Source organism: Trachypithecus francoisi, unplaced genomic scaffold (assembly GCF_009764315.1).
Source record: "Trachypithecus francoisi isolate TF-2019V2 unplaced genomic scaffold, Tfra_2.0 Lachesis_group8, whole genome shotgun sequence".
NCBI lineage: Eukaryota > Metazoa > Chordata > Mammalia > Primates > Cercopithecidae > Trachypithecus > Trachypithecus francoisi.
Genome location: NW_022681473.1, coordinates 106104448 through 106217855, shown reverse-complemented (window position 1 = coordinate 106217855; position 113408 = coordinate 106104448). Strand labels below are relative to the sequence as shown.

Here is a 113408-nt window from a genome sequence, read left to right as displayed (position 1 = left end):
GGGACAGGGAAATAAGGTAGAGAAAAAGAAGGATCTGGATGGAAAAAGAAAAATACATTCCTTTGGCCCAGGATATCTATAGAGGCTACAAAAATTATAGATGGAGTGGGGAGATGGGGCATTCTAAACTGGCCCAGAATCTCCAGGGAATTGTGTTTTGGGCAGGGAGGGAGTTGCAGTGACATTGTCCTGTGTCCCTGGAGCCTAGGCACCTCCAAGTACCAGCCAAGCCTTCTGGCTTTGTCGACTCTATTGACTGCTGCATTTCCATATAATTTCCCTGGGAAAGAAGTGCCAAGCGAGTGTGCTGGGCAGGAGGAGGAGGAGGCTGTTGTGGGAAGAGATGATGGCTCTTTGCAGAAGGAGCCACTTACAGCCTAGCAGGTGCCCCAGCTGCCTCTGGGCTTTGGTTAGATTCCCAGGGACCATTCTTCCCCATAATCGCTTAGCTGTGGTCCTGATGCAATTGGGTGGACATGGGGACACGCATATGGAGTCCCCGTGAACGCCATGATGAGGATAATGATAATAATAGCCAGCGTTTGCTAAACGTTTGCTGTGTGCCACATGCTGTGTTGGACACCTGATGTATATTATCTCCTGCCAGCACAAGATCCCATAAAGTGGGCATTGTCATCATTCCTAATTTACAGATGAGGAAACAAAGGGCAAGAGGAGTGAAATAAGCCTCCCAAACTGCATGACTGCTGCATGGCAGAGGTGGATTTGAATTCAGGCTCTGACATTCAGCTGCTCTTCTATACTCTGCACCAGAGTCAGGTGGGATCCTCCCAACTGGGACCTCATAGGCTCCGCTGTCTGGCTCTGCGTATCTTTCCAGGAGTGGCAGGGTGAGACAACTCCCCAGAGAAGGCTGGGTGCACCCATCAGAGTGTGGCATGACCAGAGGCTTAAACCATGCAGTTTCTGGAAACTTGGACAAGTGCATCATGAGTGGGAGGAAGCCGTTCTCCACCCCGGTCCCAAGTGGATGGTTTCTGGGAGGCTCTGTCAAGTCACAACAAGCTGTCACCCAGGACACCTCCAAGTCTCCTTGATGTAGGTGGATGACTCTGAAAGGAACATGCCATTCATTCTCCATCTTCTGCGCACTGGCCCAGGCTTGCTGTCCCTAGGAAGGCTGCCACCCAGTCCAGGAAGTAAGCGCGCTGTACCGATCTTACAGTGGGTCCTCCCAGAGAACAGGGAGGACTGTGCTCAGGAGACAAACAGCCCTGGACCTTCCGGGACAGGAGGTCTTGTTAGATGAGACCTCTAAGAAAGGTGAAGGCATGGCCTGGTCTATGGCCCTCCACAGCTCACTCCTTCCAATGGGACATGGGAGGTGGACATAACAGGAGGCCTTCTCTGTCCAAGCCCTGAGTCCCAGAAAAGGTTCTTTACTTTTCATACAAGGAAGGGTCTGGGAATCTGCTTTGAATAATTCCTTCTAATTACACTGTGTTGTAGCAGAGAGAGCTCTGGGAGTTGGAATCGAAGTACCTGGAGGTACAAATTCCAGCTCTACTACTTACTTAGCTATGTGGTCTTAGACAAACCATCCTCTCTGTTTCTTCATATGTAAAATGGGTGTATCCGGCCTACCTTTGTTGTGAGATTAAATGGGATGATCCATATAAACATGCAGGGCAAAGTGATTGGCATACCATGACTTCTCTGCAGATGTTGAATTCGCAGCAAAAGAGTCAGATCCTTCACCCCCAGGCGCTTAATCAAACACATGACATGGGAGACAAAATTTTGGATAAATCTTTGAGTCCTAGGAAATTTGCGATGTCTCTCCATAGACTTTGTTCCTAGGCTTTTAGCAACGAACTGATCCTCCACGGAGGTGACGCTACCACCTAGGCCAGGTAGACATTCCCAGCTGGTGGTCCCTCTAAGTTGTGGTGCTCCATGACTTAGAGGAGCTCACCCTGTTCTCTCTTATCACTGACAGGGCCAGGAAAGCTGCTTGACCCTGGAAGAATTGTCCTCTGGGAGATGTTAATGTCCTGCCCTGGCAGCCTCAGACTGCTCAGCCAATAGAATCAGGCAACTCAGGGCTGTGAGCGGCATTCATCTTCAGCCCTCACAACTCCTCAATCCACAGCCATCTCCTGCCCATCATACCAGTGTCTGGGAGACACTTCTTAGTCTTCGTCTTCCTGGAACCCTTGTAGCTTCTAACCATCAAGTGCCCCCTACTTTATGACACTGCTATGACCTCTGGGACATGGACTCTCCCAGGTCCCCTTACTGCCCTCTGGCTGCTCTTTCTCAGTCTTCCACAGATTCTGAAATTGTGTTCCCAGGAGACGTTCCCAGCTCTCTTCTTTTCTCTTGGTAAATGGTAAATGCTAACCATGGGCCATGTCATCTATTCCCAGGGTTTGCAACATACACCTATGGAGCCAGCAGGAATTTGCTCCATGTCACTAAAGAGTAAAAAAATCTCACCTTTCTTTTTAAAATCAGATGAATCTGACTTTGAACTGCTGCAGCCTGGCTGAAAAACATCCCTTGCCATCTTCTTCCCCAGAAGAGCTTCTTGGCCATTGATCCCCAGGTTGGGTACTCCACCTGCAGCCCTTGTGGGTACCCCTCCGAGTACTGTACAGGTAAAGGGCATAGTTTCCAAACTTCTGTTCTCCGTGCCCTCACGCTCAGGGACCTCACTGTCCCTGGGTCAGACTGAGGCTGCACCCCTATCTTCAACCCTCAAATCTTCTTCCCCTAGCAGGTAGTTCAGGCCTATCTCTTTTATGAACAGTGCACAAAGGCTTGTAAATTCTCTATGAGATCAAGGCCATTCCTTCCTGATAAGATCATGCCAGAAATCAGAATGAGTATAGAATTCAGTAACTGTGCACACATTTTCATGTGAATGTAAGTTTTCATTCCTCTAGGATAAACTACTATCAGTGGGACTATTGCATCCTCTGGTAATTGTATGTTTAACTTTGTAAAAAACTGCCAGGCTTTTTCTAGAGTGGCTATAAAATTTTTCATTCCTACCAACAATGTAAGCATTTCGTTTGTTCCGCATCCTCACCGGTATTGTCAGTATCTTTTTTTGTAGCCACTCTAATGGATGCAACAAGACACAATGCTATCTCTTTGTGGTTTTAATCTGCATTTCCCTAATAACTAATAATATTGAGAACCTTTTGATGTGTTTATTTGCCATCTGCATATCCTCTCTGGCGATGTATCTGTTCAAATATTTTACCAATTTCTTCATTGGGTTGTTTCTTATTGCTCAGTTTTGAGAGTTCTTTATATATTCTGGATACAGTTTTTGTTGGACATGTGATTTACAAATATTTTCTCACTTTGTGGCTAGTCTTTTCATTCTCTTAATTGTGTCCTTAACAGACCAAACATTTTTCATTTGGTAAAATTCAACTTATCAATTTTTTTCTTTTTAGATTGTGCTTTTGCTATTGTATCTAAGAACTCTTTGCCAAATCCAAACTCAGGAAAATTTTCTCTGATATTTTCCCTTAAGAATTTTATTGTTTTATGTTTTACATTTGGGCCTGTGATCCATTTTGAATTAATTTTTGAATACTCTTGAGGTCTAGATTAAGGTTCATTTATTTGTCTGTTTGCAAAAGGATGTTCAGTTGTTCCAGCACCATTTGTTGAAAAGACTGCACTTTTCCCATCCAGTTGTCTTTACATTTGTCAAAAATCAATGGAACATATTTGTGTGGGTGTGTTTCTTGACTATCTATTCTGTTCCATTGATCTACATGTCTGTTCTCTCAATTATACCATGCTGTTTCAATCACTGTAGCTTTATAGTATGACAAAATTGGGTAGAGTGAATCCTCCAAATTCGTCCTTGTCCAAAATTGCTTTAACCATTCTGGTTCTTTTACATTTTCATGTAAGTTTCAGAACAGCTTGTCTATATTTACAAAGAAACCTGTTAGAGTTTTTTTTGTTGGGATTGTGTTAAATCTATAGGTCAATTTGAAGAGAATGAACATGTTAATTATATTGAGCATGTTGCTCCATTTATATTACATAGAGCTTAGATTTCTTTCATCTAGGTTTTGTAGTTTTCAGCACACAAATCCTGTACCTATTTTGTGAGACTTACAGCTAAGTATTTACAGGTTAACATAACATTTTTACTAAAATAACTATGTTTTTCAAATCAAAACAAAGTATTTTACATTGTTTACACTGCTTTACATTTTTGCAAATCTCTTTAATGTCTGGCTTAATAAAAGATAACTGGATTCTCATACTTGGTTCTATATTCAATCTGTTGTTTATGTTGTTTTTGTTGAAATATATGAAGAAAATCCAATCTCACATAGATACAGAGTTGGAAAGTGGAAGGGTATTCAGTTTCAGACAATTCTGGATCCTTTTTAAAATATTATACTTAACCTTGAGAAGTGGCAAATTCTTGAAGTTTAGTTGCAATGTGGAATCAGAAACCATATTAAATAATTTTTTGTATTGGGTTAATTTAAAATCTAATTAGACATTGGTCTATCTTGCACTCCAAAATGGGTCTTTTACCCATGCCTAATTTTATAGCATCATTCATTGATCATTTGGAAAATATTGGTTCTCTAAGTTGTAAATGACTTCCAAATGTTAGCACATTTCATTATACAATATCGAAAACTACATGTCTTAATATCACCACTGGAAGTCCTAGCCAGAGCAAACAGGCAGGAGAAAGAAATAAAAGATATTCAAATAGGAAAAGAAGAAGTCAAACTATCTCTCTTCACTGATTATATGATTCTATACCTAGAAGACCCTGAAAACTCTGCCAAAAGGCTGCTAGAACTGATAAACAGCTCCAGTAAAGTTTCAGGATACAAAATCAATGTACAAAGATCAGTAGATTTCTATATGCCAATAACCTTCAAGTTGAGAGTCAAATCAAGAATGCAATTCCATCTACAATAACCAAACATACACACAAAATCTAGGAGTACATCTACCAAGGAGGTGAAAGATCTCTACAAGAGGTACAAAACACTTCTGAATGAAATCACAGATGACAAAAACAAATGAAAAAAATTTTGTGCTCATGAATTAGAAGAATCAATATTGTTAAAACGGCCATATCACCCAAAGAAATCTACAGATTCAATGCTATTCCTATCAAACTATCAATGCCATTTTTCAAAAAACTAGAAAAAACTATTGTAAAATTCATATGGAACAAAAGAAGAGTCCAAACAGCCAAAGTAATCCTAAGCAAAAGCAACAAAGCCACAGGCATCATATTATTGGACTTCAAACTCCACTATAACGCCATAGTAACCAAAACAGCATGGTACTGGTACAAAAAAAGTCACACAGACCAATGAAACAGAATAGACAATCCAGAAATAAAGCCACACACCTATAGGTATCTGATCTCTGACAAAGTCAACAAAAATAAGCAATGAGGAAAAAACTCCCTATTCAGTAAATGGTTCTGGGATAGCTGGCTAGCCATATACAGAAGAATGAAACTGGACACCCACCTTTCACCATAGATAAAAATTAACTCAAGATAGAGTAAAAGTTTAAGTGTAAGACCTCAAACTATAAAAATCCTAGAAGAAAACCTAGGAAACACCATTCAGGACATCAGCCCTGGGAAAGAATTGATGACTAAGTCCTCAAAAGCAATTGCAACAAAAGCAAAAATTGACAAGTGGGACCTACCTAACTACAGAGCTTCTGTAGAGCAAAAGAAGCTATCAACAGAGTAAGCAGAAAGCCTACAGAAAGGGAGAAAACATTCACAGACTGTACATCTGACAAAGGTCTCATATCCAGAATCAATAAGGGACTTAAACAATTGAACGAACAAAAAAACAAATACCCCTATTAAAAAATGGTCAAAAGACATGAGCAGACACATCTCAAAACAAGACATACAAGCAGCCAACAAACACCAAAAAGTGCTCCACATCACTATTCACCAGAGAAATGTTAATCAAAGCCACAATGAGACACCGTCTCACACCAGTCAGAATGGCTACTATTAAAAAGTCAAAAAACAACAAACGCTGGGGAGACTGTGGAGAAAAGAGAACACTTATACACTGTTAGTGGGAATGTAAATTAGTTCAGCCACTATGGAAAGAAGTTTAGAGATTTCTCAAAGAACTTAAGAACAGAGCTATCATCACTGGGCATATATCCAAAAGAAACTAAACAGTTCTACCAAAAAGACACATGCACTCATGTGTTCATTGCAGCACTATTCACAGCAGCAAAGACATAAAATCAACCTAGGTGCCCAAAAACTGTGGATTGGATAAAGAAAATGTGGTATATACACACCATGGAATACTACACAGCCATAAAAAGAACAAAACCATGTCCTTTGCAGCAACATGGATGCAGCCTGGAGGCCATTATCCTTAGCAAATTAATGTAGGAACAGAAAACCAAATACAGCATGCTCTCACTTATAAGTGGGAACTAAACATTGGGTACTCATGAACATTAACATGGCAACAGTAGACACTGGGGACTGCTAAAGAGGGGGGATGGAGTGGGGCAAGGCTTGAAAAACTAACCATTGAGCACTATGCTCGGTACCTGGATGGTGGGATCAATTGTACACCAAACCTCAGCATTACACAACATATGCATATAACAAACCTGTACATATACCCCCTGAATCTAAAATAAAAGTTGAAATTATAAAAATACTTAACATAAAAAATAAATAAAATGTTCATCATGCCTAACAACAACAAAAAAAATCACCACTGATCTCATCGGAAAAGATTTTACAAATTGGGAAGCTGTCAAGCTCTTGGTAAAGGATGTAGATTCTCTAAAATTCTAATTTGTATTTATTTATTATGTATTTATTTATTTATTGAGATGGAATCTCTCTCTTGTCGCCCAGGCTGGAGTGTAACGATGAGATCTTGCCTCACTGCAACCTCCGCCCCCTGGGTTCAAGCTATTCTTGTGCCTCAGCCTCCCGAGTAGCTGCTGGGACTACAGACATGCACCACCACGTCCGGCTGATTTTTGTATTTTTTGGTAGAGATGGGGTTTCACCATGTTGGCCAGGCTGGTCTCAAACTCCTAACCTCAGGTGATCCACCCACCTCGGCTTCCCAAAGTGCTGGGATTACAGGCGTGAGACACCGTGCCCGGCCTGAAGATTCTAATTTTTAATGGAAAGTTTAAACTTTATCATTAGTGACAAATATTGTCGTTTGTTTTCCTTGAGGTGATAAGCTCATTTTACTAATTTCTAAAAAATAATTGCCAATTCTCAAGTCTGCGTAATTATAATTTGTCTGTTGATCTTCACTCAAGTAAAAATGGTGTTTTGTGAAAAAACCAGTTAGCTTAGCATGCAGCTCAAAAGTACAAGTCTTTTTCTTTGAGAGAAACTTAACACTTTGGTGTGCAGCAGAGATCCTCTATGCATGCTTCCCATTTTGTCACACTAAATATTAAAAAGACATGTGCTCAGGGTTGAAATTTAACCATATTAATAATTTTTAATAATAATTTTTGTGGCTTCTTCAAGGATGTTCTTAAGTGAAACTGGCAAGTGTGTGGAGGTGAACAACAGTCACTACAAGTACTGTGCAGGTTGGTGCCACTGTCTGATTCCTGCTGAGGAGACTCACCTTGCTTCTATGCCGTTGGTGCAGATGTCAACACAGTGAAAAAGACAAATGACATCATAGCATCATTATGAAAATAGTTTTGACCCTGCTGACTCCCTGAAAATGTCTCCGGCTGCCCCAGGAGTTCTCAGACCCTGCTACATTAGACCATACGAGACAAAAAAGAAAAATCTAGAGATATTGATTTGAACCGTACTTCCTGGAAATTCTATTGGAGTCATATCTTTATCTCACCCTCACTACCTTTTCCTACTTTCGGGGAAAAGTGAACAATCTGTCATCTGAAGAGGCCTAAGTCTAGTCAGCTTTATGCTGTGATGTTGGGTCTTGTTGAAGGAGATGGATGAAAATCTAACTGCAGTTTAATAAAGAGCACAGTGGGTGGGAGGAAGAAGAGTGGTTGGGAATTTGCATTTTCTTAACTTCCTGGGTTTGATGCATCCCAGGTGAGCACTCAGATTCTACTTAGAAACACTTCAATAATTCTCTCTGGGTTTCAGGAAGCATATCTGATATAGTCAATATCAGCGATGACATCTGGATGGGTTCAGTTTTGTGGTTGGGACTAGAGATCAGAATCCATCAGTTCCCCTCTGATTATCCCTCTAACTGGACTAATAGATGACCCAAATTCAATTGAATTCAACAAGTTGTCACAGGCACTTATTAGTACCAAGGACTGTCTGAAACACTGGGAACAGAGGCTGAGGTTGGGTTAGAGGACACACACCTACTGGTAATTCATCACAGTGTTCCCCTCGCTGGCCCTTCCTACTCTGGTCTTCTTGTTTTTTTTTTAAGCTTGATTGTGTTTGTAATTTTGTAATTTAGTTCTCATTTTAGGAGCATTTAAAATAATCCAAACTCGCTGGGCACAGTGGCTCACATCTGTAATCTCAACACTTTGGAAGGCCGAGGTGGGAGAATCACTTTAGGTCAGGAATTTGAGACCAGCCTGGACAACATATTGGACCTCATATCTACAAAAAAATTTAAAAATAACCAGGCATGGTGGTGCCTCCCAGCTACTTGGAAGGGTGAGGCAGGAAGATCTCTTAAGCCCTGGAATTCAAGATTGCAATGAGCTGTGATCCAACCACTGCCCTCCAGTCTCAGTGATAGAGGTCCTGTCTCTAAACCGAAACAAAACAAAACAAAAATCCTGGAAATTATGAAAATAATATAAAATGTGCCATTTATATGTGCCAAGTATTGTGCTATAAACTCATCACATTGTCACATACCTTATCTCAATCTCTCCAAACATTATGAAGTAGGTACTGTTACAAAAAAGAAAATCATCAATCCCACCATCTAGAGGTAAATACTGTTAGCATTTTGGTAAAATCTTTCTGGAACTTTTTCTACACATCCATAGATAGATGTCTACAGTTGTAGATTAATGGGATCATATTATATAGGTTGTTTTGTATCTTGATTTTTTTCTGTTAGAGGAGATGAACACCTTCCCCATGAGGTTAGACATTATAAGTAGTCCTCCATCATCTGAGGGGGATATGTTTCAAGCTCCCAGTAGATGCCTGAAACTGTGGCTAGTACCAAACCCTATCTCTCTCTATCTCTATCTATCATCTATCTATCTGTCTACATGTCTATCTACACACACTCTCTCTCTTTATATATATGTATACACACACATGCTGTCTCTATATATGTGTATATATATGTGTGTATACACACACTATGTTTTTTCCTATACATACATACCTATAAAAAAGTTTAATTTATAAATTGGGCACTGTAAGAAACTAACAACAATAATAATAACATAGAACAATTTAATAATATACTGTAATAAAAGTTATGGGAATGTGGTCTCTCTCTCTCTCTCTCTCAGAATATCTTATTGAACTGTCCTTACCCTTCTTGCTGTGATGAAGAAGGGACAGAGCCTGATGGCACAAGGTTTCATCACACTACTCAGAACAGTGTACCATTTAAAACTAAGGAATTGTTTATTTCTGGAATTTTTCATTCATTATTTTAGGATCTTGGTTGAACATAGGTAACTGAAACCATGAAAAATGAAATCATGGGCTGGGTACAGTGGCTCATGCCTATAATCCTAGCACTTTAGGAGGTGGAGGTGGAAAGATCACTTGAGCCTAGGAGTTTGAGACCAGTCTAGGCAACATAGTAAGATGCTGTTTCTAAAAAAATTAAATCATGGAATGGGAGGACTCCTGTACTTTCTTTTTTAATGGTTTCAGAATATTTCACGGTATGGATGTATCAGTTTACTTAATCCACAAGTGGACATCTAAGTAGGGTAGTTTCCAATTGCTAATAGTATTAATATAAACAATACTGCAATAAATTTCTTCGTGCATTCTGAAGCAATGATCTCCAAAAGGTAAATTCCTATAAATAAGATTGTTTACATTTCTAACCCAAATGCGAAACTGTTTTTTAGAAGAGTTGAATTCACTTCTATTCCTCCAATGGTGTCTACTGTAGCTTCAAAGAAAGCTAAAGGCTGACAGAAAAGTGCATGTGAATGTGTTCTTATGTGGATACCTGTGTGTATTTGTCAGTTTTCCATAGGCGTGAGGGTTCACTTATTCATTTAACATTTTTGAGCATCTACCATGAGGCAGAGAGTCAGGGATTCAACTGTGAGAAACTTAGCATGACTCCAGCTCTGATGGAGTCGAACATATATCTTTTTAAAATAAAGCAACTGCCATCAGTGGATGAAGAAAAATTATGTAAAGATATGACTGCCTGTACCGAGGGTCTACACCGGTCTGGTGATGATTGGGGGAGATCAAGGAAGGCTTCCTTGAAAAGGGAATATTAGAGCTAAGCTCTGAAGCATAAGAAGGCATTCACTAGATGAAGAGTAGGAGGAAGAACCGTGTTCCCAGCAGAGAGAAAATTTTTATCTCTTGTTCCACCCTCAGCAGGAATATCTTGCCAAGCAAATCTACTGCCATTTCACACACATGAGCAGTCCTGCCTTTCCGCCTCGGTTCGCTGTTCTCCCGACTCTTTTTCCTCCCAAGGCAGGAAGCCTATGACTCAAAAAATGCAAAGAAGCCTGGAGAGGCTGGAGCCCAAAGAGAGAACGGGAGAGTGAGGCCAGTGGGTACTGAAGATGTGCCGGGTACTGAAGATGTGCCTGATCTTGCGTGTCTCAGTGTGCCCATGCAACGGTGCATGTGTGAGCATCTAAGTGCTGTTGGTAGGTGTACTGGTCACTGCCCATCAAGATGCATTCCCTTGACCAGAAGTGTAAGCATTTCTTTGGGCTGGGCCCAGATATCTGTGTTTTAACAAGCCTCTCAAGGTCTGTGAAGCATTCCCAAGTTTGAGAACCACTGGCCTGGAGGGCGTGTTTGTGTGATCGCACCTGTGTGCCCTAGGCTTGGGGATATTTGACTTGCAGGTGGAGATTTGCATCTACGCATCCTTACGGCAGACAGCCCACTCTATCTCACTTGACCTTGTTCTCTGAGAGCACTCCTGAGGTTAGGGCAGGCACTCTGGGGCACTTAGCATCTATTAAATGTTGATGGTAATGACAGCAGCCAGACACGTCTCCAGCTGAGCCCCCATTTCTTATCAGTCCCTGGGTAGAGCAGCCACAAGTTGCCCTCCTTTTATCACCATAGAAATCTAATCTCAACTGTGCAGAAAGCAGGAGGTTCACACTGGGAGAGCAGGAGAAATGACCGATTAGGAGTCAGAAAACATCCTGTACTTCCCTTAAGCAGATTGCTGGGACAAAGGAAACCATTTCTACCCACCCCTGACTGATGTCTCTGGGTATGCAGAGAGAGACAGAGAGAGCAAGGGTGGGCATCCACATCTCAGCCCCACATGGGGCAGGGGTCAGAGACGGCCGGTGACTGAGAGAGGGAGTCCTAGTGTCACAGGATCCGGCATGGTGGGCCCCCTGTGGAGCAGGATCTCCTCATGGGAAGAAGTCACCAGGAGTACAGAATGCCTGAAGCCTGTGAGCCAAAGTCACGTCTCCCCCAAACAAAATCTCAAGCAACTACTTGCTTTGCACCCAGATTCCAGTCCTGGCTCTGCCACTTATCAACTGAATGACTTTGGGAAAGTCGCTTCAACTCTTTGAGGTTCAGTCTCCTTGTCTCTGAAATGGGGATAACAATACAATCTATATCCCAGGGCTGTTGTACGGATTAGATGAGATACAAGTGTGAACTGATCAATACCATGCCAGGCACATAGTAAATGCTCAGTTAAAGTTGGCTGCTGTGTTTGCATCGCTTTCTTGAGGCATGACCAGAGAGTTACATTTGGTCTTCTTGCTCCACTCCCTGAACCAGCTCCATGAGTTAAATTGGTATGGCCAGGGTCCCACAGACATGGGGTTGGGGTCAATGGCTCTTTCTTTCCTCCTGGAGCACTTAATTTCTGGGCACCCTGTAAAGATCTGAAGTATCTGAAGTAGTGGGCATATTCTCTGCCCCACTGTTTCTGATGCCTTGCATCTCGGCATCCACCATGACTATATCACAGTAGTCTGCTATGGGGTAAAGTTCACCATAAAGAGAGTCATGGGTGAAGTGGAGATAAGTAATGCCCAGCCTGCTACGTTCTCTAGGGATAAGGTGTGGGACATGCCTGGCTCCAGGCCTGGCACATAGTAGGTACAAAACAGGTTGTTAAAGATTAAGTAGATTAAGTTCTATCTTGGGATGAATCAAAGTGTTCTGAGTTAGTATAAGAAAGTCAAGAGATGAATAGTTATTGAGCTATTATAGTTATAGTTATTATAACTATCAGCCTGCAGGTCCCACACAAGTCATTCCTACCTCTGTGCCTCAGCTAACCCTACCCCCACCCCAAACTCTCCTCCTCCTCCTTCATGGGTGGCTCTTCAGGAAGATAGCCTTGACCGGTCCCATCTCCGTTCTGATCCCTCTCTTACTCTGGATACCTTTGGTGGTAAATATAGTTATTATAATTATCATTGCCAGGCACTGCGGCAGGTATTTTACCTGTGTTATCTTAATGAATCTTCCTAATTACCCTATGAAAGAAGTGATGAATACCACAGATATAATCTTAACAGATGAGGAAACTGATGCTCAGAGAAGTTAAGTTACTTGTCTAAGACCAACAGGAATTAAGTGTCAAGTCCTGGAATTCAATTAATGATTATTTGCGCTCATTCTGCTACCGCCCTACTGCCTTCCAAAAGAACCTCATTCTTTGGCATGGAAACTGCAGACAGCGTTATTGACCTCTCTGTTGAGCAAGAATTATTTGCCAAGGAAATAAAATGTACGAACCTGGCTCATTTTGCCTGCTCTGAGCACAGGGTGACTTCTTCCCGCTACCTGACCTTGACCCCTTCTACTACAACAAAACCCCTTCTCTATTGTTCAATCCTCAGCAGGGCAGATGGGAAGATTTAAACAGCTTGCACCATGACCAGCAGTTCTTAGGAGAATGGAAAACTAAAAATAAACTCTGTTGGGTGGCATCTCTGAGGCCTCTTCCAATGACAAAGAGAGGCTGGACTTGGAGGGGAAGGGAAGGCAGAGAGCAGAATCCGGACACCAGGTTTAGAAGCCCTCTGCCTCGCTGATTTAGTGCCTGGATCTGGTCCTCTTCAAGGCCCTGGTGAGATTTCTGACTGGCACAGTGGAGCCCAGGACGTCTATGTTAAAGGCCCTCCCACTTGGGCACCAGCCAGTCCTCTCCCCTCTCTGCTGGTGGAGGAACCAAATAAGACAAATGGACCACATGGAAACTTTGAAACCCTTGTTCCTTCTCAGTAGAACTTTTCCTGCCAAGTAAGCAGCCTGCAGGTCCCACACAAGTCATTCCTACCTCTGTGCCTCAGCTTGCCTGCCCCCACCCTAAACCCTCCTCCTTCACGGGTGGCTCTTCAGGAAGATGGCCCCGACCCGTCCCATCCCTGTTCTGATCTCTCTCTTACTCTGGATACCTTTGGTAGTCTCACTTTAATTGGGAGATTAATAATCAGCACTCACAAATACATAGGTTCGCTAATATTTTTTAGTGTTTTGACAATTTAGGAAATTCTGTGTTTTCTCACTCCTTGGTTAGGATGCAGAAATCATACGAGATGAATGGGGCAAGGGAAGGGGGACTGGACCAATACTCATGAGATCTTGCTCTGGTCCCGACTCAGCCACTGACAAGCTCTGTGTGACTCTGAGCAAGTCAGTTCACCTCTCTGGGTCCTGGACTCCCAGTTTGTAAAACATTCTCAAAGGTCTCATCCAGCTCATATATTCCATGGCTCAGCTTCTTTTGACTCACTTTGCTGTGTCTGGTTCAGGGCTCTTCACACAGAAATCTCTTATGCCCCACGTCTTCCCCGCTCTGCTTTTCTGAGGCTGCCTGGTCACTCTCACCACACGTCCCTGGCCCAGGCTCCTGCGGCTCAAGCTCACTGCATGTTCCAAGACTAACGCTCACTGTGTTGTCTGCAAGTCATGCATGAAGCAGCCCAGGGGAGAACTCAGTGGGAGGCTCAACTCATGGTCCCAGGGAGGGCCTGCTAAAATACAGATGCTCAGGTCCCATCCCTGGAGAATCATGGGCTTGAGATGAGGCCTTATCACCTTACTTTAGTCATCTGCTGCGGCACCAGAAAATGCCTCCCGACTTTGCATTTAAAAAACAACCAACGAACTTGCTCATTTCTGAGGATTAAGAATTAGGCAAGGCCCAGCTGTGTAGTTTCTGGTCAAGGTAGCTGGAGAGGCTGCCTTCAGCTGAGAGATGGGATGGGAATGTCCCAGAAGACTTCAGGTCTCTCCCCATGTGGTCTCTCTGTAGACCCAGTAGGGTAGTCTGACTTCTTGTTTGTTTGTTTGTTTGTTTGTTTTTTCTGGAGATGGAGTCTTATTCTGTCACCCAGGCTGGAGTACAGTGGTGCAATCTTGGCTCACTGCAACCTCCATCTCCCGGGTTCAAACAATTCTCCTGCCTCAGCCTTCTGAGTAGCTGGGACAACGGGAGCATGCTGCCACACCCAGTTCATTTTTTTCTATTTAAGTAGAGATGGGGCTTCACCATGTTACCCAGGCTGGTCTCAAACTCCTAAGCTCAGACAATCCACCCGCCTTGGCCTCCAAAAGTGCTAGGATTAGAGGCGTGAGCCACCGTGCCCGGTTAGTCTGACTTCTTAAGAGGCAGCATTCAAACAGTGAAGGCAGCAGTTGCAGATTTCTTAAGGCCCAGTTAAAAGTTATACAGTGATAAGCCTGCCTCTTTCTGTTGCTCAGAACAAGTCACAGAGCCAGCCCAGTTTGAAAGAGAGAGGAAACAGACCCCTCTCTCAGTGGAAGCAGTGGCAAAGCTTCATTGCAGAAGAGCACAAGGGAGGAGGACCTATTGCTGAGGCCATCTTTGGAAATATAATTGACCACAACTTTAGAAACACTTTCCAGATTAGTCTGATGTGCTCAAGGTCTGTGAACCACGTCCCGGGAAGTCTGGTCCCACTTCCCCTTTCTCCTTCCTGACGGGTGATGAGCAGCACCAGGCTGCCCCCAAGGCTGATGGGGGACTAATTATTGATGCATCTTGGTTTTCTCTGTCTATATCATTCCTATCTTTTGCATTCAACAAATAAGCATCACACACCCTTTATATTGACACTGGGGGAGGGGAGGGGGAGGGTTAAAAACACCAGCCAGACAGCTTTCCCATCCTTAGGTTACTTGCCATCTAAAAGTAAACAACTTAGCTAACTCTTGGGGCTGAGTCATTACATCCCTTCTGATTCCTAATTAGAAAGTTCCAAGCTAAACTTAAGAAGATAACTGTGCATTCTCTTTTTAACAATGTGCCAGGAAGATGTGGGAGATGTGTTTCAGGGCTCTATACATGTTTAATAATAAATTATAAGTGGCCAGAATAGTGAGTGCTTTACAGCCAGCACCTCCCACTGGCCATATCTAAGGTCCTTACAAGGTCTGAAAAGTAAAAATCAATAGAGATAACGTTATAAATGGTGGACACCAAACATGCATCTGGTCTGAGGAGCAATTACACTAACAGTATCATCAAAGAGATCATTAAATTACAGGAGGATTGGGAGTGTGGAGAAGTCAATGGACCCAGGAGTCCATTAGAAACAGACAAGAGAGGCAGTGCCTCTACGGCCACAGTGGTCTGCTGATCTGCCTAGCGCTCCACTTGGGCACCCAGTGTCATCAGAAATGAGCCGCTTCCCCAAGACAGGCCAGGCACAGCCCTGGGATGCCAGGCCTCTGGCCACTGTTATACCTTGCTTGGAAGAAATGTTAAGTTTGTCTACAGGCATTGCATTTTCCCTACAGGGAAGGTCCTTTCTACCTTCCCGGCAGTTAGACTGCAGGCTTCATGTGACTTCCTTATAAACAAGTTCAATGATCTACCAGCCCCAAATCATTTTTATTGTTTTCCTAAACTCCAGTTCAGGCTTTGGGGTGGAGGTGGGAGTGGGAGATGCCAAAGAGAATAAGTGGATTCAAATCAGTCTTATTTGCCCAGCAAACATGATTGGGCTAGTGGGTTATTGTCTAGTTGTGAAGCTGTTCTCCAGACTGAACGGAGGTGCCTACTGGGTCCCTACAATTCCTCCTTGCTTAAAACCTCAGCTACAGCCTCTGTTCTGAGCCTGGAGCCAGTGGGCTGGAAGAAAGTATATGATGATAAACAGGTGCCTCTCCCCACGAACGCTGGCTCAAAGCACTCAGGGAGGGGCGGGGAGTTCAGGCGCCTGCTTATGCTAACAGGCTGTCAGCTTCTCTGTGCACCAGGAAAGCAGAAATACGAAGCTATTCTGGTCTTGTCTCGGGAGCCATTATGTCTTGAATTTCCAAAGTCATTATCTCCAAAGGGCAACAATGCTCCGTTTTTCTCCCATTTGCATTCACCGGGAAAAGACAAATGGGTGCATATTTGCAGAGACGAGGGGCTTGGGGGAGGAGTGGTCATGTGCTCTGATTTGGATCACCAACAGCTTCTGAAATTAGAGATCGGCACCTCAAGGTGACATTTCACACTTACAAGAGAAGTTTCAGTTAATCAGGCAGCAATTGGTTCTCCAGACTAATTGGATTGGGGTGGATTCTTCACTCAGAAACAAATCTCATCCGTGTCTTGGCATGCCTTGAATCATGCTTTTTCCTTACATATGCTATGGTTTTCCTGCGGGAAGACAGAGTGAAATTTTATTTCAGACTTCCCTCAATCTGACTGCCTTTGCTTTCTCCCTTTCCCCAAAATCAAGATCCTGGTATAAAGGTATCTAAGTAAGGAAACGGACTGTGCAGGACCCATTCTACGAAGAGAGATGCTGATGTTTATGCTTCTGATGTGCAGGCACGTGTCAGGTGTGTGTTACTGGGCTGCAAGTGGCAGGTCAAGGTCTTTTAGAGGAGAAGCACTTGTGCTGAATTTTTGCTTTCTCATGGTGAAAGCCTGTCCTCCCCAGCTGTTCCAACCCACGTACATCAGTTAGGCTTGTATTGGATGTATGGAACAGAAAACCAGCTACCGTCGCTTTATGTAATAGGAGTTGAATTTGCTCACATAACAAGAAATCTGGGGTGAAGGCATTCGGATATTGTTGATGGCTCTTACAGCTTCTCATCCTACCATCCTTACTCAAATACTTATTTTCTTCATGGTTACAAAATGGCTGCTTCACCTCCAGGCATCACATCCATGTTTCTGACAAAGAAGAAGAATGAGGAGGAGGAAGACAGGAAAGAAAAAAGGGCTGAGGGCAAAAGGAACATGCCACTGTATTTTTCTTGGAGCAATTCTGTTCCAATCCCCTTGGCCAGAACTGGTCATATGGGCACCTAGAGTTGCAAAGTAATCTGGGAAAGTGAGTAGCTTAAACTGAGCACATTGCTGCTCAGTTAGAAAAACGTTCTGATATAAAGGAAAAAGAAGAGAATTGAAGCTGGCTAGGGACCGAGCAGTGTCTGCCACCCTATCCCTACAGCTCCATGCGTAGTCAGAGAACACCTGCTTTTCATCCCCCAGGTCAGTGTGAGGGTTGTCTGCTCTTCCTTTGGAGTCCTGGCCTGGGAGGTCCTCAGGACTCACCATTGAGGAGAAGACCTTCATTTGGAAATGATCACAGCCCTGTGAGGCTCACTAACCATCTCTCCTTTGACTGGCCTTGAGCACCAACTACTTCCTCCCTTCATCTTGGCAAGAGAAAGCAAAGCTAATGAATTTCACAAGTGTGGTCTAGGCACAGGGTATCAGTGCTCAGGAAACCAATTCTGAAGACTCCCTGAAGACTTATGGCTAAGACCTTTGGTTAAGCCGGTGGGTTGCTGGCTGGAGATCAAAATGAATGTGGAAAAGTTGGTTGGAGCAAGACCAGGCAGGGTCCTTCAAGTCAACAACTACAATTCACTTAAATTCAACAAGTTATAAATGGGTCACCGCACACAATAGTGGGGTCTATAAGTGGAGTGAGAGGCCAGGTCTGACCTTAAGGAGTTCTCATTCTATTAGGGCAGCAGACACATGCAAGTAAACATAGCAAAGTTCCGGCTATGATAAGTGCAATTATAGACGTAGAGACACAATGCTGTTAATTACAGCATGGCTAAGACAGCTTTCATTTTTAATAAGGTAATATTTGAACTCAGCTTTGCAGCGTAGGTAGAATTCTTGAAAGTAGAGAAAATAGGCAGAGGATGTAGAGGCAGAGGATGTTTCAAGCAGAGTAAACTATGTAAACAAAGATTTGGGGATAGGAAGCAGGCAGCATATTTGGATAACTGCATGGCTCTTTTGGTCTGGGACACGGCATTTACAAAGATTGGAGAGATGAGGGTGATGGGGTGAAATAGGGCAAGGAGTGGGTCGGGAGATGAAGCAGGAGAGGCAGGTGGGTGTCAGGTTGTAAAGACTGAATGTCGTGTCAAGAATTTTGACTTTGGCCGGGCGCGGTGGCTCACGCCTGTAATCTTAGCACTTTGGGAGGCCGAGGCGGGCGGATCATGACGTCAGGAGATCGAGACCACTCTGGGGAACACGGTGAAACCCCGTCTCTACTAAAAATACAAAAAAATTAGCCAGGTGTGGTGGCAGGTGCCTATAGTCCCAGCTGCTCGGGAGGATGAGGCAGGAGAATGGTGTGAGCCCAGGAGGCGGAGGTTGCAGTGAGCCGAGATCGCACCACTGCACTCCAGCCTGGGTGACAGAGTGAGACTCCGTCTCAAAAAAAAAAAAAAAAAAAAGAATTTTGACTTTAACTTGTAGAAAATAGGGAGCCATTGAAGTTTTGAATCACATTTGTATTGTGGAAGATCACTCTACCTAGAGGTAGGGGGACTGTGGCAGAGTCACCAGTGGGAATCTGGTGCCAGAGACCTGACCTAGAACAGGAGTGGTGGGCAGGAAAGGAGGCACTGGGGGAGAGGTCTGAGCGTGGCATGTGTTTTGCAGGGTAACTGGATTGGGGGCAGTGCCTTTCATAAATACAAGGAAGACATGAGAGGGAACAGCTTCAAGGTGTGAGAGGATGGATAGGGAGTGGATTGGGAGGATGGATTGAGAGTGTGCGGTGCTGACTCCCTGGGATTACTTGCTTGGGTCTTCCGGGGAGAGGACTGGGCTGGAGATTGTGGACTCATCAAGCCTAAGTGGGTGGTAAAACTCACTAAATGACTGTGGATTTAGATTGTCCAGAAACCGCATAAAATGACTGAGGACTCAATACAGCTGCTTGAGGGATAGGCTGGAGGAGTTTGACAAAGAAAGGCTGGGGAGAGAGGAAGGGACCCAGAATCAAGGAGTGGTTTGGAAGTGAGCAGAGCTGTTTCAGCTAAGGAGCTAGGAAACAGTTCTGTCCTAGGGGTTGGGGGCTTGGCATTTGGCTGAGTGGGGAGGACACACATTCACACCTGTGCAAAGCCAAGTGGGTATGCAAGGACACAAAGTAGCAGTCAGTGGGCAAGGTCGGCTCCCTTCTGCAGCCCCACCCCAGGATGAAGTGGTACCCCAATTGCCTTCTGTGTCTATCTAGAAGGGATACCTGCTAGGAGGGACAAGGTCTCTTCTAAGACTCCTGGTCTCTCCCCTTTAATTTCCCCTTCGGGCCCTCCGTGTCCTGTGTGACCAGGACACAGGTGGTCACTCTGTGACCTGCCTGTGGCTGTGTGATCGGGGCACTGACATGGGGAAGGGTTATTTTGCCGCAATACAAGGGGACCAGGGCAAGTGCTCTCCAGATGGGATTTTAGCTGCACAGTTGTGAGTTACTTAGCCCAGAGCAAGCTTCAAAGCATAGAGCAGTCCCTGATGCTCCCAGCAGTTATACTGTTCTCTCCAACTCCAGGTCTTCCCGTGGTTCCAGTTCTGGGGGATGGAGAGGGTTTCAGGAATGGTTTCCATCCTTTCTTATCCTACTTTCTCCATGGCTGCACAGCCCTGCCCTGGCTCTCTCTTTGCTCCTTGGGCTTGTAAAGAAGCAGGATTCTTTAGTGGGGATTAGTCTTCTCAGTTTCATGTTAGTGCTGCTCCCACACAGTCCCCTGAACTCTGACTTGTAGGGTCCACCAGGAACATCCCAAACCAGCCTCTCACCAATTCTTGCTCAGAACAGTTTTCTTGATGCCCTTCAGTGGCTTCCCCGGATAAAAGCTGGAATCACCAGGAATTGTTGGGCCAGTCCCACCCTGGCTCCTTCCATACCATACCCCTCCTGCCTCAGGGCTTTTGCACGTACCTTCTGTTCCAGAGGCAGAATCATCTTCCCACCCTGACATCCAAATTCTTGGCTCTTTACCTCATCTTCTTAACATCTCCTGACCTTTCTCAAGGGCTATATCTTCAGGGCTCTGAACTATGCTTTAATTACACTTTTATTCACGGGAACATTTGCTAAATCTCTATCTCACCCAGGGACCACATCTTTCCTCTCCACAGTATATCCCCAGATCTTGGCCCAGGTCTCAGTGAAGAGTGGCTCCTCCCGTCCATAAATGGTTGAAAGAATGGAGCAGCTGGTGACCTCTTTTTATGAATGCCCACATTTTTCACAGGGGATAGATGTGCTTCTTTTCCTGCTAGAAGGGAGATGTGACTCACCCTAGAACAAGCTTGTGTGCTGCTTTGTAGCTGTAACACCCCAAATTCTTCCAGCAGTACCCCTGGATGGAACGTGAAGAAGCACTATTTGAGAGTCAAGCCATGGCAGTTTCTCATGCACATTTAACTCCTGTTATCCCTCTGCAGCCTGGGCTGGTCAGCATTAGGTAGGGGGAGGGGGAGCTGGGAAGTCACTGGGCCAAACACTTCGGAACTCTGGCTGGAAATGGGACTGAACCAAAAGGTGGCTTGGCTTTGGAGTTCTGAACTATCCTTTCCCAAACAGGCTTGCAAAGCCTGGGCTTGACGTGTCATCACTAGTAGGTGCTCTAAAAAGCAACACAGAGAGGTGGCCAAAAGGCAGGATTCAAGGTCATTTGGAGGGATGAATGTACCTGCCTAAGGACATGGGCCTAGAAAGGGATGTGTGTTTTTTGTTTTTGTTTTGGTTTTTTCTTTTTTGAGATGGTGTCTTGCTCTGTCGCCCAGGCTGGAGTGCAGTGGTGCGATCTTGATCTAGGCTCACTGCCAGCTCCGCCTCCTGGGTTCACGCTATTCTCCCGCTTCAGCCTCCCGAGTAGCTGGGACTACAGGCGCCCGCTATCATGCCCGGCTAATTTTTTGTATTTTTAGTAGAGACGAGGTTTCACTGTGTTAGCCAGGATGGTCTCGATCTCCCGACCTCGTGATCCACCTGCCTTGGCCTCCCAAAGTGCTGGGATTACAGGCATGAGCCACTGCGCCCAGCCGGGGTGTGGTTTTAAATCTGCCACCTAGAACACATGAAAAGAGAAAAGGATAATTGTAATGCTGTCCTCAGTTTATAGAGGAAAAGACAGGAACGGAAGGGTTAGGCATGCAAATGGGCAAGATTTGAGTCTGGCTTTGGAGAAGGAGCTTTAGCATTCACAGGAACCCCAGAGACGTCAGGACTGGGCCAGAGTGGCATCCATTCAGCCCAGTCCCATGATTAAGGGGTCAGAACTGTCCCCCCAGGAGTCTCCCTGAGGAGATGCTCTTTGGGTACTCTTTCTCATTAGCTATTTATGGTTCCTCTACTGGTTCCAAAGGCTTCTTGAGTTCATGTATATTTCCTGCCTTGGGGTTTTGAGACCTGACTATTTATTAAAATAGCTCAATCATCCAGGGCAGAGCTGGAAGAGACTTCAGGATCATCTAGTCCATCTCCCTAATTTCACAAATGAGGAAACAGACCTAGAACCGGGGGCAGCAAAGGCAGGGCTGGGTTTCTTCCTAGCAGTACCCATCACCCCTGGCTTGGGGTTTGTAAGGAAGTTCTCCGTGGCCCTACCTAGGTTTGGACAATCACAGCCTTTCTCACCCCCCGGCCATACACACGCCTTGACTGAGGCTGGACAGCCTCCATCTCAGCATGGCTCCTGGCTACTGACACTTGCGTTTCTTTGGTTTCCACCAGTGCCTGGCCACTGTCCCTTCCTACAAGCTCTGCCCCTAATAGTAAGAGCCAATTTCTTGAGCACTGGCTGTGAGCTAAGCCTCCCGTGGGGTCAGTCTTCTAATCACCACGTTCCCACGTGAGGAAATAGACTCAGGAGCTGAGTGCAGAGATGTGCTCCAAGCCGCGTCACAGGCAGGGTTGCCGAGCCAGAATTTACATCTTCACATTCAAAGTTCGTCATTGTGAATTTTGACTTTGGGGGACTAGGCTGAGGATGGGGTGGTACTGCTCCTGGCAGGGCCAGATTTGGATGGGGCTTGAAAAGGGGGTTCATGGCAGCAGATCTATGGTTCAAGTGAGGGCCATCACCCCAGCTCCCCACCTGACTCTAGCTGAAAATGACAACTACAACTGGAGCTGGCTCCTGCGCCCACGACACAGCCATTCATGCTTTTGGTGCACATTCCCCTTAATTACCAAGGTTCCCAATTAACGTGGGCTGCTGTGTCTGGTGCTGGGTTATTTTCTCCTATTTTTCCGTTCCTCGGAGTTTACTATCGCAGAGAGACACCAGGTCTGTCATTGTGTCTGTTTTGCTCCCTTCCCACCCTAACCAGAGGGAAATCGAAAAGCAACAGCTGATGGCAAATCTGCTGGGCGCTTGCACGCCCCTCGGCGGCAGTCTCCTGTTGCTTCTCGGAGCTTGACTGCCCTTTGGAAAAATCTCTCCGCCCCTCGAGAGGAGAGGGGAGCAGAGGACGCGCGCAAGCACGGAGCGGGAGGACGGGCAGGGAGAGGAGGAGAAGGGGTTTGCGCGCGGCCGCTACCCAGAAGCCTGAGGAACGCGGCAGGGAGTGGGCTGTCCCCGCGCCCCGCCCCGAGCGAGCCCCCCGCACCCGCCCCTGCAGGACGCGCCTCCCAGCCCGCCCGACTCCTAGGAGGAGGGGAGGCGGGAAAGCAGCTCAAGCCTCACCCACCGCCCTGCCCCCAGCCCCGCCACTCCCAGGTTCCTCGGGACTCGGCGGGTCCTCCTGGGAGTCTCGGAGGGGACCGGCTGTGCAGGTAGGCGGCTGGGGAGGTGGGCAAAGTTGGCTCCTTTTTCCGAGGAGGAGCGAGGCTCCTTGGGGACCGATCTCTGGAGCGCCGGGAGCGCAAGGTTTCGTTTGTTCAGTGGGTGTGTGCGGACCTCCTCGGTCAGCAGCGCCGCGGTCCCCGCCTGGGCAGCGGGAAACCGGGCTGGGGATGTAAACAAGGAGATCAGCGTCGGAAGAGAGAGCAGCCTCTAGGAGAGGCAGGCTGTGGCGCTGGGGGTGACGCTGGTGGCTGGGAACTGCTCTCGATGCTGCCTTGAGCTTGGGGTCAGGGTTTTCAGGAGAAGGGGAAAGGGCTGCGCCCACCCTTTTATCCATGAGGAGTTTTCCCTTTGTTACTTGGAAGCTATGGACACTTGGGGGAGCTTGGGGAATTACGGACGAGAGCGTGTGGCTGGGTGTGAGTGTGGACACATGAGCGACACAAAATGGAACTTGCTGGTTTGGTGCTTGGGGAAGGTGGGGCTGGGCAGTGGGCACTGGATGGGGGTGCAGGGAAAGAAGGATTCTAGAGCTCGAGGATTCATGAGAGTGCATCGTTTTCTCCCCCTCCTTTTTGTCTATGCATCCAATCCTGTTTCCTCTCCGGGGGGCCCTGGGGTCCCCCACTGCCCCCTTTCCCCAGCAGGGCTGGCCCTGGCAAAGCCTCCGCTATTGTGTCTCCCGGGCTTCCGTGGAGAGTTGGGTGTGCAGCCTGGGGCTCCCAGCGCTGGCTTCTGGCTCTTACAAGTGGTGGCTGGTAGAGGAGGCACCCGAGGGTGGGAGCTGGGAGCAGCCTCGCTGGAAACATGGGCCTGCCTCCTCACCTGCTGCAAGCCTGCACGCTCTCGGGACCGTGGCTACTGGAGGCTTCTCCCCACCAGTGTGCCCTCTGCCTCCACTTCCTTTGTCTCCGTGGCTTCGTGCTCTCTGGCTGGGCTAGGATTTCCAGCTTTGAATATGGATCAGTGGGCATCTTAGGCCCTCTCTGAAAGGAGCCCCTACTGGGGATCCAGCCACCCTCATATTACGGATGTATATGTCTATGTCCGCAACTTAGCCTTTTGCACGTGACTTGCCTGGTGGTTGCTATGGAAACTCCTCCATTTCTCAGCCTCCCTCTTTGTCCTGCCCATTCCTCACCTCCATATCTCCTCCCCTCCCCCCAATATGGTTGCCTAGATACTGGTTATCCCTGGCTAGGAGACCTAGATATCTGGCTCCTACACCCAATTGCAGTGGCCCCTTACTCACACCACCCACTTCACACACACTGCACATCACCAACACCACAAACACATACAGACATATACCACACTACGCAATCAACACACCCTCACACTCACACCACACATACACATACATCATACCTATACACACATACACACCAAACACACCGCATATATACCACACCACCACACACCACCTACAATGCTACACTGACACCCGACACTTGCACTGTGCATGCACACATGCACATACACGCACACACACAGTACGTCTACATAAGTCTCAGGCTGGGCTGCAGCAGGGGAGAGAGAGGGCAGTTTCCTTCCTTATCCAGCCACCTCCCTAGGGGTGTAGAGGGGAAAATGTGGAGTCTCAGGAAGCCCAGAAGGAAAACCCTAACATCTCCCTAGGAACCCTGCAGAAGAAGGTGGAGGAAAAGGCACTGCCAGATTCCCTCAAAAGAGGAGCCCCTTCCCTAAACCTGGAAGGGAAGGTTGGATAAAGATTGGGTGCAGCCCTTTTCCCTCCTCCTCAAAGCCCTAGTCTGGAGCTCCAGGTGTTAACGAGAGCCAGGCTGGGCACCAACCAGAATTTCAATCTCTTCACTGCCGCTGCTCTCTTCCCTGACCCAGAGAAAGCCTGAGGCTCTGGGAGTCATCCTCACCAGCAGAGGATCAGGCCAGCGCTGGGACCATCAGAGGCTCTGATCCCCCACAAAGGAGAGAAGGAAAAGTAGTTACTGTTCCAGGGAAGCTGAGGAGGCCAGACCGGGGAGGTAGGAAGGGGAGGGAAACCAGAAAGAGGGAAGGAGAGGGGCCACAGGAGTCAATAAAGTGAAAGTTAGGGCTACTCACCGTTGCCTGGGGTTCAGGCCACCCTCTCTTCCTGGCACGTTTTCCTGCTGCCTGCTTGGCTCCTCCAACCAAATCTGTGCATCTAGGAGAGGAAGCGGGTGTGCAAAGGGCTCTAGGCTTGCCAGGGTTCTCCCAAGATGTGTGGCTTCTACAGTTGTTGCAAGGTAGGCTCCTGGGGGAAGAATTTCCTTCCTGGCTTCCACTGGATCTTCAGACTGACCTTACGACCCATTTCATCCAATCATTCAATGAACTGTTTTAAGTGTCTGCTATGTATTAATTGCAGGGGACATGAAGGTGAGGAGGGAGACACAGTCCCTGACGTTGGAATCCTAGGTTTCTCAGAGCCGGAAGAGGCCTTGAGGGAGCATCCAGTCAGAACACAGTGGGGGAAACTGAGGCTCAGCAGTCACATGGCCAGTAGCAGCTGAGGCCTTCTAACTCCTCAGCCAGGATTTTGGTCTTCACACTGCCTATCCTGCATCCCTTGCTTCCTTTTCTCAGTCACCATCAGAGATGGTGGGTCGATGGAGCCCTTTGGAGGAAGAGCCTTTGGTCAGCTGGTGACTGGGACGCTCTTCCAAAGTGAGGGTCCCCTAGTGGGCGGGGACAACTGGGGAGCCTGCTTCACTATGTTTTCTTGGAAGGCGAAGCTGGAAGGTGTGGCAAGGAGAGCGGGGAGAAGGGGCAGTTTCCTAGACCCTGGAAATTCCCCGACAGCCTTGGGGGAGTCAGCCCACCAAGATCTCCCCTAAATAAGAGCACCTCCTCTCTTCCTGCCAACCTTGTTGGACTTAGTCAGCTGCCATCTGGATGGCAGACTATGCCAGGCAGCCCCCCAAGACTCACCTTCGAACAAATCACCTTCTGAGCACCCTGGAGGAAGCAAACCAGTCATGAAAGGCACAGCTTCAAGGAGGCAGGGAGCCTGAAGTGGAAAGGCCAGGTTCTAGCCCCAGCTCTGCCCCTGAGCTTCCACGCTACTGAAAGGCAGATGCATTCATCGCACAAATACCCCTCTGGATGCAAACTGGGCTTCTAGTGAAATCCAGAAATGGCTTAGACTGCTCTTTAGCAACTGAAAGCCTTTCGGATTTTAGACCTTTGTTTCCGCATCTGTCAATAGTGGGGTTTAGATCATGATTTCCAAGGCATGTCTTCCTCTAAATTTGTGTGGATTATACAGTCTTGAAAGAGATCCATTTTCTCTCCAGGTACCAAATAGTACTCATTTCACAATACAGGGCTGCAGCTGAGCTGAACAGGAAGGGGCTGGGCTCAGGTTACCCTGGAGAAAGCCCCCTTTTCACCCAGTGTGGCGGAAGGTGACCAAGAAGCTGAAACCAAATGTTTTTCTTGAGGGCCAAGGGAGCTGGCTCCTCCTGGACGCTGTGGTCTACCTGGCCTTTTCTACCAGGGTGCACACTGGGTGGGGTCTTTAAAGAGTTGTTCTCTGGAGAGGACAACTGGAGAGGACAGGGCTGTCATTTTGGTGGTCCAAGAAATCTTCTCCAGGGAGAACCCCTGGCCAGCTGGAGAGTTGCAATGAGAGGGGCCGGTCGGGAACACAGTGCTCTGACACTGTCCCTGATGAGAGGCAGGACATCTCTGGCCGAAACAAAAGCATGGGACCAATTTGGCAACATCATCTCTGCTCCAGAATCGGGGGAGGGAGAGGCCCTGACCTGGGAAGGGATGAAGCCAGTTTGGAGGCTGCACAGGAACGTGTTTGTTACAAAGATGTGGGAGGGAACACACAGCCTGGGAAGGGGCTGGGGCCCCACGGACCAGGCTGGAGCCATGGGAATAGGGCTGCTCCAGCTCAGAATATGTGATGTGGGCAGAGAGGGCCAAGGATGAAGGGATGTAGTTAGAATGACAGTGACCCCCCACGCAGCTAGAGGACAAAGCCAGGCCCGTACTGAGAGACCAGAGGCTAAGGTTTCAAACTCTTCCATTCACCCTTTTAATAAGTGTTCCCCTCATAGGTCAGGCAGGCCCTGTGGGCTTCTGAGGTTTCTCCTTCGCTGGAGCCTTCCTGCTCAGGTAGATCAACTGGCTTATCCTGTTCCTTCTTCTCTCCCACTGCCCACCTCACGTCCACCTCCTACCAGGAGGCTCTGCGACCTTCTTCCTCCATAAGAAGAGCCCCTCCATGCAATCACGGGTGCACTTACGCTCACACACACTTTCCCTTCCTCACACATACATAATCTCCCACACCAGACAGGGAGGCAGGGGCTCGCACGTTCCCACACGCCCTCTCTCTTCGCCCAAAGAGCTGCAGTCTCTCAGACCGTGGTGATGGCCTCTGAACGTCCACCCTCTCAGCCCACTCCGTTTTACCCGCTGATGTTACAGCTCAGGTCCGGGTTTGTCACTCCTCTGCTCAAAAACCTCCCCAGGCTCAACTGTGCCTATTAATAAGCACAGGTACATGGTGCGGGCACTCCAGGCTCAGCGTGACCTGGCTGCAGCCACCTCTGCAGGCACCTTCTCCAGATGGTCATCCGAAGCCTGCTACTGTCTCACCCTCTGCCTGAGCTCAGGCCCTTGCTGGAATGTGCCGAGTAGAGGGTGGCAGTCTTTGTAGACACACAAACTTGGATTCTAACCTGGATTCTGATGCTTCCTAGATTTCTTCACTTTCCTAAGCCTCAGTTTCCTTACCTGTCAAATGAGTGTGAGGACAGTATGAGGTGAGTCGTGCACAGGGCTCAGCATGCTGCCTAGCACAGAGTAAACACTCAGGAGATATCAGCTGCTGTAGTAATGGTAGTAATGACACATTGCTAGCATTATTCGAATGGCATTATTATTGTGATGTCATCCTTCATGGCTCCTCCCAAGTGTTGATTCTTTCAGGTAATTCTTCCATATTCCCAATAAACAGGCATTAAAATTCCCAATAAACATACTCCTCCTATATCGTGAATGTCCTGTTCGTTCTTCCGTGAGAGCACGCACCTGCATTTTAGCTGCGGATGGACATGCCGTGCCCCCCGCCCCCCGCACTCCACTGCACCTCCTCTCAATGGCAGATCTGTTCTCCCCACAGTGCCTGGCACAGTGTCAGACACATGGAGAAAGCCCAGTGAGCAGCGTGTATGCTGTGACACGCATGAGGAAGAGTCCTCACCACCAGGAGGTGTGGACACCCGGTTGCCCTTCCCGGCTGTCTCCCAAGCCCCGGTGCACACCATGCGTTCCCAAGATGCACATCCCTTTGTTACCATGTGTCATCTCACTCTCCCAGTTGCTTTGCTAGAGTCTGGAAACTAAGAATTTGACCCCATCTGAGGTCTGAGAGATGCTTAAAAGCTGAAGTCAAAGGAGAGAGGCTGATTCATCACAGCATTTTGATAGTTGGGATTTGACAGAGGCCCAGAGGTTAGAAATGAGGCAATGGAGGATGGAGGATACCGAGAAAGTTTTAAATGCCTGAAAAATTCCCTACAGATCCTTTGGTTGTTCTGAGCTTAGGATGGATTCGACATAGAGGGATAATGATGCTGAAGTGTCCATTCATTCACACATCAACATTTATTGAGTGGCTGCTGTGCTCAGTGCTGTGGATCCAGAGATGGCCAGGGTGTGCCTGTGCTCCCAGGGAGCTGTGGTGTGATGGGGACATACACTGGTGACAGCCCTACGTGGGAAGGGATGTGGGCCTTGGCTCTCTGGGGATGAGGATGCACTGGGGGAGGGAGGGGAGAATGTGTTTCTTGCAACAGAGACAGAGTCAGGTCAACAGACCTCTCCTCCAAAGACAGAGTCAGGTCAACGGCCCCCTCCTCTAAAAGTAGAGCACGTTTCTGGGTATCCAGGCCCGTGGGTCAGGGTTCATCTTCTTGCCACTTCTACCCCTAAAAGGGAGACAATATGAAATTGTACAAAGTGCCCTGTAGGCTGAAACACGCAGGCCAGAGCTGTTCTTCTAAAGAGGTAGGCAGAGAGAGCCTGGTGCTGTGGCCTGGCTGTGGGCAGGGTGGCGTGGGCCTGGCTTCTGGGTTCCTGGCCCTGGCAGCTGCTCTGGGTTTCTGTGTCTGCTGCCGGGACTGCTGTCTGTCCTGTCTTGAATGGGCCTTTGTCAGCAGGTGTGTGGGGGAGGTGATCCCATCCTGGCCTGATGCCATCACGCCCTGCTGGGGCCCCAGCCTGTGGATTCTGTGCAATACCACTCGCCATTCAGACTCTCTGGAGCCAGACCCAGATTTCCTGGGGAGCCAGAGGGGCCTCAGCCCCTGTGCTGGCAGGCAGGAGGCCTGAATCCCACTCTAACTCCCTCTGGACAAGGCACGGCATTGGCCTGTGCCTGAGTTGGCCTCGCAGTACTGTTCTGTGTGCCTGCTTCTGAGGGCTGTTGTGAGAAGTCCATGGGTGATGGCTGGGATGCCACAGTGTCACGGTTGTCAGTGACGGTGAGGTGACAGAAAGACCTGGGAAGGGAACTGGGGCCCCAGGGACCAGGCTGGGGCCATGAGAATGGGACTGCCCCAGTTCAGAATATCTGATGTGGGCAGAGAGGGCCAAGGATGAGGGGATGTCTTTGGAATGACAGTGACCCGCATGCAGTTGGAGGACAAAGCCAGGTCCGCACTGAAAGACCAGAGGCTAAGGTCTCTGTCTCCACCATGCCTCTGCTCATGGTCCAGCTTGGGATCTTTCCAGGGAGACTTCCAGAAAACAGGCCTGGGTTTGTGATTTGTGAATTCTGTTTCTGTTTCTAAGGGAGAGGTCTTACTTCTTTTCACCGCAGTTATTTTTTCTCTCTCTCTCTCTCTCTCCTTCTTCCTCTGTCCAAGTTTCTCTTCCCTAGAAGGAACTTCATGTTTTCATGTTAACGATAAAGGTGCCTCCAGGTTAAAGTAAGTCCCCTGCTATATGACAAAGAGAGTTTTGCCTCCACCCTGTGCAGCTGGGCTGGGTTGGGTCTGGGCCGGTTGAGTCCAGGGGACCTGACAACTCGGCCTTGGTGCCCTAGCGGTGGGAGTGTCCCTCTTCCAAGAAAGAGGGATGGAGGGGCAGCATTCCAGCCATTGGGCTACTGAAGGCGCCTGACAGGAGAGGGAAAGGCCACCCTGGGAGGTGTCAGCCACAGTGATGCGCTGGGCAGAGGTGCACTGTCCTGCTCCTAGACTGTCCAGCTGCCTTCCTGGCAGCTTGGGGAATTCAGCAGTGTCTGCAGCCTCCTTGAGCCCTGGACTGCTAGAATTTCACCACCCTCTGCTCTGTCCTTTCCTTTGCCAGGCTCTGAGTCCAGTCTCCTCGTGGCTCCTCTCTGGAACCTTGCTGACTGGGCGGGGACAGGCAATCACTTCAAGTTAGGTGATTTAACAATAATTGATGCTTAATTGTTTATTTGATGGGCATTTAAAATGCAAATTGAGGGAACTGGGTGCATTTTCCACTGATGGATCTGTGGCCTCTGGTCGACCCAAAGCACTTGTTTTAAAAGGCAGCTTAAAAAGCCCTTGATGGTTGTTTGTTTGCTCTGTGGCTCTGAACCAGAGAAGCCCAACTCCTGTTACAGATTCATCAAAGCCAGGAAAGCGAGCAGGCGCCTTGTGCTCGGATGAGGTTGAGGATTGCTTTTGTTTTTAACTGAATTTTTGAATTTTTATTATTTTTCTAAGAATAGACTATCTTTTTAGAACGGTTAGATTTACAGAAAACTTGGGCAGATCGTATGAGTTCCCATTTTCTCCCCCGGCATGCAGTTTCTGCTATTATTACCATCTTACATTAGGGTGGTACATTTGTTACAATTGATGAACCAATATTGGTACAATAATATTGACTACCATCGACACTTTATTAAAATGTTGTTCGTTTGTACCTTACGTCCTTTTCCTGTTCTAGGATCCCATCCAGGATACCACACTCCGTTGAGTCGTGCCTCTTTAGGTGCCTCTGGGTTGTGACCGTGTCTCAGGCTTCCCTTGTTTTTGATGACTTTGACAGTTCTGAGGGTCACCCGTCAGGTGTATTGTAGGATGCGGCCCTGTTGGGATTTGTCCGACGTTCTCCTCATGATTAGACTGGAGTGATGGGTTTTAGGGAGGAAGATCACAGAGAGAAAGTGCCGTTTTCATCAGATCACACCAAGATGATACAATCAGCATGATTCATTGCTGTTGACGTTGACGGGACTGGGTTTTCCATCCCTTTCATGCCCCCTACGCAGCACAGTTTCAAGGCCTGGTGATTGGAGCTGTGTTCTCTTCGCTCCATACCAATCCATCAGCCAGCACTTTCGGCCGCCCTCACCATCCCGGGTGAGGACAGATCATGGGGTAGCACAGAGACTTTTCCGATAGGAGAATCTTAATGAAGTGAGCATGAGACAGAATATGCTGTGTGCCAAATTAGTGCCAACAACAGGCAACAGGCGCTCTTGGAGTCTGGAGAAAGGGGTCTACGTGGAGTGGCAGCTGGACAAAGATAGCATTTATTAACCTTGGCTGCATATCAGAATGAGTGGGGGAGAGTCTCAAAATTACCGATGCCTTGGCTACACCGCCCGGGTTTAGAGCTGAGCGTGGTTGAGTTGATTTCCAGGCATCTTTTTTCTTTTCTTTCTTTCTTTCTTTTTTTTTTTTTCTTTCTGAAGCTCTTCATGTGATCCTAAGATACAACCAGGGTTGAGAACTGGAATAAACAAGGAAGGGAAGGGTATTTAAGTAGAAGGAACAGAATATACAAAGGCACGCAGTTAGAGACACACATGGCAGAAGATGGAAAGTAGACCATCTTAGCTGAAAATAATGAGAAGATACTGGAGGGATAGAAGAGAGGTACACTTAGAGGTTTTCATATGCCAAAAAGAAGTTTGGATTCTGAAAAACTAAATAGGACATAGAGGCACCACTGAATGCCTTCGAGTTTGGGAGGGAGGTATTCAGAATACACTTTAGAAAGGTTAATCCTGCAGTAATCAGTGTCCAGGACAGAGGGGAAGGAGGAGGTTAAAAATGGGTCCAGCTACTGCACTATTAGGTAAGTTACCCGGAGGAGTGATGGAAAGGAAGTTCCGATTAGAGAGATATTGCAAGTGCAAGCATGGCTAGGACTTTGCCACAGATGCAGTGTGGAGACGGGAAGGAGAGAGGAACCCCTGGAAACTTGGTGAGTCCGTAAGCTCTGTCAGGCAGGGAGGCAGGGACTGTGTCTGTCTTGCTCACTGCAGTGCTCTCAGTGTTGAGTCAAGTGCCTGGAAAACATTAGGCCATCAATAAATATTTGTTAACTTGGTTACTGGAAGGATAAGGGTGCCATTGTTTCCAAAATTATACCTTGTTCCAAAAGTACTCTCTTTCTCCCCCAGTTTCTCCACCTAAATGCAGGCAAATTTCTCTGCTGTGGAAAGCAATCTGATGAAATAACTCAGACCAAGATATAAATGACTGTTAGGATTGGGAGTATTTCTCTTGTAGTGATGTCGTGACATTTAAACGTCTCTCCTAGGGAAGAATTGTTGTGGAGGCAGATACATTTTTGAGTAGGGGTGGCCTTTATCTCGATTCTACACCCTCATCTAATTCTGAGCCATACCAGAAAAAAACGTGATCTGCAGTTTTGCAGCCCACTGGTGAAAAGCTGCCGGCTAGTAGTTCTGTTGGCATCCACCATGAGCTGAGCTCCAGTGGACAGGATAGCCTACAACTGGTCTGGGACTCCATCCAGTGCTCAGCATAAATGCACTGGTATTGTGCTAGGCAAGGTGCAGCAGGGAACCCAGCAGCTGTGAGTTGGACACAGAGGCTGAGAGGGACACAGGAGTGTGCTGATGCCGAAGCTCAGCTGAGAGTGATGGGGCATCACTGGGAACAGCTGGGATCCAACAATGGGTAGCAGACTTGCCACGACCTCTCCTCTTAACAGTCCCCAGGGTCCCAGCCTTACCCCAACCTCAGTCATAGTCAGCAGAACAGAGTTGGGCAAGAAAATGTGAAAGGGGGAAAAAGGGGATAATGCATGCCAAAGTTTGAAAAGCTGTATTTTGGGTTATTCTTCCCTGGCCTGGGTAAGAACACCCTCATCAAGTAAGCCCAGCTTGGTCAGGAGTTAGGCTCAACTTTTTTTTTCTCATCACCTATACCCATTTTTCCCCCCAGTTTTTTTTAGTATGGTAAAATACACATAACATAAAATGTGCTATCATTTTTAAGTGTACATTTCAGCGGCGAGGCAAGTATATCTATATTGTGGAACCATCACCACCATCCATCTCCAGAACTCCCCTCCTCTTGTGAAACTGAAACTCCATACCCATTAAACACTCACTCCCCATTTCCCCCTTCCGGGAGCCCCTGGCAACCACCATTCTCCTTTTTGTCTCGGATTTTGATTACTCTAGTGCCTCAAAAAGTGGAATCATACGGTACTTGTCCTGTGACTGGCTTATTTCACTTAGCATCATGTCCTCAAGGTTCATCCATGTTGTAGCTGGAACCAATAGGGATGTGAAAAGATGCTCAGCCCCACCACAGGCACTCTTTTTTTTGTTTTTTTTTTTTGTTTTTTTTGTTTTTTTTTTGTTTTGAGATGGAGTCTTGTTCTGTCGCCCAGGCTGGAGTGCAATGGCACGATCTCACTGCAACCTCCACCACCCGGGTTCAAGCGGTTCTCTTGCCTCAGCCTCCCAGGTAGCTGGAACTACAGGCACACACCACCACGCCCGGCTAATTTTTAGTATTTTAGTAGAGATGGAGTTTCACCATGTTGGCCAGACTGGTCTCGAACTCTTGACCTCAGGTGATCCACCTGCTTTGGCCTCCACTTAGTGCTGGGATTACAGGCGTGACCCACCATGCCTGGCCAGGATGCTCAGTGTCACCACAGGCACTCTTATGTTCCTCCTCAGCCTCTGTCCGTCTCACAGCTGCTGGGCACAAGATTCATCCATGTGTCAGAATTTCCTTCCTTTTTAAGGTTGAAGAATATTCCTCTATGTGTATATACCACGTTTTGCTTATCCATGAATCCACCGATGAACACCTGGGTTGCTTCTGTGTTTTAGCTATTGTGAATAATGCTGTTGTGAACATGGGTTTACAAATATCTCTGCAAGGCTCTATTTCCAATTCTTTTGGGTATACATCCAGAGGTGGAATTGCTGAATCATATGGGCATTCTATTTTTGATGTTTTAAGGAACCACTCTACTGTTTTCCCCCGTAGCTGTGTCATCTTACATTCCTAGCAACAGTGCACAATGGTTCCAATTTCTCCACATCCTCACCAACACTTGTTATTTTCTTTCTTTCTTTTTTTTATAGTAGCTATCCTAACGGATGTGAGGTGGTATCTCATTGTAGTTTTGATTTGCATTTTCGTAATTATTATTGAGGTTAAGCATCGTTTCATGTGCTTATTGGCCATTTGTGTACCTTCTTTGGAGAAGTGTTAGTTCAAGTTATTTGCTCATTTTTGAATTGGATTGTTTGCTTTTTTTGTTGTTGCGTTTTAGGAGGTCTCTATTAATTCCTTATCAGATGTATGATTTGAAAATATTTCCTTCCATTCTGTGGTATTTTTACTCTGTCAATTGTGTCTTCTGATGCACAACATTTTTACTTTTTTATAAAGTCCAATTTTTCGGCCAGGTGTGGTGGCTCTTGCCTGTAATCCCAGCACTTTGGGAGGCCGAGGCTGGCAGATCACGAGGTCAGGAGTTCAAGACCAGCCTGACCCACATAGAGAAAACCCTGTCTCTACTGAAAATACAAAAATTAGCTGGGTGAGGTGGCGGAAGCCTGTAGTCCCAGCTACTCGGGAAGCTGAGGCAGGAGAATTGCTTGAACCCCGGAGGTGAAGGTTGCAGTGAGCTGAGATTGAGCCATTGCACTCCAGTATGGGCAACAAGGTGAGACTCCATCTCAAAAAAAAAAAAAAGTCCAATTTGTATATTTTTTTGTTTTGTTGGCTGTGCCTTTGTTGTCATATTTAAGAAACCATTGCCAGATCCAATATCATAAAGCTTTTGCTGTGTTTTTTTTGAAGAGTTTTAAGTTTTAGGTTTTACGTGTAGGTCATGGATCCAGTTAGGTTAAATTTTGTGTATGGTGTTGAGTAAGGGTCTACCTTTATTCTTTTCCATGTATGCATCTGGTTTTCCTGGCACTTACTTGTTGAAAAGACTGCCTTTTCCCCATTGAATGGTCTTGGCACCCAAGTCGAAAATCTTTTGACCACACATGTGAGGGTTATTTCTGGACTTTATCCTATTCGGTCGGTGTATATATGTCTGTTCTTATGTCACACACTGTTTTGATACTGTAGCCTTGTAGTAAAATTTGAAATCAGGAAGCTTGGGTCCTTCAACTTTGTTCTTTTTCAGGATTTTTTTGGCTATCCAGGGTCCCTTGAGATTCCATGTGGATTTTAGCACAGATTTTTCTATTTCTACAAAAAAATGTCATCGGGATTTTGATAGGGATTGCATTAAATCTATAGATCATTTTGGATAGTATTAATTTCTTTAAAATGTTAGGTCTTTAAATCTACAAACATGGACTATTTTTTGCGTTTATTTACATCTTCTTTAATTTATTTGAGAAATGTTTCTATTGCATGAGTTTCTCATGTTCTTGGTTAATTTCTAAATATGTTATTCCTTTTGATATTATGATATGGAATTGTTTTTTAGTTTCCTCTTCAGATTTTTTTACCGTTAATGTATAGAAATGCAATTGTTTTTTGTGTGTTGACCTTGTGTCCTGCTACATTGCAGAGTTTATTAGTTCTTACAGTTTTTATGTGTGATCTTTAGGGTTTTCTATGTATAAGATGATACCATCTGTGAACAGAGATCATTTTACTTCTTCCTTTCCAATTTGGATGCCTTTTACTTATTTGTTTATTTTGCATAGTTGCTTTGGCTAGGACTTTCAATACTGTGTTAAATAGAAATGGTGAAAGTGGGCATCCTTGCCTTCTTCCTGATGTTAGAGGAAAAGCTTTAAGGCTTTCATCATTGAGTGTGATGTTTGCTGTGGTTTTTTTTGTTGTTTGTTTGTTTTGTTTTCTGTTTTTTTTTTAACTTATGACTTGTATTATGTTGAGGTAGTTTCCTTCTATTCCTAATTTGTTGAATGTTTTCCTCATGGGAGGATGCTGATGTCAAATGCTTTTTCTGCATCAATTGAGATGATTGTGTGGTTTTTTTTTTCCCTTCGTTTTGCTAATGTGGTATATTATATTGATTGATTTTCATATGTTAAACCATCTTTGCATTCCAGGAATAAATTGGGGCCTCCGATTTTATTTCCCTTAGTCCCTGCCCATTTCCACATGTGCCAGGGAGGCAGCAAGGAAGAGTGGAAGGTATGTAGCACCAGCAGAATTAGTGACAGTTCCAGGTATGCTTTTGTTAGCTGTTGGGCCTTGGGCAATAGCATAAGCCTGAGCCTCTCTTTTTCTAATCTGTAAAATGGCAGTAATAACCAACATCCCATGGATGTTGCTTTGAGCTAATGCTTGTAATGTTGTCTGGTGAATAAGGTGTTTTATAAATCATTGGTGATATTAACACTATCACACCATCGTCATCATCATCGTCCTCATCATCATCATCATCCCCTTTGACCAGTGTGGGCAGGGAACAGGAATATGCAACATGTAAGACATAGCAGCTCCCCTTTCTGTTTGACAGTCACAGATAGACTGAAGGGCCCAACAGCTAAGAGTCCCTATCTTGATATATCTTGCTGTGACCTCCTCAACCCAAGCAGAGTAACAAGGCCATCTTAGGAACAGCACTTTGGTTTTGCAGGAGTCCATTTGGCCCTGCCTGTGTGTGTCAGGGCCCAGCCCTTCTCGAGAGATACCCTGAAGGGGCCCTTTGTGGGAGGCAGTGACTTCTCCTTGAATGACCTTGGTGAAGGAAGAAGATTGGGCATGATGACCAGAGGAGGTGGCTGAAGACCTTGTGGGCTGGGCCTTGGTCTGGGATAGCCGCAGGCTCCTGGTCTCTGTCCAGCAGAGACACTGTGTCTTCTGGGCAGCAGCCCTGTAGCCAGGGAAGGGCGTGAGATGTTTTCTCCTAGGAACAGCAGCTGTCTGTTGACTTTGCCTTCTCAGACCCTGCCCTGGTGCATTTTCCTGTCTCTGCTTTTTGGCACATCTGTGTGAGTGGGGCACACAGGGCATGGTGGAGGCACCCAGGGCAGCCAAGGCCTCAGAGGGAGGAGGATGACTTGAGGCCTTGCTGGATGCTTCCTCCAAAGCCAATTCTCTTCTCTCAGCAGCCTCCACCTCTCCTGGCTTCACCACCTGTGTCCCTCCTTCCCATTTTCCAGCTCAGCTTCTGCGGGGACTTGGCCCCTGGGCCAGCCTCTCCCATCCCGAAGCTTCTTTCTGTCTCTTTCCTTTGCGTGCCTCTGCCACTTCCTCCGGGGCATCGCCTTTTCAGTTTCTCCTCCTCCGGGCTTTCCCACCTCTCCTGCTGCCTCGTGTCCTCTGTCTGTCTTGCTTCTGTGTCTCTCATGGGGGCACCCTCAGTTTGGGCCTGGGAAGATGTGTCCCTTGCTTCAGCTGTCCCAGCCAGATGTGTCCTCCCTGGGCCACCTGTCTACAGCTCTGGATGACATAGGCTGTTTGTCTTGAGGCAGGAAAAGGTAGTGGCCGGGAGCTGGTGTCAGGTGTGGGCCAAGGCACCTCCACACCCTGTGACTGCATGAGGACCCTGGAGCCTTCCAGTGGTTGGAGGACAATGTTAGGAGGAAGGAAGGGAAGGGGGAGGAAGTCACTGCAGCCCTCTCCCTAGCCCCCATCTCTGTTTCTCTTTCCATTTTCCTGGAAAAGGTAGAAATGAAGGAGGAAGCCAAGGACAGAGCTGGGGAGTGACACAGTAATGATACTAACAGGTGATGCTTCTCCAGCAGTTGCTATTCCCCAGGCACTGTACCCAGCTCTGTCCACAGGCCGTCTCTTTTCATTGCAAATGACAGCAACAGAACTCCTTCTAGTTTAGGTGAAGCAGGGGTATATACAGTTTACAGAGCCAGACTCAGAAAGGGCGGAACCTCTGGTTTGGGAACACTGGAGCCTGAGGCACAGCTAGGAAGCTTTCCGGGCCCCTCCTCCCTGCCTCTCTCCCCTGCCAGCTCTGTACCTGTCAGCTGCTGGCCGACTTCTCCCCCAACAGACTCCTCCTCCTCCCATCCAGCAGGACGCTGAGGTCTTTTCTGCTGTGTCTTTTAGCTACAGGAGAGGAACTGAGATTGGCAGGCTCCTGTAGACCAGCAGGGTTGGAGTAGGGGCGGAGCAGGCTCCCTTCCGAAAGGGGAGGCCATTCACAGAAGAGGGGACTGATGTGGGCACAAAGACCACCTCATCCGACCCTCACTGCTCCCGAGATGCATGCTTTTACTCCCGTCTTGCAGGTGCAGAAGCCAAGACTCTGAAAAGCCAAGTAACGCTCCCGAGATCACAGAGACACGAGTGGCAGAGAGGAGGGAGAGCTGAGTGCTCAGAGCAAGGACCCTGGAGCCAGGTTGCTTGGGATTGAATCTAGGCTCTACTACTTTCTAGCTCTGGAATTTTGGGCAGGTTACCTAACCTTTCTGGCCTCAGTCTGCCCATCTCTGTAAAGGGAATGGTCATAATAATAGCTGCTTCTTAGGACTAGGGTAGAATGAGTTATATACGTAAACCATTTAGAACAACACTTGGCATGGTATGAGCACCTTATGAATGTTACATATTGTTATCAGAGTGTTTTGCAGTTTACAAAGAACCTTCACACGTATTTTCTCACTTGACCTTGATCATAGCCCTGGAAAGTGGACAAGGGAATGGACTGACAGATGCTGCACTGATTCTGTGCTGCCTGCACCCCATGCTCTCACCCTTGGCCTAATCAGCTGCAGGTTCTGCAACCTGTTTTAAAAAATCCCTCACCCGAATAAACAGCTCTCTGTCCAACAAGGGAGTATCAGTGCTTTCTCAGGGGTAAGCTGGCAGGATTGTACATTCTGCTGTCTCTCTAGCGCATGAATATGTATGAAGCTAGAGATGCTGGGAGCTTGGTTGGTAAATGTTCATCCAGAGGTGGGAGCCCCTGCATTGTGACTCTGTGCAGAACTGGTTGGACTCTCTCGGGTAGTTGTGTCTTGCGGCCTCAGCCTGCAAGGACTGGGATGGGAATGAGAAAACAGGGTGGCAGCTACCTAGGGAAGCTGGGCCCTTCAAAGAACCACAGTGCAGGTGGTCCCTCACGGCTCTTTGCCCCCAGCTGGATGTGATCCCTCGCTGTGAGGTGGGGCCCGAGGGCTGGAGTTTGGGGCTGGCTCTGGGATCGAAGGAAACCCACTCATAGCAGAAAAGCTCCCTGCCCTCCACCAGCAGCCAGGCAGACAGAGCAGGGCTGAAGTCCAGAATCCTGCACTTATCCTCCAGGGCACCTCTCTTTCCCTGCCTCAGTTTCTTTCCCTTTAAAATGCGTTTGACGATAACAAAAGACCTTCGGCCGACATGAAGCCCAACTCCTCACTCTCTCACACAGCAGAGCAAGCAGGTGATGAGAACAGGCCTTTCCCGTGACCCCAGCTGTGCGGTGAGGGTGAGCTTGGTGCAAGTGACTATCGCTGTAGCGTGGATCTGAGTAGTGTATGACCAGACTAAGGATGAAAACAGGGAAGCCCCGGACTAAAAATTATCACAGACAGACTGGTCAGATGTACTGGGAGAGAGGTGGAATCTTTCTATTCCTAAGACCTTAGCAAGTCTCACTGGGAGGAAAATAGGGGGAGGGCAGTCTGACTGATTTGTGGCTAAGCAAGAGCTTTTGGAGACAAGGGACTGGCTCCGAAGGCTGTTTAAGGCCTCCTTAGGTCTTGGAGTTCATGAAAGGGCCACAGGTGCACATTATCAGTGTGCATATACCATCAGGTTATGTTTAAGGATGAAGTGAGAATAAATATTTAAATCACTAAGAATAGTGCCTGGCCTGTATCGTTTGTCGTGATTGCAATTATTACCTCTTGTATCCAATACAGACCCCCAGACTGGGCCTCAAGTGTGGGTTTTCATCTCACAATTTTTAGTTCCTCTTAGTTTCTTCTGTGGCATCCGTAGAAGGGCTCCTATGATGCAGGCGGACCTCTGTGTCCAGCCTTCAGATTCAAGGCCGCTGCCTTGGGAGTGTGCAGTGTGAGTCAGAGGTGGGCTTTGTAAAGGCACAAGGAGCTCCAACCCTGGACCTCCCTCCTCAGGGCATTCACATTCACCACCCAGTGGCTCCACAGTGTCCTGCCAAACTGGGTGTGGCTGGACCTGGGGTCCGGACACACTGGCTTGGGGCGGGAGTCTTGCACAGTGCTAGGAGGCAGGAGCTGTATCTTGTAGCCCCATGAGCAAACGGACTTTTGAGCAGCCTCCCAGAAGGGGTTGAAATTGATGCAGAATCGGCCGGGTGTGGTGGCTCACATCTGCAATCCCAGCACTTTGGGAGGCTGAGGTGGGCGGATCACCAGAGGTGATCACCCCGGCCAATATGGCGAAACTCCGTCTCTACTAAAAATACAAAAATTAGCTGGGTGTGGTGGCTCGCACCTGTAGTCCCAGCTACTCAGGAGGCAGGAGAATCGCGTGAGCCTGGGAGGAGGAGGTTGCAGTGAGCTGAGATCACACCACTGCACTCCAGCCTGGGACACAGCGAGACCGTCAGAAAGAAAGAAAGAAAGAGAGAAAGAGAGAAAGAGAGAGAGAGAGAGAGAGAGAGAGGGAGAGAGGAAGGAAGGAACTGAAGCAGAATCGACCCTCCGTTTTACAAAAACAGGGGATGAACCTGAGCCATGGCTCTGAGTCCCTGTGGCTTGGGAACTTTGACAGGAGAGTGTTTACGGCACAAAGTTGGGGGTGTGAGGCTGGGTGTGGCCCTTACCCCTGTTTCCAAGCTGGTGGTCACACGGGACCCAAGGTGAGGGGAGAAAGCAGCCCTGACATGGAGCGGGAGTGAGGGGTGCTGGGCTCAGCCAGGAGGGACCCTGGGAAAGTCCCCCTGGAGCTCTGCTGGACATACATCCCCCAAGTGGATGATGACTGTCCTTTTGTCCTTCATTTTCCTTTTGATCCTGCAAGAGAACTTCAGCCAGAGCATCTGAGATGGGAAGCAGAAAAAGGATGGGCAGTTTGGAGAGGAAAAGCACAGCTGTGTGTGAGTGGGGAGGTACTTTGGTTGGATGCCAAGGGCACCCGGATGCCCCAGCCTGGATGGGAAGTAGGGAGACGCTGGAGTGGGGCTGGGGTGGGGTGCCAGGGAAGATCAAAGAGAAGAATATCCAGCCTCTCTAATACTGAGGCCTCTCTGGGATTCTTTATCATTTGTCTGAAAGCATTATGAGGCTTCATTTCCCATAAAAATAAAACACATTCCAAAGCCAAGCCAGGGGTTTGGGCATTCTCTGCTGGTTTGTACTGACCACTCCCCCAAGTCCCATTCATGAGCATGGAGAATAGAGAACTGACGGTAAGGCTGATAGAGTGCAGGCGCGGCCCTCTCATGGAAACAGAGGGCTAAGGAGGCCTTAAAAAGCCTTCGGAGCCAGTCCTTTATCTGCATGAGGTCTTGCTTAGCACAAATAGATCGGACAACTCTCCCCGTTTTCCTCCCAGACAGTAAGACTTGCTAAGGTCTTAGGAATATAAAGATTCCTGGGCCGGTTGTTGTGGCTCATGCCTGTAATTCTAGCACTTTGGGAGGCTGAGGTGGGCAGATCACGAGGTCAAGAGATCGAGACCATCTTGGCCAACATGGTGAAACCCTGCCTCCACTAAAAATACAAAAATTAGCTGGGCGTGGTGTCACGTGCCTGTAATCCCAGCTACTCGGGAGGCTGAGACAGGAGAATTGCTTGAACCTGGGAGGTGGAGGTTGCAGTAAGCCAAGATTGTGCCACTGCACTCCAGCCTGGGCTACAGAGCGAGACTCCGTCTCAAAAAAAAAAAAAAAAAAAAAAAAATTCCACCTCTTTCCCAGTACATCTGACCAGTTTGTCTGTGATAATTTTCAGTCTGGGACCTCCCTGTTTTCATTCTTAGTCTGACCTTACGCAACGCAGATCCATGCTGCAGCACTAGCCACCGGCACCAAACTCACCACGTCACCCGGGGATAACGGGAAAGACCTGTTCTCATTGCCTGTTTGCTGTCCTGTGTGAGAGAGTGAGCAGTTGGGTCCCATTGCCTCCAGAAGACCCATTCTAGACGTGGTTCCATCCCTTGCCTTCCCTGAAGCCAGCACTGTCCCCTCCCATCTCCAGTCCAAGGTTGTTTTTCAATCCAAGGAGGCTGTCAGTGGCTTCCCTCCTGCTCTCTCGTGTCCCTGGCCACCCCATTCCTGCAGGGCCTTGCCTTCTTCCCTGGCTCCAGTCGGGCTGCCCCACTTCCCTTTGGCATTGCTCAGCCTTCCTTTCCTCTGTTCCTCCTGGCCGCTGCTCTGCCAGCCCTGTCCTGCCCACCTCCCAATCCCAGCACATCAAAACAGCAGTCAGGAGTGGGAGGTGTATGTTCTGAGCCCTGCCCCGCCCCTGAATAACTGGATGAATCAGATACCTCATCTCTCTTTGGACCCCAATTTTCACAAATAAAAAGCAGGAGCCCAATCACTGTAACCGACTGTGATGAATTGTGTGATACTAACTCCAGCTGGTAGACCTCACATCTTGGTTATACTCAATATATACACAGTCGAATCTTTTTTTAATAGACTTCTTGGTTGCAAAGATCTAGATACGTCATAGGCTAAATCATATCCCTTGGCATATAATAATAGTCTAGGATAACCAGTTAGACTAAACTGTGGGGCCTAGGCATTCTGTGACCCCATCAAAGGCCCCATTCTGGGATGATCTGTCTGAAGTGAGACCTCATCTTTCTTTGGGGCATCCTGCTAAGACCCAGGCCCGGTGACCCCTCAGGGCTTGTCATCCGTGGGCTGAGCCTGCAGGAAGGCAAGCAGGTGGGATGCCAGGGGAGGCGAGTGAAGCTTCGGGAGCAGGGGGAGGGAGGGATGAGGGTGAGATAATGAAGTTTCACTGTAATTTGGAGCCTCTGCATTTTCAAGGGAGGTTGTTTCTGAGTTATTTTCACAATGGAACTGGGTATTCTGATCTACCTCACTGCTGTGTGGAATCAAAAATAATAGAGCATGTTGCTATATCATCAACTAGTGGCTTCTCTTTCTGAGCAGTTTTTACCCAGCAATTAAGTGAAATTATGTGACTCAGTATGGGAAGATAATTGCCGGAGAAACTCTTCTGATTGCTTTCTCCTGCACATGCAGCCAGCAACCAAGCAGGAGGATCAGAGAGGAAAATTAACATGGAAGTGCTGCTGCCACCCAAAACCTCAGCTGCTTGCCAATGTGGAGATAAATGAGAGCATGGAAAGGAGAGGAAAAATGAGCGGAAATGGAATTTGTTCTCATAATACACTCTAGAGGAGGCAGCAACGTGTGATTGGTTCCCTTCTCCAGATGGGGAGAGTGATCCAAATGGTCTAGAGGGGAAGAGTTGGGCAGCAGGAGAGAGAGGCAGCCAGGGAGTCCCCCACTCCAGCAGTGATGATTTCTCAGGCCCCCTTTGCCGGCGAGCCAGGTCCTCAGGCCCCCCAGGCAAAGGTCCAGGGCCCAGTGCCCATGCAGCAGTGCACGCCCTGTTCCTGTGCCCTCTCCACTCACTTCAGCCTTGGATCTGCCTCCCCCAGTGACTCCTCCTTCCTCTCTTCCATCTACTCCTTAGACTCTCTTGCCCGGAACTGAGATTTATCATCGCCAAGCCTCTTATCCTCCCCACCCCAGCCAGCCTCCAGCAGCCCAGCTTCCTCCCTGGAAGGAGGGAGAAAGGAATGTGTGGTCACTGGGAGGGTGGGAGGTGCGGAGGGGTGGTATATGAGACGGAAGGGAAGCCAAGCTGGGTGCAGCAGTGAGACAAAGGCATTCTGTGGCCCTTCAAAGGTTCTGTGTGTGTACTTGGTCATTCGACTCAGGGGCAGCGCCAACAGTATCACCGAAGAGATTTTTAAAAATGGGTTTAGGGCCCACCCCCCCAGTCCCCAAGGGGGCCCATGCTGAGGTGTGGTTGATGTAGCCCAGGCTGGGACAGCAGCTTGGAGTAGAGAATTGGTCACTTTTCAAATTTGTGACAGTATTTCTTTTCACACTGTAACTTGATCAGAAATATTTTCTTTAGAATACAAAGGCAGGTCTTAACTCTTTAGCTTGGCACTCAAGAGCCTCTGCAATCTGATTCCAACCCTCTTATCTGAGTTCTCACCACCTACCCCATCATGCTTTACTCCAACTGGGTTGTTCACTGTTTTGGAAGGTATCTTACACTAGAAATGGCAGCTACTTGGTAGGTTGCTGTCACAGCTCCTCACAGGCAATGCAGACATTACTGGTGGATAAAGGCCATCTCCTGTTGGACCTCATTTGGGGAAGCCACTTTGGACAGCTACTACTGAATGAAATGCCTTAAGGCTCAACTTGAACTGATCTTGAACTTGAACTGTATCTCATTTGTTATTCCTACTTCCTGTTTCCCCTCTCACTGCTTTTGCTCATGCTGTCTTCTCTGCCGGAATGCCTTTCCTCTACTCTCTCCCTCACCCGTCTATCAAAATCCTACCCTGCTCTTAAGGTTCAGCTGGAATGTCAGTTCCTCCATGGAAACTTCCCTGGCTCCCTGTTGAGCTCTCTGCTCCCCTTCTCTCTGTCTTCTGGACTATTGTTGCATGGCGTCTCTACCTCTTGGGAAGTTCTCTTCATATTTGCTGATGGATCAGAGCCCTTTGCTGCCAAATCCTACCTCTCCTTGGTAGCTGAGGCTGTATCTTGTTCACCTACTTCTCCTTTGCAGAGCCCATAATAGTATGGCCCTTTCTAGCAGTTCAGTGTTTACTTGTATAATGAATTTGAACCTGAGAATCAATGGAGGTGATTGTTGGGGTTTGAAAGGAAGGCACAGCAGCAACCTGAACTGCTGCCCATTGTGCCTGGTGGCCCAGAGCTCTTGACATGTGCTTTCCCTATTCCCAGGGGCAGGAGGAGCCCTATTGCCAACACCACAGGCCCTCTTCCGGCTAGAGCTGGTCAAGAAGACACTATGGGACGCCTGGTCCATTTGTCCCTCCCTCTGTTGCCTCACATCCAATATTCACACCATGGCCCCTAAGATTTGAAGACCTTAATGTGTTGTTTCATCTTCCACATCTTGACTCCAGTCTTGCTCCTCACTGGCTGAGCAAGGAGCAGGTGTAATTTGGAGATGGGGCTTGGGCTAGGAAGTAGCAGTAAACTAGAGAAAGAAAGAGAGAAGGAGAGAGGGAGGGAGATGTTTTACAAATAGCAGATGCTCAAAACTTACTTTATTTCATACTTCGATTGAAGATATTCTAGGACTGTATGACTACCTGAATCATAAGGGGACTTTCCATTATAAAATAATTAATCCTGGTCGGGCGCGGTGGCTTAAGCCTGTAATCCCAGCACTTTGGGAGGCCGAGACGGGCGGATCACGAGGTCAGGAGATCGAGACCATCCTGGCTAACACGGTGAAACCCCGTCTCTACTAAAAATACAAAAAAACTAGCCGGCAAGGTGGCGGGCGCCTGTAGTCCCAGCTACTCGGGAGGCTGAGGCAGGAGAATGGCGTAAACCCGGGAGGCGGAGCTTGCAGTGAGCTGAGATCCGGCCACTGCACTCCAGCCTGGGCGACAGAGCGAGACTCCGTCTCAACAACAACAACAACAACAACAACAACAAAAATAATAATAATAATTAATCCCAGGTTTATTATTACACAGCTTGGTTTAAAGAAGGAATGAAAATCATCCAATCATAAGTCACTATTACTCTCCCTACACCAAATACTACCAAAAAGACAAAACAAAACAAAAATCCCGTGAGATAACTGGGCGAGGCATGGTGGCTCATGCCTGAAATCCCAACACTTCAGGAGGCTGAGCCAGAAAGATCACATGAGGTCAGAAGTTCGAGACCCAGCCTGGCCAACATGGTGAAACCCTATCTCTACTAAAAATACAAAAATTAGCTCGGCATGGTGGCGCATGCTTGTAGTTCCAGCTACTAGGGAGGCCAAGGCAGGAGGATCACTTGAACTCGGGAGGCGGAAGTTGCAATGAGCCGAGATTGTGCCACTGTACTCCAGCCTGAGCGACACAGTGAGACTCTATCTCAAACAAAACAAAGCAAAACAAAACAAAAACTAGCACTGGAGTATGTGAAGCATAGCCAGAACTTAAGCCATAGTTGCACTTAGAGTGAACACTCGTTGACATTACTGCATTCTGTAGGCTAATCAGCATTGAGCCCATCTAGGTTGGGAAGCCAAACCTGAGACTACCTGCATGAAGCCGAGAACCCTTGAGAGGGACTAAAGTGATCTCAGGTTGGTATCTGCTGCTCCCAGCCTGCCCCCAGCCATGAAAAAGCAAAACAAATGCTCTCTGAAAGAAAGTACCCCATTTTAGGACTGTCAGTTTCCCACAGATTAAAATGTAGCAAACATGAGCTCACAATCAAATATATTACCAAACACAAGACTAAACAAGTCACTGTGATTGAGAGGCACAGAAACAAAATGTAAATTTTGACCCCCAAGGATTTAAGAGTTTGGAACTATTAGATACAGAATATAAAATAACTCTAAGAAATGTTAAAATAATAAATGATGAGAACACAAAATGAGTGAACAACAAAGACTAACACAAATGACCAGGCAATTTCAAAAAGAACCAGATAGAACCTTTAGAAATTAATAATATGACCATTCAAACACAAAAGTAAACGAATGGGTTAAGCAGCAAATAAATACAATTAAAAAGGAAGTCAGAAAATGGAAAACAAATATGAAATAATTACCTGGAATGTAGCACAGAGAAACAAGGAAGTGGAAAATATGAAGGAGCAGTTAAGTGATATGGAGAATAGAATGAGGATGTCTAACCTGCTTCTAGTCACAGTCTCAGAAAGAGAAAATGGGAAGAATGGAGGAGAGGCCATATTTGAAGAGAGAATGGCTTAGAGTTTTTCATAACAATGAAAAGGATGAACCTATAGGTAAAGGACTTTCAAGTCTGATGAAATCCACAACAATCAGTTCTATGTTGTGTTTCAGACTTGCGATGAAACTCACAACAGCAAACACACACACACACACAATAAATAAATAAAAGGAGGTAGAGAAGAAAGATAGGACATCTATAAAGGAATGATGATATAAGCAGCAGACTTCTCAACAGCAATCATGGAAGCCAGATGGCAGTGGAATAACATCTTAAAAGTGCAGAGCAAAAATAATTATCAGCCTAGAATTGTGTACATAGCCAAACTACCTTTCAAGTATAGGATTGTATTAGTTTTCTACTGCTGCATAACAAATGATCACAGACTCAGCAGCTTAAAGCAACACATATTTATTATGTCATGGCTTCTTTAGGTCAGAGGTCTGGCACAGCTTAGCTGAATTTTCTGCTTCAGCATCACATCGAGCTACAGTGTAGGTGCTGGCTAAGGTTGTGGTCTGATAAGAGAATTGACTGGGGAAAGATCTGCCTCCAGACTCCCTCAGGTTGCTGGCAGTATTCATCTCCTTGTGGCAGAAGAACTGAGGTTCCCATCTTCTTGCTGGCTTCTGGCCAGGGGCAGCTGTCAGCTGCTAGAGGCTTCCCACAATTCCTTATCCTGTGCTCCTCTCCGTAGCCTGTCTCATGACATAACAGCTTGCTTTTTCAAGCCAGCAAAGGAGAAAATTCTCTAGCTCCAGCCTGCAAGATTGAGGCTTATATGCTATAATATCATCATCTGAGAGCTGTCCTTTTGCCACTTTTGCCACATTCTGTTGGTTAGAAGTATGTTGCAGCCCCTGCCAGTATTCAAAGGAAATAGATTACTGAAAGCCTTCAACACTAGAAGGCTGGAATGACTGGGGATGGCCTTAGGGTCTCTTGCCACAAAGGTGAAATGAAAACATTTCCAAATAAACAGAAACAGAGCTTCTAACGAACAGATCTTCATTAAAGAAAATTTTGAAAGATGTTCTTCAGGAATAAAGAAAATGGCTTCAAGGATGACTAACATTCAAAAACAATGGTGAGCAAATCAGTACATATGTTGTAAATTCATTATCTGTTGCTGCATAGCAAATTACTTCCAAACTCAGCAGCCTAAAATAGCAAACGTTTGATATTTCACACAGTTTCTGAGGGTACAGAATCAGGGAGAATCTTCACTGGGTTGTTCTGGCTCAAAGTCTTTCATGAAGCCAGAAGGTCTGTTTCCAAGCTCACTTATGTGGTTCATGGCAGGCTGTATTTCCTAGCAGTGCTTCGGAGGGAGGCCCCCACATGGGCCTCTCCACAGGAGTGCCTGAATATCCTTAAGACATGGCAGCTAGCTTGACTTAGAATAAGCAATCTGAGAGAGAGAGAGAGAGAGAGAAAGAGAGAGAGAGAGAGAGAGGCTGTGTTGTTTTTTATAACCTCATATTGAAAGTGACATACCATAACTTCTGCATATTTTACTGGTCATACAGACCAACCCTGGTGCACCATGGGAGGGGACTGTACAAGGATCTGGATACCAGGAGATACTGGGAGCTATTTTGCAGGCTGGTTACTACACACATGGTTGAATCCAAACAAACATAGTTTTCATGAAGTACAAATATTAGTATCTATTTTATAGAATTTTTAAAAGAACTGAAATATTGTCCAATAATATCATATGTATCAGGAATGGGGTGATTTGTATTTTTGTGTTTTCAAGGAGGATATTCTGCCTAATAACTACTATAGGTATTAACTCTGAATTTTTTAGTCTTTTTTACATTGACTACACATGGAAAAATTGCAAAGATAACCACTAAAAGTTTAAAATAGTTTCTATAATTTCTAAACCAGTAGAGGGAGAAAAGGAATAAGAAAAAAAAATAACTAGGCTAGGGGCAGTGGCTCATGCCTGTAATCCCAGCAGTTTGGGAGGCCAAGGCGGGCAGATCGCCTGAGCCCAGGAGTTCAAGACCAGCCTAGGTAACATAGTGAGACCCGCCCCCCCACTGCCAAAATAAAAATAAAAATAACTAATCCAAAAAAAAGAAAGAGCAGGGAAAGAAAAAGAAACAAGCACATTCCCGTAGGGAAAAAACAGATGGCAGAAAGCAAGCCAAATATATCAATAGTCACAATAAGTAAATTAAATAGGGTAAACTTGACAATTAATACAGAAAGCTTGACAATACAGAATTTTTCAAAAATCCAGCTCTTTGCTGTTTATGAGATGCACACACAACACATAAGGACACAGAAAGATAGAAAGTAACATAGAATTTAAGGCAGGGAGGATCACTACATAATTCTAGAAGACCCAACCCACAGGACAGTAACAGTTTTAAACTATCTGTTAGACTATTCTAAGAGACATGTTATCGGCCAGCTTCAGGTCTGTTGTGCCCACGCTCAGTAAATCTCAGTGAATCAATCACTGTGATACAGGTTTTGCAAAAGAGAAAAGATTTATTCAGAAGGCCACCAAGCAAGGAGGCAGGAGAACAGCTCTCAAATCCGCCTCCCCAAAGATAAGGCTTAGGGATATTTACTGGTAAGGGAAGTGGGGTGGTCTGAGGCATAGGGAAAGGTGACTGGCAGTGGGGAAAATGAAATGATAGATTCATTCTGAGCAAGCGTAGTCAGGGTTCGTGGCATTCCATAGGACATAAGTGCAGGAAATGGTGGCATTAGTGTGACCTGAGGGTGGAGTTTTTAGCCCTCTGATGTCAAAAGGCTACCCTCTGGGGCACTTGCACACGTCTGGTTGAAGGGTGAGTGGTCTCATCCTGTTTGAACAGGACAGGAGCTAGCCCAAATTCCTGAAAAACACCTGAAGTAACCATTACCCGGGTGGCCTGTGAATGTTATCTATAAAGTAACCAGTGAAGGTTAAGTTTCAGCATTCAGTGGCAAGGCCTTCAGCTACCACAGCCTTCAGCTTCATGGAAAAAGGAAAATAAAATAAAATAAAATAAAATAAAATAACAAAAAGCAAGCAACCAAAAGCAAACAGTGCAGGCAGACCTGATCAGATTAACCCCTTGGTTTCAAATATGGGGATACATTTATAAATCCTTCCACTTAGCACTAGATTTTAAAGTGCCAATCTTGATTTTTGGTAGGTGAAACAGTCAAAAAAAAAAAAAAAGAAAAAAGAAAAAAATTTAAACACAGTTGGTAATCTTAATTTATAGGCATATAGAACTTTCTTCCCAACCATGAAGGAATTCACAATTTTCCAAGCATACATGGAAAATAATTCTTTTAATAACTGACCATGTACTAGGTCATAAAGCAAGTCTCAATACGTTTCAAGGCATCTGTACATCATACAGACCATGTTTTCTGACCTTGGTGCACTTAAGCTAGAAGTCAATAACAAAAGCAAATAAAAATCACTGTGTATTTGGATACTTAAAACACATATTTCTTTTTTTTTTTTAATTATACTTTAAGTTCTAGGGTACATGTGCGCAACGTGCAGGTTTGTTACATATGTATACATGTGCCATGTTGGTGTGCTGCAGCCATTAACTCGTGGTTTACATTGAGTATATCGCCTAGTGCTATCCCTCCCCCGCCCTCCACACAATAGGACCCGTGTAAAACACGTACTTTTTAATGCATAGGTAAAGTAAGAAAGTGTAATGGAGGTTTAAAGTATATTGAGAACTAAACAACAATCCAACCATGATGGAGTACTTTCACCCCATTATAGAAGCTTTGAAGTGTTGTTTTTCATTATTGTTTAGTTCTTAGTATTATACTTTAAAAGCACTTAGAGGGAACATTGCAGTCTTAAATGCTTATATTGGAAAATAAGAAAAGCTAAATATTAATGAACTAGGTATCCAACGTAACAAGATAAACATAACAAAGAACAATAGAAGAAACCCAAAGATCGTATAAGGGCAGAATTAAGAAAATTTTAAAACATACAATAAAAAGAATTAACGAAACCAAGAGTTGGTTTCTCTGAAAAAACTAATAGCATCGTTAAACCTCTGGTGAAACTGACCAAGGAGAAAGGGAGTTGTCACAAGTAACATCAGGAATGAAGAAAACGGGCATAACTTTATGGCAATACATTTGAAAGCAGAAGAGGGAAAATGCCTTTAAAAATTATAACTCACTAAATTTATTAAAGAAGAAATAGGTATCTGGAGAGTGCCATAACCATTAATTAATTGAATGGGCCATTTAAGATCATCCCACAAAGAAAATCCCAAGCCGAGATGATTTTACAGGTTAGTTCCACCAAACACTCAAAGAACAGGTTATTCGAATCTTCTGCAAACTCTTCCAGGGAACTAGCAGGAGAGTGGATACTTGTTCTGTGAGGCCAGTACTGCCATCCCCAAACCAGGTAAGGTTAATACAATAAAATAAAAACTGCAGACAAATCTCACTCATGCATATAGATGCAAAAATCCTAAACAAAATGTCATTAAGCCAAATCCGTCTGTTTATTAAAAAAAAAAAATTGGTTTCATCTCAGAAATACAGGGATGATTTAACACTTGATAATCCATACATATAATTTACTTCACTGGTAGATTTAAGGACAAAAACCATAGAAATAGAACACTCATTTATAATTAACATAAAACAGAAACATCTTGGAAACCAGGATTAGAGGGGAACTTTCAAAGCATTAGAAAAACTCCATTTAAAATCAGTAGTAAGACTGTGTGTAAGTATGTACGTGTTGTGTGCGTGTGTGTTTGCTATTGTTTCTATTCTGCATTTCACTGCAATTCCTACCCGGTACACTAAGACAAGAAATAGAAATAAATGGTGTGAGAATTAGAAAGAAGGAACAGTATCATTTAAAGATGATATATCTATAGAGAAAACCCAAAGGCATCTCTAGGTAAGTTATTACAAATAATTCGAGAGTTTAACAAGATGATTGGGTTTAAGATCAATATGTAAAATCAGTTGCTTTTCTCTCTACCAGCAAAAATTAGAAAACACACACAAGGTGACATTTAAGGCAGCAATAAAAATGATAAGGCACTTAGGAATGAATCCAACAGAAAGTGTGCAACACCTATATGAAAGCATTTATGGAACTTTATTGAAAAGGAGCTAAACAAATCAAAAGATTTATTTATAGACAGGAGACTCAAGATCAGAAATATGTCATTTCTCCCCAGGTTGTTCTATAGATAGATCCATTGCAGTTCCCACGAAAATCCTAACAGTTTTGGATGAATTTGAAAAGCTAATTCTGAAATTCAAGACCAAAAAACCAAGAATAATGAAGACATTCCTGAAGAAAGAGGAGGAGAGGGAAGAGGAGAAAAAAAGATGGGAGCTTCTCTTGCAACGTGGCAAGATTACTATGAAGCTGTCATAACTGAAACACAGCAGTTTTAATGCAGTACAGACAAATTGACCAATAGACCCAAAGAGAAAGCCCAGAAACTGATGCACACCAAATAGAAATCAGATATGTGACAAAGGTGGTAGAGCACATCATGAGGAAAAGGGGAGGCAGTCCGCCACTGGAACCAGGTTACAGTACCAGTTATCAGTATGGAAAAAGTAAAACTAGACTCCTACCTCACACCATACACAAGCATCAGTTCCGGATGTCAAATAGATTTAAATGTTAAAGACAAAGTTTTAGGGGTTTTAGAAGAAAACTCTGACCTCAAGGTGAGAAAGGATGTCTTAAGACACAAAAATCACAGCATTCAATTATGTTAGAATTAAGAAATTCCTGTTCAACAGAAGACAATTTTTAAAAGTGAAAAAATAAGCCACCAACTGGAAGGAGATATTTGCCATACTTAATGACAAAGGTTTGGTATTCAGAATAACAAATTAACAACAATAATAATGTCAACTCGCTTGAAAAATGGGCAAACGACATGAAAAACGTATCATTGATGAAGAAACAGGAATGACAAACATGGAGAAAAAAAGCCCAATATTACAATGTAATCACATTAAAATCATCTTTTACCTCTAGATTGGCAAAAATGAAAATATCTGACAACAGAAAATATCCACTGCATATCTACAACCAGAGCCATGGGGACAGTGATATGCAGCTGGTAGGATATTATCATGCAGATGACTGCAGTGGAGGACACTTTTAAATCATTGTGTAAAGTGGACAGTTTGTATACTATACAACCCAATGAATGACTTCAGTCCTAGTCTTATGTCTAGAACATAACTATTCAAACTGCCGAATGTGACCCATTAAGGAGCCTTGAAATGTTTTTTGTAAAGAAACAGAATAGAATAGAAAATAAAGTATCTCATTCATACTAAGTATTATTTTGTGATAATTGCTGCTGGTACACATGAATATGTGTTAGTGCTGGGTTGCAATGTAAAATGTATTTCTTACAGGAGTGGTGATCAAAGAATCGAAAAACTGTTTCCTCAGAATTCTTGCATGTGTGCCCTGAGCCGTATACACAAAAATGTCCACAACTCCATTGTTTGCAATAGCATAAAATTGAGGGGATAAAAACACACATCCATTGACAGGAGACTAGAGCAGTACATGATCATTTACCTGCACAATGGAATATTACACCACACTGAAAATGAATGCATTATAGCTAAATGTAACAGTGTCAGTGACCCATAGAAGCATAATGTTGAACAGAAAAAGCAAGTTTCAGAAGACTATAAACATGATATCATAATTATGAAGTTCAAAAAAGCTACACTAAACAACATAATATTTAGATATATGTACCTGTTAAATATATTTTTAAAATGAAGAGCAAGGTGAATAACCATACAGTGGAATATTATTCAGCCATAAAGAGAAATAAAATACGAATACATGCTACAATGTAGATGAACCCTGACAACATTATGCTAACTTGAAAGCCAGACACGGAAGTCCATGTATTTTATTATTTCATTTATGTGAAATGTCCAGAATGGGCAAACCCATTGAGACAAAAAGTAGATGAATGGTATCAGGGTCAAAGGGAAGGGGAGTCGGGGGTGACTGCCAATGGATACAAGTTTCTTCTTGGGATGATGAAATGTCTTGGAACCTGAGATTGGTAACGAACGCACAACTTTGTGAATGGTCTAAAAATCACTGAATTGTACAGTTTAAAATGGCAAACTTCCTGGTGTGTGAATTGTATATTTTAAATTGTGAAAAGAACACTTACTATGAGATCTACCCTCTTAACATATCTTGAAGTGTGCAATTCAATATTGTTAATTATGCTGTACAGTGTTATACAGCAGATCTGTAGCACTTACTCATTTTGCATAACTGAAATTTTATATCTGTTGATTGGCAACTTTTTAAAAGAAGAGCAAGGGAATGATTAAAAATACATATTTTCAGCCAGGCGTGGTGGCTCACGCCTGTAATTCCAGCGCTTTGGGAGGCCGAGGTGGGTGGATCTCCTGAGGTCAGAAGTTCGAGCCTGACCAACATGGTGAAACCCTGTCTCTACTAAAAACACAAAAAATTAGCTGGGTGTGGTGGTATGTGCCTGTAATCCCAACTCCTTGGGAGGCAGAGGCATGAGAATTGTTTGAACCCAGGAGGTGGAAGTTGCAGTGAGCCGAGATCGTACCATTGCATTCTAGCCTGGGCGACAGAGGAATACTCAGTCTCAAAATAAACAAAATAAATAAATACATACATAAATAAAATTTAAAAAATATATTTTCGGAATACTGGCCACCTCTGGGAGAGAGGCAGGGGGATGGGGTGAAGGGAAACCAGAGGTCACTGCAGCAGTCTTTGTAAAGCTCCATTTCCTAAGCTGCTGGTTATTGGTGTTTCTACTATTACTATGCCTCATTATATGTGTGTGTTACATATATTTTTATACATATAAAATACAGTGTAGCATTCAAAGGAAATGCAAATGTGAAATGAGATAGCATTAAAAGCAAATTACCACCTTTTGATAAAGGCTTTTTGAATCAAGGTTTGGGCCTTGAGGTGGCTATGGATGCGGTCGTTCTGACCCCTGGTGGCTGAGAGGTGAAGTGCAGTGGTGGCTGCTTGCTCAAGGCCAGGGGGAGGTAGTGACCGTGCTGGGGGCAATCAGGGTCCTGGACTGGGTGGATGTCCAGGGGTTCAGGCCACTGCCGGTTTCACCCCACATGGAAAACAGACCCAGCCTTGGGCTTTCCTGGTTCAGGAAAAGCCTCTCTCTGCTCTCTGGCTCTTAACCATGCTCCTGGTGTGTGTCCTGCCATTGAAATCTATCCCTGGGTGCCACCTCTTGGTCCTGCCTCCTGCTTCCACCAGGATAGCCCACCTGGGGCCATCCACCCAGAGACCGGGACTGATGAGCTCCTGAGCAGAGATCTCCCCATCCTCTGGGGAAGCAGAGGCTGGGGTGCTGAGGCTCATAGAACCAGCCTTCAAACTCCTTTTGTCGAATCAAACCATCTTTCTGGAGGATTCTGAACCAAAGCCTGTGGGAAGGGCTGCCTTGGGCACTTTTGAGGTGTGATGTGAGGGGTACCTGAAGGAGGGCTGTCAGTGCTTAAGGGCCCAGGAAACCGCAAGTCTCCTCACCACCTAGCTGGCTGGATTAGAGGGACATTGGTTTACTGGCCCCATTTAATCTGATATTAAGAGACATTTCTGACAGGGTATTGGCTGTCAGAATGAACTAGAGATGGCGACAGAAGGCCTTAATGAAATAGAGATGGCCACAGAAGGGTGGCCTGTAGAGAAGGACACAGATGAGATACCAAAGTCACGTCCCACAGGCAGTGTGGTGGAGGAGTTACTATGCTGGGTTAGGATGTAGGCCCTGCTACTCACTCTGGTGGATGTCAGCCTCATTAAGCTTCAGGTTCTCAGCCTGCGTTAGTTGTAGTGATTGCTAATTGTACTAACTCAATTGTGCCAATTGAATTAATACATGCAGAGCATTCTCTAAGAGTCCAAGAAATGTCAACTGGTGGTGGCTCACGCCTGTAATCCCAGCACTTTGGGAGGCTGAGGCAGGTGGACCACTTGAGGTCAGGAGTTCGAGACCAGTCTGACCAACACGATGAAACCCCGTTTCTACTAAAAATACCAAAAATTAGCCGGGCATGGTGGCGCACGCCTCTAATGCCAGCTACTCAGGAGGCTGAGGCAGGAGAATCGCTTGAACCCAGGAGGCGGAGGTTGCAGTGAGTCAAGATCGTGCCACTGCACTCCAGCCTGGGCAAGAGAGCGAGACTCTGTCTCAAAAAAAAAAAAGTCAACTGCTTGTCCTTAGGTTGTTTGAACCCTCATCAAGTCATGAGTGCAGAGTAAAGCTGGGGATTTGACTTGGCCCCTGGTCAGGCTGATGCTTGAAGCTGATGAATGGAGGCTTCTTAGCCGGAGAATCATTTTTTCCTCCCTCTGTCCCCAGACGCCATGGAGTTGGTGCTGGTCTTCCTCTGCAGCCTGCTGGCCCCCACAGTCCTGGCCAGTGGTAAGTACCCCTCTGGGACCTGGCTGTGACAAGATGACAATCCTGTCCAGCCCTCTCTACTGGAAGGTTCTGGGCCCCTTGGAACATTAGAACTGAGGGACTCTCAGGTTCTTCATGTCTGGTCAAGGGCCTCTCCCTTCAGTCAGCAGAGGAAGTCATGGAGGCAGCAGCTATTTATTCACAGACCTCAACACAGCCTGCCCCCTTGCCCCCTAAGGGTCCGGCAGGGCATGGTTTTTAAGCCCCACAAGCTCACCGGGCCTCTGTGGACTTGTGGCCTGAACCCTGGGAGTCAGACCTGCATGTCAGTCTCTAGACCATGATTAGCCAGTGTTGGCCTCATGCAAGTCACATGTCCCTCCTTGGTCTCGGTTTCTCCGTATGTCACAAGAGGAAAATTGACCCTGTCTTCTGGGGATGATGTAATAAAAAGGGGCAGTGAATGTGGATGTTGCATGACTCAGAGCCTCACTGAGCTCAATGCCTTCATTACCCTCAGCCCTCAGGGTTCCCCAACCCCCTAACTGGCAGGCCCCCCCTACTGTGCACCTCTAGGCATCTCTGCTTAATGGGCCTTGCTCTTCCGGAATTCCTTTGTGAAGATGGAGGTCTGTGAGGCAAGGTTAGATATTTGGGAGCTGGGTTGTGTAGCTTTCTTTCTCTTGACCAACTGTTTGTTTTTGCAGCAGCTGAGAAGGAGAAGGAAATGGACCCTTTTCATTACGGTGAGCAATGGTGACCCTCGCTGTAGGGGTCAGGGGAAATGCAGCCCTGCCTGGCAGGAGGGATGGGGGGAACAGACACCCTCTCCCTGGCCCCTTCCTCTCTCACCCTTGGTTCTTTTGGCAGATTACCAGACCCTGAGGATTGGGGGACTGGTGTTCGCTGTGGTCCTCTTCTCGGTTGGGATCCTCCTTATCCTAAGTAAGTTGATTCTTTTGCTCACTCTGTAAGAGCAATGACTGAGGCTGCTAAGCAGGTCGGACAGTGTGAGAGCCTGGTTGGTCCCTCTCCCAGAGAGGAAAGGAGGCTGCCTGTCCTCCATGTTATCTTCACCACCCAATAGTGTACTGGGCACATAGTAAGTGCTCAGTGAAACAGTGAAGCGGGAACAAAGAAACTGTCATATGACAATGAGCACAGATAGGAACCGGTAGGGAGGCTTCCCAGTGCTGTGTCCGTAGGGTATGAGTGGGGCAGTCATGGAGGAAGGAGACAGGCACTGCCCTAGTGTGCGAGGGATGTGCCCCTGAGTTTGTTGTTCCCACATGAGCCTGATCTGCACAGATCCCTCTTGACTCACATGATCAAGAGGGCTGTGGGGATGTAGCCATTCCAGCTGTAGAATGTATTTCCTTTGCCCCAGAAGAAGCTACCCCATCTGAGGGCCACTGTGTGCAGCTGTGGAAACTGTGCACTGCTCAGGTCTAGGGGGTGCCATTTATGTAGTCCCATAACCTGCACAGGCCCTTGGCCCTGCTGTGGCCAAGCCAGGAGCATAACCTTGGATGGTTTCCTTGCTTTTCAGGTCGCAGGTGCAAGTGCAGTTTCAATCAGAAGCCCCGGTAAGGATGCTGTGGCAGTGGACATTGGGGGTGATACTAGGTGGGACAGGAAGGGACCCCTGGTGTGTGACCCCTCCAAATGGGCATTCTCTTGGATTCTTGTCTCAGAGGCAGAATGTGTGCGTTGGGGCATAGGGCTGGGAGTTTGAGGACTGCCAGGTAGACTCTGGGGCAAAGGAGAGGTCAAAACATTGATGGTCAGCCCATCCTGTCTCTTCTGATATATGTGGGGGAGGGGAAGTGGACAAGAAAGTACTGGAACCTTTTCTGGAGGCCCTTGGGACAGTTGAGCTTGGGAGAAGGGAAGCAGAGGGCTTCCTGGCCTCTCTTGGTGCCCAGGTCCTCCCTACAGGACCTGCGACACAGTCCCCGCTTGTCACCTGTTCATGAGGCTCTTTGAGCTGAACGGACATGTGGACCTTCTTTCTTCTCCCACACAGAGGCCATACCCTATTAATTTACTACAGTAGCCAAGGGTAGCTTGGACCCCAGAAGTCCAAAGCCTGTGACAGGACACACCCAAGGCCCCATGTGGCCTTAGGCTCCCCTTCCCATGACTTGTTAGAAGTCGAGGGCTGACATTGAAGGGTGCCTGTAAGTTCCCTCCGAGTCTGACCCTTCAGTCCAGACCTCTCCCTCTGCCCCATGCACCCCACAGCAGAGTGAGCTCCAGCCCCTCAGGGCACTGGGAGGAGCCTGACCGCAGGCGGCTGTGCCCCAGTGAGGAGCAGAGCGATGCTCTCTGGGTCTGCCCTGGAGATCTCTGACAGGGCTGTGCTTCTCCTCCTGCAGGGCCCCAGGAGACGAGGAAGCCCAGGTGGAGAACCTCATCACCGCCAATGGTAACTGTCTGTGACCACCTGCCCAGATGGAAAAGAGGGAACAGAGGGACCCCTCTGTGGCTCAGGAAGGGACTGTTGCCAGGTGCATGGCCTCGCTAGAGTCAGCCAGACATGCTCCCGCAGTGCCAGGAGAGGCGGTCTCCAGGGCCTCTGCAGCATTGCCCCCTCACTCCACCAAACAGGCTACTACTAGTGTCACCTGCTATTTACAGAGCATCTGCTTGTGCCAGGCACAGATCCCATATCATTTAATGTGCACACAGCTCCGAGAGATAGGCATCACTATCCTCATTTTATAACTGAGGGACTCAGAGAGGTGACCAGGTTCCTGTAAGCAGCAAGTAGCAGGGCCAGGATTGAACCTAGATCGTTCTGACTCGAAATCCCATGGCTGTGACCTCTTTGCTCCCGCAGAGTCAGGCATAGACACGGCTGCTGTTGGGGGTGGCTCACTGGGTGAGGAGTCTATTACTATCATCCATTCTGATTTTCTTTCCAGCAACAGAGCCCCAGAAAGCAGAGAACTGAAGTGCAGCTGTCAGGTGGAAGGTGAGATGCTCACTGCCTGGATCAGCCCCTGTCACCATCACCGCCTGCATCAGGGCCTGGACAGGAGTTCAAGCAGGAAGGATGGGGCTAGCTTTTGCAGTGGGCACAGCTTTTACTATGGGCCCTGCCCTGAGGAGCCTTCAGGAGTCTGAAAGGGGCTGTGAGAGAGACCAGGACCAGAAACACCCAAGGTGTCCCACACATGTGCATGCAAACACCAGGAAATGGGGCTTCCACACAGCCCAAAGGCCGAGTACATAGGGCATCATCCCAGCTGCCACATGGGGAGAATTAAGAGTTAGTGAAATGCTGCTAATCACAAAGTAGCATAAAGATAATGGCTTTCCGTGCTGATTCAGAAAGTACTTTAGGGCCACTTTTTTTTAAAAAAACACCTTATTATGAAACTTCCCAACCCACCCAAAAGTAGAGCAAATAGTATATGATCCTTCCCTCTCCACATTTAGGGGCACTGATTTTAGCATCTACTTCCATTGTTCATCGTAGGGGTCACAGGAGAGTAGTAACTGGCAAATGCTCTACGGTTTTCAGAGTGCAGCCACACACACAGACTCACTCAAGTCTGCCAGACAAAGAGGATGGGACAAGTGGGGTTTAGCCCATTTTATAGATGAAACCAATGTCAGAGGGAACAGCCCCATGGAGAGTGACAGACCGGACTGTGAACTCAGGCCTTCGTGGCTGTAGTTCAGCGCCACTGCTCCCCTCTGTCCTGTGTGTCTTGCTTTATGACATGCCCTGGAATATCCTAAGGGAAAAGGTTTGTCTTTTGTCAGCTCACTTCTGCCTTTTTTTTCCCCCCATACAAATAAGGCATCATAGAAAGGTATATAAGTTTATCTTAGATTGTAAGTTAAAAGAGGTTTCTGGATGATGAAGTGCCCGATGCACCAGCTTCTACTGTGGTCGTAACAGTATCGCATGCCTGAGTAGCATTTAAATTCTTTCCAAAGTGCTTTTGCATCTTCATAGCAGCCCGTGATGGGCAGAGCTCATTACTCCCGTCTTCTGGATGGGGCTCTCGAAGGCAAGTGATTACCCTAAGTGTGAATGGACGAAGATCCCGATCTAGGAGGCAGGTGCCCTTCCTGGTAACTTGGGGTTCTGTCTATTTCATCACAGACTGAGACTCTATGGGAAGGCTCAGAGGAGGCAGCCTGGAAATGAAATGTCTTTTCGTTTTTTTTTTTCAAACTAGTTCTTTCTCAGAAACCTTTTATCCTAAGGCTCAGGACTGTGAGCAACCACTGGGGAGGCCCTGGGTTTAACAATTTCCTTTCCGTGTCTGCCAGGCTCCAGCCTACCTGGGAGAGGCTTCCTCTGAGGTTCACCCCTCCCCTGTGTCTTCGTCTCCTTTCTCTGTGTCTCAGAAAGGCTGTCATACCGGGAAGTTCAGTGGGCAAGTGCTCAAGGAAGGGAGAGAAACAGATACGGATACCAGAGGCGAGCTAAAGTGTTTTTAATTTAAATTATCCTCCTCCTCAGCCTCCGGAACCTGAAGGTGGCTGCTTGAACCTTTGGATGCAAATGTCGATGCTTAAGAAAACCGGCCACTTCAGCAACAGCCCTTTCCCCAGGAGAAGCCAAGAACTTGTGTGTCCCCCGCCATCCTATCCCCTCTAACACCATTCCTCCACCTGATGATGCAACTAACACTTGCCTCCCCACTGCAGCCTGCAGTCCTGCCCACTTCCTGTGATGTTTCTGTGTGTATGTGTGTGAGTGTGTGTGTTTGCTGACTGGTCTTTGTGGCTACTTGTTCGTGGACGGTATTGTGTTTGTTAGTGAACTGTGGACTTGCTTTCCGGGGCAGGGGCTGAGCCACATGGCCATCTGCTCCTCCCTGCCCCCGTAGCCCTCCATCACCTCCTGCTTCTAGGAGGCTGCTTGTTCCCCGAGACCAGCCCCCTCCCCTGATTTAGGGATGCGTAGGGTAAGAGCACGGGCAGTGGTCTTCAATTGTCTTGGGACCTGGGAAGGTTTGCAGCACTTTGTCATCATTCTTCATGGACTCCTTTCACTCATTTAACAAAAACCTTGCTTCCTTATCCCACCCGACCCCAGTCTGAAGGTCTCTCAGCAATTGGAGATACAAAGCAAGGAGCTGGTGAGCCCAGCATTGACTTCAGGCAGGCTATGTCCTTCCATGGTCAATTTCTTCCCTAGGGCTTCCACAAGGAATCCCCATCTGCCCTGCCCCTTCACAGAGCCCCCGGAGATTCCAGGCCCAGGGCTTCTACTCTGCCCCTGGGGAATGTGTCCCCTGCATATCTTCTCAGCAATAACCCCATGGGCTCTGGGACCCTACCCCTTCCAACCTTCCCTGCTTCTGAGACTTCAAACTATAGCTCAGCTCAGCTCATCCAGATGCAGACTCCAGTCCCTGCCGTTGGGTCTCTGGCAGGCAATAGCTGAAGGACTCCTGTTCCACTGGGGCCAGCACATTGGGATGGGTGGAGGGAGAGCAGAGGCCTTTGCTTCTCTGCCCACGTTCCCTTAGATGGGCAGCAGAGGCAACTCGCGCATCCTTCGCTCTGCCTGGCAGCAGTCAGAGCGGTGAGCGAGGTGAGTTGGAGACTCGGCAGGCTCCGTGCAGCCCTTGGGAACAGTGAGAGGTTGAAGATCATAACAAGAGTGGGAACTCAACCCAGATCTCGCCCCTCCTGTCCTATGTGTTCCCGTGGAAACCAACCAAATCGTGCGCTGTGACCCATTGCTGTTCTCTGTATCGTGATCTATCCGCTCAACAACGACAGAAAAAAGGAATAAAATATCCTTTATTTCCTAGTGGCTCGGAGGTGCTTTCCTTTCTGTGAAAGAACTTGAGTGTTTGTAGGGCCTGTGGAACTTAAAGGGCCAGAGGGAGTCTGTCCATGGTCAGAGGGAGGAAGCAAGGACTGGAGAGCCGGCCAGGCAGGCACAGAGCCCTTCAGCTGCTGTCACTGTTGCCTCCTCGTCGCTTCTCTTCCCTCCCTTTCCTTTTCTTCCTTCACTTTCCTCCCCTCCTGCTCAACCCTTCCTCCCCGCACCTTCCCACCATTTCTGTTCCTCCCTCCCTCTCTCCCACCTTCCCAGGCCACTGGGCTCAAGCCACATCCCATAGCAGGACCTGTACAGTGCACAGCATCTTGGAGCAAAAAAGGGCGTCACAATGGCTTCTCCAAGTACTCAGTGGCCTGGAGTAAAACATCCTAACATTTCTCTTTGGTCAGTTCTGGGACCACTACCTAAGGACTTGAAAAGGAAGCCAGGGTGGTGACTCACACCTGTAATTCCAGCAACTTGAGAGCCTGAAGCAGGAGCATTGCTTGAGGCCAGGAGTTCAAGACCAGCTGTGCAACATGGTGAAATCTTAGCTGGGCATGGTGGCGCACACCTGTGGTCACAGCTACTCGGCAGGCTGAGGCAGGAGGATTGCTTGAGCCCTGGAGTTCCAGGCTGCAGTGAACCATGACTGCACCACTGCACTCCAGCCAGCCAACAGAATGAGACCTTGTCTCTAAAAAGAAAAAAGGAAGGAAGGGATCAAGGGAGTGACAAGGTGGGTGATGTGCATTATGAAATACCCCTTCCTCTGTGGAGGCTTCCTGGGTGTTAGGTAGCATTGAATCCCTTCTGGTTTTTTTTTTTTTTTTTTTTTGAGACGGAGTTTTGCTTTTGTCACCCAGCTGGAGTGCAGTGGCGTGGTCTCGGCTCACTGCAACCCCTGTCTTCTGGGTTCAAGCGATTCTCCTGCCTCAGCCTCCTGAGCAGCTGGGATTACAGGTGCCCTCCACTACACCCAGCTAATTTTTATATTTTTAGTAGAGACGGGGTTTCATCATGTTGGCCAGGCTGGTCTCGAACTCTTGGCCTCAAGTGATCCACCTGCCTCGGCCTCCCAAAGTGTTGGGATTACAGGCATGAGCCACCACACCCAGCTGAATCCCTTTCTTGTGCCCCAATCACACTTGTTTGCTGCCTTTATATTCACACTTCATACTTGGCATTCAGACTGTAGAGACCAGGCAGGTAATGCCAATATGTGAATATGCTGGGGAGACGATGGGGCATGGTGCCTGCAGTCACCTACAGTGTCCTTCCAAAGACATTCTGACTCAACTTTCTAAAAAGCACTGTTGGCTGAACAAACACAGATGCGGGCAGATTCTGCATGGAGGTTGCCCGTATGCAGCTTCTGCCTCCAGTGTTTTGTGTCTTTATTGATGCAAGTCCTGGAGGGCAAGGACTGTGCCTGCTCTACAGAAGCCTAGAACATCTTAGGGTCTCAAAAAAAGAATCAACCCCTGGAACGTCTTCATATCTTCCATCTTGAAGCCAGCACTTAAGGAGTGGAACCCTCTGGGCCCACCTCCTTCCAGCCCCACCTTCTAAGACCCCAGTGAACCTGGCACCTGAAGCTATAGCAGGAGACAGAAGTCAGTGTTCCTTGGGGTTTTGATGGGCCTAGGAACACCACCTTCCCTGCCCTGTGGCCACACAGGCTCTGAGTCCACCTGGATTCTGCGAGTTGTTTAGAACCGAAGAACTGTACAGATCCGCTTGCTTGGTGCCTTCTCTACGTGTGCTCTTGCTTCTGCCTTTGGTCCCCCAGGCCTTTGGAAAGACTCAGGCTTATGGTGGAGCTCAAGCTCAACCTGTCAACCCAGTGATCATGGTGATTAAAAAAATCTGGTCACAGCTAGACCTGGTAAATGAGCTTATTGTTCGGGAACACTCGTGATACATCAGGGAATTGGCAGGCCTTGCAGCAATTTCAGAGCAAGGCCAGACTGAGATCCTTAGAGGCCCCAGGCATGCAAAGCACTGTGTGTGCTGCCTCCATACATTGTTAAAAACAGAACATTACACTTCAGCATAGGAATAAGGAAGTCCAAGGAGGGGGTTCTCATTTTTCTCATAATAATTAAGAGTAAGGAATGATGGTCAGCATCTTTAGCACATCACCTACAAATGGTTCTCCTTACTTTGCCAGCCTCTAAGCACTCACTTAGTTTTCCTCCTGGTAATCCAGCTGTGTTCTGAGATCGGGCAGAGGTACAATAGTGGCTGGTCCAGTTGGGGGTGGAGAAGCTAGGACTTGATCCCAGGCAGTCTGTCCACAGCGCTTGACAGCACATGGCCTCGCCTCCTTCAGAAGGCAGATGCTTGGATGAAAGGACAGTAATCAGATGGCTCCCAAAACTGCACCTGGAGCATGGCTGTCCCTTCAAGACGAACTAGCTGGACCGTGCTCCAAGAAGCCTCCTGTGGGAGTTGAATGGTCTGGAAACAAGACACATAAAGAACAATCGAAGAAATGATGGTCAAAATAGTAATAATTAAAAAAAAAAAATGAGCAGCTGACATTTATGGAACACTTACTATGTGTTTGTCTGAGGACTTCACACAGATCAACTGGATCAGAGCTCAGAGTGCTATACATCTCCTTGAGGAAGACCAGGAGTGTCCACTCAGCCTCCAGGCATGTGGCACTGGTTTGTAGCTGTGATTTGGTTTAACGAGGCAAATGTAGTTTGACTGTATAGGAAGGACAGCTGCCATGCTGTGTCATTTCCCAGAAGGGAATCCCAAGTTCCCTGGTCTCAGTGACCCCAGATGTCCCGCACGTTTTGCCTCCCAGTGACTCCCTCCACCGCCACCCCTCCGCCACCATTCCATTTCGAAGACCTCCATGTCTCTTTGCATGGCGGTTTCTGCGTTACTTACCCCCACAGTAGGAATAGGTGTCAGTCTGCCTTCTGGGACCCCAGGTGCTGTGGCCCTCCTACCTGTCCTGGGTTTTTTTTTTTTTTTTGCAAGATGTAGATTAGAACTTGTCCAATTGTTCTTGGAAGAGAGTCAGAGGCAGAGTGCAAGCTGTAGGGAGCAATGTGAGGGGAGTGCCAGGCGAAGCGCACGCCAAGGTCACTGGACTGTTGGCCCCTTCCTCTGGGAGGAGGGCCTTACCCTGCCTGGAATCATGGGCTTGGCGGGGTGGCTGGGTAGAGCGGGGGTGGGAGAGCACTCCAGCTCTGTCTGGTTCACCCCACCTTGTTCCTGGCTGCTCTGCCTCACCCTGGGCCCAGCGAGAGAAAGGTCAGGTGTGTTTGCCTGAGCCAGGGGAGGAGTTTTGGAAAAACCTGTCTCCAGGCCACAGAGAAGGAATGGCCACCTCTCTCCATTAGTGTGATTCATTGCTGTCACAGCTGAGCTCCAGGGGGGCAGACTCAGCCGGCCCAAGCCAACCAGCTGTTGCTTTGATGGGGCCAGCCCAGCCCCGGGCCTGGTTGCACAACAGTGGAGCACCTGCCAAGGCAATGATGGCAGAGCAGGTGATGCTGTGATCACATGTCCTGAAGGACCTGGGTGGCAGGGACTGGTGGGGAGGGGCCCCCCTGCACTGTCCAGAAGAACAGATTCCTACCTCTGAGCCAGGCTTGGAGGAAGTCTGGTGGAGCCTGAGGCTCAGAACATCCCCGAGGTCCCCTTTGCTCTAACTGTGTGAGCTTGGAAAGACCCCAGCCTCTCTGTCAGTTTCCTTTGCTGAATAATCAAGTCCTTCCTAGCTTTGGGGTAAGCTGGGCCTCCTGCTGGCTGTGTAACCCTGGAAAAGCCACTTAAGCTTCAGTTTCATCACCTATAAAATAAATGCCTCAAAATCTTTTCTGTTATCTCACAGGATCAAAGTGATACAATGGACATCGAAGCACGGTGACAATTCTCCATGTAGCTATTATGCTATTAATGTTGGCATTACTATCTGTTTCCTTGTCTCCTCATTCTCTGATGGCCAGGTTCCTCTTGTCTCTGTTAGACTTGGGTTCACTTTCTGACCTGTTTGCAGACCACCTGCGGTGTCCTCTGTAAGATGGGCCTCGCACAGCCTGCCTGGCTGAATTGTTGGGAGGCTCTAAGCAGCAATTTGGAACCATTGAGACCCTGGAATAGGTGGAATTGCTGCCAAGTGTGGAGAGTGAGCACTAGGCTCAGTGCAGTTACAAACATTTAACAGCTTACCCGACCTGAGGCCTCAAGGAGGCCAGGGACTTGGCAATCTGTGCTATAAATGAAGAGAATGGTGACACAGCAACATGCCAGCCATTCGAGCCATGTCAGTGGCATCCGGAAGGTAATGGAGGGAAGGAAAGAGTAGCCAGGGGTGGGCTTGCTCCGCGAGGTCTTCCTGGAGGCGGCGAGCCTCAAGCTGCTTTTCAGAGGTGAGGGGGAGTTTGGTTACCAGGAGGAGAAAACTAAGAAAAGCTGGAGAGAAATGGGCTCTGTGGTAGTTCAAGCCTGGATGTGAGTTCTGAGAACAGTCAAGAATGCATTTCTCTCCAGGGTATTCACTGTGGGAGAGGTGGGTCAAATGGGTTTGCCCTTGTCACCAGCTGGTGACCTTGACTCTTAGAGTACATTGCCCTTTGGCAGTTCTCAGAACCTCTGTGCACCATGGCTCAGGCCATCTTGAAGCCAACACTCAAGGAATGGACCCTCTGGGGCCCACCTCCTTCCAGCCCTGCCTTATAAGACCCCAGTGACCTCGCACCTGCAACCACAGCAGGAGACAGGAGCCAGCGTTCCTCAGGATTCAGGACCTCTGAGTGGCACAAATGGGGCCTGGGAACCGCCGCTTTCCCTGCCCAGTGGCCACACGGGTGATGCAGCTGAGGACTGACTTGGGCTGGGGGTCATGGCTTTCTAGGTCTTCTGGCTTCTGCTTCATTGCAGCCCCTTTCCAGCTGCAAGTCAACACCAGGAGGAACTGATTTGGGGACCTGGAGTTCAAGGCTGTAAACTCCCACAAAGGCCAGAGCCGGCGGAGCTGGAGAGCCCCATTTTGGGAAGCTGGTGTTGAGGGCCCCTGCCTTTGATCGCCAGGGAGACAGAGGTCAGCTGAATTCCAGCCTATTTCCTCCCTGCCCCACCAATCCAGCAATGACTACCCCAAATGACTGCCTTGAGATTTAGGAGTCAGGAAACAAAAGGGAGGCCTGCTTGGGGGAGAGAGGGGAGACGGAGGCCTCGCCACTCAGGGCACTGTCTCATCAGCTGTGACAGTGCTGACGCATCCAGGAGTGGGCGCTGCCTCTCCTTACCTCCCCAACATCTCCCAGAGCTCTGGGTCTTGGAGAAAACAGGAGAGCACAGCTGGATGCTCCTTTGTCTCCAGCCTGGAACCACCAGACAAAGGAGGTTTCTTGGTTTTGTGTGGAGACGAAAGGGAGGCTGGAGATGCAGGGTGCGTGGTGGCCAGCAGGGATCATGCCAGGGCAGGGTGCTCCCAGGAGCCTGCTTTAGAGATCACGCCAAGTGGGGACTGAGCCAAGGGAAGGGATTGCCGTGAGTATTCTTGTCTCCTGGGGGGACCAGTTCAGAGTAAGGAAAACACACCCATCATTTTTTAGGACCTTCTCTGGCCAAATGCTCGACCTACCTTGTCTCTGTTCCCACAACAATCCTGCAAGGTAGGTGTTATTACCCCATTTTGCAGGTGGAGAAGACCCAGAGGGGTGCCCTTGCCCAGGGTCAGGCAGTCCTCAGCAAAGTCTCAGGATGAAAGGGGATTTATGTATGGGTGTGTCTGGCCCTCAGGGTCCCTTGCATGGAGATGTCTAGGAGGAGAGACCCTCCTGAGCTGAGCTGCTCTCAGGAACATGGGCCACAGGTGGAAGGGCCTCGACCTCTCTGCAGGAGAGCAGGTGTCTCAGAGAGGGGCTCCCTGTCCCAGTGCCAGCTAGGACCCATGACCTGAGCTAGCTGGGGGAGGACAGGAAGGAAGTCTGAGAAGGACTTAAACGTGAGTGAAGGGAGAGAGGTGGGACCTGCTTGACTTAACAAATGCCTGGGTTTCCCCCAAAGAACAGACAGGACAATTTCCGAAAATTGTTACAGGACTGGAGAAGGAAGGGGAGGTTAAGGGAGAGGAGAGGGGGTGCAAGAGGAGTGAGAGAGAACCCTCTGAGAGGGACTCTGGAGGAGCTGTCAGCAAGGTGGGGGTTGCTGCCTCTGTGAGGGAAAATCGAGTCTTGTGACTCCTCACAGGACAGGCGACAGCATGGAAGGAGGCTGCCTGAGGAAAGTCCTGGGTCTGCCTGCAGCATGGGAGAAATGATTTCATCTCTGTCCTGTCCCCATTTTTGCCTGATTTTTGCCTGGGACTGATTCATTCACTTTATAAAACTGGGTCCCACGATGTGCTGTTCCAGGCATGGAGGAAAGAAGAAACAAACAAAAATCCTTGCTCTTCTGGCGCTTAGATTTTAGTTGGGAGAGGGACAAACAAGATAAGGGAAACACATACCTTAGGTAAGAACAAGTGCCACAGAGGAAAAGCCAGGCTGAGGCGGTAGTATGAACATTTTATACAGAGATGCCCAGAATCGGGGCTTTGGAGAAAGCCCTGAAGCCAGTGTGCGCTGAGCAGGAAGCCCTGTGGAGGCTGAGCATATAGGAAGTGGAAACAGCCTGTACGGAGGTCCTGGAGGGTGAGAGGTGTCAAGAAGGCCGGCATGGCTGGAGCAGAGAGCAGAGCAGGGAGGTGGGGGACCAGCTCAGAGGTGCCTGGAGCCAGATTAAGAAAGGCTTTTTGGCTGGGTGTGGTGGCTTATGCCTGTGGGGGCTCACCTGAGGTCAGGAGTTCGAGACCAGCCAACATGGCGAAACCCGGTCTCTACTAAAAATAAAAAATACAAAAATACAAAAATTACTGGGCTTGGTGGCAGCTCCTGTAATCTCAGCTACTTGGGAGGCTGAGGCAGAAGAATCGCTTGAACCCGGAAGGCAGAGGTTGCAGCCAACTGAGATCACGCCATTGCACTCAAGCCTGGGCAACAAGAGCGAAACTCCATCTGAAAAAAAAAAAAGAGAGAGAGAAAAAAAAGAAGGGCTTCTTTCTGGACACAGACAGATTTTGGCATATCATCTGAGCCCTCTCTGAGCATTTTGAGCAGGAGAGGGAGCCACTTGTAAAGGGAGGGGTTTGGATGGGATGGCCTTGGTGTCCTTTCTAGTCGGGCCATCAATCACACAGGGCTCTGAGACAGAGATGCCTTCCTTCGCAACACTGGGGGCGGGCAGGGAACGGAGTGTGTATACTGGCAGGATGGGTGTGGGGGATCTGGCTGAGAGCTCCACTTTTCTGAACCACTTAGAATATGTTTGGACCAGGTACCTCTAAGTCTTACCCAGCCCCGAGGTTTGTCAACTTCTCTATCCCCAGCTTGGGGAATTTCCACTCGGCTGCTCTGGGCTGAGTGGGCAGGTTTCCACTTGGGAGCATGGGACAGGCCCGCCTGCCAGCCGAGCTCTTACCTACCCCAGGGCAGGTCTGGCCCTGCCTCCAGGGTGGTCTGGAGGGAAAGGTGCAGAGAGCCTGGAGTCAGGGCTGTGCTCAGGGACCCCAGCGCTGATCTCAGCCCATCCTGGTAAGAAATAGCACCTCTCTAGACCTCCTGGTCTCCATTTCAGCCCTGTGAGGGCTCCCTGGGATGTCATGAATCCTCCCTTCAGGACAGAGAGTGTTGCAAAGGAGGGACAGAGAGGCAGGAGTCACAGTGACCAGAGCCCGGTCAGAGGCTGGGGCCAGAGCCAGCCCCTCCCAACTCTGCTTCTCTGTGTCCGCGTTGGGGTGGCCGTGCCAGGGCGGCCACAGGAACCTAAGGGAGACCCTGTGGTCCCGAGTCAGCCACACAGAGACTGCTCACTGCAGCTTAGCTGTGGCAAAGCCTTGGTGGCCGAGGAACAGACTGCCTGGGCAGCGTAGTGGGCTGCCCTGCATGGTGGGACACCCTGCCTAGTGGTCTACTCTGCCTGGGGCAGAGTGGGGCTAGTGGGGCTCCCTGCGGCTCCCTGCTGGCTCCTGGATCTGACCCTGCCCTAGGCCTAGCAGTGTTGTCTTCTGGCCATTCCCCTCTGATACCAACCAGCAGACCCCAGAGCCTCATTAGGCTGCTGGTGTCTCCAGCTGAGCCCTCTGAGGTGTGAGAGGTGGGCCTGACATCACAGCTGGGGTGAGTCACTGTGGGCTGAGTGAGCCACTGTGGGCTGAGTGAGGGGTCTCAGCTGCGGAAAGGGCAGCCCACAGGAGCAGCCCCCATCACAGCTCCGGCTCCCAGCCCTGCAGCTGCTCCCCATTCTCTGCCAATGACCAGAACGACACAGGAAGCTGGGACGGGTGCCTTAGGTCCCAGGACAGGGTCCTGGAAACCATTCCCACTCCCCCAAGAGGCTGCAGCTGGGCCTCCCAGTCTCAGGGGATGCCTAGCTATAGACTGGGTCTTGGGCAGGCTACGTCCAGGCAACAGCCCAGCTGGGCTGGAGGATGGAGGTGCAGCAGAGTAACGTTCAGGGGACCCACCCATGCTCCTGAAGGTCTCCCTCAGCTGCCACCAGCCCAGGGACTTGGGGAAGACTGGGTTCCTTGATTCCTCCTGGCTCCTGTACCCTTTTCGGGCACCCTGGGCTGGCTGTGGCATGGAGACTCTCAAGGGAGAGGGCCAGGGCCGGGGCTGTGGTTGGCTCTACTGCATCTGACAGCCTCTCCATCCCCAGGTGCCAGGTGGAGGTCAGAGAATCTCCCCTGGCTTTCACGTGGATCCCTTGCCCCAACCTGCCCCAGCAAGTGGGCACGAGGTAAGGGCTCCCTTGCCAGCCCCTCCTCCCTGCCTGTGTCTCTTCCTGTTTGTGGGCTCACCTGAGGTGTGAAGGGGAGGGAGTGCCACTCTCCATCCAGGCCCCGGGCAAGTGGCACCTCCCTGCTCTCCTGCACCCCTGGAGACAGCCAGCAGCTCCTGCTATGGACAGGTGGTACCTGGGTGAGTCCTCTGAACCCCATTTCTCCTCCCTGCTCAGGCTCTGACACAGGTGCCAGCCCCGTCCCTTTCAAGTGCACCCACAAGCTCCCCAGAAGCGCAGGAAAAGCAGAAGGGAAGAGAGGCAGAATTTCCAAAAGAGAGCATCTGCATATGAAGTCGTGCGCCTGCTGTGAAACGTGTGCAGAGCATCTCTGAGCTGCGAGGGCAGGGAAGGCAGCTTGTCCAACCACCTCATTTATTTGTCTGTCCATCTGTCCTTCAGAGATGCAGGAACTCAGAAGCCAGACTGCTGGCTTCAAATCTTGGTTTCCCTACTTTCTGGCCATCTGACCTCAGGCAAGTTATTTAACTTTTCTGGGCCTCAGTTTCTTCCTCTATGAAATGGGGTGATAATAATGCCTTCCTTACCTTGTAAGAGTCATTGTGATGACTAAATAATTAATTTCTGGCTGGGCACAGTGGCTCATGCCTATAATCCCAGCACTTTGGGAAGCCAAGGCAGGTGGATCATCTAAGGTCAGGAGTTCGAGACCAGCCTGACCAACATGGTGAAACCCCGTCTCTACTAAAAATACAAAATTAGCTGGGCATGGTGGCGCATGCCTGTAATCCCAGCTACTCAGGAGACTGAGGCAGGAGAGTCACTTGAACCAGGGAGGCGGAGGTTGCAGTGAGTCAATATCACGCCATTGCACTCCAACCTGGGTGACAATAGCGAAACTCCGTCTCAAAAAAAAAAAAAAAATTAATATCTGTAAAGTATTTGAAATGGTGCCTTGCACACAGAGTTTAAAAATGCAACTAGCTTCCAGCTATTGTTTCCTATTCATCTATCTGTTGATCAATCTATCATCCCTATCTATCTATCTATCTATCTATCTATCCATCCATCCATCCATCCATCCATCTATAGGTGCCTCCCCAGGCACCTCCTCCCCCTGCAGCGGGAGCCCTTCCATCCACACTGCAGCTCTACTTGTGACCAGGGTAAATATTACCTGGCACTGTTAATGTTTAATGCCCCCACCTCATCCCCGGCCACCCCGCCAAGGAGCAAAGACAGCAGGAAGAGGCAAAAGGAGACAGTCCATTTGGAAATGATTGGGTTGTCAATAGATAGATAGATAGATAGATAGACAGATAGATAGATAGACAGATGAATTTATTTAACTTCCCACTTAGTTTTGCACTCTTATTATTCCCGAAAGAATCCACGGAGGCTTACAAACATAGACAAAACCCAGCAAGATGACACAATCCTGTATAGTAAAGGGAGCACCCTTGCCTTGTGTGGAGACGGCAGTAGCTTTGGTAGCGCACCTTGGAGGGTCTGGGCTTTCTGCCTCCGGTTTGCCATTAACTGTGTGTTTCAGGCAAGTCCCTTCACCTTCCTGCCCTCGGTTTTTCTGGTGTACCCAGTGGGGATCATGACACTGCCCTGGCCACCTCCAGTGACTACTGTGGAAAGCAAATGAGCAGCCTCAGTTTCTTTATCTGTAAAACAGCGCTAGCAGGAATTAAGTGATGCAGTGCCTACCAAGAGCCTGGCACATGGTCCATCTTCACCAAACGCTGGCTCTGCTGGGATGTTTGCACAAATATATATTCCTTGGCTCTGGAAGCAGAAGGAAGCTGCACACCGGATCCTCAGGGCCATGACATTCCCTCCAGCTCACTCATTCGTGCCCATTTTCATTGGAGAGTGGCTGACTTTTCCATGTCCCACAGCAAACATTTGCCAAAAGCTAATGCCTGTTATTTCTTCAATCAGCATACATATAACAGTAACAATGATGCCACTCACTGTGTGCCAGGCCCCGGGATACGCTCTTTGTGTGCATTATCTCGCTTCCCCTCACAACCACCTTAGGAGCTGGGTACTGTGCCCATTTTACAGATGAGGAGACTGAGGCACAGAGAGGTGAAGTAATTGAGACCATACTATTAGCAAGTGAGAGGGCCAGGGTGTGAACTCAAGTGCCAAGCCCTGCCCCTGCTTGGGGAGGATTCATAGATAGAGTGGCTCCCTTCAGGAGGGCTCAAGCACCCCTGGTGGCCGCTGGCCACTGACCTTGGCTGCTTGGTGGGCATTGGGCTTCAGCCTCTTCTGGAGGCCAATTCAATGGACTAGAACTTAACGAGGATTCCACAGTACCCGCGACTACCCAGCACAGGAGTCCCGGGGTGAAGGAGGTCACAGTGGAGTGGGGAGGCTGCCTGCGAGGTGTGGAAAGCAGCTGCCTCCTGCAGCAGGAGGCCTGACTGTCATTCTCCACTTTCCCCACACTGGCTGTGTGACCCTGGGCAAGGCCCCCACCTCTCTGTGCCTTAGACACCTGCCTCATCAGTAAAATGGGAAACATAAAGCTTAAGGAGATAACCATGAGGAAAGTGCTTGGTAAACCATGAAAGCAGGGGATTATCCCTGCAATGAAAGTCTTGCCCCGTCCTTAAGGATCTTGCATGTGCCATGGTAAACTGGCAAGGAAACAATCCGAGAGCCAGGCCAAATGGTGGTAGGAGGAAGTGCTGGGGCGGCAGGGAAGGAGAAATTAGTTGGGGATGACTGGAGCCCTTCCAACTGAGGTGTGACCTGCAGGTGCACGTTGATGGATGAATAGGAAGACAGATGAAGCACCCCTCTGGAGCATCTACTGCTAGTGGGCTTTGGGGGTGCTCCAGGGATGTGGTGGGGGAGCAGTGGGCCAGGCTCCTAGGGACCACTGCAGGAAAGCCTCCAGTGCCACATAAGGAACAGCAGCTGCAGCGGTGGCATCCATGGTGGCTGGTGCGGTGGGCCCTGCCTGGGCTGGGGGCTCTGTGGGACCCCTGACACTGCCCCCGGAAGCTCCCAAGTACAGTGTACACTGAAGAGATCATGCAACTTCCACTTTCCTGTTCCCACCGCCCCAGCTGTGGCTTCCCCAGCTGGCAGAACAGCACCACCGCTGACCCATCCCAGCCCTTCTCTTTGGAAATTTCCTTTGGGAGGGTTTAGAAACTCAGCCAGCTCCTCCCTGCCCCTGCCTCCCCACGCACCTCCTCACCCTGCAGCAGGAGCCCCTCCATCCACACTGCAGCTTTTCTTGTGACCAGGGTAAATATTACCTGGCACTGTTAATGTTTAATGCCCCCACCTCGTCCCTGGCCACCCTGCGGAGGCAGCCAGACACTCTCCAAAAAGCAGAGACAGCAGGAAGAGGGGACTGGAGACAGCCCATTCAGCTGGGGAAATGACTGGCTTGCCGATGGACGGTGGTGAGTGTGCTGGTGTGTGTGCCCGGGCGTGTGTGAGGCTGGGCGGCTCTGACTGACCTGCCTTTGCAGGGTCAGCTGGACTCTACTCTTCCCTCTCCTGCCACCTCAGCCTTCCAGAGTACCCAGCCCCTCTTCCTGTCGGCCTCCTCCCTAAGAAAATTTGCAACTTAAAAGGGAACCCTGCTTTAACCCCAGAGAAAGATAACTTGAGTGGCAGAACGGCAGCAGATAGAAGATGGAGAGCTGAGCGTCCCTCCTCGGCCTCCTGGCACACACTCGCCCTGAGTTCAGTGCATCTTGCTAGACCATCTGAACCTGGGCAGGAGGCAGACGGGGTCCATCTGGCTTGGGAAGGAGCAGGCCCCTCTGGTCAGCCTTCCTAGGCTGGATTTGGGATGAGAGCCCCCCAAGTTCAAGTGACACTCCTCAAAGGCTGCCTATCACAGGAACTGACTCAGGCCTGGAAACCAAGAGGGGCGCATGCTGACAGAGGTGGGTTTTGAGCCAGATGCACAAAGGGGAGGGTGCTGGGCAGAGAGGGTCTCGGCAAGTGGTGCAGGGCCAGGTGACCATGGAGGAGGAGGTTTCCTGGAGTGTGTGGGGAAGCCTTGACTTGGGTCTAGCTGTTGCTCTGACACTTTAATCCCCATATGATCTTGAACAAGGCCTGAACCTAATCTGGGAAGACAGCGCAGACGGCCTTCTGTGCGGGACCTGGGTCCCTCATGGTCTCCCTGAGCACCCAGCACCTCAGGCCCGTCAGGATGGGCACTGACTCTTCCTGGCCTGTCCTTTCCTGGCCCAGGGACTGGCGGCTGGGGACAGCTGGGCTTGCCAGACCCTGAGTCTCACCACTGCCCAGGGGCACAGTTTGCCACAGCCTGAAAGGTGCTGACTTGCGCATTCCTTCCTCCTGGGGCTCTACTTCCCTGGTGCAAGAAGGGGCTCCAGCAGGGCAGGAAAGAGTAGTGGCCCTCAGCTGTGGCAGAAGCGTCCCGGCCAGGCCACCTTCTGGCTGTCCGGGGTAAGTGTACTCAGTTGCAGGGCACCACTGTGAGACCTGCCTGCTGAGCAGCTCCAAATCCGGGGGAGGGCCTGGAGGCAGGGGCAGGACCTTGCCTCTGATGGGCTCCTTCCCTCCTGCCATTGAGAGGCGGCAGAGCAAAGGGCTTATGCACCTCCATTCTCAGCCCCCTGCTGCCTGGGTTCAAACCCCAGCTCGACTCCTGACTTGCTCTATAACTGCGGGGGAATTACCTCTGTACTTCCATCCTCTTGTGGATTACACCAGAATGACATTGACGCCTCATAAGGTTGCCATAATGGTTAGATGAGTTAGGGTCTTGTTAGCTTTTGCCTGGTGCCTGACCAGCACTATATATTAACGTTTCTTAACTAGATCTGCTTCCCCTGAGGATGGTAACGTAGGAGAGGAGGTCTGTCTCAGCTATCATTAGGACTTTGGACAAGTCTACACATTGGGCTCAGCTTCCTCCTTCTGTCTGATAAACTTTAAGGTTCTGTTTTATTTATTCATGCATTTCACAAATACCTGCTAAGCACCTGATAGCCAAATGGTCCTGTGGAGAGAGGCCTCTGGGAGTCTAATGGGAGAGGCCTCTCCTGGCCTTTTCTACCATGGTAGGAATCAAGGAGCAGGAGATTGCCTCCCTTCCGGAGTGGTCAGAGGCTCCCCAGACAGCACGGATCCCCCTCTGACACTCGGGATCTGGGCCCCAGTTGACTGTGTCTGAAGCCGCCTAAAGCAGAAGCCTGCTGGCAATGGTTTTAGCAACACTCCGTTCCCAGCCTCCCCTCGCCCGCTTGGACCCTCAGGGGTCCTCTGGGAAGGGAAGGACACGGAATTCCAGCTGTTCCTGTGGCTCGCCCACCATTGGTGACTCCTCTCATCCCACCTCTGGCTCTCTCCTAGGCGGTAGCCCCAAAGGGGATGTGGACCCGTTCTACTATGGTAAGCCTGGGCCCCTGTTCACCCTTCCTGAGCCCTCAGGACCCCTCCCACCAAGCAGTGGCCTCTTCCAGTCCCAGGTCCATGCTCTGTGCCCCTTATCTCCCCCCGTGACCACGGGCTGCTTCGGGTGGGCTGCAGGGAGAGATGGCTGCTGGGAGAGACCACCCATCCCACTCCTCTTGCCCTCTCTTTCCCAAGACTATGAGAATGTCCGCAATGGGGGCCTGATCTTCGCCGGGCTGGCCTTCATCGTGGGACTCCTCATCCTCCTCAGTAAGTGGGGTGGCGTCCAGGGAAGGGGTGCTGGCCAGGGCACGTCTATTCTCAAGGCCACTGAGCAGCTGGCTTTCCGGAATCCCCAAGGAAGGGGTGAGCCTCCCCACCACGCACACCCCCTGCAGGATGTGGGAACAGGTGCCCGGTGGGGTGCCAGGCTCTGGGAGCAACAGTGGTTCCCGCTTGCTCAAGTGCACCCTCCAGTGGGCCCGGAAGGAGCCTTGGAGGTGACAGTGAACCTGTGGGGCAACCGGAGGGCCAGGCAGGGGGACTAGGCCCCCCGCTGCTAACCATGGTCCCAGACTCATCCGTTAAATAGGGATGATCCCACCTGCCTCACAAGATGAGGGCTAGCATCCAAAGACACAGTAGTCAGGACAGCGCTCTAAGAATGGTCCAGGGCAGACTCGGAGTGTTCTGGGGGAGACAAGGAGACCCAAGGGGCACACAGCTGGAGCTTAATAACTGCACATTGACTTGTTTTGGTCCAACCCAAAGAAAAACACACAGAAAACACAACCTATGGAAAGAAGATACAGCAAGCACACCTGTGGGCTCTGGAATTCTATGCACTTGTGCCACTGCACCCCACCCGAAGGCTTGGACCACAGTCCTGTGGGTCTCCCCATTTTCCCGTGTTGCCCATGGCAGCTCCCAGAGGGCGGTGCAGGGTGGTGGCTGAGCACATAGGCACAGGAGGCAAGTGGCCTAAGCAAGGGGCTCTGCTTTGGACTTGCTGCCATCCTTTTCCAGGTGTTCACCGGGCAACTGTGCTGGGGGCACCATGATGGCCCAGTCTCTGCCGCTGCTCTCGATATGCCGACAGCCCACCATGGATCTGCTCCAGTAAACATTTGCTGACTGACTGACTTAGGTTCTTGAATGCCTGTGATTCAGCCTTACATAAAAAGAAAGAAGGTTGGGCATGGCGGCTCATGCCTGTAATGCCGGCATATTAGGAGGCCAAGGCAAGAGGATCTCCTGAGGCCAGGAGTTTAAGACCAGCCTGGTCAATACAGTGAGATCCGATCTATTAAAAAAAATGTTTTTTTAATCAGCGGGGCATGGTAGCATGTGCCTATAGTCCCAACTACTTGGGAGGCTGAGGCAAGAGGATTGCTTGAGCCCGGCAGTTTGAGGCTGCAGTGAGCTATGCACCACTGCACTCCAGCCTGGGTGACAGAGTAAGACCCCGTCTCAAAAAATATAAAATAAAATAAATAAAATATAAAATATAAAATAAAATAAAATGAGACAGTCAAACGTGGCCTCCAAGACTGACCCTGCAGTCTTGACTGGCAGGAGGGAGGTAGGAGAGAATGGAAGAATTTTGAGTCTTCCAGGATCTCCTTGGAAAACGAGTCCATGGAAACAAATCTCTTTTTCTCTTTTCAAGGCAGGAGATTCCGCTGTGGGGCCAATAAGAAGCGCAGGTGAGCGCTGCCCGGGGTGACCGAAGAGGGGCTCCGGGCTGGGGAAGAGGGGTGGGCTGAGGATTTTGTCTCTGCCACCGTGGAGGGGTCCCCAGCCTCAGGGATCCCTAGACCCACCCCTCCCCCGGCCCTCTCACCTGTTGCTTTTCCTTCCCCCACCAGGCAAATCACTGAAGATGGGCTGTAACAGCAGGTATGCTAGGAGGGCCCGGGGAAGGTGGCGGGAGGGGAGGGCAGGCTTGGGAGCAACTGGGAAGAATTCTGGCTCCTGGACTGGGTAGGGGAGAATTTTAGGGTCATCCACACATCAGCCAGGTGGTCTGTCACCTATTGTGTGTTTAAGATGATTGCCAAGGGCCTGGTGTGTGTGCCACAGGAGATCACAGAGGAGCCCTGGAGAAAAGTGAGATGGACAAGGAGGAAATAAAACCCCAACCTCTGCTGCAACCCGCCCAGCCCCAACCTGCCTTTGTCTTCTCAGCCTCGGCAGTGCCACCCACTGCACTGGGGCCAGCTGGGAAGCCAAGCCCTGCCTCTGGTACCTCCTCTTCTTCCCTGGGCTGTAGAACTTTGTCCCCATCACTGCCAGTGCTTGAGCAGAAGGAAGCTCCAGACTCAATGTGACCCCCAGGTGGTATCGCCACCTCCTGCCCCTTGCCACCTCATGCTCATAATAAAGCTGGCATCAGAGACCGCTGCTTCTCTCGCCTGCCTGCCTGTCTGCCTCCTCTGTCACCACCAGCCTCTCCAAGTTCAAGTACAAATACAGCCAGGTCTCATTTGTTTTTTCAAGTAATTGCTCAGGCACTTGTCTGCCTGTAAAAGCAAGACGTTCAGTGTTGTCATCTGTAGGCCACTCCTTGTTCCCCCTGAACTGGCAGGAGCCCTGGGGACAGAGGCCTCAGCCTGGCTTTTATGAACCTGGGACGTCTGAAAGGCCCAGGGGGTCAAAGCCACAGCCCTGTTGGATACCTACAAGGCCTCTGCCCCAGGCGCCAGGCGCTGCTGCTAGGATCCTGGAAGCAACCCTGCCTAGGAGTTGCTGCGGAGAGGCCCCAGGCTACCAAGATGAGCCTGTGTGTGGTCACATTCCTGTGCTCTGCCCTTTTCCACATGTACACCCTTGGGCCAGGGTGGGTGGGTCCAAGGGGCCTGGTGCTGAGCCTCCGCACATGTCCTGAAGGAGCCAGCCCTCTTCCCAGCCCCCTCCGGGTACTGAGCTCAGGCCACCTCTTTCCACTCTTGGGGCCACCTATTTGAAGGCTTGGTTAATTCCAGGGTCTGGGGCCAGGGAACAGATGGTGAGAGTGAGACCATCGACACACTTGCTCTAGTCCCCGTCCATGCAGGCAGGGACCCACCCAGGGCAGCCTCAGCCTGAGATGCTGCCAGGTCGCTCTGCCCACCAGTGCCCAACTCCTAATGCCCATGCCCCCTTTGCTATGAGTCCAAGGCTGAGGTCATGGAGGGAGGCCTCTGGGAGCTTCTGCACTCAGGAAGGAGCCCACCTTTCCTCTCCCTCCCTTCACTCAGAGGCCTCTAAGGCTAGAGGGATTGTGGGATTCTGGCACCACCTAGTGTCTGGCTTCCTCATCTGGGCCTGCAAGCTTTTGAGGGAGGGGAAGGGAGAACTGGCAGGAGAACCAAGCTACTGGAGCAGGAAATGAACAGGGCACGTTTGGGGGCCAGAGGCAGGATGGATCCCGCTCCACCTGGGAATTAAGCTCTTTGTCTTAATCCACTTCTCCCAGTCCCTGATAACCACCAACTCTCCTAAAAACACAGAAGGCTTGAGCAGGGAAGGGTCCTTAAAGAGCAAAACAGACCATCTTCAATTTACAGAAGGGGAAACTGAGGCTCTAAGAGAGGCCGTGGCTTGTCCAGAGTGACATGGCCAGCCTGAGTCAGAGCCAGAGGTAAAATTCAGGTCTCTGACTCCCCTTCCAGAGCTCTTCCCACCACACAAACATCCAAAGGATGGGGAGTAGTTGGTGGGGCAGGAAGGTGGACTCCCCACTGACTGCCTGGGGGTTTGGAGAGTGAAGGAGAAACAGAGAAGGCCTGGGGTTGAGGGGAGAAACTCCAGAGGAGACCAGGAGCCACACAGAGGAAGGCCTGGTGACTTACAACTCAGCACCAAGTCCTTGTGATACCCCACTTCAAAAGTGGACTCATTGGTGTCGGACAAACCCTTAAATGGAATGCAATTTTTCTACGCAGGAGATAGAGGCATACACTTGAGCTCTCACTCGAGGTTGGGAGGAATGAACACGAATGGGGCAGGTCCAGCCAGGGGGACTTTCAGGAGGAGGGTCCCAACCTCTTGGACGCAGCAGCAAGGCAAAAAGGAAGAGGGGTATTGCAGACCTGTGGCCCACATAAGAGCACTGGAGAAGAGTCAAGTTTCTAGAATGTTCTAGAATGTTCCATACAGAGGACAATCTAGCCTGCCACCCTCAAAGGGAAATTTCACCTGCTCTGGATGAGTCACTTCCCTTCGCTGACCCTGCCTCAAGTCCTCCCTCCTTATGAAAGGTGAGGCTTAATCAGGTCTGAACCTGAGGGGCTTTCCAAACCACCACGTACCCAGATTCCCCCAGCCCGGTTGAATATGAGGCTTGGGGGGTGGCCTCTGCAGGCCGAGGCTTAATGAGCCCCATGGCTCCAGGTGGCATTCAGAGGCCTGGGACTTGCTTCCTAGCCAGGACTCTTGTGAACATTTCCCTTCCCTCTCCAGAAAGGTCACACGGGCTGGCAGTTACTGAACTTTCGCTTCACTTTGGGATTTTCCACAATTCAGACCTGCATTGAGTCACAAAGATGTACCAAGCCTGGGAAATGACTGGGTGAATTACTCTTAATCACACAACTCCGACCACGACAGCCTCCGTCTGAGGGCGCAACTCCCTTTCTGACCACCAGAGGGAGCATGTGGCTTGCGCCGAATCCCCTCCAACTGCATGTTTTCAACTCAACCTTTCCAAGGGCCTTTGCCGGGAGGAGGGGCTCCTGGCTCCTGAACGGTCCGTCTGGTGCCCTGATTTCCTAGGAAAGCCCTCAGCTCTTCCCATTCCGCTTGTTCACCTCCCCCCCTCCAGGTACAGCACTTGCCCCACTCTGGGGTAATTCTTGGCTGTGGAGTCTTAAGTGCTCATTCCTTCCCAGAGGTAGAGACCCCACGTGATCTACACATCTTCCCCAAAGCCTGGGGAAGGGCGACGCCTCTAACCCTACTGAGTAAATCAACAGTAGGACATGGGGAGGGGCAGAGAAGTCAAGCAGGGACGTTTGTGGGGCTGGGAGGGGAAAGAGGCTTTGCCTGAGTAACTCTTCTCACCCCAGCTGCAGTGAGTCTGATTCAACTGATGGGACATCGGTGGTAGTTCTGCCTCCCCAGGTGAACTCGAAGTGGAGCAAAAGGTGACAGTCACGGTTTAGTAGGTGGGCATGGCCAGGTGAGGGTGAGGGGAATGCAGGCAGGTGGAGCAGGTGAGGGTCCAAGGGAAACTGGACTTGTTTCACTGTCTGGGGAGAGGGCAGGTAGCTCTGCCCCGCCAGCCCCTGGGAGAGCAGTTCCAGAGCCCCCAGGCCCAGAGGTGCTGGCCTTGGGCAGTGGGGTTGCAGGGTCTCTGCTAAGTCCGCTGAGTCCTGGCCTTCCTCACAGTACCCATGAACAGGAAGAGCTGGGCAGGAAGCCCAGGGAGGGCCAGGAGAATTAGCCTGTGAGCCAGCAGCCAGTCCCACCCCCATCCCTTGCTAAAGTGTCCACCGCCCAAACCCATCCAGCCTCTGCACAGCTCCAGAGAAAGAGCCCTGTGGGCATGGAGGCAGAAGGGCTTCTGCTGGGTTCTGGCAGGCCCTCCCTGACTGGGTGGCCTGGACTTCCCCATCAGAGGAAATAGAGCCTCAGATAGGCCAATCTCTAGCTCCTACAGGCTGATCTCCTGTCCAGGGTGACGGTGCCCCTGGTATAGGCCTCCAGTTTTTCTAAATGCTTTGGGACATCAGGAGAAATCTCCACCCCGCCCCAGCAATTCTGAACTCTCTCATGTACAGGGAGCAAGGAAGGGGTGCCCCAAAGAACTGAGCATCTCCACTGGTGCTGCCTCTAGTGAAGGAAGTGGGCTCCCTAGACAGACAGGGCTGGGAGTGGAGGGAGTCAGGGGTGTTGTGCTGAAGAAAGGCACAGGGCAGTGGGTGGTGTAGAGTCTCCTCCCAGGCTCTCCCTTCAACCCTCCCTCTGCTCTGTACGGCAGGGCTGCTGCGGGGAAGATTAGTCGCCTCCCTGTTGATCCGTGGCCCCAGGCAGCTGAGCTCTGAACTGCAATTCAGCAAGGGCCTCTGGGGCGGGTAATCTGTGCCTCACCAAGCGCCCATTCTTCATTCCTCGCAGGCTGCCTGACAAATGCCTGGCCAGCAGAGATCAGAGGCAAATGCCACGGCAGCTCGGCCCTGTTTTCAGAGCGAGTCACTGGCTGGGAAGATGGATTGGGCCTGGGCCTCGGAGCCAGGGCCACGGCAGCCTCCTTCCGGGACATCGGGAGGGCAGTGCTGAGCCCAGGGCTGCACTGGGAGAGCCGCAGAGGGGCCCAAGTGTCCTAGCCTTGGAAGAATCCCGGGGCTCAGACTCAGTGCCCCTCCCAGGTCTGGCTGCAGGAGGAGCCTCACAGACTGCAGACACTTCATAGTTTGCCGTTGAGTGATTGAGGACTTGGGAAGAAATCCGGTTTACAACTTCGAACCTTCATTCCCAGAGCTTCAACCTGACACTGGAGGGGCAAAGAAGGTGGCATTGGGAGGCCGAGGGAGGGGTCTCCCCCATGCGTGGATGGACCTCATGTCTAGAATGGACTGGGACGAGCTGTGTTCAGGAGTGGCGGCTCCCCAAGCCCTGTTTTGGCAGATTTGATTTTCAGTTTGTAAGCATGGGGCCTCAGATGTGAAGGGAAGCTCAGAATTCAGGGAGGTTCGGGGTCCCCTGGCAGGGCAGGGCACCTGCCAGGGGACCCCGAATCTCCCTGAATTCTGAGCTTCCCTTCACAGGGTGCGGGTGAGACCAGGTCAGGAACACTCCTGAAACAGTGGAGGCCCAGCCTGGCCTGTCCCGCTCCTATGGACTTGCTGGGCTACCTGCTGTCACCCTGACACCCCGAAGTTCCTCAGCCCCAGGAGGCCTCCAGTCACCATGGCTGCTACTATCTCTAGATGTCTACACTTGGTTCCCTTTTCAAGAAATGTTCACTGTCACTTCCCCAAAGCGCTACTTTGGTGTCACTGAGAGGAATTCCCCCTGGTGAGCAGGGCAGCAGGAAGGGGAGAAGACGGGAACGTCCTGAGCTGGGGAAGCGATTTGTGGCCCCGGAAGCCCTGCCTGCGGCCCTGCGCAGACCACACTGTGGAAGATGGAAAATTGGCTTCACTGCCAGCTCTGCTCTTGGCCTGCTGTGTGCCCTTGGGAAGGCCCTGGTCTGTCTCTGGACTTGGCTTTGGAAAACACAGACACAAGACAAAAGTCCCAAGCTTCAGCTCACACGTCAAGGAGCTGTGACTTTTCAGAGGAAGGGGTAAGGGGAGAGCTGTGGCTGACCCCCTTGTTCCCTCCCACCCCTTGGGTAGCTGTTCTTAGAGAAAAGCTGGGTACACCCCCACAGTCCCTGCAAATACATGCTTGGCGTCCTCCTGGCAGTGAACACAGAGGTGCCCAGCAAGTGATGAAGGCAGACAAAAAGACACACTTGACAAAGCAAAGGAGATGAGGCTGGCTTGGCCCCGAGCCAGGAGCACGCTGAATTCTCTTGTGGTCTCTGTTTCCTGAATGGCCCATCAATCAGTAAAAGAGTGCATGCCAAACCCAGCCCACTCAGGAGCCCGGTGTCCTCTGCTCTGCAGTAAATACTACTTCAGGCCTTATGTCCGAGGACCATATGCTCCCAACACAGCTAATAAAATCATCCAGGAGTAGCCTGGAGGCCGCAGACACCTGCCCCAGGGGGCGGGAGTGAGACGGGCCAGGCTGGGCCTCTGCTGTTCCAAGAGTGTTCCTGACCTGCTCTCTCTAGCACCCTGGGCACCTGCCAGGGGACCCTGAATCCCATGAATTCTGAGCTTGCCTTCACATCTGAGGCCCCACTGCTTATAAGCTACATGAGGGCAGGGATTGCATCTGAAAGTTCACCCACCGATCCCAGTACCTCGTCCCCCTTTGGGCACCTAGTACACCCTCCATACATGTTTATTGAGTGCACACGTGACTGGTTGCCTAGAGGAATGAAGGAGGGATTGATTACCCACCAGGTGGGCCGCCCCTGCCCCTGCTCCATGCCCCCAGGAGCAAGGAAGTTGTTGGGCCAGGGTAGGCAGCTGGGGTGGTCTGAGGTGTGCATGATCCCTTCTTCCTTGGCCTCACAGTTAAGGTCACAGGCTTTGGAATCAGCAGACCTGGGTTTGAGCCCTGGCTTAGCCAATAATGAACTACGCATGTGCAAGCTCCCCTGGAGACTCAGTTTCCCTAAATGGAGAAACCATCTTTAGCCTGTGGACATTCTTTGCTTGAGGTCGATTACGTCTGAGGCTCTTTTTAGCGTTAAGGCGGCGCTGCGGTTTTTCCTGTGCCCGGCCAGGTATCCCTGCCCCTTCCTTCAATGCTTCCGCCTTGGAGAAAGCTTGCTTCTCTGGACAAATTGTGCAGGGAGGACAGAGGCCCCTGAGTCCGCCCTCAGACTGGCCAGGTCTAGGGAGAGGCTGGCGCAGCCATGGGCCCCAGCCCCACGCACTCCCGGGCACCACGTGGGCCACAGCGTAGACTTGGCTGGCCCAGCCTTGGGGTCGCCCCGCCTCCTGGGCCTTCTGCCGGCTCAGCCGTGGAGTCCCCACTTCAAAGTCAGCAGAGGGTGGTCTATGACTACCATACCCAAAGCAGGGATAGTTTGTGAAAAAAGCTTCTTGATTATAGGTTTCTCCTTTGTGTGTGTGTGTGTGTATGCGAGTGTGAGATTGTGTGTGAGTGTGAGTTCTGTGAGTGTGAATGTGTGTGTATGTGAGCTAAACGTCTTACATCCAAAAACTGGGAACTAGGAAGTGTGAATGTATGTGTGTGTGTTAGTGTGTGTGATTGTGTGGGGATGAGTGTGTGCACGTGTATATGAGTGTGTGAATGTGTGTTACTTGTGTGATTGTGTGAGTGTGCAATTGTGTGTGTATGTGAATGCGTGTGCATGAGTGTGTGAATGTGTGAGTGTGTGAATGTGTGTGAATGTGTGTGTATGTGAATGTGAGAATATGTGTATGTGAATGTGTGACTGTGTGAAAGTGAGTGTGAATGTGTGTGTGAATGTGTGTGTATGTGACTGTAAGTGTGGGTGTATATGTGTATGTGAATGTATGTGAACGTGTGTGAATGTGAATGTGTGTGTATGTGTGTGTGTGAATGTGTATGTGAATGTGAGTGTATGTGAATGTGTGTGAATGTGTGTGTATGTGAATGTGTATGTGTGTGTGAATGTGTATATGTGAATGTGAACGTGTGTGTGTGAATGTGAGTGTGAATGTGTATGTGAATGTATGTGTATTGTATGTGAATATGTGTGAATGTGTGTGTGAGATTGTGTGTGGATGAGTGTATGAGATTGTGTGTGCATGTGTGTGCACGTGTATATGAGTGTGCATGAATGTGTTACTTGTGTGATTGTGTGTGCAATTGCATGTGTATGTGTGTGAGTGTGTATGTGTGTATGTGAATGTGTGTACATGAGTGTGTGAATGTGTGTGAATGTGAGTTGTGTGAATGTGCGTGTGTGAATGTGTGTATGTGAATGTGTGTGTGACTGTGTGTGACTGTGTGTGTGAGAGTGTGTGAATGTGTGTGCATGTGAATGTAAGTGTGGGTGTGTATGTGAAGGTGTGTGCGAATGTGTGTGTGTGAATATGTGTATGTGAATGTGTGTGTGTGTGAATGTGTAAGTGTGCATGTATGAGCGTGTATGTGAATGCGTGTGAGAGAGTGTGGGCGTTGCTAGTTGTGGTGGAACTGGGGAGGAGCAGAGCAACCCAGGAGGGTGCGTGGGTGGACCTGGCATCTGGAGCCCTGCGCAGCGATTCGGCCTCCTCAGCTGAGAATCAGAGGTTTTGGAGGACACCATTCATCTCCTCCAGTAGTTCTTAGAGGCTGGCAAGGACACAGGCTGGGACAGGGAGTGAGCCCAGCCTCCGGCTTCACTGCGAGACATGACTGGGGTGAAGGGCAGGACCTGTGTGGCCGCTGTCTATGTTGCACTACACAGCAGCCTGCCATGCCACCATCCCATCCTGTGGCACTAGGGGGAGGCAGACACCAGGTTCCCTGTGTGGAGGCCTGGCGCTTCCTTCCGCGGAGGACCTCAGAGACACATCCAGCAGTGGGCCAGGGAGGCGGGATGTCCTCTCCAGCCATCAGAGCCAAGCCCTTCCCTCCGCCTTCCCACAGCTCCCACCCTTCCCACACTGCACTTTCCAGGAGTGCAGACGCAGCAGCTGGCCTCCCAGGACCTGTCCCAAGACTTCTCCTGAGCCCAGGGTCTCAGGGCAAGCTTCCGAGTTCGCCTCTCCTGAATCTGAGGCATCCCCAACAGATGTGGAAGATTCGTTCTCTCTGGATGGATTTTTCCTCCTCTCGAACTTCGCAGTGGAAATGATATGAAGCAGGGGTGGGGCAGTGGCGGAGCTGCTGGAGCAGGATAGATAGGCGTGGGTATGAGCTTGGCTTGGTCACTGACCAGCTGGGCAGCCCTAGGGAAGTCCTTTAGTGTCTCGGAGCCTCGGTTTTCTCATCTGTGAGAGGGGGTTTGTGATATCCAACTCATTAAAGAACTGAATGAGATCATGTGTGTAAACGAGATATGTACGCCACAAAGTGCTATGAACATGTAAAACGGGTGAGGGACGAAGCAATGTTCACCAAGGCTTCTGCTGGGCTGGGCGATTGCATGTTTTTCAGCCATTTATTATTCAGCAAATTTTTGTTGACTATTAAGTATATGCCAGACACTTTATGCTTTTGACAAGCTTAAGTGGATAGTGTTTATGAAACTACAGAACATAAACCTTCCAGTTTATCTTCTAGTCCAGAATTTCCCAAATGCCAGCCCCAGACCTATGCTAAGCTTCTTACATCCAAATACTGGGAAATAGAAAATACAGATCCAAGATTCTGTAGCCTGGGATCTCTCTCTCCTCCTCACCTGTGCCTGTGTTCATGTGTAGCTGTGTGGTTTCGGAGCCACTGAGACCCAGAGATGGTAAATGCTGTCAGCGGATAGCATGTCCCATGCCAGGGGCTTCGGGCATGCGCCTATTAACTTTTCCAGAGGAACAGGGACTGCCCAGCCATGGTCTCAGGACTCCTCCTAAGGGTTTGACCCATAGGAACGTGTTGGCAGATTACCCAGAATATAGAGTCTGAAGGCCTTCTAATTCTATATTTTGTCACTTAGTGGCTGTGTCATTTAGTGCCTGCATAATTATCAGCAAGTCACTTGCTCTCTGAAGCCTCAATTTCCTCATCTGTAACATGGGGATATTGATGCCTGTCTTGCTGTGGGATGTTCATGTGAGCATACTTTGAAAACTGCAGGCCGGGCGTGGTGGCTCACACCTGTAATCCCACCACTTTGGGAGGCCTAGGCGGGCAAATCATGAGGACAGGAGTTCAGGACCAGCCTGGCCAGCAGAGTGAAACCCCATCTCTACTAAAAATGCAAAAATTAGCTGGATGTGGTGGCATGCACCTGGAGTCCCAGCTACTCAGGAGGCTGAAGCAGGAGAATCATTTGAACCCGGGAGGTGGAGGTTGCAGTGAGCCGAGACCACACTTTTGCACTCTAGCCTGGGTGACAGAGGGAGACTCCATCCAAAAAAAAAAAAAAAAAAAGGAAAAGAAAACTGCAAAGCTCCACTTTTTTAACTCTGAAGAAAGCCAGAACCAGACTGAGTTTTCAAAGGAGAAACCCTTCAGGCTGAATTTTCTTCCACTTCTTCCAAGTCCAGCTGTATTTAATATTGAAAGAGAATCTCCATGGAGGAGCCCCCATCCCGCCCAAAGGTTTCATGTACTCCGTTTTTGGGCGACACCTGCTGGCCATGGCAGGTACTGTGTCCTCCTCTAGCTAAACAACTCCGTGGAGAAAACTTGCCCATCTCCTTAGACATACACAGCCATGCTGCAGGGTCGGTATTCTGTTCCCACTTCCACAGATCAAAAAGGTGAGGCTTGGTCCTCCCAGCTCATGAGAAGTGCAGTGAATCTCTGACTCCAGGTTCTTGGCTCCATCTCATCCCTACTTCTTGCTCTTAGGCCAGGTGGAGTGGGAGTCATTCCTTCCCAGGCGGAGGAGACCTCACACCCCACAAATCATTCTGAAGTAGGCACTGAGATTAGGGGCAAAGCCAGGGTTGGAGCCGAGGACAGACCTGGTCAAGAAACATTCATCCTTATGTCAACAACCCCACCAGGCAGCCACCACATCCAGTTCCCCATCTGCAGAGCAACTAGACCGATGGCAAGGGCTTCAGCGATAAAAATTCACTCTCAGGAGGCAGAGAGATGACATTTGCTCAGGCTGCGTGGTGAGGAGCTGGGGACAGGCTATCCCCTGAGCCTGCTGCCTCTATGCCCACTGTGTGGGGCAGTGGCTAGCCTGAAATCTGGCGTGTGGCTTGGGGGAAGCGGGTGCCCCTGGCCAAGGAACTTCTCAGTCAGAAGGCAAAAAGTATTGTGATTGGGAATGAGGACTTGGCCTCATCCTTGAGAGATGCACACAAAATGATCAATGGATGAAATTAGGTAACATGAAATTTGCTTCAGAAAAATTCATGGTGATGGGAGGGGAGCATGGATGAAACAAAAAACTGGTCATGAGTCAACTATTGTAGCATCTGGGAAATGAGTGCATAGTGATTCGTTTTACAATTCTCCCCACTTTTGTATATACTTGAAATTTTCCATGTTCAAACTTTAAAAAAATGTAACAGCAGAAACACTACTACCACCATCAATGTGAATACATAGAATTAGACTGCCTTGAGCATCTGACTCTGCGTGAATTGGAGAACTTAGTTAATTTTTCTATGTCTCAGTTTCATTGTCCGTAAAATGGGGTTGATAATAATCATACCAGTCTTATAGGGTTGTTTTGAGATTATGCATCTGGAGGAATTAGCATAGTGCTGGGCCCACAGCAAGCACTCAATTATAATCACTGTCATTAGTAGGAATCCAGGGCTCTGGTTATAATTTGCCAAAAGAAGAAGCTACTTTGGCTGATGCAGACAAACAATTGGCCAGCCAGTTCAGCTTAGAGTTTGGACCGATGAGTCTTTGAGGACACAACTCTGAACTGCCATGTGCCGGGTGTGTGGGTGTCTCAGATGGGTAGACACACACCGTAGAGTCAAGCTTTCCTGAGACCCTGCAGGGAGGCCTTTTCCCTGCCTCTCTGCACATCTTTCCCGTTGTTCAAGCCCAACTCACATCCTACCTTGGTTTTTGTTGACCACTCCTTTCTCTGAGCTTAAGCAGCTCTCTTCACAGACTCATCGAACCCCTGCTGTAGGTGAGACTGTAAAGATCATCGAACCAGCCACGTCATCATAGCCTCATTCAACAAACAGTCATCAAAGACCTGCCTTGGGTGCTGAGGATGGAGTGGTGAATAAGGTGGGCAAGAGACTGAGGGCAACAGGGCCTGGGAGGGAGGTAAACACCACAAAGCTGAGCACAGGCCAGGCAGTCAGGAGCCCTGGACCTAAGCCCTGACTCTGCCATGTGACCTGGGATGCCCTTCACCTGCCGGCCACTGTTTCCTCCTGGGAAGAACAAGGAACTTGCAGGAGATGCTCCCCAGGTCCCTTCACACTCTGACCTGCCAACTCTGAGCATGTAGGCCTCCCTATGTTGCTTTTTAAACATCTTCTTCTCCACTGGAATGCAAGCTCCCTGAGGGCAGGGACTCTGTGCTAGACTTTCCAGGGATCAGGGAACTCCTTGCATGGGGACTGGGCACAGACTTGCCAAAACAATGAGTAAACCAATAAAATGTACTTCCTCCAGGCCAAGTGTGGACCAGAAACTGTGAAAGAACAGAGTTTTTAACCGGGAGAAGCGGGAAATAGATCCCCAAAAACCTCACACTGTACCACTTGGAGATTAACGATGCCCACCAGTGTGTTAAAGCCTGCAGTAAAAAACAAAAGCAAAAACAACTCCCACAAAAACCTATTTACCTGTGCTTATTCCAGTCTTTTCCAAACCTATTTGAGCACAGATCACTTTCTGCACCTCACCTGTTACCTTCTCGTGAAACACTTGTGAAATGCTATATTAGATCTTTGTTTTCAGCTGGGTTTATTAAAAATAAGGTCAAGTTTGGTAAAGATGCTAGGTTTCAATGTCATTGTGGCCTGAAGTAGGAACCTTATTGCTGCATTCTTAGCTGAGCTCTGCCACCCTTCCTGGGGCTGGGCTAAGACCTTAGATGACATTCTGAGCCCCTCATTGTGTAGGTAAGTGCCATTCGACCCAGGCAACACCTCATTTCCCAACTTTCACCAAATGATGAATGGGATCATGTTTTCTCTGAAATCATCCACATCAGGATTACAGGCCAAGGAGGCCAGTTCGGTAGAAGTTCATGGGATAGTGGTCCAGACGATTGGCATGTCAGCCCAGGAAAGCCAACAAAACATTGGACAACAGTAAGAGAAGATCAGCAACCTATTGAGGGGGTGATGTTGCTGGACTGGAGCTGCTCAGACCTCATCTGGATGCATGAGTCTATTCAGTTTTAAGAGAGATTTTTTTTTTTTTTAATTTTATGAGACAGTCTGTCACCCAGTCTAGAGTACAGTGGTGCAATCACAGCTCACTAACATCCTCGGCTTTCTAAGCTCAGGCGATCCTCCCACCTCAGCCTCCTGAGTAACTAGAACTACAGGCATGCGCCACCATGCCTGGCTATTTTTAAAATTTTTTGTAGAGATGGGTCTCTCTATATTGTCCAGGCTGGTCTTGAATTCCTGGGCTCAAGTGACCCTCCCACCTCAGCCTCTCAAAGCGCTGGGGTTACAGGCGTGAGCCACCATGCCTGGATGAGATATCGCTAAAGTTGAATATAAGCAAAGAGGGAAACCAGAACAGGGAAAGGTCTATAAATTTAGTCAGAAAAGAAAAAAGATATGTAGCCTGGCAAAAGGAAGGTGTGGGGGCCTGCGGTAGCAGTTCTCGAATATTTGAATAGCTGTCATTTGGTCGAGATTGGGCACATCCTTTGAACTCCAGAGAGCTAAGGCAGATTTGGGCTTGATAAAGAAAAGCATGCATACGTGACTGTGGACAATGAAATTAGATAAAATTCTGTGTGGGGAGCAAGCCCCTTGTCCCTGGCAGCATCTGAGAGACTGAGTTGACACCTGTTGGGTCAGTGTGGAAAGCCAGTGGGTGTGAGACGGGGCCAGGTGAGGTGAGCTCTAAGGCACTGCCCCCTCTCAGATTCTGTGACAGAGGAGCCAACATTCCCCATGGTCTCCAGACAACGTCTTTGTTCAGCCTCCCTGTCCCAAACTGCAGCCCGCTCACCACTGGGGCACCCCAGGAGCCATGGCTTTGGCCTCCGGCAGGTGGAATTTCTGGGCTTGCTGCTCAGAGTGGCTGAAGGGCTTGCTAGTGTTTTGTAGCAACTCCTGGACTTTGAGGAGGGTCTCGGTCCACAACGCTGGTGGCCAGTCACAGCGACAGGAGGGATGCTGCCCTGCAGAGAGACCATGGAAGGCATTAGGACAGCACCAAAGTATCTCCTGTCCAGAGATCCTCCAGCGCATGGACTGGCAAGTCCAGCCCATGGTGAAATGGCCAGACTTTCTAGGAAGAGAACTTTCATCATCTAAGTCAAGGTCACCACCATGGGCCTGGGCCTTGACTTTCTCTTCTCTGGGGAGGAAAACCTCTGCAAGGGGGCTTCTGTGTGAACAGCACTGTACAGATACATGATTGACATACAGACTCAAGACTTCTGAGGCAAGGGGGGAGCCCTGGCTAGAATCCAAAGAACCTAGTCCCTGGTCACAGTGTGACCCAAGGAAAGCTCCTGGGATGGATTCAGGTTTTGCAGGGCTGGAAGCTTAGATGATTGAGGCCTGGAAGCTTAGACCTCTCTAAGGAAAACGATACACAATTATGAATATAAAATTAGGTAAAATATGATTATTAACATATTAATAATCAAATGTGATTATTCATTTAGAACGATAAAAAGAAATTGCAGCAGGTTACAAATCTTGAGAAAACTGATAAATGCCATCATGAAATCCAGACAGATAACATAATATTTGTATTAACTGACACACCTCAAAAATACTTTCTAAATTAAAAAAAAATTTTTTTTTTAACATTACTTCTGCTCACAGCTTTACACAGGCTGGCTTCTGGCTCCATGCATTTCAAACCTTGTCTTTCCTACACTATACACACACCTCTGGTGCAGGCACCTGAGGCCACAGTTATACTGTGATACAACTTCTGACTCTGCAACTTCATGTCACAAAGCACGGTGAGTTGGCCCAGTCGGTGATAGGAGAGTTCCTGCAAGCCTTTCCCTACCCTGGAAGTACATGCATGGCCTGTCAACCGTATAAACACATTCCACCAATCCCAAGCCAGAGTCAGATCCCCTCAAAATGTTCACCAGACCCACCGAGAAACCAGAGCAGAGAAGGGTAGCAGCCGTGATTGACTGTAGTTCAACTTTCTACAAATGTTTTCCTATCTGACCGTGTGAACACATTACTAGGGCCCAAAAGGAACCTGAAGCTTGAGCTGTGTAAGTGTCATGGTATAAGCATCCCAAATCTGCTTCTGGGGCTCCTTTGATATTCACTCTCTTCATCTATATAATGATCAAAACAATTCTGGCATATGTATCCAGATCCTTTTTGGTGAGAATCTGAAATGGACGAAAACATAAAGCCTCTGGAACCTAAAAGCGCTGCCTACAGGGTCAAGATGAGAACTGTGAAGACCACAGTGATGCAGGCTGAGCAGGAACTGCTGAGACTTCTTTGGTTTTAGGGGTCAGCACTCCTGCGGGGTCTAATGTCCTGCCAAATGCTCACTCTTGGAGACCAGAAACTCTAACACAAGAACTTTCGGCTGGACGCGGTGGCTCACGCCTGTAATCCCAGCACTTTGGGAGGCCGAGGTGGGTGGATCACCTGAGGTCAGGAGTTCGAGACCAGCCTGACCCACATGGAGAAACCCTACCTCTACTAAAAATACAAAATTAGCCAGGCTCCGGGGCGCATGCCTATAATCCCAGCTACTTCGGAAGGCTGAGGCAGGAGAATCACTTGAACCTGGGAGGTGGAGCCTGCAGTGAGCCGAGATCGCGCCACTGCACTCCAGCCTGGGCAACAAGAACAAAACTCCATCTCAAAAACAAAAACAAAAAACAAAACAAAAAAAACCTTTCAAGCTTAAGGCTTCGATCCCAGCTAAAGGACATCTCTCTGGAAGGCATGGCACGTGAGGCTGTAATCAGATATCTGCTACCTTGTAAGAATAAGCCCATCTGGTCATTAAATCAACATTTACTGAGTGTTCCCCTAGAGCCAGGAGGCACCAGGCTAGGGCCTGCATGTACAAATTGAAAGGGTCAGAGCCCAGTGTCTAGAAGAGGAGACAAGTCAGACACGTGCATAAATAGCCACAATTCTAGACAAAGGGATGAGATCCATGGGCCAAGTAGATGTCTGAGGCAGTGGGAGCCCAGAGGAGGCCTGGTCAGGAATAACTGGGGGTACCTGACCAGGCCCTGCTGAATGGGAAGCCTTAAACAGGTGAAAAAGGGGGCACTGGGTACTTGAGAAGGGTGAAGGTTTTCCAGCGTAGAAGACACTTTCATAAAATTTGATAAGCACATTTGTGAGTGACCCATGGGCCAGAAGAAATGCCAGAAGACTTGGGAAGCCAGCAAATTTAGCTCCACTCATTGCACTTTCTTTTTTTCCCTATCTCTCTCAGTTTTCATACCTTCCACACCACCACTCTCCAGAGAGAAATGTGACAACGAGCTTCAGCTCCATCGAATCCGGACTTCATGGAATCTCTCTGGCTTGGCTTCTCAACTGATTTCAGAGTTGTGAGCTGAGAAAGAACGGCGGGAGAGAGGCCACAGTTTTCCAGGGGACTCCTGCCTTGCTGGGGGCTTCTACAGCCCCTGACCAACCATCCTGGAGTCACTGCTGAGACAGCAGCCTGAACAAGGGCAATGGGACCTCAGAGACGGCATCTGTACTGTCGGAGCCCCAGGGCTTTAGACCCTTTGCTCCAGTGAGCTTAGAGCCATAATATTGTCATCCAGAATGATGAGAGAGTAAGTGGCAAGCATACCTAGACATCTTCTGAGCCCAGCAGACAGAATTTTGGTTTAAGGAGAACCTGGGTAGTTTAATGACACATACTATTTTTTTAAATATATGTATCATACTCTATGAATTATAATGATTCATCCCATCTCAAGAAGATGGAATTTTAGATGTATGTGGATATATTTGAAGCCAACACGGTTTATTTTGTGTAATGTTTTTGTGCCTATTAGTTTCTGAATGTCTGTGCATAAAAGCTTCTGTTTCTCTGCCTGCACACATTTGTGGGTACACCCTATACACCTATGTGGGATGGGAGGGGGGAATGTGCATATTTGTTTGCATTTACCTTGTATTTGGTCTTAGGAAGCTATTTTGGTGATCATTCTAGCCCAACTCTTTCACCTCACTGATGAAGAAACTGAGGTCCAGAAAGGCAAAGGTGACTTGTCACAGATCACACAGCTGGCTATGGAGACAGAGATGACACATGAACCTAGGATTTCTGATTTGTAGATGAAGACCTTTCCTATAATATTAAAATCAATTATAAATTGCAGGGAGGGAAGCAGGGAGATCCTTGTTTTTTCCTCCCCCAACCGATAAGTAAGTACTAAGAAGGTCAATCTTGAATTAGCTATATAATACCAAAAGTTAAGTTTTTCACACTGACCTGGTTCAGTATTGATTCCTTTTATGAACACCCTATTTATACTCAAGTTGTCAAAGAATTCCAGAGGGCATATGAAGCCTTTGTTAAAATAATTATATGCCTTTGTTTTTGAAGAAAAGTATCCAAAATATATAAGCTTATTGTTTGAGTTAAACAATAAAAACATCTGCTGTTTCTCATGATGGCTCTAGTCTTAATATAACATGGCAAAATAATACCCCCTAAATATCCATGATTAACCTGAATTGGAGAGGGCTCACCTCCCAGTGACTTCATGTAGCTGCTTCAACTGGCTTTGGTTAAGAAAACAAAAACAAAAGCACAAAAGCCAAAATATAGACAGATCATCACCCAGCATTCTGATGCAAGAAAATATTAAAACAAATCACTGCTTTTAAATGGATAGTGTGTTCCTACTAGAAAAGAATCCCACAAATTTGAGGCTTAAAAAACATGGAGCATATGCATAGCTGCCAATACAGAATTTCTGGATCGTGTTCAAATCACATTTAAGCACAGGTGTGCCTGTCATTAAGTGTTTATGTTTACCTGTACACATGAATGTTTGCCTGGGCAACTGTGTTTGTTCTTATTCCAGTGTGAATATATTTGTGTGTGAGTGTGAAGGTTTCCAGACAATTTTGGGAACTGTCCCTTCTATCAAAATAAAATATAGCCCCTCCAAAATGTCAGCTGAAGAGGGGGCTGTCAGGGTTTAAGGTGGGCTTGGGGTAGAACACGCCGCCTGACTCTCTTCCCCAGAGTTCCATTTTTCCCTTGGGATTTCCTGGCCTGCTGGATCGCCCACCCCTAATATAACTCCTGTTGAAGAGAAGACTTCTGGATATATCTGAGCCAACTTGTCATTTTCAAAGATATTTCCCTAGATACTAAGGAAGAACAAAATCAATGGGAAACACAAAAAGCATAAGGCCTGACCTGCCTATTTTTCAGGTCCTTCTTTTGTTAGACATTTCTCCAGGCCCTTCCAGCCTCAACGTGCACCTTCCGTGTTTCTGCAACCTCTTGCCTGGATTTCCAGCTCCTTGGCTCTGGCCTTGTCACAGCATGGAATGCACGATATCATCCCAACATCCCACAGTTCCCTCCTCCCAGCTCCCACAGGTCAAGGTCCTTGTGAGCAAAGCCATTCCCATTCATGATAGTTACCTGTGCTCACGATGTGCCAGCCATGGGGCTTGTCTTATTTAATCCTCACTATGACTTTCCAAGGCAGATGCTGGGGATGTCCCCATTCCACCAGTAAGGAAACTGCAGCTTGGCGTGCATACATTTCCCAGGCACAGAGCTGGCAAGTGGCAGAGCTGGGCTGAGAACTCATCTCTTGCTGTTTCCAAAGCCAGACTCTTAACCATGACATTAAAAAGCTTCCTTTTGCCACAGGGGTCCCCAGGTCTGCCCTCCCCACCTGACCACCCCTTTATTTCCACATATATGTCACCTCCCAGGGACAGCCAGACTGCAGTCACCGGCACAATGAATGACCTCGCCCTTCAGGTAATGCACATGTTGTGGTTCTTTAAAGCCCACTGCGTGTAACTAGCATAAAACCTCCTACACTCAGGTTATAGAGGTACTTGGAGTGGATGCAAAGAGGAGGGGCCTTCTCTACTTCCAGCGTGTGGGGCACGAAGCAGCTGTGCTGATACCCCCAGGCCCACTCAGATCCCCTCCCAGCAGACAGCAGCCCCTTTCATCCTGTCTGCCTTAGCGGTTTATTTTAGGCATAGTCTGACCAGGTGCTCTGGGTCAATAGGCTTAGTTTTAAATAACTGGATTCCTCTCAATGACCGTTCCCTTTAGAAGGGAAGTGGCGTGGTAGAAGAATGAGCCAGCAGCCTGGTGGCGGTGAGAGATGGGAGCTAAGACAGAAGACTGGAAACGTGAGGGCTCTGTCACTCCCTGCGTGACCTCAGACAGGCTCATGGCTTCCCCACTCTGGGCCTCAGTTTCCTTATCTGTAAAGGAAAAGATTGGTCTGGGTCATCTCGAACACCTCCTGCAGTCTGCCCCCCCATCTCTATACTACGCCTGTGTTTCCAGATGACAAAACACATCCTGCGAATTGTTTCAGGGTGGTGATTTCGCATGGAGGAGCTGAGCCACCGAGGGATGCAGCAGCTTATAGAGCAAGCTGTGCTCTGGAGTCGGGAGGCCTGGGTTCTAGTCTTGCTTCTGATACAAACTTGGTGGCCTTGAACAAGCTAAGCCCCGTTTTTCTCACCCGTTTAAAGGATGAACCTTGAAAACATTATGCTGAGTGAAATAAGCCAAGCACAAAAGGATACATACTTTATGATCTCACTTATGAGGTACCTAGAATAAGCAACTTCATAGAGACAGAAAGTAGAATGGTCGTTGCCAGGAGCTGGGGGAGGGGAGGGGAATGGGGAGTTATTATTTAATGGGTGCAGGATTCTGTTTGGGATGATGAAAAAGTTTTGGAAATGGTTAAGTGGTGATAGTTGCATGTCGTGAATGTATTTGATGCCACAGAATAGTACACTTCAAAAGGTTAAATGGTAAATTTTATGTTATGTGTATTTTAACATATAAAAAACACACACTTTTCAAAATTTAGTTAAAATTTCTAGGGATATTTTGGCAAAACCTGGGAGTGAGGAGTTCCAATTCTCCTGTGTGAACTTAGGCCACACATTTCGAAGAAGTAGATTTTCTTCCTCTGGCAAATGCAGCTAGGCAGCGGCCCCTTCTTTCCCTCCAAACTTCACACTCCACACCTTGGAGTGTGCCCAGGTGCAGCCAAATTGTCAGGGCATACTCCAAGCAGCTTCCATGACCCTGCAAAGGGAGCTCCAGTCCTGGCTCATAGGCCATTCTCAGGGGTACCTAGATCCCTTCTCTGGGTTCTATGTACCCTCTTATTTTGGAATTAAGACAAAAGGAGGGCTTTCCAACCATATTGACCTTTTACAGCAGACCTGGCTCAGCCATGCTTGAGTCCCCAGTGCCTGAGCCAGTGCCTGACATAGCAGGTTCTCAACATTCATTTGGTCACTGAGAAGACGCCCTCACTCCAGTGCTATTCTGTGCCAACTTCATAAAGATGAGTGTAAGGAATAAGCCAATTTCTGCCAGGCAAGAAAGCTATAGGGGTGGGTAGGTGAAGATGAAGAAGGAAGATACACAGGTAGAGTAGACATTAAACTGCTTATTGCAAATAATTGTTTAAATAGTCACAATGTACCAAGTGCTGACGAAAATTTGAACATAGTGCCAGGGGGTGGCTGGACTCATGTGGGGCTCTCCGGAGGACAGGCTTGCGGAAGTCACGAGGGGTTGGAAGGGCAGCTACGAACTTTGGGGTAGGGAGTAGCAGCAGACAGCACTGAAAAGCCTGGGATTCTACCCAGAGCATCCATGCTCCTCCCGGGGGGTAAGCTAAGTCCGAAAGAGGCAGGAAGCTCGTGTCCCAGGTGACTTAGGCCAGTAGAAATCGGGCGTCCTTGACAGAGGCATGGCAGGCTCTTGGCACATGGATGACACATGCCTGTGTGCTACCACAGGCTCCAAGCCGGTGGGTGACAGGGACCCCTCGCCTCTCCGACAGCGGAGCCGGTTCAGGGCCTTCTGGCCCGGGCCGCCGCCCCTGTTCCTGGGCTTGTGGGGCTGGGGTCCGTCTGGGCTCCGGGCTCGCGCGGCGCTCACCACCCGGGGTGCCGCGGGGGGGCGGGGAGAGCGGCCGCCTAGCCCAGCCCCGCGGATGACAGGAGCCGGGGAGCCGAGGAGGGAGGAGCCGCCGCCGCAGCCGAGCGCTGGGCTGAGGAGCAGAGAGAGCGGGGCGCGGAGTGCGGGCGGCTGGGAGCGCGCTGAGCGGGGGAGAGGCGCTGCCGCACGGCCGGCCACAGGACCACCTCCCCGGAGAATAGGGCCTCTTTATGGCATGTGGCTGGTAACTTTCCTCCTGCTCCTGGACTCTTTACACAAAGGTGAGACCTGCGCGGGCGGCTGGGCGGCGGAGGCGGCGGGGCCAGGGTGGCGCGGCTGGCGGCAAGGCGGGGTGCCTGACGGGCTCCAGGTGCCTGGGGGGGCCAACGGGGTGCAAGGCCTCGGGTGGGGCGCAGCGGGGCGGGGCAGGCACCCTGACAGGGGCCGAGTGAGTGTCAGCTGCCGACCGCTCCGCCAGTCACCCGCGTCTGCCGTTTTGGGGCGCGCCCGTAGGGGTGGTGGCGAAGGAGCCCTTCATCTCCCGGCTCCCCGCCGGGGCGGCAGTTCTGTCCTGGACCCCTCCCCCAGCCCCTTGCCAGCTTCCTGCGGTTTGGTGGCGCTGGGACCCCGGAGTGCCCTCCGAGTCGAGGGGTCCTCAGGCCGTGACTCTTGACCTAGGAATCCTCGCTTATTCGAGCCTCGGACTCGGCGGTTGATGCCTCCGCTATGTGCGTGCGCCCCTCTCCTGCCGCGGACCCCAGCCCTGGCGCCAATGTTGGCGCACCGCATGGCGCTTATACGCGCATTGGCTGGAGGCAGGGTGGGGATAGTGAGAGTCCCGAGAGCTGGAGGTCCCTCGGATAGCAAGTTTGTTCTCCAAACCCGGAGGTCACCCTCCTCCGGCCCCACCTCACCCCTCTGCCCCGGGCGCTAGCCCCGGCTTGGTGCGCCACCGTGGCCACCTCGGGCAGCGCACCCCAAGGTGCGAGATTCTCCGCTTCCGCGCCTGGCCAGTTGGACCTGGGGACAAGTCTTCAGGCTGGGGGGCGTGTCCTTCTTCCTGGAGAGAGGGGGTTGCTGGGGGTGGGTCCAGGTGCCCGGCATGTCCAGACCTGTGGCTGGGGCGCAGCGTACCTGATCCGCGAGGTAGCCGGGACCGGGAGGTTGGAAGAGGGCAGACATTTCCGACTGAAGTCACCTGTGCACTGAGTCGGGACCAGGCAGGCGCAAGTAGTCGGGCTTCCAGGCTATCGCAGAGGACGTGCCCCGGGGCTCGCAGATGGCGGGAGATGAGGCGGCCGAACTCCGCGCCCTTGCGCGGTAGAGCACACACGCTCCAACAAGCTCAGCGTCACCTGTTCAGCCCTCTAACTTTTCTCCTTCGCTCCCCGGGGCGGCTTCTCTCTTCCTTTGCCCCGGCTGTTGCCCTGGTCGGGCGTCAACTCTTGACTCTCAGGCGATGAGGAAGGGCACTCCAGCGGAGGGTTGGCGCCCGGGGAGGCGTCCAGCCCTGCCCTGCTGGTGCTCCAGGGGTCTGGAGTCTGCAGCCTGCCGGAGCCCACTGCGATACACCGTGGGCTGGGGGAAGGAGGATAACCCTTATTTGTACATACCGTCGGGTCAAAGCTAGACTCAAGGCCAAGATACTGCTGGCATGGCATTTACTGGGCGATCGGACTGCGGGACAAGGAAGGGTGGCGTCAAAAATCGTGGACAAAGTAGTTGAGTTTTTCAGGCCCAGTGGGGTCCCCCGGGTTACACACCAAGGCTGGTCTCTGCTGTTTAACCCCTTGCCCCCCACATCACACTCCTTCATCCTACCTTAGCAGAACAAGAAGCCTGCCTCCTGTTCAAGCCCCACCCCCGAACCCTAGTCTCCCTCTCCCCAGGTTCTTCCTGGCTCCCTCCGCCCCCGCAGGCTGGCTCGGCTCGCAGCTTTAATTACATTAATATTAAAAATACATAAGGTGAGGAGCGGGTTTCTCTCTCGATAGCTCTCTCTCCAACCCCCATCCCCTTTCCCAATTTGTCAGGCGAGAAAGCACAGGCCCAAGCCGCTGCCACACTCTAGCCCGGCTTTGTCCCCAACTCCCCCATGCCTCCACAACACTCTGTGGAGACATCTTCCAGGACAGCCCATTCCCCGGGACTGCAGGAGGCCCCTCAGCAAATACCGGAAGGACGCTCCCCTCCCCCTTCCAGGAGCCTGGCATTAATAAATGAAGCTGAGCTATTTGATAGGGCGGGAGCAGATGGGGGTGGGGGTGCAGAAAGACCCAGAAGGCAACAGGACAGCCAAGGAGCAAAATCTTGTCCAACTCGAGAGGGAAGTTGCCAGTGGCCTTGGACCTGTAAGCGGGCTGGAGGTGCCAGTTGTAGCGGCCCCTCAGTGGCCTTTGGGTCCGCAGAGCCTGGTGCCCCTGCGATTCAGAGGCTCCAGCGTCTGTTGGGCGCCAGGGCACCTCGCCAGACAGGCCTTTCTTTTCCTTGGTGCCTTAATTGGGTCTTAGGTGCCAGGCTGGTCCCCGGGGCCTGTTCTGCTTGGGGTGGCGTGGTAGGGGGTGGCAGAGGCGGCTTGGGGAAGATGTGATGCGGAGACAGCAAGAAAGATGGGGTTTGGTGTATTTTCTCTCTCGTTGCCAGTCACCCCCGCGGCACCAAGGAAAATGTAAATGTGAATGTTCGAGCCTGTTACAGAAAACAATATCCTCTTGCAATAATTTGTACGTCCATCTGTGAGGAGCGGGAGGAGGCAGGGAGAGAGAGAAGAAAACAGGATGAGATGGAGCATCCTCTGGATGGAATTAAGCAGTTATTGAATGTGTTTTAAGCTTCTGTTATTTCCATTCCTCTCAAAATACCTTTTTTAAAAATGATGCCTGAGCTCAGACTGATTCCCTAGAACTAAACTGGGAAGGGGTTTTAATCATCGGTTATCAAGTCTCCAATAACTGCCTTATTATTGCCAAAACAAATCCAGGTTTAGGCAGCCGGATGAACCCCGGCGAGGCGCTCTCCGTTGTTCCATCCAGCGTGCCAGCATCTGTGTTGCCTGCATTTGCATTTTTACTGTGTAAAAGAACAAGCTTCCCCGGCACTAAAATTCCTGTTTTCTAAAAGCCAAAATAATGGATTGCATTGATTTTTTCATTTCCCACCCCAACTTCTCTGATGGGGACTCATGGTTCTTCTCTCTTGAGAAGACCAAATTAAAAGCCTTCGTCAGGCCATTAAGAAAATCTCCAACATTCTGTTCAGTGTCTAATTAAAAAAAGGGAGGGGGGGCGATGGGGAAATGTGTTTTTAAAATCTTGAAATGGCAAACACAACTTAGGGGAGACAGGCGAAGGGTCAGTGAATACTGGAGAGGGGATGAGTGGCAGAGAGACCCCAGTTGCTAGAATAACATGAGGGAGATTGGCAGTGCCATGATGCCCGATAAGCCTTTCCGATGCTTCTTTTTTCTGGGCATCAAAGCCAGCTGCCTTTAATATATTTCTGCAATGGAATGGGGAGCTCAATTAGAAACAAAAAGCAAGTAAGCAGTGGACCCAAAGGCAGCGCTTAAGTTGAACAGATCCCAGGGGACTGGCCAGAGAGGCTTAGTTTTCTTAGGATGAGGATCAGAAAGGAGGTGGGCAAGCAGACAGGGCTTTGGCCCAGGGAGAGCTTGCTAGAGAAGCAGGCCCCCAACAGGCTGGCTGGGAGCCCCCAAACACAGGGCCAAGGTCTGCCCAGAGCACCCCATGGGCTGTTAGCCTATGACAGAGAGGTGCAGAGCTCAAGCCTTCCTGACCTTCTCTGTGTCTTAGAATTCCATCTTGCCACTTACTTGGTACCCTGCTCTGGCTGGTGAAGGATGATTTAATTGTAGATGAAGAGAGGGGAGGGCAGATACTCAGAGAGCTTTTCTGCAGGGATATGAGTTCCAGGCTGGGAGGTTCTTCCTTCCTCCATAATCTTGGAGGAGTTGTTTGCTGGGGGACCTCTGAAGTAGTCAAGAAAAGATCCCCTAGTTCCTGAAGTGCCTTCTCAGCTCCAGCCCAGTCGATTCTAGCGGGTACCCAGGTGCATGAATAGGGTGTGAGCTACAGGCAGCAGCGATGGCAAGGCGCCAGGAACCCAAGGGCATGCCCCAGATTTGCATATAATCTGCATATGGATTTGCATGCTCACCTAGCCAGGCCAAAAGCTGTGCCCTCTGTGAGTAGCATCTTGATCTCAACCTCAGTAGCAGCCAGTCAGTGGCTTCCTCCTTGCATGGAAGGGGGTGGGGCCGGAGCTGGGAGAAGGACTGGTGTTGGTAATGCTTCTGTCTCCTAGATTTTGTTGCCTCCCATATGTGTCTCCAGTGCTCAGCACTGGCTTCACCATCTGGCAAGGCAGCCCCAGAGCTCCCACCACCCCTATCCAAGGACAGACAGTGGCACTGGGGATATTGGAGTAGGGTGGGTAGCAATGGGCCAAGACACCGTAAAGTAGACCAAACTTGGGATGTGGGTTGCCCCTCTCATGCTGCAGGAAGAAGAGGGTGAAGGGAGGGGCAAACTAGCTATAGAAATCCAGGGCCTGCCTGGATTTCCTGGTGGGTGCACCCCTAGAATGCAGGGAACTGGGTGCCTAGGGCTGCCATCAGCAGGTGGTGAGGCAGTGGCTGATGGCATGGGGGTATGAAGTGAGGCGGAATGTTCTTTCACTCTCCTGGTTTGTCAACACCTAGACTGGGAGGTGGTTGTGGCTTCAGAGAGATGAAAGAAATAGCACCAGCTTCTCATTCCACCTCTCCTAGGGCAGCTTCAGGTATGTGGGTTGGTTCTGGCAGGGCAGAGGGAGGACAGGCACTGCGGTCACTGAGGGAAGGGTGTGTCAAGAGTCTGGGGTGATGCTTGAGGAGTGAGCACTTCAGGAGAGCTGAGCGGCCCCTCCTAGCAAGCCAGCTGGGATGCTGCAGTGGGAGTGTGGCCTCGGGAATGGTTTTGTCTGCATTTCCAGGGCCCTGAGAGGATACTACCATGGCAGGTGCTGCTCCAAAGCCTTCCCAGAGTATTTTTCAGCACATCCACTGATCCAGAAGGGGCCTGGCTCACCGGAGCCCACAGAGGTTTCCAAGGGATGTGGTATAGAGGCCTAAGGGGTAAGGTGGAGCCTCAGGGGATGGATGGAGGTAGAGAGGGGGAGGGCCAGAGGGCAGAGCTTCAAGCACCACCTGCCCTGTTCTCACTGCCATTCTTTCAACCAGAGCTTTTATTCATTCTCCAATTTCATATATTGGAGTAGAATGAAAAATAAAAAAGTTTACAACCCACTAGTGTGGTAGAAATTTGGAGTCAAGGCAAATCTTTCATTTACATCCTGGCTCTGCACTTACTGGCCATGTGACTTTGGGCCTCTCTGAGCCCCACTTTCTCCAGCTTTGAAATGGGATTAAAGAAGATAATGCATATCAAGTAGCCAGAACATAGTGCTCAATAAACATTAGACCTATACTTTTTCCTCCACATTGCCTCTACCTTCCTCTCCTTGCCCCCTCTCCAGAATGCGTCATCAGATCCTTCCTTAAGCAGTTTAATTAATCAGCCACATTTTTTGCCAAGCCAGCTGGCTTAGACTTTATAACGATAAGAAAGACTAAGTAGTGGCCAGGACAGGGGACGTCAACTCCTTCCATCCATCACCTAGTTGGGTAGCATGTAGGACTCCTTCAGTAAGATAGTTGAGGCCATGTGGGCACCTGAGTGTCCCTTGGGTGCCCAGCACATTCCCTTCCCGTGGCCATCAGTGGAGACGGAGAAGGCTTAGGTTGGCTCCAGACTTGGATTTGAGGTGAGGCAAAGGTTGGTCTCATATCTGCCAAAGGAAGGCTGGGGGGTTGGTTGTTAAATCTCTACCATGTTTGGCCAGAGTAAGTACTATTCTGGAGTTCATGCCATAAAGCCTGTGTAAGCACTCCTCACAAAGCGAGCCCTCATAACTGTTGCTGGATGTATTGGTGTGTCTCTCCCTGCTGAGATGAACCTCTGTTTTGCAGGCAGTTTTGCATACAGAGAACTCTTGGCAGCCTGTGACCTTGAGACTTTTCTTCCCTCCATGACCTAGTCTGTCACAGGGAAGCAGCATGTGACCCAGAGGTCAAGTGCTGCCTATGGCAGGTCATGGCCTGTGGGATCCTACATGTTGGGGAGGGTGTGGGCTCCACAGCCTGTGTGCCTTGTTAAACAGATGTTTGTCGGGTGCTGGTTTAGCGTGAATGGCATTAGCCTTGGGGACCACCCATGCCACTCCAGCTCCTACTCCCCTCATTTGTTCAGCTGCCCTGCCCCACTCCCTGTACCCTGTCTCTACATGATGCTTGCACCGACAGTTTCCAAGGTCACCATCCTCATTAACAACAATTATTCAAATGCTAGTTAGTTGCATATCCATTAAACTGATTCTAAAGAGATGCATGTGTGTTTGCGCGTGCATGTGTGTGTGTGTGTGTTTGTCTGTGTGTTGGAAAGAACATTATCCATGGGCCTAAAAAACAAAGCTCAGCCTGTCTTACCTGGGTAAGTTGCCTAATGGTTCATGTGCCTTTATTTTGTAATCTGTAAAATGGGCAAAATTACCCATCCTGGCTATCCTACAGAGCAGTTGTTACTCTATATGTGCATAAATAAGAATGAGGGGCATAAAAATGTACATCATGTGACAGTGCTTTGTATACGGAATGAGGCAACATATGAACACACACATGTAAAAACCACAGCAAACCCGTTTTAGCCTTATGAATGCTCTGCTGAAATGTGAGGCATAATTACCGTCATTTCATCATACAGGAACGATGAAGGTCTCACAGCTGTTTGTGGCTGTCTCCCCCTCCGCGGGCCCCAACATATGGAGAATTTTCCTAGCTTTGCTTTTCAGCATCATGGGGAACAGCTGATGAGGCACAGCCAGGCTGGCAATAGTCTTCCTGGAGCAAACTTGGCAGATCCCCTGTGGCCCCAGTGGCAGCGGGAGTGGGAAGAAGCCTACCTCTGCTCCCCTCCTCCCATCCCCTCCAAGGTTCTTAGATGCAAGTGTAGTCCATAGTCCTCTGGACCAACTCCCCCAAAGGGACATTCTCCCTGCAGGGAATCCACAGTTTTTATGGGAAGAGCAGTAGGCACCGTCCCATCTTATGTGACCCCATTTAAGGTCACAGCACTCATTGGAATCCCTGAAAACTTGCCGAGTCAAGGCTGGTGGATACCCTGCTTCTAGGGTGACCCTCCCGCAGCCATGGGGTATGAGAGAGGATGGGACCCCTGCGTTGGGGGTGGGAGAGGGAGATTCAGGTGATCACCTTGGGTAAAGTCTTGCAGGGTTGGAAGACATCGTTAAAGCTGTGGAATCTGTACCCTAATCAGAGGTTGACCCCTTCTGCAGCTTTCCCACCTGGCGTCTTTTTCTCTCTGCACTAGAACTTCCCGCGACAGGGACTCCTTCCTTGCAAGGCAGCCCTTCCTGGCCACACAGCTCTGACTATGACAGAGCTCATCCTTAGAATGAGTCAAACCCTGTTGTGGTCTTGGACCTTCTACTCACTGGTCCCGATGTCACCGCTTCAGCCACACAGAGCAAGGCAAAGCCCTCTTCCACTTGACAGCCCCGCGACTATGACAGGCAGATGTCCTGCCCATTTGAGGCACCTCCTCTGGACACACAGCATCCCTGGTTGCTCTGATACACCCTCATATGACATCGTTTCAGTGCTTCATGGTGCTCCTGAGTTCCGCAATGGCTAGTTTTCTGACAGCAGGGTGGCCAGAACTGAGAGAACACTGGAGACAGCACTGTAGCCCCAGCTGGGATGCTGGTGAGCTGTGTCCCTGGGGTAAATGACTCCACCTCTCTAGGCCTTGTGAATGGAGGAGATTGGACAAAATAATCTCTTAAGTCCCTCAAGCATTAACAATCTAAATCTAGGATTCTCTGGGGACAACTGTGCTGTCTGAGCCGCCTCCTGGAAAGAACTTTTGGCCATAAGGGACCTTCCTTTGACAGGCCCTGTCTGGAAAGGGCTGGAAGATTAAAGAGTCTGTCCGACAGTCAGCTGTTGCTCATAACTTCTCCTGGAACTGATGGCGCAGGGCCTTGGAGGTTGAAGGATAGCTGCGTCTCCACTGGACCTCGCAGGTTTCTGGTTGCTGGTCACAGAAACCAAGTCTGTGCTAAGAATCTTAAAAACAAACACCAAAACCACCCATGTTTCTGATGGACACAGGGAGGACACGTGAGCTGTGCTTTGCATGGGGATTGGAAGTAGGGGTGCTTTTAGGTCATCTCAACGACTAGGGTGGGGAGCTGCCGGCGTTTTGTTGGGGGAGGGATGGAATGTCTAATGACAGGGAGATTCCCAAATAATTCTGAATTATCATACCCCAGTTGCTCTCTTTTGTCAGAAAATCCCCCTACAGTGTGCTCACACTGTGGGGATGGTCTGAATCTAGCCTGTCATGTGCCTGCTGAGCCACACGTCGTGGCATAAAGATGTGAAATGCAGCTCTGCCACTATGAACTGTGCAACACCAGGAAATTATTTGACCTAAGAGCCTGTCTTCCTATCTGTAAAATGGGGTCTTGAACAGTAGCTACATCCAAGGGCTGTTGTAAGCATTAAATGTGCAATAATGTAAGAAAAAGGCTTCCCACCATGCCTGGCACAGAACAAATGCTAAAAAGAAATGATGGAGCCAGGCATGGTGGCTCACACCAGTCATCCCAGCACTTTGGGAGGCCGAGGCAGGCGGATCACTTGAGGTCAGGAGTTCGAGACCAGCTTGGCCAACATGGTGAAACCCCATCTCTACTAAAAATACAAAAATTAGCCAGGCATGGTTGTGCATGCCTGTAATCCCAGCTACTCAGGAGGCTGAGGTAGGAGAATTTCTTGAACCTGGGATGTGGAGGTTGCAGTGAGCCAAGATGGTGCCACTGCACTCCAGCCTGGGTGACAGAGTGACACTCCGTCTCAAAACAAACAAACAAGGCACTGTGATGGGGAAGGTAGTGGTGGAGCAGGTGTGCCAGATTGGGTAGACATCACAGGCAGAGAGCATGGGACTTGGCCCGCTGCTCCCTCTTGTCCAAGGACCGTACCAACTCAGGCTGCCTGGTACATGCTCTGATGCTGTCTGGGAGACTCAACCTTCTCCTTCCCAGGGTCTGGGCTCAGACTATTTCCAAGATGTGGATGCAACATAAAAGGTTTTTAATGAAGCAGGAAGACACCGTCTGGCTGGTCGTCCTCTGGGTTTTGAATGGACTTGGTGGGTGAGCTGGTGGGAGGATCACCCTACTGGTTGATCCTCTCTGGACCCAATTTTTCCACCTCTGGGATGAGAACAATCAGAGTGAGGGCACAGAATACATCTCCTGTGAAAACCTTTGTGTGGAAATACAGTGAAGTAATCAACCTTGCAAATCAATCCAAGAAAACTCTCCAGCTCACATCTGCATGAAGAACTCTGCGTAAGGCCTGGGAGTTAGCAAAAGCTGTGTGGCTACTGCAATGCTCTGTTGCTGTTGATTCCACCACTATTGTTTGCTTATCTTGATCGCCAAATTAAGTTAATTAATGTGGTGGTAGGGTCTTGTCAGCCAAGCAGATGACAATTGTCTGTCATTGGGAAAGGAAATACAGAAGTCCAGGATGGCAAATCTACTTTTCCGAAGGACTGTTACTCTCAGTATAGACAGAGGACACCAGTCTCAGAAATAGAATTTCTGGCCCTATGACAGACTTGGTGAATCTGTTATCTAAGACTCTGCATTTTTAACAAGCTCTCCAGGTGATTCTTATGCATATTGATGTTTGAGAACGACACTTTTAGGTTATTATTATGATCATCATAGGTGAGCAGTAAATATTTGCTGCACAAGGATTCACTTTTCCCACAAATACTTACTGCTTGCCTGCTATAATGATAATGCTTGTAACGACAGCCACAAATACTTAGGTGGTGCCAGGCACTTACATACGCCAAAAACTGTCCCAAGTTCTTCATATGTATTAACTCATCCAACCATAATAACCCTTGAGGTAGATATTGCCACCACCTTTGTAAAGATGGGGAAACTGAGGCACAGAAAGGCGAGGCAATCTTGCCTGGGGTTACACACACTGCTTGTAAGTGACAGAGTAGGGATTCAAACCCAGGGAGCCTGGTACCAGAGGGTGGGCTTTTCACCACTGTACTGTGTGCCTCGTATGTGCCCAGGAGACAGAGTGGTGACTAGACAGTCACTGCCCTCAGGAAGCTAATGGCCCTCAGGGGAGGGGATACCTACTCTCCCCTTGGCCCTGACCCTTCCTCCTGTCCCCTGCCCCCTGCTTCCCTGAAGATCCACGACCTCTCCTACAAATGGTTGCCATGCCCAGGTGAGGCCGCCTCTTGAAGGATCTTGCCTGTCTCTGAGGGAATGTTGCAGGGGTCCCAGCACTGGCAGATACTCCTGGATGAAAAGTCCAGTGAATGAGACGAGTAAATATTGTAAGGGAAGAGAACAAAATGACTCATCTCCCAGTGGAGGTGGCGAGGTGTTAAGATTTCAGTCCCCTCAGGTTGTCCTTTACAATGATTACAGATGATGACATGGGGGTAATTCAGTGTGCGCCTCAGAGCAACCTCAGTCAGCCAGCTCCTCCCACTGCAGCCAGACACCCCCATCCCACACAGGCAGGTGGGGTGGGAGCCCCAGGGGTTACATACATGGGGCTGAAGTTCCCTTTGCAAAACTAATCCTGATACCCAAGCGGTGGAGGGCTGGCGAGTGAGTTGATGCAGTGGATACTTAGGTTTCAGCGGTGACCCTGGGGGCAGGCAGCCCAAATGCCTGGGGGCGATTTCTGGTTTAAAAATATTGCTGTGCTATTTCCACACTTCTAATCTCCTAGCAATTTGGAGCCTGTTTTACGAAACACAGCATCGGGGTGGTGCTCAATGTTAAACGGCAGAGAAGATTAAATGGGCTGAAGTCTGGGCGTCTGTCACATGACAACCAAGCCCATAACTTCCATTTTCTATTAAAAATCCATTTCCCCCTTTAACCAGAAGAAGCTTTGCTGTTGATCTGAGTGTCTCTCTATTTATGAAGTGTTCCCCCTCCTCTTCTTTCTTTCGGTAAATATGCCTGGTTCTGTCTGCAGAGGGAAGAAAGAGCTGCAGGGAGTGACTGAGATTGGAAGGGAAAGGAGGAGTCTCTGTCAGGGGATTTGCTTTCCAAATTGGGACCAGCTTGGAGAGAAGACATGAGGGGAAACTTCATCAGAGCCCAAACTTTGAACTCAATGATGTGATGGGAAAAGCTCGAGTTTGGAGCTGGTTGAATTTTGACTCTGTCTCTTCCAGCTGTAGGATCTTAGAGAAGATGTCAACTCCTTCAGCCTCCTTTTCCTCACCCTTAAAATGAGGCTAACGGTCCCTCTGCCTCATACCTTTGTGTGGGGATTAGATGGCCAAGCCTGGTGCCTGGCACAAGAAGGTGCTCCATAAATGTTAGTCTCCTTTCTTTTGGGGACTCCACACCCTTAGGCCAATAAGACTTTAGGGAAATAGATGTCCAGCCAAAATGCCACAGTAGTTAGACATGAGGACTGCAAGGACTTGCATAACCTCAAGTGCCACTGTCGGGGACTGCTGGACACCTCAAACCTTGCTTTCCCAAGCTTGCAAACCTCCAAGTATCCCCCACTGCCTTTGACCCCCACTGTCTTCCACCACTGAGGCCCAAACTCAATCCAGCTGGTTTCGCCTCTTCTCCCCAAACCCACCCACTGCTCCAGCCTGCAAGGTTTCCACAGGGTCCCCTAACATGCATGCCTCACCCACTGTTGTTGGGCTGTCTTCTCTGGGAGTGCCCCCCGTTGTCACCCCACCTATCCAGGTCTTCCAGCTCAGCTCAGCTCAGCTCCTACCTCTTCCCAACACTTCTTCTCTGGCTGCTGAATAACTTTTCCCTTCCCTCCCCATAGCTCTTGGCTAAATCAGTGCTTTCAGCTGGCCTCACGCATGGCCAGGTGCTATCGTTTAACCTCCTCGCCTGTTCCCCATCTCCTTTATAAGCTCCTGGAAGGTGGAGCAATTCTCCTTGATGCCTCCCACCGTACCTGGGATACTGTGGTGCAGCACGGCTGGTGCTTGGTAACTATCTCCTGAGGCGATGAACGTCTTCTCTGGTCCCTGGATCAGAAATGACTGGGGAAGGAGGACACTGAAGGGTGCAGGAGTCAGCTGAGAGGAAGTAGCATTTGGAGTGGGCTTGGAATTCTGCAAGGCTGCAGGGTGGAGCTATGCCCTTTCATACCTGCAGTAATCTTAGGTACGTACCCTCGACCCCTCAGGGAGAGTGAACAATCCCCATCTCATATTAGAACGTCCTCATGGGGAATCAAGAACTGCCCCATTCCATTCCACCCTCTAGGCAGCTCTGGGAGGCAGCTAAGATGGCGCAATCACATCCTATCCTTTTGTAAAGGAGGCTCAGGAGGGCTAAGTGGCTTGCCTGAGGTCACACAGCAGGTGAGGTGTGAACCCCCCAGAGGGGAGGTAGTTCTGTCAGACTTCAAGGCAGGGGTCTGGGTCCCCTCTGGGAGCTTGCTGGGGCTTTGTCACTGCTCTGAAGATTCAAATAAGTCTGAGAAGGTGGGGAAGCCCCTGCTGTAGAGGCCACACCAGACTCCATGAGGCCAGAGTGAGGACGTCAGGCTCCTACTACTCCTGCTTCTTTCCCTTGAGTTCTGAACACACCCATTGCTTCTGTGGCCACTTACCCGCTGCCCATATGCCCAGCCTTCAATGTGGCACATAGCAGAGATTTGAGGTATTTACTGGTCTCTTGCCTCAGTTTCCTCTTTATGTATTTGCTCACTCCCTTCTCTTGGCAGGTAGGGCCAGGTTAAATTAATGCTTATTTAACGGTTTTTGCATTCTGAGCTGACAGGTGCCTTGTGATGGTAAAATATGAACCCAATGTAAGTGCAAAATGCTATTGTTTTACACCTGAGGGTGATGTTTCATAATGGCAATGCACTGTCAGAGCCGTACGCAGAAATGAATGGTGTGTCTAATCCTCCCTTGCTCCCCCAGACTCAGAAGACAGAAGCTCACATCCCAGGGTGGGAGAAATATGAGGCTCCTTGCCTTTTGCTATAAATCTGCCTTTTCATCAGTCCTGACAGGTGGCTGGACAATCCCAGTCCATTCATCAATTAAATCTACCCATTTGTAGTTGCTGGGAACCTTGTGTCCTTGGCTTCGGCAAGATCCAAGGCCCAGGAGTACGGGAAGGCTGCTGTCATTGTGGTTGATGCTCCTGGAGGCAGCAGAAGGGGCCTGGGAAAGTGGCCATCTCAGGAGGCAGGGAGAGTGGAATGGATTTCCAGCCACTGAGAAGGAGAGTGGGATGTGTGTTTGGAATACGGCTGGGGTGGAGGAAGGGTTGGGGAAAGTACCCAGCCTGAAAAACCATATTCTGTGGTTTGATTTGTCTTCCATGGAGTTTCTGCAGTAGAGCGGGAGGTACATCCCCCAGCTCTGAGGCAAGGCAAAACTGGGTTCTAGCCTCAGCTCTGGAATTTGCACATTGTATCACTTTGGGGAAGTTAGTGAACTTCTCAGAGTCCTAATTTCCTTATCAGTAAAATGGAAATAATAACAATAACACCCCCTAGGGAATTATGAAGATTAAATATAATATCTGTATAATATAAATACAGTATCTAGAATGGACCTGGCACAGAGCCTGGCCTGTAGTTAACAAGGAAGTCAGTGGTGGCTATTATTATTGCTGGAGGTATTATCATTACAGAGGGCTACATCATACTTAGCCTTAAGAATTTACTTACCTTCTCACATGAATCAGTTCCTGAATTCCTCCTTGTCAGGGATTCTCTCGGCTTCCTAAGTCCATTTACAGGCACCATGTAGAGTCTTTCTGTAATGTGATGGATTTTTGGCTCCCAAATCCATGAAGCTGCCAGGGTGAGAGTGCCTGATTAACTAGGTTTCTCAGGAGGCACCCAGGACCCCCGAGCAATGTGCCTGTTCCCAAAAGCAAGGTATTGTCTGAAATACCCAGAATCCAACAGAAATCGCTCCCAGGAAGGAGTGTGCCTGTCGTGTATG

The 113408-nt window shown here is 49.2% G+C and overlaps 2 protein-coding genes and 1 long non-coding RNA gene across 12 annotated transcripts; 2 read left to right on the top strand and 1 right to left on the bottom strand.

Moving 5' to 3' along the window:
* The first annotated feature begins 22759 nt into the window (after positions 1-22759).
* Positions 22760-62562, top strand: FXYD6 (FXYD domain containing ion transport regulator 6). 4 transcript variants are annotated; one of them, XM_033203753.1, is made up of 9 exons: positions 22880-23199; positions 36569-36618; positions 56733-56795; positions 57482-57520; positions 57645-57719; positions 58324-58360; positions 59153-59202; positions 59702-59751; positions 61258-62562. In XM_033203753.1, the coding sequence occupies exons 3-8, from the start codon at positions 56738-56740 to the stop codon at positions 59728-59730; spliced, it is 288 nt and encodes a 95-aa protein (XP_033059644.1). In that variant the 5' UTR covers positions 22880-23199; positions 36569-36618; positions 56733-56737; the 3' UTR covers positions 59731-59751; positions 61258-62562. The 4 variants fall into 4 exon arrangements, with proteins under 4 accessions (XP_033059641.1, XP_033059644.1, XP_033059642.1 ...); XM_033203750.1 differs by lacking the exon at positions 36569-36618 and having other exon boundaries at positions 22760-23199; XM_033203751.1 differs by lacking the exon at positions 36569-36618 and having other exon boundaries at positions 22967-23199; positions 57485-57520.
* A 671-nt stretch (positions 62563-63233) lies between these two features.
* Positions 63234-66066, bottom strand: LOC117079778. Of its 4 annotated transcripts, none has more exons than XR_004435612.1 (5): positions 65482-66066; positions 65137-65292; positions 64763-65037; positions 64167-64409; positions 63234-63271 (listed from the first exon to the last, which is right to left on the bottom strand). It is a non-coding gene; the product is annotated as an uncharacterized LOC117079778 (long non-coding RNA). The 4 variants fall into 4 exon arrangements; XR_004435613.1 differs by having other exon boundaries at positions 63248-63271; positions 64140-64409; XR_004435610.1 differs by lacking the exon at positions 63234-63271 and having other exon boundaries at positions 63619-64409.
* A 5391-nt stretch (positions 66067-71457) lies between these two features.
* On the top strand, positions 71458-79215 carry LOC117079776 (sodium/potassium-transporting ATPase subunit gamma). Of its 4 annotated transcripts, none has more exons than XM_033203755.1 (7): positions 74389-74825; positions 74935-75317; positions 76759-76797; positions 76996-77070; positions 78470-78506; positions 78669-78699; positions 78853-79215. In XM_033203755.1, the coding sequence occupies exons 2-6, from the start codon at positions 75221-75223 to the stop codon at positions 78691-78693; spliced, it is 273 nt and encodes a 90-aa protein (XP_033059646.1). In that variant the 5' UTR covers positions 74389-74825; positions 74935-75220; the 3' UTR covers positions 78694-78699; positions 78853-79215. The 4 variants fall into 4 exon arrangements, with proteins under 4 accessions (XP_033059648.1, XP_033059646.1, XP_033059645.1 ...); XM_033203754.1 differs by having other exon boundaries at positions 74533-74825; positions 78850-79215; XM_033203757.1 differs by lacking the exons at positions 74389-74825; positions 74935-75317 and adding an exon at positions 71458-71567 and having other exon boundaries at positions 78850-79215.
* The last annotated feature ends 34193 nt before the right edge of the window (positions 79216-113408 follow it).

What these genes read in the sequence shown, in the direction of transcription:
- FXYD6 (XM_033203750.1), top strand. Translation starts at nt 56,738, where the DNA reads ATGGAGTTGGTGCTGGTCTTCCTCTGCAGCCTGCTGGCCCCCACAGTC. An exon ending in AGTTTCAATCAGAAGCCCCG is followed by an intron (nt 58,361 to 59,152) that starts GTAAGGATGCTG and finishes CTCCTCCTGCAG; the next exon opens with GGCCCCAGGAGACGAGGAAG. An exon ending in GAACCTCATCACCGCCAATG is followed by an intron (nt 59,203 to 59,701) that starts GTAACTGTCTGT and finishes TTTTCTTTCCAG; the next exon opens with CAACAGAGCCCCAGAAAGCA.
- LOC117079776 (XM_033203755.1), top strand. Translation starts at nt 75,221, where the DNA reads ATGAGAGCCCCCCAAGTTCAAGTGACACTCCTCAAAGGCTGCCTATCA. An exon ending in AGGGGCGCATGCTGACAGAG is followed by an intron (nt 75,318 to 76,758) that starts GTGGGTTTTGAG and finishes GCTCTCTCCTAG; the next exon opens with GCGGTAGCCCCAAAGGGGAT. An exon ending in TGTGGACCCGTTCTACTATG is followed by an intron (nt 76,798 to 76,995) that starts GTAAGCCTGGGC and finishes CTCTTTCCCAAG; the next exon opens with ACTATGAGAATGTCCGCAAT.